Source organism: Anabas testudineus, chromosome 11 (assembly GCF_900324465.2).
Source record: "Anabas testudineus chromosome 11, fAnaTes1.2, whole genome shotgun sequence".
NCBI classification, from domain to species: domain Eukaryota; kingdom Metazoa; phylum Chordata; class Actinopteri; order Anabantiformes; family Anabantidae; genus Anabas; species Anabas testudineus.
In genome coordinates, this window is record NC_046620.1 from 13944677 (window position 1) to 14086648 (window position 141972).

Sequence of the window (141972 nt, forward strand, 5' to 3'; positions counted from 1 at the left end):
TTTAGAACACAACGCTGGGAAAATAGTTCAGAGTCTGTTTAAATAGCAGTGGGTTTTAAAAAGACACTATAGCACGTATTTGTAGTTCTCACCACCAAAAACAAAGAACTATACAAGGATAGAATTGTAAAGTCCATCTGAGTGTGAAGACACATCAGTACCAGCTCTTCTCATTATGCAATGCACCAGTCTCTAAATAAATTCTTCACATCCACACAGAAAATATTTAACTTGCTGTGTAGCACAGATCTAAATGATAAAGTTTATTATGAACTTAGTTGTCTGCACTGTAAGAGTGGATTTATGAAAACGAATGTTATATGTAGTACAGGTTATTGTTACTTCAAGTATAACCCAGTAAATAGATACAATTAGTCTCTTTGTAGTTTTTTAAAGCTGAAATACATTTGTGCTTTTTAATAGAAAAAAATAGTAAGAGATAGAACTACTGTTTTCAGTTTCAGTTTCTTTTTCAGTTTATATCTGGATGCAAACACAGACATTTCTTTGGCACATACAATGGTTTAATAGTTCAGAGTAGTAAACAGCTCTTTGTGGTTCTTAGTCATCCAGCTGGCAGAGGCAGGCCACCCCACGGTTAATCCAGTGCTTCTGTGGTTTGTCCGAAGGTAGCTCAATAGACAGGACGTAGTTGGTGGAGTGGCCTGTGGTGGACAAGGTTCCTCTGCGAGCACTGGTTTTGTAAACGGGACAGACGTAGATCCTTTCATGTTTGAACTTGGCCATTTCTCCTGGTTTGAGCTTGATGATGGGCAAAGAGTCAAAGAGGATCTTGGGTAGGGACTCTCCAATGACCATGTTCTCCATGTCCCAGCGTGCCCCCTCCATGAACAGGCCCCTGACATAGGCTCCATCCTCTGGCTTCTCATCCATGTGGGTCTTCATTTTGGTTACCTGGAATACAACTCAGAGCATGATCATCTACCCAAATTACCCATATATTGTGTAATTATTATAACTAAATATGAAAAAAAAAAAAAAAAACTGAGAAAAACTGGAATTCCATGCCTCAAATTCAAATCCAATGTAGTCTATAGGGATGGTATACTTCCTGGCAAAGTTCTGAGACACGCCAGTAAGGAATGACTGGGTGAAGTAAAAGCCAGAAAGCCAGAAGACTGTAGGTGGGCCATTGTCTATCCAATCCTATAAAAACAGGCACACTTAATTATAAATAACTGTAAACACTCATTACATTCACTGCCTATACATCTAGTGCTGCTCCACAAAGACATTTTCTGAATGTGTTATATGTGTGAAAGTCTGTGTCACCCAAATCAACCATAAATCTTACTTGTAGGAACTGCAGTCTGGCTAACAGATCAGTCACGTAGCTTCCCAACGGTTTGAGAGACGGGTACGACTTGGCTGCCCACATAGCGGGCACCTTGCCCACCAGCATGCTGTTAAAGACGTTCTCAAGTTCAGCAGACATAACAATCAGGCCCTTGAGAGCTTTGCGGATATTTATCAAGCTGACCCGCACCACATGTGTGAGTCTGACAAAATAAGAGACAAGCGTCATTATTCCTTCACAGACATACTACTGCTGCTACTACTACTACTACTACTACTAATAATAAATATCATAAGTACCTGTTAAAGCGGATTACTTCTTGTCTTAAAACAGTATTCATAGACTCCTCATACATGACAGGGTATTTTTCATTCACCATTTGTATGTCAAAGTCTGTTGGCAGCTTTGACAGGATGTCTTCTGCAAGCTCATCCACCACTTCCTACATATATAAACACATGACAACATGAATCTTGTATATAAAAACACAGATTTACTCATACTGTTTTCATGGGGAAGTAAGCATAAGCCATAGATATATAATAAAAGTCGGAGCGCTTCAGACTGTAGACAGTGCAAACCTGAGGAGACTTAGCCCCGCCTCCTGTCTGCCGTGGCAGAGTCAGCAGTACTCCATCCAGGAGCTGATTGGTCTCTTGATTATCTTTTGTGATGTCAGCATTGCTATGAAGTCCAAAAACACTAGGATCGGCACAAATTGGTAGGCTGCGAATGTAGTTAACGTATATCTGGAATAAAGAAAAGCATTCATTTGTCATTGGATTATTAGAGATTTACAGGACGTGTAACCATGATTTTCAACAGTGTGACCTCAAGTCTGAGGATTATCTCATTTTCATTTCAGAAAAATACTACATTTTCTTCTTAGAGTGAAATCAGCTGCTGATTTAAAGGCATTCGTATATTTTAATGATATTATTACATTTAATTAACCAGAGCTCTGATACCTACCTCATAAGGGCCATGAGCTGGAACATAATAAATATCTCCCTCACACAAGTGGTAACGTTCCTGCTCTATCAGCTCCCAACTGTAGAAGATGGACAGGAGTGACAGCAGCAGACGTCTGTCTTTGTCATCTGTCACCCTACCGCCATAGTTGCATTCCCCTGTTGAACAACAGCACTCATCAAAACCCTTCATGGGAAGTTTATTGAGAGAGTCTTTTTTTTTTGTTAACAGATATGACAAAGATCACTGATCACATTATATTATGTGGTGTGTCCCTTAGAGTTTAAGTGAGTTCGGCACCTTCCATAAGAGTATTTGAGAAATCTAATAAAAACTACAGACAGTCGTTATTTTTTAACATTACTCATGACAGCTTATGTGAAGCCACAAGCCAAAGTTGATCTGCTTACTCAGAATATACTGTAACAACTCTGCCCCTTTCACTGGTGAAAATCAATCCCCAGCTATGTTAACTGACCTGTAAGATATGTGAGGGCCTCGAGTGGAACCTCATCATATTCATCCAGGAACATCTGGATCTGCCTGATACTGATCCTCAGGTCAGACTCATTAAACTCATAAGGAATATTCCAACCTGAAGACAGAACAGACAAACAAGATAAATAACAATCTTAAATTTAAATGACGATAATCAGAATGAAAAGTGACAAACAATGCATTTCATAATGAAAAAAGTATAGCAAATGTCAAGTACTGTTTATTATATTGCTCACCCAGGGGCCCAAAGTTCCTCCTTTCCTGTACTAGGGCATGGAAGAAGGTGAGACCAAATATTAGCTTCTGCCAAATCACTTGTTTCTTGGAGCTGCCAAAAAAGGCAGGGTCTGATATGGGGTGACTCAGGTAGGAACGCAGCAGGTTGGCTCTTATTCCTTTAGGAGGCTCATTGGTCATCTTCAGTCCATTCTGCAGGATACTTACTGGAAACTTGTCAGATGGATAACTTGTTAACCACAGCCTGTGAAGAAGAAATGGAAACTTGCCTTTATTGTATTGTTACCACGACATTGTGTTTCAGTCAAGCTCACTGTAGAATCTATTACCTAAACTTGGTGTGTGTGTTCTCCGGGGTTATGATTTCCTCACAGATCCTCTCCAGAGTAGGCATCCAGCTGGTGGCTAGGTGGCAGTTCTGCAGGACCACCCAGGTGCCCTCTTTGATGGCTCTGTCAATCATCTGAGCTGCTATGGGTCCTTGTCCCTGACCAAGAGAAATGGTTTGGGTCTTACTGCCCCCCATTTCTAAGTCATCAGCAAACTTTAGCAGACCTGATGAAACAAAGCGATTAAAGACCTTAAGGACTTTTATTATTCAAAAATAACAACAGGGGTGTGTGGTTAAAATGGAAACTGAAAAGGTATCTGTGACTGTATCACCTGCAGTTGGATCTGATCCTGGTGACAACACAAAGATGAGTGGAGAGCAGCAGTTGGAGTCTTTATAGCTCCCTGCCAGATCAAAGGTGGGTGGTTCAATGTAAGCCTGTCCCATATTATCTACTATAAAATCTTGAACGGCTGGTACCAGTTTATCCGGCCTAATGCATCTAATCACAACCATTCGGTCCATTCCGACCAACTCATTCCACTTGTCAGGCAACTCGTCCTTATGGGGCTTTCCTGAATCATAAAGTTTCTTCCATTCAGAGATTTTTTCTTGAACATGTTCAAAGAAACCATTCAGGTTTGGGAGTTTTGAGGCCCCAACAATCCTAGACCAAGATTTATCAGACAGCCACTCTGGAGCTGGGTTAGGGTGAGGGTTATGCAATGCAATGCCACCAGTTAGGAAGAAGCGCCAGACTTGGTCATCAACTTTGCCCTTACCCTGCATGATTCCTACAGTGAGCAGCAAGGAGAAGAGGAGTTTATCTTTCTCAAAAAGTGAGCGACAGACATTATTGTAAATGCTGAGGGTAAAGTGGCCAACAACGTTGGCGATTCTTTCAGCCAGATCCTCACTCTTCACACTTTCTGCAATGGAATACACATAGAGGTTGATGAACCAGGTCAGGGAGTACTGATACATAGGCTCAATGTTGGCCAGTTCTGAAATGCAGAAAAACAAGATGGAGGAGTGCTCAGCCACAGGACGGTAGCCCATGCGAGTGTCATCAATCTCCTTCTCTGTGACACTGGCAATTTTTTGCTTTTCAGAGATCTCCTCAGAGAGGATTTTAGAAGAAGACAAAATCTCAATGGCAGTCTCGTCCTCCAAGATGTTTCCCTCAGAAGATGAGAGCACTTGTAAAATTTTATTCTCAATCTCCTTTAGCTGCTTGTTATTCGCAGCACTCTCCAGAATTAGTTGATTCTTCTTCTCTTCTAGCTCAGGTTTCTCTTTGGCTGCTACAAGACCTAGAAGTTGATCCTGTAAGCCTTGTGGTGTGATCATAAAGTTGAGCAGACAGACTTTGACAGCCACCTCTGGGAGGTAGTGGGGGTTTCTCAGTCCAGTGGTCATGTAGAACAAAAAATCTTTTGAATATTCCACAATATTCTCCCCTATTTTCATGTACTCAACACCCTGCTGTTTGAACGTCTGTTTCAGTAATACAGGCTCGAGTACGGGATCAAGTTCCTCTCCAACATTCTCTAGAAGAACAGGGGTACCAAACTGGATGCAATTCTCCAAGACTCTCACATAGTTTGCATCTGACAGTTTGATGACAGAGAGCTTATTTGCCTTCTCCATGTTCTTAATCCACTTGTTAGCTTGACCTTGGGGGTCAATCATTAGGGGCCAGCGACGGGAGTTAAACACAATGATACCATTATCTGTGGAGAAGGAGTCCACTGGGAGCCCAGCAATCTGCCATGCTCTGATGGCAACCTGATTACCCAAAGTGTTGCTGAGGGTAAAGTCCTCAGAGCTGGGAATTTTCTTCTCATGGCACAGGATATGCCACTGTTTCTGGCATTCCATACGGTAGTCGACTGTGAAAGCCCCAAGGTAAGATACAGTTCCAGAGGAGAGGAGTATGTCACCTGTCAGGTTAGTGTATCTACAGATAAGAAATATCATAGTACGCAGATTAATATTCCACACACATTATGAAAACACTGCCTGTACCTATGTAAGTATTTTGATTTACCTAATCTCTAGTTGCCTTGCAGCCTCTGTCCACCTGTCCTTCTCACCACCCAGTCCCCCAATCAGCTTCTCTGCCCTGATCAGCTTCTGAGAACACAGTTCGATGTTGTCCTCCAAATCTTTCTTCTTGTGAATCATAGCTGCCAAGTCATCATTCAGGCTCTGCAGTCTGTCCTGTACTTTTTTCAACTCAGCTCTCTTTACAGATAACATTTCCATCTGTACAGCTAGCTCCTCCTCAGCCAGCTTCAGCCTCTCCTTCTTGGGGGCCACTACTTTGGCAACACGCTCATAGACTTCCATTGCTCGAACCCATTTACAGAGACCCTCACAAGCTGAGGAGACGTTTTTAATGACAGACGGCTGGAATTCAGGGTTGTCAATAAACTTCTCTCTGATTTTCTTAATGTTAGGGCCAGGAATGTTGTCTTTGTCATAGGCTTTGAGGTTTTCTAAAAACTTTAGGTCTCCAAGGAGTTTCTTAGAGGGGCCCCAGAAGTCCTCAATCATCTTACCTAAAACAGAAGACACTTGATGATTACTGTCCTTACTAAGAAAGATTCCTTACAGGATCATCTTAAAATCTTATCACATCTTACCTGAGCCACTAGGATCAGGTTTTCTTTCAGCTTTGATGCCCTTCATGACACAGATTGACTCCATCACTAGTTTGACTGGACCAGGGGGATTCTGCATAGATTTGACTACTGTAATGTCTGCAGGCTTTAATGTGTCCAGGGCTGACAGAGCAGCCTCCAATGCAGGCATCGCTTCTGCAAGATCTCCTTCACACTCATCCTGAAACACAACAACCAGTGTCGAAATATGAAAATTGCAAGACAAAAAACTAGCAAAATAAATAATTACATACCTTAATGGCTTGGGCTGCAGCTGCTGCTTCATTAGCCACTTTCTCATCAGCAGACACTAATTCTTTCTTAGCATCCACCTCAACAGTTTCCTGCTCTATCTTGATCATCATTTTGTCTGTCTCTGCTGAGGTCTGGATGAGGTCTGGCTGCAAGTCTGTCAACTCCTGCTGCATCACTGACACCTGAAGACAGTATGATGAGATTTGGATGAGACCAAGATGCAAATATTATTCAATTGGAGTGACAGGGGAACATTATTTAGGAAAAATCACCTGAGATGCAGCAAACTCCAGTTTTTGGAGACCAACAATATAGCGGTTCCTAGCAGTGGCAACTTCATTCCTCTTGACATTAAGCAGAGTCTTGAAGGTGAGGATGAGCTCAAGGTAAGAAGTAGGTGTGACATAGTTGTGTCTCCTTAATCTTGAAAAATACCTCTCAGACATCTCCTTCACACTTGTTTGGAAGGTCTTGCACATCTCCACCACCCTAACACACAGAAAAAATACAAAATTAGATGCACTAAATGTAAATAGTAACTACAATTAAGTCAGTGCCACAGCTAGAACAAGTGCTTTTCTGCTTCCTTTTTTATGTCCTTACTCCAGTCTGATTTCATGTTCCATCTCCACATCCTCTAGAAACTTGTGGGCCACCATCTCCAGAGCATCATTTGGCCATGCGTGAAACCAGTCAATAGTGCAGCAATTAATAAGGGAGGGAAACATCCTAAGACGGTTCCTAAATGCATCACCAATAGGACTCATGGCTGTTGAACAAAATTATTCTCAGTTACTACTAATTAGTAAAACTTCAATTTAAAAACAGAATTGAAATGCCATGGTGCCTACCTAGCACAATATGAAGGTTGGCTTTTACACGATCAATAAAGAAGTTGTACATTGAGAGTGGAGTGGGATCAATTTTTTTGCCTTCCATCCGGGCGATTCCCTGTACTTTCTCAATGATGTCAGCACGTTCATCAGCAGCAAAGATGTTAGGCACATCACCAGTGTTAAGCAGCATATTGATGTCTTCCAACATGCCCTCGTCCTTAATTTGACTGTCTGTAAACAGGAACACTAAGCTCTTGCCCTCGATGCCTGCTTTAACCATCACCCGCTTGAGATCATCTCGCCAGTCTGATTTGCTATAGTTCTTGGTTAGCTCAATCTGAAACAGGACGTAATCATTGATGAAGGTGCCCAGCTTAGTGGTGCTCTGACGCCCTGAGCCACCAATGCCAACAAGAAGGAGGTGACCGTCGTCTTGTTTCAGCACACGGCAGATGCGGGAAATGTGCTCAATGGCAAACTTGAACATTACAAGAGACATGGGGGCCTTGCTGCAATTGTTGTGCTCACTGAGGTAGAACTCCATCACTTCTTGCAAAGCACCCAAGTCTGTGATTTCATCATAGGCCTTCGTGTCAGATTCAGGTTTGGCATAGTCACCGAAGAACAAGCTACGGATAGTCTCATCCACTACCTTGCCATTTAGGCTAAGATGGCTCAGAAGCTAGAAAAATATAAGAAAGATTTAGAATTTAACACAGAAGCTACAGTTTTAATCCATGCTATACTACACGAAACAGCAGCTTCTCTAAGTTGCGGCTGTTGTCTGTTGTCCAGTCTTACCTGCATGACTGACTGTACTGTATTGCTGTTAAATGGCTAAATTGAAAGTAACGTACAGTGCATCTATAAAGTATTCCCAGTGCTAAACGTTTGTTGTTGATTGTAATGTTACAGCCTTATTCCAAAATTGATTGAATTCATTATTTTTCTCAAATTCTACAAAAAAATACAACATTATGTCAAAATGAATTTACTTTTTAAAGCCTGTAACATAAAAGGTGGAAAAAGTTAAGCACTGTGAATACTTTCTGGAAGCACTGTAGATTTGAACTAGATTTGAATCCTAATAGCACATAACTGCAAAAGTAGTTGTTGAAAGGCAATAGAGCCATATATTAGTTCATCTCTTTCATTAAAAGATACATGTTTTGAGCATTGCATAAATGTTATTTTAAAAACTATTAGTTTCAGCTACAATAATCATTTAAATTATTAACAATGTCTACACTGTATTTCTGATTAATCTACTGTTATAAAATAACATAACATAAAACACTGTAATTTCTAAGTGACTCCAAACTTGTAGATATATACCTAAATCAAGTACAATATGTACCTTTTCCACATTCTGCTTAAAGAAGTTTGAGGTTCTCTCTTTAACAATACTAAAGAACATTTCCTTGTCTTCATCGTCAATAAGTCGGTCATAGAAAACACGGTAGACTTCATGGATCCACAGACGGATCAGTTTATCTCCATCCTGATATAAAAAACCAAAACACATCATGAAGAAATGTTCAATCCATTAACAACAATTATTTAAACATTTCACTGTTGCCCAGTCTTACCTGCATGTTTGTGTGTGGAGCAAGTAGCACACCTCGTATCACTCGAGCAAAGTCTCGCAGGTTGAAGATGTAGTGGGATTTAGATGGAGTTGGGAGGAAGCTCTTCATGGTATCCTTATAGACAGCTAAGGTGGCCTGGACCATGATCTTGCCAAGCCTTGTATATAGGACAAAATATGATTTTATAATTCACAGACTTCTTGTACAGCATTTACAATATATTTAACAAGTTACCTGTAGAAAGAAGCATCAAAACCCTTGCTGAAGTGCCAGTCAGTAATGGAGCTGAATATCTTGGTCAACGTTTCATCATCAAAACAGTCAATAGATATGACATTCAAGTGACGGGTGAAGCGGCCTAGAATTTCAAATATTATGTTAATAATAGTATCCTTTATACTGTAAGTGGTGCTTTCTTCAATTCTTCAATCCTTATTTCAACGTACCTGTAATATCATTCTTCCCACCACCAGGCGGCCCCATTGCAGACATAAACAGAACATCAACTATGTTTATTCTGGAGGTGTCCTTCTTATCATACCAGTGGTGGTGGTCAATCCACTGTCTTAACAGCTCAACTGGGGGCTGGGCACCATATATTTCTTTAGCTGGCATGTTTAGGTCATCTATAAATAAGACATAATAATAAAGATCTAGAAATAAGCTTTAAAAACGTCTTAATGTGCAATATTGTCCTCCAAATTATGGCCATCTTTACCAACATAGACGACACACTTCTTTCCCACAGGAGGTCCAAACACGCCTTTCCTTCTTCGATCCAGCTTGGCCATGATAATATCTTGGGTTTGATTTGCTGAGGTGCGAGCAGAAAAGTTGATGCAGTTTGGTGTGTACTTCTCCTTTGGCAGCTTTACCAAGAAGCTTTTGCTGATGATAGATTTGCCAGTGCCGGTGGGCCCCACAAACAACATGGGTATTTCATGTGCCAGGTAGGTACCCAGGAAAAAAAGCTGACGTGCTGTCTCCATAGTGGGGATGATAAGGTCTGACACCTGTTAAGGAAAAACAATGTTTCAGGTAACATGCTAAAGTGAGAAGTGGCAACTTTGCACTTTGTGAACAAAACTTACAAACCTTAGCTCCAGCTGGGATAATGTTCTCTTCATTCTTGATTGAATCAGTCCATACATTCCACTGTCCTTGTCCATCCTTCTGAAAGTAGTAGTCATAGACAGTGCCTGCAAAACAATAAATGAACATTGTGGATTACTAATGTAAAAAGACAGACTGTTAACTGGTATAAGAACCATAGGCATAAAAAGTTTTGTGACCTCTCTCAGGAAAGATGTTATTCTTTTTGAGCTTAATACTTGGAGGCCGAGGATGCTCATTGTCTACACCCATAAGCAGGTTGCGGTAGAACACGTCAAACTTCTGACGACTTTCCCCAGTAATAGTCCCACCCAGAGTCCAAACAACAGCAAATAGGAAGAGACCCTGCAGCCACATGGTTATCTGCTGGCTGGTCATAGTCTGTGTGTCATCAGCTCCTGATGCAGAAATTTCATCTGGGTATAGAGCAGAAAGTCAATACACATGCACTGACAAAAAGGAAAATGTAATAAGTAATTATCTCTTTCTCACTCTTACTAACCCATCAGGCAGGTGTACAGCTTCATTAGACTATAGGCTAAGTGGATGGATGATGTCTGCACCACAAAGCGACACTCCCTGTCTATGAAGTCGAGACAGGGCTGAACCAACCAGTCGAATAGATCCACAATCTGTGAGATGTTAGATCAAACAAGCAGATATGTGACATTGTATAGGACAAAAACATAATAAAAGAACCAATCAAGACATGCTTGTTTGCAATCTCACAAGTTCTCTATGTTCAGCACTTAGGCTTTCAGGCAGTGTGTTCATGTAAGAATCTCTAAGAGGAGTCCAGCCCAGCTGCTGAGGTTCCATGTAGATCATCCCACACCTTTGGACAAAAAGTTGCATACATAAACCAGAATACAGTTGTTTCCTAAAACTTTCAAAATGTATGCACTGGGTTTTACCACAGCTGCTTATGCACCTTCCGTCTGTCTTGCTCACCTACTGACAGTAGCTGGTGAGGCTTGCTCCAAGTCAGCGGGTTCAAAGATCAGGCTCATCTTTGGGCTCATCTGGATGATCTCACCACTCATGAGACAAAGCTAGCAGAGAACAGAGTGAACAGAATGAGGCTTAATTTCTGACTGTGAGAAATTGAAATGTAAATATTTTACATACACTGATTATCCACATTTAATATCATGATAATCTGGATGCCATTAGTTAACATAAAAAAAACTGATGTAGAAACCCATGAATGGTCAATACCTTCTTGTTGTCATCCAGCACAGTATTCATGTTCTCAATCCAGACAGCATCAATGGGCCCATCAAATATGATCCATTGTCGATTTTCTGATGTGGAGATGGCCTGATCCCTAAAGGTGGTGGCCAGCACACCATCAGACCACTCATGACTGACAGGATCAAAACAGCCATAAAGCTGTCCCATAGTGATGGCTTTGGGGTTGATAATGCAGTAGTTCACTGCAAACTCCTCCATTAGTTTGTCTATATCAGGAGAATTACATAAAATAAGAAAAAAATCTAAACTGAAATGAAATGTTAAATAAAAGTTGGTTCAGTTAGTTTGTGTGGGTCAGCAAGTACATGATAAATAAACAGAATAACCTACCTTTGTAAAGGTCTCCAAGGGCAGCAGCAAGGACTTGATAAGCAGAGGTTTTTCCTCCAAGAGGATCTCCTACTATCATAAATCCATGACGCACTAACATCATCTCATATACCTATACATAATCACAAATCAAATTCGGAGTATATTCAATGTATGTGACTAAAGTTTATTAATCACCCAAAGAACATTTATGAGCATTGCAAAGCTGTACTCTTTCTTGGTACCTGGATAATTTTACCAATAAACCAGGGAACAGGCTGGAGGTTGAGTTTAGCAATGTTGTCATGGAGAGCTTTGAGGAGGAGATCATAGTCTGGCTTTGGAAGAACCACTCCAGGGAATAGATCAGAGATGATACCCTGTGGGCAATAGCAAGAGAATTAAGCTACTGATTCATGGATGAATAACACCCTGGATGTAAATATATTTGATATAAAATGTTACACCTGAAACAGTGGCACATCCTGTGCAAGAAATTTGGCCATGTTGACATCCATCAGCGCCCTGAGCAACAGCACACTCTCATTCTCCTTAGGATACTTTAGCTTCAGATTCCCTGCTGCTGTCAGCACAGATTTCACAGCTCGCATACCATAGTCATAGTGGTGCTGGGAGGACAGTTGTTCAGAGCACAAGCGGTAGGTGGCCACAATCTTCTGGGCCAGACTGTCAGTAAAATTAGAAGCAATTTACTGCAATATACCATGACATTTAGTAAAGTATATATTGTTTAGCAAAGTATTCACACAAACCTGCGTGATTCAATGAAACCCATGGAGTATAGTGAGATCTCTCCAATGAGACAATAGTCTGGCACCATCATAGCCACTGTACGGAAGAGAGCCTGAAAGACAAATTTTCAGGTACGTATTAAATTTCAGCAAAAAATGAATTTGCATTATAAAGTTTTGGCGCATTCAGTGATCATTACAATTATACTATAAGACCACTAATGCACCTTCTTGAACTGGGGGTTTGTGTGCCCTAATGACCCTAGGAGCTATGTGGTCAGGGACTGGGTTCTGCTGGGGGATTTCAACAACAGTGACACTTGGAGGGGCGTGATAGGGAGAAACGGTCTCCCCGATCTGAACCCGAGTGGGGTTTTGTTATTGTACTCTTGTTTTCTGTGATAGTCACAGTTTGTCCATAACGAACACCATGTTCGAAGGGAGTCCGGTTTGGGGACCACAGGATTTCATCCCTGCTTTCTGCAGATGATGTTGTCCTATTGGCTTCACCGGGTCAGGATCTTCAGCATGGATTGGGGCAGTTTGTAGCCGAGTGTGAATAAGAATCAGTATCTCCAAGTGGCCATGGTTCTCAACCAGAAAAAGGTGGCCTGCCCCCTCCAGATTGGATAATAGATCGTTCCTCAAGTGGAGGAGTTTAAGTATAATTTGTTCACGAATGAAGCAAGGATGGAGCATGAGACTGACAGACAGATTGGTGTATTGGCAACAGTAATGTTGTCCATGTACGGGTCTGCCGTTACGAAGAAGAAGCTGAGCTGAAATGCTATGAACCGGTGAATCTATGTTCCTACCCTTATCTATGTTCCTGAACTTTGGGTCATGGCCGAAAGGATGAGGTCCCAGATACAAGTGGCCAAAAAAAGCTTCCTCCGCAGGATGGCTGGGCTCACCCTTGACATAGGGCGAGGAGCTCGGTCACCCGGGAGGAGCTCGGAGTAGAGACGCAGAGGTGGCTTGGGTATCTGTTCTGGACATGTCCCTCTGGGAGACACGTTATAGTAACTATGTGTCTCAGCTGGCCTGGCCCCGGAAGAGATGGAGAAGGGCTGTAGGGAGAGGGAAGTCTGGGCATCCCTGCTTAGACTGCTGCCCCCACGACCTGGCCCTGGATAAGTGGAGGAAGATGGATGGATGGGTGGATGACTAACGTACCTTAAGGTTGTCAGGGAGCTCAGCCCTGCCAGCATAACCAGGATTCATGGTGATGAAGACAGAGCAGGTTGGGTTGAGTGATAGCTCGGTCCCCTCAAACAGGAAGGTCTTTGTGTTTTTGGCAATGGCTTGTTGTATGCAGAGAACTTGCTGAGCCACCACAGAAAGCACTTCTACCTGTGCCAAAAATTAAGTGAATACATGTGTAAACATGTATTGCAAAAAACTGTAATAAAGGATAAAACACATATGTTCATCAACAGTATGTCTATTTATAATATATCTATATTTCAGCTTAATTACATAATGTAATTTGGGTAGGTAGCTGAGCTAACATGTGGATGTGCAAACTTAATTCCAAAACAGTTTTGAGATATTTGTTTCAACTGATACACACAGATTTTACCAACAGCAGCTCTTACCTCAATACGATTAAACTCATCAAAACAAGCCCAAGCTCCTGACTGAGCAAGTCCCTTGAAGAACTTACTCATGGCTTTGTAATCCAGACCATCTGAGCAGTTAAAAACCACACACTAGGAAAAAAAGCAATAGCCTTCAAGCAACTATAAGAAAAAAACACCACTTAAATTCACATCAATGTCATAGTGATAATTGATTTGGGGTTGAGCTTCAGTATGTTACCTGCTTTGCCAAAGCTTTTGCCAGATCTTTTGTGGTTTCAGTCTTGCCAGTTCCTGCAGGACCCTCAGGAGCTCCACCCAAGTTTAACTTCAAAGCCCCCATCAGTGTCCTGCAGTGGCACAAAATAATTGGACTAAATGAAGATTACAAACAACTTCAAATTTTGGACATTTGAAAACATTTTAAAGTTGTGTGAGAATTTAGAACTCTGCTTCTATAGTCAAAGTGTAAGTCACCTGTAGCAGCGATCAGTAAGTGGCGTGATGACCAGACGTGGGGAGTTGCCCAGATATTCATAGCCATATTTTAAGCAGGTGGTGATCATGCGCAACATGACTTCTCCGTCCTCCCAGAAGTAACGCAGCTGGGAAATCCATGCAAAGTCATTCAGTGAGGAGATTCTATCTTCTGCCAGTTTTGCCACAACATCTCGAGCTAAGAAAAGGAAAACATTTGGAATTAATCAATTTAATCACTTCATTCCTTAAAATGCCTGATACAGTGTGAAAAAGTATTTCAGATTCAGATATTACCATGAACATCAATCACAGTAAGGGCACCAAGGGTCATTCTTGCACCTCCTGGGAGCTTCCCACGTACTAACTCCACAATGTCAGCAATCTGAGTGTTACACTTCTCCACATAGGCCTGTGGAATTTAAAGTCAGTACACACATTAGACTGCAGTGTAATAATGGCACTATTTGTTCACTTTAGACTCAACAGTGTGTGGGAATGATCAATAGATTTAAGGGTGGATCTAAAGACTGACAGGCAGGGAGTTGGTCTGGATGGCTTCAGACACTTCACTTGTCCAAAAGATGGAGGAGGCACAAATGACAACTTGGCCTGGCCACTGCAACACCCACTTCTTTCGTGGCACCTGAAGTAAATAAATACTTAATTAATTAAATTAATACTAGAGATGAGGTTTCTACATTACCTAGGAATAGTATTTGATTTAAACCAGGAAAATAGTAATGATGTGCAATATACACTACCATTTATTTTATCACCGTCTTAAAAAAAATCCCCATGATATGAAAACATCCCAGACATAACTAGGCTACAGTATTATATGTGAGTTACACAACTACACAACTTGTGCTATCAGGCACCCCAAATCCAACACAGATTTAAAAATTAAATTATATCTCCAAATACCTCTGCATACTCAATTACTCCTTGATGGATGACATGTCGAACACTTCTGAGCATTAGCTTCTCTACCTGCAGCAGCCACTTCTCCACCATACCCTAAATAAATGAAAGGTAACAGTCCAGTATTTACAATATTTTCATTATGTTATGACCATTAAATAAAATCTATGAAGACAGAAATGTAAGAATATAAAATTGTTATGATATGTTTATGGACTTAAATTTCTAAAAACACTATCTGTTCTTTACCTTGGCTTGGGCTGGATAAATCTTTTCTGTGAAAGGCACAGTCTCTTTTTCAGAGCTTATCATGCCAGCGATCTCCATATCCTCAGTGAACTCCAGTTTAGCAATGCCCTCAAAGCATTTCTTAAGGTGGGGCTGCACACAGAGTGGGTCTTTGGTCTGTGACAGAATCTCTAGCAGCTCATCATTTGATAGAAAGAAGAATCTGGAAATATCAAGATGAATGGGACAGAAGAAGCTTTCAATGACATTTTAATTTAATCATTATTCTTTTTCTGTAGGCCACATTAAAGATGTGTTTCAGGCATAAACTGTAAATGTGCTTTGTATTTACAAAAGACAATTCAGTCAGTCAGTGACAACTAAAAATCTTTCCTTGTGCTTTTGTCAGATAAATAGAAAAATAGAACAAATATCAACTCTTCTGGAAAAGGAACTTGTACTCTTAAGAGACTATTTTGTACGTAAACCAAATTGCTTCCCAGGAACCTTAAGAATCCTTTTTGGAAATAGGGTTTATATTATTACTTCATGTGCTAGTAGTAAAACCTTGGGAAATAGAGCCTCTTCTTTTCTAGGTAGGTATTGAGGCCTTTCTGGATGTCATCCAGGAACACATTTGACTCCTGAAGCCGTTCCAGCATGTTGGGCTGGCCTGTAGCCACCAGTACACGTGTATCCTTAACCTGGAGTAATCACACACACAATCCAAAGCCAAATGAATGACATCCATTAAGCAAAATAAAACTGAAAGCTTTGTATTATGATGATCTTACCGCTTCACTAATGATATTCTTCCAGTATCCATCCACAATGGCAAATTTGCGACCCTCCTCAGGCATCTGGGCTATGATGTCCTCAGAACTGAAGATGGGTTCCAGGTAGAGCCAAGTAGACTGACACTTCAACATGGAGTCTAGGATGTCCTGCATACTTAAGCAGTTTGTCTTCCCATTGCTAAGGAGAAAAGTAGAGATGAGATTAACAATATTCAAATTATTGTATCTTGTAGCTATATATTATAAAACCAAGCATCATATTCAGTGAATTAAATACATATATATTGCATATAAAAGCATATAACAAGGTAAAAAAGGGGAGAATATAGTAAGAATTCTACATTAGCCAAAGTAAAATAATCACATAAAAAAGTCATTATATGTCAATTTTGATTGAAAGGATTACTACTGTATGTAATGATTCTGTTAACCTTCAGTCCTATGTAAGCATGGCTTTAGTCATTTTATGGCTGGCACAGCTAAGGTTGTGTTTATGCAGATTGGGTTATTTTTTGACATGTTGTGGCAGGAAATTACACTTTGGCCAAACGTAAGCACAAACATTTAGTTGGCAGATGCACACAGAAACGTTTTTTTAATCACACAAACACTAATCTTTCCTATTTTCACTTTGCATGCTTGATAATGAAGTAAACATTTAATTAATAAAATAAAATATCATCATACATTATACAGCAGCAGAACATGTGCAGTGTCTATTTTAAAAGGTTTGTGTAATTGCACACAGGTAATAAATTTTTGAATGCCAAATGACAGTGCTAGCACAGTCGTCATGCAAGTACAGAAGGAATGCCCTGTCTATTGTTCCATTCTTTAAACAAAGAAAGGGCGAAGACATCAACATTTTCAAAGCCAAGGTCACTATGGCTACATTTATACCTAGTTAGCTACACAGTACCTGCATTATCTTAGGTGGACCAAGCATGTTTTGTGTTGCCAGGTTTTACCTTACACTCAGTCTCTAAAGGTTTAATGAAAGGTGAACCACGTATCGTCTGGGTCTTGATAATGTGGTCATCCAGTAGCACTTGGATTTCATCCACAGCTGATACAATATTGGTACCCTAGGATAGAAAACATGAAGTGTATTTAGTTAATGTTGATGTTGTGTGTGACAATTCAGCTTGAATTATTTGGAAGTAGCATGTACAGTATGTTAATCTGCAGTGTATATAAATATGATATATATCATACTCTATCTCTGTAAGGAGTGAATGAGAACCGGAGGTTGGCCCATTCATTTTTCATCTTCTCCATGGCTTTTTCAAGGGAGTATTCCTTACTGGCAGATGCTGCAATGTCTTCCAACCTATGGCACAGTTAAAAAAGTCCTCACCTCCTGTTCATGGTGAATAATTATATACTGAAGCACATGTATAATTTGCTCTTTATGTGTCTTACTTGTTAGAGAACTTGGAGAGACCGAGGTCCAACATGTTCAGCAGTGAGCTGTTCTCATCCGGTTTGACTTCAAAGCCCACAATACTGCTAATCTGAAGGCAGACAAAAATGTCATGAATTATTTACGTTACCTTCATAGATGACAGGCAGCGCAGGACATCTGGTACTTGCAAACTGAATTTGACATTGACTTTATATCAATATCAAACAATCTAAGATCTGAAGAAAAAATATAATTAATTAAAATTAATTAATCTGACCTTCTCCCAGTGGCGGTCTTGGATGCCAGGGTTACAGATCGTTGTAAGGAGAGACAGATGTTGCTTGAACTGGTCTATCTTGATTTTGAAGCTTTTGGCCACACGGCAAGGTCCAGGCACATTAGCTAAAGTCTTGGTCAGTTTATGCATGGTCCTCCACATAATGTCCACCTCATCAGAGATTTTCTCAGCGTTTAGTTGTCGGAAAGGGCCTTGAAAGTTAAAGCAAACAAATGTGAAAACAACTATGTATCATGCTTGAACTTACAGTAGCTGTGATTAGAAATGGGTGAAGTGTCCCTAAGGGAGGTTACTGACCATTCATCCACACTTCTGACATGGTCTGAAAATTCAGTGCTGTGGTCCACAACTGTTCATAAGGCTGTTTGTCAGCTATCAGAGTTTGAAGTACTGGGAACTGGCTCTGTTCCTTCTCCAACAAACTCTGCTCCTTGTTGATATTCTGTGGAAATGACAGTGGTACACACATTTTCCAGTCACAATCTGAAACACAACTATATCTACGCTCTTGTTCAATTATAAACACTAGCACTGTAGTATCCAAAACATCTGTATAATGTAGTGAATAGTAGTAGTTTTAAAACTACATCGTAGGAGTATCAGTCTCTTGCCTCTAGTTCAAGAACACCAGCTTCCAGATTTGCAGTGATTTGAGAGAGATTTCCGACATTGTTCTTCAACTCCTCAATGTTCATCACTTCCTTTTTCTTAAAAGCCTGTATCTCCTTGTTGATTTCCTGCAGCCTCTGGTCAAAGTCAAATATCCTGTAAAAAGTGCAACGATCAGATTACGCTGACTGTAACTGCAGTTCCCATACACCCTTGTGATTTCCAACCACATAAAAGGAATATGAGGAAATATACAGTAAAAAAACATGAACATACAGTGTTTTAAACGTCACTCATAGAATTGGGGAGGGATGTTTTAAAGCCTAAATTTAGATTTACTGCCATATTGAACTCAAAAACCTCTAATGTGGAAGACTGGGTGGTGTCTGGGTGAATCACATGCACTGGCGGTCGCCACTTGTGTGAGACCACGTGTGAGATAGGTTCAATCAGTAACCTCTTCTGGAGATAATCCACAGTCTGTTTTCTGAAAGTGGCAAGACGGAGCTTGCTGTCATCAAGTTCTATCAGAATCTGATTAGGCCAGTGGAAAACACGGGAATTCAGCCTCAAGTCATCAGCTGGTGAGAACACAACAGAACACATTACCTGAACAAGTTACACTAGTTGAAAAAAAAAAATAAAAAATATATATATATATATATATATATATATATATACTATTTTTGCAAGTTATGAGGTTTCACATACATGGTAGAGAGGCACAGTCCAGCAGAAAGCTGAGGCGGTATAACGCCTCATCAATTTCATCTATCAGCTTGTGAACAGTCACGTCACTGGTCCTCTTAATGTACTGTGTGAGAATCACGAACTCCTCTGTCGTTTCTGGTGTGCCTCTGATGGTCTCAGTAATCTCCTTATACTTTTGACAGATCCTGGGACAAAACAATAACTAGTGGTTGACACTGTATCTCTTCAAAGTTGTATAAACGTAACGCATTATATCCTAAATCAAAACGTTTTCTCTCACTGCTTGTTAAGCTCTCGGTTCTCCTCCATTTCAAACAAGATGATTTTGTCTTTTAGACTCTTAGCGCGCTCACACAAGTCTTCATTCAGCTTGCCGGCATGCAGACAAAACATTGACAGGGGCACAGTTATGTGCATTGAGGCAATCTCCTTCCACAAGTAATTAATCCTCTCAATTTCCTAAAGATTGAGAAGGGAAAAACAGACTTTGGTAAAGCAAACGGATAGTGAATGTCACTTAAAAACTGAAAATGTTAAGTGTAGACTTTAGATAGGAAGCTTTTAATACCTTGGTAAATCCCTCCAGTGAGTGCTTTTCTTTTAGGAATGCTAATAGCTCCTGCTTTGCTGTATTGTCCAATAGATTGCTGTATTTGTGATATACAGTCAAATACCTAAAGAGTGAGATGAAGTTGCTTTATAGATGCTGTTACATATGAATACTTGAAAGACACATAAATATAGCTGATATGTCATTACTTTTTAGGTCCCACAGTGTTTTTATCAAAAACATCCTTTGCTTTGTTAATTAGGTTTGTGACCAATGACTCATCAGGACTGACAGTGCGGAGGTACAAGTTCTTGATATCGGGAAAGAGATTACATTCCACCTATCAAAAAATAAACACATTAGTTTACACATTATAGTCAAGTACTATATAAAATTACAAATCAGCATTATGTAATGTCAAATGGATAAAGATTAGGTTACTAAAGTTTGTGGTGCTGAGTGAATACTGTACCCTAGGGAGCTTCTCAGCGCACTTGATGATTTCCATAAAGGCTCCATAAATGACCTCCCAACATTCCTGGAAGCTTGGACTAAAGTCAATGTCAGATTCATTCACCTGTAACTTAACCAGTAGCACCTGAGACTGAACATACTTCATCTCATCAAACACCTCGCCAAAGTCATTGCCTTCCTGACAAAGAGCACAAACACAAGGGACTGAATCAAATTAAAATAAAAGAAAGATGCCCAATATGTTTGGGTATCCCTTAAGATTACAAAAACAACAATACAATTGTACAAACCTCATGTGCAGTGAAGAAATATAACAGGTCCTGTAATGATTCTATGACAAGGCTTCGAAGCTGCAATGACATTAGAGCAGCCACACAGTTGAAGAACTCCTGGACACCAACTGGAGCAACCTGCTCACTTTTGGGTATAAGGGGCAACCACAGGTCCTCGAATGTGTTAAACAGAGATGCACAGTGAGGTAGCCATCTGAAAGAATTTGGTTGAGATTCAGAGAGAGTTGAGAGTTCAGTTCTAACAATTTTAGCAACACAAAGAGTGTTTGTTAAAGCATGAAAAAGCTGGAAGGACATATTATTACACAAAAAATGTACTCTTCTTGCAAGTCCATGGTGATTTGTGGAATAGGTCAATATTTATTTAGTTATTTTCAATTTTTGCATATAATGGATTGAATAATTGAATTGGATCACAATTCGATCACATTTTAGAAAAAATACAATAGAATGCCTTTCTATATTTCAGGCATTAAATATTTCAGATTCGTTTATGGTTGCATCTGCTGCTCATTTGTGTTTTCTCTTCATTTGACTTTTCACTTAAAATGAAATTTCATTAGTGACATTTGTTCTGGACAGACATAGCATCATGTTGACCTTGACCTCTGACCACCAAAATCTAATCAACTTTGAGTTCAAGTGGATGCATGTTTGTTCAAAATTTGAAGAGATCCCCTCAATTGTTCCAGAGATATTGCATTCGCAGAGGTCACACTAACCTTGATCTTTGGCCTATGTCCACCAAAATATAATTAGTTCACCTTTAAGCCTAAGAGGTGCTTGTATCAGGCTTGTGTTGCTGACAAAATTTAAAATAACACAGATAAAAATCTAGGTTATTTTAAATTAAATTAATACATTTTGAAATCTAACCCAAACACGATGCAATATGCCTAGACTGGGAAAAGTCACATTACAGTAATGGTAATTTTGCTTTACTGTGTTCAATAAGCCCTTTACGGAATATACAGCTTGTGATAATAAAATACCTAAAACACTCCCTGCACATCTTTTTTCTCTCAAGCCTATAAAAAGATTTCTACTGAATAAAAGCACTGCTGACTATACTATCACTGCAGATAGTAGCCCCTTCATTTACTGTCTAGCATTTCTTGACACATACACAATCTATTTAGACACATACATGTTTACTAGATTGAACCTGGCAAGGGAAACTGACACTGCAGAATAATGGTATCCAAGTGGGTACAAATTACAAACATGAAAAAGTCCAAACAACAGCTAGTTTGTACAAATTACAATGGCTCCTATTTCAGTCATGCTGAAGTGTAACATGGTCTAACAGGCTAAACAACAGGTATGAGACAAAAGAACCAATGCAATCCCGAACCAAGTCACTGTGTAAAGCAACTCACTGAAAGGTAGCCTGACAAGGTGGAAATATGAGCCTGCACTAACAATAGGATTAGCTCTCTCGGTTGTGTACATACTATAGACATTATAGTCAATGAGAAGACATGCTTCAAAATGATGTCTGGACAGCTTCTGCTCTCACTAACATGCTGTCTGTTTGCCTGGCATCACTCACTTTTGGATCAGTTCTTTTCTGGTGGTTTGGCACTGTCGCTGAACAAACTCTTTGAACTCAGTTGGTAGAAGGGGGAGGTTAGTTGAGAAAAGATCCTCAAGTTGGACAAATCTCAAGGATGAGAAGCTGAAACAACATGAAAGATGATTATTTTTTTCTGACAAATATCTCTGTTTCTGATTTATACTCAGCACTTTTCTGTATATTTTTTTGTTTGTCAAGTAATACGAATACACAAATTAGACTTTACACCACAACTGCTATAATAATGTGCAGTATAAAGTAAATTCTGTAAACAAATATACCCCACCAACTGTAAAATATAGTTGAATACATAATCTGTTAACTCTCATTGAATAGAAAGTAACCTCACTATTACCTGTTTAGCCAGATATCCTGCAGCAGGACCATAATTTGACTGACAGTAAACATATGTTGGCTTTGCCATATGTGGGCCTCCCTGAAACTTGTAGCCCAGGGCACTGGTGCACGGATCACCCTCCTGGGAAACGGCTTGGGAATGCTAGATATGGACAGTCGCTGGCGCTCAGAAGGATCCATCAGAATGTAGTCCACTGTTAATGAACATCATAAAAGACAAAACTCCTTCAAAACACTTACTGAATGTGTGTAAATGTAATGTTAAAAGTAATACAAGTGCACGTTTAGGAAGTCTAAATGAAACAATACTGCTATTACAGAACTGCTGGCAGCTGTTTTATACCTATGCTCTTCTTGAGACTGAAGTAATAATCTCTTTTAACTTCCTCTTCCATGTTAGCCCTTATATTCTGGATGTTTTTACTGTTATACTCAGTTTCAGGAGGCACTAGCCGCATGATATTCATCATCTGCTGGAGCGGCTGTGGCGCCAACACAGAGCTGGGTACACCGGTGGTGATATAGTACATATATGCCTGTGTGAGCAAAGTTAAGATCAAAACTTGGTTAGAAACAGGTGAGCAATAAGACTCTAATCAGCAACTGAGACTATCTTCACTGAATTCACCGATACTTGCTTCTAGGTCTTTCTCATTAGGTTCTCCCTCTATGACCCTCATCTTCTCCTCTTGGTTGAGCATGATGTCCATCTGCTCGTTAGGACTCATAGGCCGGCTGTTGGGAGTGCAAAGGTTTCTTGATCTAGGCCGAGATGAGAGTGAAACACGAGAGGATATATCCCTGTGAAAGCAAAGAGCCATCACAAGTGCTTCAAGAAAAAGAGTACCATAAAAGATTAACTACTAGTGAAATTAGCTGTTTTAAGATTATAAGTACCTTCTCCTTCGTGTAAATGACTGTTTCCTTCCAGATGGTATAGGTGCTAAAAACCTCATTAAGATCAAAAATTCTATCTGAGAAGTTTCAGAGCAACAGTTAGAGTAAATTATCACAAGAGAAAGTAAACAACTTTGCAGTTTCAAAGTTCAAAGGTAGGCATCCCTTGGTGATATAGATTAGTTTGATATAAGAACTTGAAAGGATACAAGGAACTGCTGGTTTTCCCAAGGACTGACGGAGAGTGTGTCGTCTGTGATGGAGTTTGATGATTTTCAGTTCCTTCGCCCGGGGGCTGTAGTTATTAGCAATAGACTCACTGGGTGTACGGTGGTGGCACTGCTCTTTAAAAGGAACTGCCAAAGTCCGTGAATTGATCTGAAGAATGGGTGGGTGATGGCTGTGCCTCAAGACTATCTGAGGTGAAATAACAGACTGAATATTAACATGTTGGACAGTGGCACTAGAGTGTTCAACTTTTAAGAAAAACTAGGAGTGATACAGTGATCCAATATTTTTACTTGATACAATTCTGATGGTTCTGTATCACAAGCCATGGGTAAAGGTGGAGGAACAGGGTATTCTCTCTTCTGACTCATATTATAGACAGAGTCATCCTCCATCTGTAGATCAGACAAAAACGGTGAGGGTTGCAGCACAAGGTAGTATTTAAAAGTAGCTGTTATCTTTAATGACATTTGATATGATAAACATGAAGGCATTTAGCTGTTCATTGAGAGATGTGCTACACAAAATAAAAATGTAACTTTCAGAATATGAATGTCAGCACTGTTTAGTCAAACGGCAACTTAGCTAACTAAACTGCAAACCTAGCTAGTTGGACAGATTAGCTTCATTTCCTTCCGACCACAATATTACGTTGTGGGAAGCATATTCTTGGTTAATATTTATTACCCAGCTAAATGAGTAGCTAACTAAAGTTACTTGTTACACCATAAAAATATAACGTTAGCCAAACAAACAACACAGGTAAGCTAGGTTAACGTACCTGCTTCAGCCGTTCCATCTTGTTTTGATTCTTTGTCAGTGAAATAAAGGATAAAAAAAACCATACAAATAACTTAAATGTATCACAGAAAAGTTTATATTTTTTAAAACAGTCGAAGAGTAACTTAACAGACACTGAAAAATACGTTACCGTTACAATCAGATAATGACACCAGTTGTTGTAAAGTAACGCTCACAGGATTTCATTCATCGCTGAGTGGTTCCAGCCTAAAAGTGTCATATAAAAGTATCCGACAGCAAAAATTGCTTTCATTATTTATTTTACTTACTGTACAAATAAAGTAATTTATTGTAAACTAGCGAGCCTAGTTGTTTTTTTTGCCCTGTCATTGCTTTGACTAACGCTAATGAAATGAACTGTAAACCGAAACACTGTTGTCATCCGGCGGACGTTTCCATGGTAACATCAACCACCTTGTTGCTATCAGAGAAGCTGAGGTAGTGTGTGTGTGTGTGTGTGTGTGTGTGTGTGTGTGTGTGTGTGAGCGGTGTCCTGTGCACTTCCAGAAAACAGGTCGTATATATACATGTCAGTGTGGAACAGCATTAACCCTGCGATACCATTTACAGACATGTAAGAATTACAATGAATCCATTTCTGTGGGGGGATCAAAGACCTGCTGTTCAAATCTTTTACCTGGAGACGTCTTCATCACTGAGAAGTTGTACTCCGCCATCTGCTGGCAGCGGATCTATCACATGGGTGCCAAAGTCATCCAGCAACAACATTAAACAAACAATTGATTATAATCTTTAAAATACTTTTTGGACGATCATTTGACAATCAAGAATAGTTTATTCAAGGAATTCAGCACAATTTCAACAATTAAGCAAGGGTTACGCAGTATTTAAAATACTGGATTATTCTTAAAAAATTGGGTGTTATTCATTTCTGACTGCTAGCTACCAGTCGCACATTTAATGTCATTTGGGTTTTTGAATTGCATAAGTGAAGTCATATCAGAGGAGGTAGAGTGAAACAGATGCTGAGATCCTCAAGGGCCTGTGATCCAATATATATTTGCGTGCCAACTTCACTTTTAACTACATTGATATATTATTATTATTATTATTTGTTTACGCGCTTATTTAGTAGTCAACTACACTCAGTCATAGTTACGAGGGCACTGCTCTGGTCTGATTAGCGTTTTAGTGATATAAAAAAATCCCTCGGGATAATGTACGACTTATGCAAGTATTGTGAAATATCCGCATAAATCGTTATATATATGAGCGTTTGTTACAAGTTCCAAGTCAACATCGGTCAGAATTAAACTTGTTTGACTGACATATGTTAAGTGTGATAGGATGCTACAGCGGTCATGTGCACTGGGCGTGGTTTTGGCGGATGTGCGGTGACTGTTGTCGGGCAGAGCGAGCGTGGCGGCTTTCTTTAGACTGTGTCTGGCTAATTTATGAGTTTTAAATATTTTAGATATGGTAAGTTTTAGTGGCCCGTTTCCATGCACAATTAAATATTGTTACAAGTCTAGCCATATGAGCGCTTTACGTAGTTGGAGACTTTTGTAACTTTTGTGTGCGCGCTAACTGTGCTAACAGTTTTAGCTAGCTAACGTTAGGTAATTAGCGACCTTTGGCTGCAGAAATGAAAAAGGCGCACTAGCCTCCTGTAGCTACTATTAGATGGAGCTAACACGGTTGTATTAATTGTGACATTAGCATTTGTAACAAACCAGCGAGTTAATGCTAATAACTTACCACCGAAGTTTAGCGCGGACTATTTATGACCTTTGCAGCCGCTCCACGTTGGAGAGAAAAAAAAAGTTAGCTTGAATTAGTTTTAGACCGAGTCCGAATTTTGTTGGCATGTCAGATCATGCATGTCATGCAGATTAATTTTTGCCGAAATGTTGTGCACCATGCTTAACCTTAGTCGCAAAAGTAAATTAAAGTAACGAGACTACTTTAAGTTTAAGCATGTCTTTTAAGGCTTAACTCATGACTTCGTAGAAAAATTGTAACGTTACTGAAACAGGATTAATGTTTATCTTGAGAAGAAGTACACAGTTACAGACTATAGTATTTGTATGTTATGCAACTCAATAATTCAAACGTTGTATTTTAAGGATATCCACAAGCCCAGGACCAGCAACCAGACTTCACCCTCCCTGAAGTTGTCCAATGGATACATTCTGCCTGAGGGCAAACTGACTCCCAACGCCCTCTTTGTCGGTGGGATTGACATGAAGGTAACATCTGAATCATTTCATATCATACATTTACACCTCCAATTAAAAATGAGGAATATAGTTTATAATATGTATTATTTTCTTGCAATGAACACATTCACATTTCCAGGCTATGACTGAGCTCTGTTTAAGTAGGAATGTGCACTGGTAAAGTAAAAGCAGTTTTCATTTTCTTGATAGATTGCTAATTGTTCCTTAAAGCAGCAATTATCTTGGGCATTTGCACTGTTCCCTAAATAATAGATGGGGTGAGGAGAAGTGCCAATAGTACCCACTACTCAGGTTGGAATACAGGGCCACAGCAATGTACAGCCTATAGTTTGGGCTTTTATTCAATTTGACACTGTGTGTCTTAATGCCCAATATTATGTACACAAATGGGTGAAACATTTTTGAAACAACTGTTCTGGTCTACTTTAACAGTACAGTGTGAACATTACAAAAGTACACTACTTTGCTTTTATACTAGAGCACAAAGGAAGGACGATGTCCAAGTATAGCCACTGAAATCCTTTATGTATTGATTTTTTTTTTTTTTAAGTAACATGAGTTTTATTCTTCAGGTGGATGAAAATGAAATGCGGGACTTTTTTGCAAGATATGGTTCTGTTAAAGAAGTAAAGATTATCACATACCGTGGAGGAATCTGCAAAGGGTGAGTTTTACTGTTTAGAGATGCCCAGATGTATGTGCAAAAGTGTGACCACAATAATTAGGACCTTTTTACTAGAACTGATATTTTAAAAACTAGATGTTTTTATTACCATTAACATTTTTTAATGTTTTATTTTATTTAACATTATTAATGTTAAAAACATTTAGTACAGATCAGAAAACCAGTAAGGGAAAAAAGAACAAAACAAAAGAACACTTAAACTCTGCATGAGTCATACAGTCTTGTGGCTTCAGTTTTGAGACATTAATTTAATTAATTTATTTCTCTAAATAGTAGTATATGTTTGATATTTTTTCTACAGTTGTCAGGTAATCTGTTTTATGAATATTTTAAACAGGTATGGATTTGTGTACTTCAATGATGATGTCAACATTCAGTCAATCATTGAGGTGAGACTATGTCAATTTTTTTCTTTTGATTTTAATTTACAATTAATTGTAATATTTACTTTTCTTGTTTGTATATCTTTTGCTATAGCAACAGATCAATTTTAAGGGCCGAAAACTCAAGCTGGGCCCAGCCATCATGAAAGAAAGGAGTTCTCGTATGTATTGTGATACATTTCACAAGAACCTAATTTGAAGTTGATGTTGCCATTAAACATATACTTTGTACTGTCATGTAATAGGTGTGTGTTTATTTGCTCCCCCCCGCCCCCCCATCATTGTCCAGGGTCCATGCCATCCCGTCTGGTTGGCCCAAGTCCTTGGATGAGTCCCACCCAGTACTTTTACTGTACTTGCTGCTCACCTATGGGAGGTGGGATGATTCAGCCTTCACCCATCCTCAATGGAGGCAACCCATACAGTCAGGTAGCACTCACATTGACAAGCTATCAGAAATCTGATCTGATTAGGCATGCAGATGGAAGAAAACAATCTTGAGCCAAGCAAAGTAAATCAATTGTGTGTAATTAGTTGTGCTATCACATCTGACTTCCTGTTCTGTCACTTAAACTTTGTAAAACAAAATGAACTCTAAAGGAAAAGTTGGTCTACTTTTATAGCCCAGACTAGAGGTGCAAGGCAAAGAACAGTCTATCAATTTACTTTCAGTTTATTAAAAAGGATAAAACAATAAAGTAACTCTGGCAAAATTAATGTCATTGCTAATAAGCTGTTAAGTAATTTAGGTAACTCTCAAAAATATTTCGAACAATAATACAATTCTTGTGTGAACTCTAAAGTGAATCACTTTCTTTAGTTATTGTTTTTCAGTTTAGTAGTTTGTATCTTAGCACACACCTCAATGCACCATGGTTTACTGTATTTTTTTACCCGCTCTCTTTGCAGCCATACTCCTATTCCAACTTCGGAGGGGTCATGATCCCGCAGATGCCGATGAACTATGCACAGAACGCCTATGCCTACCAGGTACCTGCACATCCACCCACACACCAATTAGTCATAAGCATTTCATGCAAGGTCTTACAGGCACCACACACGATCCTGCATATCAAATGAAGGGTTCAGGATAGAATCAACTTGGAGGTGAGTCTGGGTTTGTCTGTTGCCCCCTGTTTGACTGCTGACCCCTCTTCCCCCCAATACACAGTATACTCCACCTCACTGGATGGCGGACCAGAGGACACGGCCTGTCAATCAGGTGACTCTGCATTAAATGGGAATAGGAGTAGATGTTTTGGAGAAAGTCAAATCACTTGTCACAAAACAATTTTAAATGGACAGTGGGCTGAAAACATTGTACTGTAATAATTATAAGAATATGCTTAATTTTGGCTAATGTTTTATAAATAATGTTTTATAAAATCCTTAATGTTTCATTTTCCTAATTGTATGTTTCTTATGAAAATGTTCACATTGATTCCCCATGATGTTTTTTTTTTTTTTTCTTTTTTAAATTGTGCAACAAATTGTAGACGAACTGAAATGTCCATGCCACTAGATGGCGTTGTCTGGCCATGGTTGATACTGGAAAAATGAACTGTGATTCAATAGTGAATATGTCTCTTTTCCCACTGTACCAAGTTCCTTTGTGTACTTGGGAATTTGTAACATGTGCAGTGTTTTTCATTTGTCTTTACCTCTTTGTGTCTCAGCAAGCTTATTGTGTAATATTGCATATTGTGTAATCTGTTTCTAGAGCTTTGTGGACTGTGGAGTCCAGACAATGCTGACTGTGCTGTAGTCCACAGCTACTGAGCCTCTTGCCAGGTAAAACACTGCTCCCAACAACAAGTCATAGGGTTTTAGGTTGACATAGAGGACATAGATTCTGCAGCATTGCCCAGCTTTTCACATGGAAAAAGAGGTTAAGCAGTGCAGTCATTCATGATGTATTTTGTTGCAAGAAGAAACTACTACACTTCCATTGCACATGGTTACCTTTTTTAGCCATTGGTCAACATCTCTGTGTGTGTTTTGCATCACAGTATTAAGTTTTTGTTGGTGGTGGTAATTTTTCTCATTTTTCTGTTAACTATAGGGACACACTCACTGTAAATGTTGGGAATTTAATAGATAGTTTTTATACAACTAACTGTTTTCAAAAGCCCATAATTCAGATTGGATCAAAGACTTTAACAGTATTTGAAGGTGAAAACCTTCATCCTTAATTTTCTTATTTTCTGCTCTCTCCAAACCAGGCCACAGTGAGTCAGAAAGCAGACAGGATGACATTCTCATGTTGTGGATGGCTGTAAGCAACCCAACTTCTCAAACTGTTTTCAGCATGCCCTCTCCTCCATTCCCTCAGTTTTGAGACCCATTTTAACACGAGACTGCAGGAGCTCTCCACTTCAAATGTACTAGCTAGATCAGTCACCTTTGACCACAATTGGTAGGGTGGACCTGCGGTCACCTGCTTTTAACTCACATGAATCACAATTGCACAGGAAGTGCAGAGCACCTTCACCATACCAGCTGATATATGGGCTCACTTAATTTTTTGTTTTCCCCTCCCCTTCAAAAAAGTGGAGAATACTTTTAACCTCACCCTTTGTACCTATTTATATTTTATGTTTTATTATTTATTTTTGAAGTTATTTTTCTGATTGTTAGGTTGGGTTTTTTTGTCTATGCAAGGGCTCTCTGTATATAAAACTGTGTGTGTTTGTGTGTTTATATATATATATATATGTGTATAGTAACGATTTCTTGAATGCAATCTGGTTGGTTCTTTCAGGATTTGGAGTAAGCTTCTTTATCTCCTGTTTAGGTCTAATGCTCCTCTGATTACGAATTTTCATTAACTTGGCTACTACAGCGTAAGGGTACTTACATTCTATTAATTCCACACGCTCACATTTATTTTGTGCTCTTTTTATTTAACTGGGTGTCGACTGAGATGGGAAATGAAAGGCAGCTTTGTAACACATAGCAGCTCTTCAGTATCAGGTTTTTTTTTTCTCCAAACACCAGACCGGAGTTCTACAGGGCACTCTGATCGTCTGTGTGTAGCATTTCTAAACCATCCCATCCTGTGACTGATGTTTCTCCATTGGTTCCAGAGTTTCACACTCAAGAATAATCACGGCACCAGTTTTATTTCCCATCTGTTGACTTTTATTTGGGAAAAAAAAATGGAAAATGGTTTTAATTCACTTTAAAAATGAAGGACAATTTAATGCAGTAAGGTGTTCTATTACGTCTGTTTGGGGACAAAGTTCACTGTATGTAGTTCACTTTAGGCTGTTTTTTTCAGCGTTTTCAGTTTTAGTCTATTCACAGGTCATGTTTTTGTTCAAGTTTCCTGACGTGTAGGTGAGCAATACATTTTTACACAATTTTTTCAGAACGTTCACTTAGTATCTTTAGTTTAATTTTAGGAGTGCCTTAGCATTTGGTGTAAGACGTACATCACAGTTTTTTGTTTTTGCTCGATTAAGTTCTGTGTAGTTTTATGTGGGCATTGACCTCTAGGCCTCCTGTGTACAGACATCTGATTGTATTGGTAGAATTGTTTTTGTTCAGAAAGCGTGGGCACCACACTGTTTGGTTTGGGTTTTTTTAGTGTTTAGGTTTTGCAGGGTTTGGATACTTCTGAAAAATAAAAGTTGAAATATGTTATTGAAACGGGTGCGTTTTTTTTGTATGATTTTTGAACATTATTTGTGGATATTTATTTCAGAATTATATTTCATGCTCTCAGCCAGAGTTGATGATGTTGGAGCATGGAGCTTTCAGGCTGCTGTGTGCTGCACCTATTGCTGCAGCTTCCATCCTCCCTAACCCTGTCATCCGGCTGCTGGCTTTCAGTTAGGGTTGGATGGCCTGTCTTCCCTGGCAACAAGCCCATCATCTCTTGGTCACAGAGCGTTTTGTTTTTGTCACAGTCTAGTGGTGTGACTGGGCTCCCCAGGGAGCAGTATGCAGCCTGTGACCACCCACCCACCAGCCGCACCCACCTACCCCCCCCCCCAGTCAGACGATTCTGAATTATGGATATGTCTGGATAGCTTTTTATAAAATATGAATTTTCCTACTGCAATAACCTTAATCGGAGACCCACATCCATTTGAGACCAACACACTGAAACAAAAACTTCACACGGGTTCAAAGACATCTAGAAACAGTCATCTGCATATTACCTGTAGATGGTTACTTTTACTTATTATTCAAGGTTGCGTTCGGGGACCATTTCGTAAATGACAGTTTCATCTATGTGAAGTCTACAGAAAGGTTTATATTGTTTTTCCATAGTGTTGCAGGGGATCCGACGTGGAGAGCAGCCAGTGACGAACAACAGGGAGGAGAGAGCATGAGTGGAAACAACTCTCTCCTTCCCCTCTCATCATCTCTCTCTCACTCACACACACACACACACACACACACACTCTGCTGACAGACGGAGAAGTAAGCGGAGTGTTCATCATGAGTTGCCGGCGAGACTGATCAGCAGTCAGTTGTGTTTTGTAGATGGAGCGTTCACGTCTTCTTCCCATTGGATCAGCTGTGTCACAGCCGCCGTGTGTGTGTGACTGCTGAAGACGTCAGGCGGAGACACTCAGGACGGACGCGCAGTCTCCACACTCAGGTGTGAGGACGCTTCGGGTCCAGCAGACGCTTCGGGTCCAGCAGACGCTTCGTGCAGACTGGGAACCACTTGATTGGTAAGTTTAAGTCTTTTCACTGTTCGTTTCTTTCCTCACGAAAGAGTTTCCACATCTCCAGAGGAACGCGCTGTTGGTGACGCCAGGCGACGTGAGTGACCAAAACTAAAAACTAAATGCAATAGTTTGAAATAATAGTGTTGTCTCTTTTTCATCTATGTGGTATTTGAGATTACACTGTTATAGTAAAAAATAATAATAAAAATGAAGACGATTATTAGATAGTGCAGGGGTCGTGAAGGGGCGTTTGGAACCCTTTCAAAATAAAACACCTGTGACAGTGAGAAATCCTCTTGGTTTAGACATCCAGCCAGTCGTTTGATTTATGTGATGCTTTGTGCCACTCGTATTCGTTGGGGGGAAAGACATGAATAAGCCCCCTGCCACTGTCACAGGTTGAAGTGAAGTCGAGATATGCGCGACGGAGCAAATGTGTGGAGCGCAGATGGAAGGAGGGGTGGAGGGTGTGTGTGTGTGTGTGTGTGTGTGTGTGTGTGTGTGTGTGTGTGTGTGTGTGTGTGTGTGTCAGAACAAGAAAGATGTGGTGCGTAAGCGACCTGTCGTGTATCATTTCCCGTTCACTAAACCGCCGCCGTTAAGGGGCAGCTCCAGCGAGCCACGTGTTTTGCGAGTGTGTGTGTGTGTGTGTGTGTGTGTGTGGAGACAGACTGGTAGTTGAACGCACCAGGAGAAAAAAAAATAAAATGTAACAGAAGTACTCAATTTCAAGCTGCATTGCACCCACTAAATGCATGGGCATCAGTTATTTACATGACCACGTATGGGTGCTCACTGTATAGTTTGGAAACCTATTTTGAAGCACCCATGAGTGCTGAGTGACATCTAGTTTATCACATTGACCATATAAACTGTAGGCTGGAAATTCATCAGTTGTTCCGAAATTAAGTCTATTATGTTTAAAATGATGGATTCAAGTATTTTAAGAGCACATCTCTAGGTTTAGAAATTTGATGCCCCAGCCAAAACAGTCCTCCTTTGTTCGTAAACTGTTCTTTTTAGAGCAAAATGGGCTGTGCAGGGAGCTGCTCAACAGACCAATACATCAATGTCATAATTTGTTTTTATCCTCCCCATGCAGCCTCATTAAAACACCTTTTGAGGTGACTATTTTGTTGCCTGGGGGAAATCACGCCTTCCTCCAGACAACTTGATATGCTCCCAGTTGCTCATGCTGTCTGTCTTTTTCATCTTGGCTGTCTGTCTCTATTGCCTTTTCCCTCTGTCTTTCTCCTCATTGTGTTGCTTGTTTTCCCATCATCGCCAGCTTCCTCCATCCTTGGGTAGATACTGAGTGACACCCTAGGACCGCACCCTAGGAATCAGTCTGTCACCTCTAATTATGAAATTTAGTGGGGAAACATACAATATTATACAAGATCTTAATAATAATCCAGAAGTTTTTATGGACAGAGCTGTATTTGTATTGTCAAATTGCCATACATAAAATATGATTTAATTCAGAGTCACACACTTTTAATAGCCTGAACATTTCTGTGCATATATAGTAGGCTAGTTGTAATGCCATCCGCTCTCAAGTAGCTGGAATTATGGTTTCTAAACAGACCTAGAGTGTGATAATATAGGAGTGTGAAATCCAGCAGTGACACTTTTATTTGCTGCTCCTTGCTATAAATCAGTTCAGTGCATCAGGTGCAAAAACCGAACACAACCGGCAACTGCAGCATATTACATGCAGCAAATGCAAACAGTTTTCCTCAGGTGCCATAAAGTAGTTATAGTCAGGACTCGTGCTAAACAATCTGCCTCATGATATGACTCTACTCAAGATCCTGAAATAGTAAACTTTCATCCCTAGTTAACGTTTATGGCAAAAGTTTTCTATTAAAATTTGCCACTGTCACTTCGCTGTCAGGCAACTAAACTGGCTCAAGTTTTGTTAGAATAGGCTACTACTATCACTTAGTTGCTAAGAGAATCATGTGATAATAGAGGAAAGGTAAGGGCATTAGTTTGAAAACTAGTATCTTGTCTGACATTGCAAACCTGTGCTGAACCCCACTTCTTGCACCGGTTCCTTATTGTTAATGCAGATTATTTAACATTTATAACATAATTAACATGATGGTATCTAGTCTGCCAAGTAGTACATTATGGGTTTAAGTATGTATTATAATATATATCATCATCACTGTCATTAAAAAAAAAAAAAAAAAAAAAAAAAAAAGCAGTGACAAGGCTAATGTAAATTGTTCAGTATGAAGAAACTAGAAATGAAAGCCTCCTGGTGTTTCCGTCTATATTTACTGTGAATTTTCCCAAGCCTGTGCCCGCCTGTAGCTCTCCCACTGCTGTGAATGAATGGTGCTTCTTGGAAAGCAGGCATCCTCCCGTGAGTGGCGCGGGTGGTAGCAGAGCAGTGGCATATCACAGACGGATTATGCTCTCTCGTAAATCCGCTGTCATTTCAAAACTCTCTGTTACATGAGATTCTATAATGAGAAGCCCTCTGCTAGTCCCTGTCTGTCTCCCTTTTCACTTTATTCTCTCTTTTTCACTGCTTTTATCTGTCTCTCGCTCCCATCTCTCCCAGTTTAATGGGTGTTTTTTTTGCTGTCAAGGCCGTTTTCTGCCTGTGTGTATGCGTGAGAGCAAGTGAGAGCTTCTGTTTGAAGTCGACGTGTAGAGAAAAGGGCCTCGCATGTAGCAAAAGGCCTTGAGTCTTGAACTCGTAGGAGTTTTTCCCGATACAACAATGCTGTTTTTTTGCATTCAAAGTTATGTTAAATTATACATATCTGTTCCAAACCTTACATACAAGAGCTCATATGTTAAAGTGATCCCTTTGTTTCAGCTGTCAGCATACAATGAAAAGAATGATTAGATGTTCAAACAGATGAGCCTTTAGGCTACTCGAGACCAAGACTAGAACCAATCAGGTTTTATTGAAAGCTATAAAATCAATTGCCACTAGCAAAATAGTAAGCAAATTATTCCAAATTGTTATGACTTTTTAGCCCCGTTCTAATGCATTATGCATAGAATAGGGACAATGAATGCACGTGGTTTCTTTGAAAATTGAGGCCATTTGCATAGGAATAGGTTAGAAATTGTATTAAAGAGTACTAGAGCCAAGACAGAGGGCACGAAAGTGGATCTACGGAAAGTAGTGTAAATCCTTCTCTATGGGCGTGTGTATCCTAAATGTGCTTCTCTTCATAACCCAGTTGCTGAAAAGTCATAATTATCATATTTTAACCGTATTTTTGTCCCCCATTTTTGTGCTTCACCCTTTGACCCTCTTTTTCCCTAATGAGCCAGACATGAAGCTTGCTGAGCATCGTCACATTAACCTGGCTTTGTTCCCGTAGCAGACAGAGCATGTGCAGCCCTAGAGGGAGAATATTTGGGGAGTGGATCTACATGCTGTAGTCATAACCCAGGTCCCACTCAGCTGCTGTCTGTCTGTCTGTCTGTCTGTCTGTCTGTCTGGAGACATTGTGATCATTTTATAGGACTTAACAGGCTCAGCAGGGAGCACTTCTGCTGCAATAACTCATTGAGTCACCACACAGAGAAACAGAATGGATGGTGGGAAGAATGGAGAGGTTTTTAGAGTTTTCCAGTGGGACATTTTATGTATTGTGGGCAGATAGAAAATACACAAAAATTTCCATTGAAAAACAGAAACAAAATTTTTTAGTCATTTATTAAAGATTTAGTAATTTTTTTAGCTTTTTAGATTCATTCATGTGCAGTACATAATATCATTTTCAGGGACAACCGCAAACACCAATATTGTTTGCCATGAGCTCTGGACCCTCAGGCAGGAGCACATTGACCCATTGCACAACTAAAGCTCTAACATGCAAAAAGATACAGATATGCTGCTGCCTTAGTATGGACTGGTGAGAAAACTGTTCTGTGGTCGGACAAGTCAAATTTTGAAATTCTTTTTGGAAATCATGCCTGTTATCCTCCAGGCTAAAGAGGCGAGGGACCATCTGGCTTATCACCAGCACACAGTTTGAAAGCCAGCATATGGGATGTTATGGGGGTGCATTAGTGTACACACCATAAGTAACTTTTATTTATGCTGAATGACATTTAAAGGTTCTGGAGCATCATATCCTGCCATTCAGATGACATCTTTTTAAGAGAAGGCCTTTCATATTTCAGCAAGACGATGCCAAATCACTCTGCACGTTTCGCAACAGCATGTCTACTTAGTAAAAGATTCCAGGTGCTAAGCTGGCATGACTGTAGACCAGATTGGTTACCCATTGAAAACATGACAAAGAAAGCCCCTGTATAGCAACTGTTAGTCTTTATAAAGAAAGAATGGGGGGAGATGCTTTCAAAACTGAAACAACTCTAATGCTGAGAGCTGTTACAAGACGAAGTGATGCAGGGGCATGTTTACAGTAATAAACATGCCCCTGTCCCAACACTTTTTTAACACATGCTGCTGGCATCGAATTCAAAATGAGAATAAATCTTTCAAAACACAAGAACATTTATCAGAATAAGTCTGTACCATTTCCAGTTAAATATAGGTTTTAAATCATTTGCAATCATTATTTTTTAATTTTCATCTTGCTCAGCATCCTGACTTTTTCTTTAAATGGTGATGTAGTAATGAAGTGCGCAAACACACAATGTGTTGACAGAAAGCATGCATGAGGGTGATAAACTGAGGGACAAAAGGGAGAGAGTAGAGTTTGAGGAAGATAATAAAAGAAGCAAGACAGTAGAAAGTAGAAGTCAGATGAACTTGTAATGAGCAGGTGAAAGTTAGAAATTATTGCAACTTAAAAGAAGAAAATTAATAGTTTAGTGTGCGACTAATCAAGACCATTGTACCAATAGAAATAAGGCAGTTTTCGTAATCAAGGCAGACAGAAGTACAGGGGATGCTGAAGAGAAAAAGGGGTGATTAAAGCATGGGTCAGACCAGGGGAGAGAGTTTTGGAAATTATGAACAAGACAAGCTGAAGAGATAATGGTTTGAGATTTAAGAGGGGCAAAGACAGGAGAAGGGTGGTGTGACGAAGAAGAGAGGAGAGTCAGTCTGATGAGATATACTGTCATCCCTCCATCTCCTCCTCCACCCTCATTGTAACAGAGCATGTTGTAGTGAAAAAACATGACTGACTAACACCTTGTTATTCACAAATTTCTAAATGCAGACGAATTATCAAAGATGCTGCCTATTTGCAACTTTCTGACCTTTGGAAATGTATACACTGTCCAATCAAAGTTGTAAGTCACCCACCACGCACCTCACACACACACACACGCATACACACACATAAGGCTTAATGTCATCTGTTGGGATCGTTAGCTGAGTTAATGTCCATGCACTTGGCCCAATGGGAGTTACTGTGTCATTTTCCACGCTCCCCAAACAGATGCAGAGATACAGATATGGACCTGCCTTTGGGGAAAACATATGTACACACACACACACACACACACACACACATACAGAAGCACACCTCACAGTGCGGCCCTTACACGGTGTGGCGGACGGGGATATTAAGCGTAACTGTGGCAATGGTTTGAGGGTGCCAACATTGTCACATCAGATTAGCTTGATGATATTTGACCATACCCTTCTTCTCATGTCTTTTGCCCCTAATTCATCCTCTGATTTTACACCCTTAACCCATTTATCATTCCTCTGCATTTCAACCCTAATCGTTCGTAATCAAAAAACCTTCTCACTCTTAATTCCTTTTTGTGCAACTAAAATCTCTGGATGTGAATTGCCTTGAAATTTGAATCTCCCTCCAACGTGTGGTTCACATCACCTATCCTTGAAGGCACACTAGTCTTTACACAATCTGAAAAAGACTGTGTTTAGACTTCCTTGCTTCAAGGCTACCCTGGGATCAACATGTAAATTACTAAGGTACAACATGCTCACCATCCTCACTCCTTTCCTCTTCTCTAGTCTATCTAGTTTCATGTCGCTCTGCTTGACAGGGCAGGAAATTGGTCTCATTTCTACTTTAATTCATTCTGATCAAACATGTCGCTCCCAATCAGCCCTATTTGATTAGGAGATGCCCATATCACAGCCCACCAAGCAGGTAATGCCTGACACTCTCATATTTCAGTATCATTGGAGTGTGTGTGTGTGTGTGTGTGTGTGTGTCTGTGTGAGAGAGAGAAAGAGACCCACATCATTGTATTTTATGCATCTTGAGCTTGCAAGTGAGAAATGTCATTTAGGCGTGTGTGTGTGTGTGTGCTCTATTGGAAGTGCTAATGTGTTTTATATATTTAGAAACTCTTATCAATTCCATGTCTCACACTCGAGTCTTTTTAGCACCGTCCTCTAGTGTTTCCTACAGAATTAGATTATGTATAGTTTGCTTAGCTTGATAACGCAGCTGTATTCCAGAGTTAGCTTGGCAGTTCTTACACACACTTCTTACACGTTTGCAAATAACTCAAAAGCACAGATACAAAAGATCCTCTTCTCTTCTCTTGCAGAGACATGGGGTGTAGACTCCCTAAGCTGCGCAAGGCAGAAGAGAGACAAAGCCCGGGCAATATCTACTCCACTCTCAGACGGCCTCAGGTGGAGACTAAAGTGGGTGTGGCATACACCTACCACTTCCTGGATTTCCTTTTAGGGAAAGAAGGTATGGATACTGTAACAGTCTCTACACGTCAGTTCTCCTGTGTGCACCTTTCCTCCTCGTTTGTTTTGTCTTGTCTTTCTCGAGAGCTTGGGCTGGTCCTGTGAAACCCAGTGGACCATGCATTTCATGAGACTTGACCTGACTTCTCCTACACTTGCACTACTTAAAATAGACAGGTGTTTTTTTTTTTACGTATCATTTTTCTGATAAAGAATGTAGACATGAACATTAAGGATAAAGATACAGCTGCTAAAGCATTTTAGTTAGAGACTTTAAGCTTGCAAAACAAACAACAACCAAACAAATGCATGTTTCTGTTATTTAACTTCCTGACCTTCAGCTTGGATGTACTTTTAGCTGTTGCTGTACAACCCTGAAATCAAACTTGAAAGATAAAAACATTTGCATAACCATATGATCCATATAATGTACTCTTTTCTACTGAATCGCTGGCAATATGCTGCTCCTCCTTTGTTCTTCATATGTCTGTGATAATTATTTTAAGTGAAGCGTGTGTTTAAAAGAGCAGAGAATGAATGAGTAACAGGGGAGTGAGGGCGATTTCAGATGCAGCTCAACTGAAAAGAACAAATCTTGGCCATCAGACGCAGCAGGCAAGCTTCATTCAGATCTGATTCACATTTGTCCCAGTTCCAGCCTGGAGAAGGGAACAGGCTCCAAGGAATGTGTCTTCACATTTGGTAATGTGAAGACACAAAGTCAAAGCCAAAGTAATTAAAACGAATTCTTAATACTGTCCACCCTGTTCTTTTTTAAGTATTGTTATTTACATACTAAACTCTGCTCTGCTTTGTCATCCTGAACTCTTGGTTACACAGTTTGTGTGTTCCACCCTTAAAATAGCCACAGTTGCTATTCCAACTTCAACCAGTTAAATGAAATGTTTAGGTCAGCAACTGTGTGACTTGAGGGCAAAAAGTGGCTTATAAGCTGAAGTCGTGTCTGTATGTATTGCGGGGAGTTCAAAGAGTCTAATTCTCCGATTCAGCTATATTGTGCATGCTGTAGCCGTGCCCTGCAACGTCCCCCTGCCTCACCCTCGCACAATGACAAAGGCTGATATGTGCTTGAACACTGTCTTAGGAATGGTGTGTGTGTGTGTCTGCGTTATGTGTGTATCTGTTTGTGAAAATGAAAAATTGCGTGTCTATTAATGTGTGTGTGTGTGTGTGTGTGCTCACAGCATCTTGAGAATGTTTGATGAGAATCCTCTAGAGGCATCTGGCTTCTAAAAATACTTAGTCTGCCATTGTGTTGGTGTGGACTGTGAAGAGATGGAGGAGATGGACGGAGTGATGGAAGAGAGACGAGAAGGAGAAACGGTGTTAAAAGCAGTTATTAAGAAAAAATCCCCCCATTTTTTTTTTTTTTCCTTATGGCTTAATGTTTCTACAAGCCGGCGCTGTGCACTCCATCACCCGACATGCTGAAGCAGGTGCAAGTGAAGAGTTTAGAAGAGTTTCCAATGCAACATTGTAACAGACAGCAGGCACAGACCCACAGCCAAGTGGCAGTGGTCCGGTTGCCAGTCGGCTTCATTTTCCGCCAGCCTTGTTATGTTTGGCAAAGTAGTTTGGCGGAGAGTAATCTGGCAAACCGAAATAGTGGCGGTGACCAAAACAGATAATAGGCATGAGGATTGTTCATCTTTCTCGTTGTTAATCAAATGGGCAGCAACGCACACGCAGAGATACAGAAAGGCCCGGCCACACACACACACACACTCGCACGCTGATGGCGTTCAAATAAGGAAGCATGGAGGCTCATTCACGCACGCACAAAACACTTAATAGTCAACAGAGTTAGTGTTATCTTTCGACAGACAGGCAGGTCATTTATATGGTAAACTCACTGACGCCACCTGAGCTGCTTAAGATGGGTATACCCTATTTTTAGGAAAAAATAACACTACGAATTGATTGTGTGCATGCGGGCAGTTGTGAGTGGGTGCGTGCGTGCCTCTCTGTGTCTCTATCGCCCTCTCCGTTTGCGATAGAGAAACCAAGAGGAATGAAGGATTCCTGAAGGATTATCTGATTGTTTGTGGAGATTGAGAGACGTCATTCCCAGCAAAGGGATTTATTTGTATGTCTGTGTGTGCTCGTTTGTGTGTGTGTGTGTGTTTGTATGTAGGAGGCAGATAGAGGAATCTGTATGTCAGCCCATGACATTGAGGAAACCCACGGTCAAATCCATGCTTTAATTCAATTTGGCTTCCATTAATAACGTTATTTCCTTGCCAGTGTGACTTGACGACTCCCACACAGTAATGAAAAACAAATATCTTCGCTGGTGCCCCTGTGAGATATGTGAGACTAGATGTCTGTTTATTAAACTTAATTGTGTTTTCAGGAAGAAGAGCTTAATGTTCAGACCGGAGAGGCGTGCAATGTGGTTTCTAACTTAACCTTTGACCCGTGAGTGATGGAACAACAATGTGGCTGATAATGTAGTGTCAGCCTTTGTTTTATGAGCTCTAGCGATGCTTGAGCTGAAACATGTTTCCAAGTGACTAAGCACAATTTGCTCACACTGGGTCACAGCGACCCTGTGGAGAAATCCAGGGAGGAGGAGAAATATGTTCAATGTTTGAGGCATTTGGCCTGCGCTTAACACATAGACAACTTATTAGGTTTTTCAGCACCAGCTCATCATTTGTGCTCAAACCAATGTGTTATTCTACTGAACTGTCTTATTACTCTCTGATCACCAATCTGCTGCACCTAGACAAATCATCCACCTTTAAAAAGTGCCACGATCTTCACTGTCTGTGTTGTAATGCTGATTGGTTACTTTGACTTGAATGTAGAATAGGAACTATAACAGCCAGGTGTGGCATTTGAACCCAGTCTGCTTTATGCCAAAGTTGTGCTCTGATAATGAGCAGAAGAAACAGAGAGAGAAGAGAAGATGAACTGAAAAGAGGTAGAATGGAGGAGGAAAAAAAAACCCTTAAAGTAGAAAGTCAAGGAGGTGTAACAAAGAACAGAGGGTGAGAGAATGAATAGCACACGAAAACTGAAAGACACAGCAAGCGTTAGTGGGGTCTGGAGCAGCGAGGGGAGCGGGTGTCTCGAGAGAAAGGAGAGGAGAAGTCGAGAGAAAAGAGAGGTAGAGGTGTGAGAAAGAGCGAGCGTGAGCCAGGAATCCGCGGATGTGCGAGGAAGTAAGTTAGGTGTGATGCTGTGTGACTAATGCCGGTCTCTGGAGCAGACAGTGAGAAGCTGAACTCCGATGATGACTTTTTGCCACCCTGCAGAGACACAGACCCACTCAGCTCATTAAAACTTACAACATGTGTCTGATGCTCGGTGGTTTGTAGTGCTTTTGTATACCTGTGGGCAAGTTTATTCTGCACAGGCACATATACTATTTATTTCCATGTTTGCGTGAGCCACATCTGAATGTTAGGATAGGTGTTTCATCTGTTGACAGAGCTTGATATATTCCTTTTACTGCACATGATATATCTTTGCTATCAGTATGTGTGTGATGAATTCGACTCGGCTCCAATCCATCACTTTGCAACATCTGCACTGCCTGACACACTTTTCCCAGTAAACACATAAACATTTTTTTTTTATGAAAGATTTTTGAAAATGCTGATCTGACATACCAGTGGTTCAAACTATTTTTCTGGATGATTTTTTAATGTCGTTCCAGTATTGGTGGCAAAAAAAAAAAAAAAAAAGCCTATTGAGAATGCCAGCAAAGATGGCAGAAAGCTGCTATGTGTCAAAAGTGAGCAAGACTAGAATTCACAGCATCACAAGAACATGGTACTGTATGTGCCTTAAACGCCACACGGCGTTCTCACCACAGCAAACCTTTTTTTCCTCCTGCGTGTATTTGCCAGCCATTTTCGTTCTTGTAAATCGGGTGCACTGATGAGATCAAACCTCATTTTAATAAGCTCAAATGCTGCTGACCAACAACTGTCATAGCCTATGGCTACATTCCCCAAACAGTGGGGAGCTCCTGGCTCCAGGAAGATGATTATTTTATAGTCACTGTTTTGGCACATATCCTCGCCTAAAAACCTCTGCGAGTCATTAGAAGGCCATTTAAATAAACGTGAACCTCCAGGAAGCAGGGGGATAAGCCTCGAGGTTGGCTGTGAGTAGTAATCCCCATGCATTACCTAGCAGGCTTAGCTCGAGCTCTTTCTCATTCGCACACACTCACTGAGACAACACTGGCAAAGAGATGGCCCGCACACACTCGCTCAGATGCCGTGGCACACATAACCCACAAGATATGATTTTTACAGTCGCACGCTGATTCGGGGATTTGTACAAGGAATTAATAAGCCCTTTCAAGCATCTACAGGGGAAGCGTATGACTCTCACACTCCCTGTGCAGCCCTGTGAAACCCAGGGTCAAAAAAAGTGACGCGTTGCTCACAACACACAGAGGCTGTCATGTGGTCGAAGCTGCGAGTTGAGATGGAAATAGCGTGAGTGGGGATTAACTTTGTGACAGCTGCTTCTTGAGCCCATTAAACAATGCACCCTTGGATGTACAGTATGTGTCTTATCTCGTGCAACGAACGCACAGAAGAGGTCCACTCTTTGTCTGACTCTTTAAAACGCAGTTTCACACTGAAACGCACATGACCACTTCATCGCCTCGAACCCTCTTGATAAACACGCGCACTCCTTTGCTACCCCTCCTTGCCCTCACTAGCTGACTCTATAAAACTCCACCCAACTTTTTCTGCCCTGAGCCGTTCCCATGTTCCCATTCTGGAGCGGAATTGCAACCTCCCTTTAAATCCCACAGTGGCAGACAGTATAAATGAAGTCGCTTCCCAGCCTAAAGCGCTGCATAACATCCTAATAACTTCTGTATGCCTTGCCTGCACCTCGTCGGTGGCTGAGTGCCAGCCGTGCAGAGCTAATGACAGCTAATGACTGTTTACCGTGACAGGATCGTTGTTATCCCCCCCTCCACCGCCACCCAACCTCAGTCTCCAGCTGTTATTACTATTATCACTCTACTGCTTTTGATAAGTCTCTGCAGACACCCGTTTAAGTGTTTGCTTGACGAAAGGCCTTTCGTGGTTCCAAGCAGTCATGCCAAGATGATGTGATGGTTGGATTTCTCTCAGGTAGTTTTCCTCCAGTTGTTTAGCTGAGATGGGAGTCAGGAGAGTGTGTGTGTGTGTGTGTGTGTGTGTTGGCGCGCTTGTATCATAGAATCCTGGCCAGTTTCTCATATGTGTGTTTTTGTGATTGCACGCACACACGCCAGATGATGGAGGACAAATTGAAACTGAGATAGCTTGCACATCTCTGTGTATGCGTGTGTTTTGTGTGTGTCTAGATAATTTATTCAGGTTATTTTCTCTTCTCCAGACCCATGCAAATGAGATTGAATGGGAAAGGGTGACAAGCATTCAGGCACAAACAGACAGCCTCATCTCTCTCTCTCCCCCTCTCCAACACAGCTCTGCTAACTGCCCCTCTCTTTCTGTGTCCCTTCTTTTTTTTTTTTTCCCCCCACCTCTCTCATCTCTCTCTCTCTCACACACCTGGTTTCATTCGGTGATACAGAAACGCACAGCCATGCATGCACGTGTTTCCTTTAAAAGCCTGTAAACAGAGAGAGAGAGAGCCTCACCACAATGTGCTGACCCCCGAGAGGGTGGCTCTCACAAACATCGCGCTCTCCCTGGTGGATTTGCCATGACAGTTTGCTTCCATACGATAAGCTCCGCTAACCGTTTCCACTGAAGTGAAGGGGTTTTCTTTCCATTGTGTTTGGCAATAAGGGAACGGGCTCGGTGTAATACCATACGCCCAAACAGGCAATGCGATAGCTTTGTCTTTTAAACCTTTTGATGTATGAGAGCGTATTTCATCAAACTGTGTCTGTTGTTGTAGGTGTTAAAAGTCTGCGTCTGGCAATGTGGATGATCACTTCCCAGCATTTATATACAGTAGGTGCATGTCTTTGTGTTTTCCGAGAGCCAGGCTGTGCAGCTGACAGTGAGCACAGAGGCTAATAGTTCTGGTGTAATTAGTTTCAGATTTAGCGTGAAGATGCCATGTGTTGGTGTTCAGTGGGAATTATCATAATGAAACATGCTCTGTCTTTGTTCCTTCACACCCTTTGTCCCGTTTTCTCTTTTTTCTTTCCTCTTCGTTCCAGCTTTTATTCACTTTCAGATAACTTACTGGCATTTCTGTCCTATTTGTAATCTGCTACATCCTTTCCTTGACCATTCCTTGTTACCTCTTCTTGTCTAACCCTGTTTTTCTCACTCCCCTCCCCTCTGTTCTCCACCCCCCCCCTCCAGAGGTGCCGGTGTCATCCGTGCTATGTCTGTCCTCGGTCAGAGAGCTGCCTGTTCAGGTGAGGGAGCTCTACGCCCAGGGGTTTGTCCTGGTTGCTGTGCACCCTTTCGTCCACCCCTGTGGGCCTCGGCATGCGCACATCCAACGCCAGCTCCACCGGGCCGTGCTAGTTCGAGAGACGCCGAGGTACACAAACTAAACACAGCCTTGTCTTCAACAGCAGCAGCACCTTCACTGTACATGACAGATTGATTAAGATAAATGTGATTCATTCGCAGCCAGATTTAGTAGGTAGCAGCTTTTGTTTTTACGTGGAAGTCAACTGAGACCCATTATCACAAGCAAATTTCTGATCCTCACCTCCTTTCCTAGATGTAAAATTAATTGCAGATGAGTCAGCCACAAAAAATGACTAACTTTAGCTCACTGTCCTAATTCTTTCACTTTTCACTATACATGATAATATACTATAGTGTGTGACTACGCTGTATAATGTGAATCTATCTATTCTGTAACCCAGATATTTTTCAGTAACACTAAGAACTATAATATTCTCCACCATATTTGAACAGAGTTTTATTTTCACACCTCCCTACTATCAGCTCTGGTACAGCGTGCGAGCTGAGCTTTATTCTCAGCATCTCATTGTGGAAGTTGCTGGCATTTGCAGAGACCTCCTAAGACTTAATGTTTCAATATGCATGCTATCTCAGGCTCATAAATTAGCACATGGGCGCACCTTTTCATTTTAATCCCTATAGGCAAGAATTTTAGAATAATAACAGTAAGGACAGTAAAATGTTCGGGAAGTACATTTATCCATTTTTGTTGTTCATGCAGTCTTGTTGGTGGATTTGTCTTTAGCTAGATTTTAGTGTCAGAGATTTAGGACTTAAGTTTTGTGTCTCAGGATGTGTCAATTCTTCCAGTGAGAACACTGGTACTGTGTTTGGTAAGCTACATTTCCACAACTTCCTGCTGATAGCTTCTATTCATTGACAGTCTATCAGTTCATTCCAGATTGAAATATCTCAAATACTATTGGATGAATAGCCATTGCACATCTGGAAGTTGAGTTATGGCAACTGGGTGGATAAATAAAAGACAAGTTGCGTCTAAGGCTACCTCTGTTGAGTGAGAAAGTGTTGATTGGCACATTCGAGGCTGCCCTCACACCTCTCTCAATCCACACGTCTTCTTTGTCCAATATGTGAACCTCACTGTCCTCAAAAGAGTGTCATTTGGTCTTAAGATGAAGGTACACAGCTGATTTTGAGTTCTGATGTGTTACTCCTCCCATGTAGCGGCTGTTTGGTTTCTCCAACGTACATCTCAGAGCATTCTTCACTGCACTGGACGGCATACACTTTATTGTTCATATTGTGTTTTGGAGTCCATTCTGGAGGTAGACAAGTCTCTGCCTGAGTCTGTTGGTGGGTCTGAAATAGACAGGTATGCTTTGTCCTTAGGCAAGACCTCCTTATACGTACCCTGCCTGCCTCATTTGTGACTCGCTTTGGAGAAAGGCATCTGCCAAATGACAAATGATAAATGTACACCTCTGTCAATCATTGTGTCTTTTCACTCAGAGAACCTTAGTTACATGTATCACCCACCATATGTTGTCTCCTACCTCTTGCAATTAAAGGAATTCCTTTGCTTAGTCTACAGTTTTAGCCAGCCTCCTGAGTTCAGTGTGCTCTTTTGATGTGAATTCAAGGAGCAGCATATTGTATTCATGCATACACACAAACACACACATCCTCAAGTGCACAGGCAGGTGCCAGGCTGCTCTTTTGATGCCCCTCCTGCCATGTGGTCCTGCTGCTTCCTGGCACCTGTCACCGTGGAGACGTCTGATTGCATCATGAGTGCTCGCCAGTGGGGAACAGCACGCTGAAAGAGAGAAGCCATCTCTCCATCCTTTCATCTGCTTTCTTCAACAATGGCCATCCCCTCTTTTCTTTTGTCCTCCTCACCCCCTTGGTCCCCTTTGCTCTGCCTTTTATCTTTTATCTTACTTTTATCACTACCATCCCTTTTCATCAAAAGCCCTAAAAATGAAAGAAAAATATCTGACAGATCTACTGTTTCGAATCTAGCTAGGAATGTCACTCATGCCTTAAGAGCACAAGATATTACGACGGCCATCCCACTGACCTCAATCCAAATCTGAAGAGGCGTATTTGAATACTCCTTTTATGATGGTGTCTTGCAGTCCCTTTTTCTGTCTATAAATCTATTGTCATTGTGTTGAATGTGTGCTTTCCTTAAATGGAAAAATCACCCTGTCCCAGAACTGACATTATGTTTCTGCTGTGATCGTTCTAGGTCAATGAGCGCTCATGAACATAAGTATTTCTACCAGAATGTATAGAGCCGAAGCTCATTTAGACTGTAATATTACTGTGTGATGGAAGTTGCTCCAGTGATAATGAATAGGAAATTAACCCAAAGGGAACAGTCCAGGCTAATGTTATAACAGTGCGAGCACACTTTACATTTCCTGGTTTAAAAGAATAGAATATAACTGTAAATTATATGTGATTGATGGATATTTGGTTCATTCTTTTCATTTCTCATCCTGTAGTTCAGACAAAAGCCAGCTGAGGTGGGCGAGACATCATCTGGAGACAGATGTGTGTGTGGCTGGTCACCAGGCTGCTGACCCAGAAGTGATCCAGAGCTATGTGAAGAAGGTAAGTTCAAAGGGGCGTAGAGTTAAGTCGGCAATCCACATTTTCTTTACAGTTACAATAAAAAATAACCTTATGATGACCTTCGTAGTTTGATGTCTTCAAATACTGTAGTATCCATTAGCTGGATACTGTAAAACTGTAATTTCCAGGTTATTAGCCTTGTTGCCAGTACATGCAGCAATATAGTACATATAACTGAATGTGTCTGATTAAACAAGTCGGAGTGTAAATCTGCACTTTCTTTGTTTGGTCCAGTTTGAGAGAACTAATGATGCAATGATCCAAGTCGTTTTCTCTTAGTACTGACGCTCAAAAAAACAAAAAAAAGAGAGAGTAGGGAGAGTATCTCCCAATCTCACTGTGAATGGCATTGTTTTTATGTACGATGATATAAGGTTCACTGTGGGTAATAGTCCTTTAAAAACAAAACAGAAAGGTGAGTGATACAAGGTGTCCAGTTGTGATTAGTGAATATAGGGGTGGTAGAGAGAGAGAACTTCAGGGTTAGTGGTTTGATTTCCAGTTCCTCCTGGCTACTTGATGAGGTGTCCTTTGACAAGGCACTGAAACCCTGTAGTAATGCCAGTATGTACTGTCTGGTAGCTGTCCAACCACGATTTCCCCAAGAGGATCAATAACATGCAGTATATTAGTATTAAAGTGACTGGTGGTTGGTTAAATCATTAGATCATTGGAGTAGAAAAACAAACCTATGTAGAAGCCACCCCTCCTGCCACCCCTCCTGCCACCCCTCCCGCCACCTCTGCCTCTGTACTTGTTGCACTGTGCGTTTTCGTGTGTATTTTTCATTTTGGCACAGCTGTGACATGAAGGAAACATTACAGAGCACAAACGGCTACAGGCAACTGCCTATAATTGCCTGCCTGTGCCATATGGTAAACTGCTGGTCCTGACATGCAGAGCTTCTCCAAGTCAAATAGAACAAATTTGATTAGAGGTTTTTCCATTTCAAATATTGCAATTTTATGTGATTGGAGAGATTTTAACAATTCACTGTAAAAGGGAGATGAGCAAGAACGAAGACCATTTGCAACATGTTAGACCCAAGCGGGCTGTATAAAAAATGAGAACAGGAAAGAAAACGTACTGGATTCTCACTAGTTGCATTACCTGCCACACTGTTCACTCTTCTCTAACTGAGAAACAAAGAAATTAACTATATAATGTATGAAATGTTACAGTAGTGGGGTAAACTATATAGTGAGAATTCAGCCAGAAATACTGAGCCTAACCACAGCATCGTAACTGGCATTTATCAGCTGTAAAACTCACTTTTAGTCTCTCTGCTCATGAATTTGCCAGCAGTCCAGCAATGGGGAAATGAAAATGTGCTCTATTGAATAGATTTGCATCTGAACACCCAGAGAGCACAAAGGGAAACCTGATTGGATGGAAATGCACATCACTGAGTATAATGTGATAGGCTCCGGCAGCGTGACATGAATAACCAATCAGATCACAAGCTGCCACAGAGTTCAAGATAAGAACCTAGGAGCAGCACTGGGAAGACACTGACATGCTGGTGTGTGTGTGTGTTTGTGTGTGTGTGTGTGTGAATTAAATTCATGAAATCTCTATATTTCTATTTTCCACTACTCACTAGCCCACCCATTCTCAATTGGTCTCTGGGCGCACTCATCAGATAAAACTGTGTGAGCATAGGTGTAATTGTGAGTGTACCGGATGCTAATAGAGAGACTGTATGTATGGATGGATGAGTGAAGTGTCAAACGTAGCGGGTAACAGGGGAGGATGTGTCTCATTATTGTTCAGTGGTAGTTGGCAATATGATTTCTCTCCCATTGAGCCTGTCTAAAACTGTCAGCCCAAATATCAACTGACAATTAACCACCAGCACTCCATGGGAGGGAGTGACACTCACACGCACGCACACGCTGTCGCACACGTACACACACTGATGCGTTGAGATAATGAGGTCCTTTTGTTATTTGAATATTTGATCTTTGCTCATGATTAGGTAGGATGTTATTTTGCACAATATCTACTCTGCCTACGTCTGCCTTTGTTTGTGTGTGAATGAGGCTTTGCCTGACTACAGTAGAAGGCACCGTACAAATGTATTTAAAGGCGGCGAATTAGGTATTTTACATTTATGTTTCACTCAGATTAGATTCTAATGGTTTGTTGATGTGTATATAGTTCACAACAATGTGTGTGTTTGTGTTGCACCTACAGATCCAGGATGTTGCAGAACAAGGGGTGATGTTTGTCGGCTTTCTGCAGCAGCCAGGTGGTGGACCCTGCTTCTTGGGGCATTGGGACCCCGAAGAGCTGTCGTCCTTACATTCAAGCCCATCACCCATACACAGACACCCCGCCAGCGCTAACATCACCCCAACAGAACCACATCAGAACGATGTAGAACCTGACTGTCTCCCCTTTGAACCTCGACAGTTAGATCGTGACAGTGTAGAATGTAACGCGCAGCCTTTGGTGCCCAGAGGCCCCGACTTCAGCCCTCTGAAACCCACCCAGAGTTCAAAGTACAACACAGAAGAGTTAGATGAAACATATCAGACCTCGGAGATCAGTCTCAAAGAGTCACTAGATTCAACAAACCAACCTCAAGAACACTGCAAATCTGGTACAGACACACTTCAATGGTATCCCAGTGAAACCCCAGAGGATGCCCAAAGGAACCCGCTTAGTCCCAGCTCTTCAGAAACTACAGGTACAACCAGGCAGCAAGAGTGTAGACTACCAAACCTCAAAGAATCCACAGAGAAACATTTTAACCTTCCGGACCAGAGAGAAAGACGAGCTTCAAGCTCAGACAGCTGGCTCAGTTCTCCGGAGCTCGGACGCAACCATGACAAAACATCACATGAACGAAGCAGAGTGACGACACACAACAACAACAACCATATCCGGCTCAAGAGTTCGGAGAAAGATAAGAATGCAACTGCACCTCCGGCACCGGCTCGTAAGCAGCCGTATCCCGTTTGTTGCCTAGTTTGACATATTGTGTGGAAGTTTAACTCTCTCCACAACTACTAATTTGTCTTGTGTCTGTAGGGATGCCACTCTTCGCCCTGTACAACCACACAGGGGAGCTGAACACTTCGCTGAGGTTCTACTCACTCAGGGTGCCACTTCGAGTACAAAGAGAAGCAGGGTTAATCACAGACGTTGACGCACACTGGCTTGATCATATGACTCAACATTTCACAAGTGGTGCTCACCTCATTGATGGTTTCTTTCACCTTGGTGATGATAATGGTATGTTAAATGGATATATTTTTTTAATAATAGCCTCTTTTGGCTGTACCATACAACCACAGTTATGTGCTGTAAGTCTGCAGCTGACACTGTAAGTCACTGTTCAGTCACCTGTGGAATAGGTAGGCTCAAGCCAGGGGCAAACGGGGAGGATCAATAATGAGAAATTGCAGAGTGTAGATGAACTCTTAACTCCTGTCTGGATCACCTCTGATGCTCTTTAATTTGCTCTTTTCTCTGTCCAGACAATGGGGTTTCATGTGTGGATAGTGTGTTCATCTTCCAGAACTCTGCTGAGGAGACCACAATCGCCTCGTATGACGCCATCGTGGTTGAGCAGTGGACTGTCGTTGACGTGGGTCTTTTTAATGCTCTGGAGAAGACATGCAAATTGCATATTTTGCACATTTATTCCTGCTTTTTTTTGTATTTATATGATTATATACTGTTTGTGTAAGTGTTTGTATCTCTGTCTCCTGCTCAGGGTGTTGTGGTGAAGACGGACTACATCCCGCTACTCCAGTCTTTAGCACCATATGGATGGAGGCTAATGTGTGTGTTACCAACCCCAATTGTGAAGACCAACAGGTATTCAACTACACCCCAAGATACTACTGCTTCAGCCATATTCAGTAGTCACATTTCTACCTAAACTTAGTCCTAGTTTAGTCTGCTAATTTACATGTCATCACACCAAATAGTGTCACCTAAACCAAAAAGCAGAAGACTGCTGCTTTGGGGATTTTTTTTCTCCCCTACACGTTGCCTGTCTCATTCTTTTTGGGATTAGGACTGACAGTGTAGCGTAGATACGCAGGACAGATGGTTCAAGATCTAACGAATCCTCATCATTTGCTCATCTCAACATGAAACTGCTTTTGAAATCTGTTGGAGCTGTGAACAAAAACACTGTCACTGCAATAAGTTTGTCTTGTAACCTGTCACTTTACAAAACCGCAGCCAACAGAAACTAGATTTTAACAAATGTAGCGATATGCAGGTATGACAGATTATAAGATAACAGGCAACGGCAGTAAAAGTGCAGCTCTCGTCTTTCTGCAGTGACGGGAGTTTGTCGACCAAGCAAATCCTCTTCCTTCAGAGACCCATTCTGCAGCGCAAGAGAAAAGACTTCAAGGTTTGCTCCCCTTTTTCTTACATCTTGAAGCCAAATCTGTCACTTGTTTTTGTTGTGCCTTTAGGATATGCGACTTTATGTCACAGAAGGTGCCATTAAAAAGTCATGTTACTAAATATGGGATGTACAGCAAATATAAACCCACTCGTAAAAAGTCTATTAATAGGCTAATAGTCACCCTCAAACTGTACAGGAAAGAGGCATCAATGAAGGAGGCTTTGTTATGGTTTGTCAGGTGTCTGGAGAGATGGAAAGAAAAAAGACACAAAACTGTCTCAAACATCTGTTTGATTTCAGATGCCGAACCTCAGGGGTCGCACCAAGGCAAAGAAAAACTCGACTGGAGACGAGACAGAGTGCAGGTCCCCCTTGATGGAGACAGAGATGGACAGGTTGAGGAGAAACACTAAAGATGAGGAAGAGGAGAGTGAGCGCAGGCAGAGCTGGGACAGCGGAAGGAGCGAAACAGCCAGCCCCCGGGAAGGCGGCGAGGAGGAAGCTCAACATCAAAGGGGCTTCTCATTGCTATCAGGGAGCAGGATTTCTGTTGAAGACCAGGAAGAGGAAACCGACATAGACGAGATCCCGCTGTCCAAGCAGGAGAAGTCAGTGAGATGGACAGACGTGTGTCACAAAGATGATGGAAGGGCCAAAGAGGAGGTGAAGACGGAGGAACGGATCAAACACCAGCTGTTTTCCGGTGTTTGTTGACATGTTGGACACAAAACAAGTAGAGGGAATCAGCAACCCGGTCGAAAAAAAGCCTTTTTAAAGGAACGTTTTGCTCCTTTGTGGACAAGCCAGACATAGTCAGTCGTATGCTGTATAACTTCCGCTCTGTTTAGAGCGTTGGCTTCTGTAAATGACAAAGTGGTGTGTAGTTTTTTCCCCGCTATGGGTCAGTGTTGCTAATTGATGTGAACTTACATGAAATGAAACATGGCTACACATAAAGCTTTAAGTATTATTTTACTACTTTCCTTCTAATAGGGTTGTTAAAAAGGAACTATTAATTTCACTGAACTCACTGTATTTTTATATGTAATGTATATAAGTTGAGTAGGAACGAGAGTGAAGAGGCTCTGAATCGGTAGCACACAGCATTAGTCATACGTGTGTATTTTAGCTTATTAATGATGTCGCCTGAACAAAATGATTATTTTACAAAGAAGTTTGCTTAAGAACCACCAGTTGTGAACTTTAACGTTTCGCTAAGAACTACAGAAAGCACTTGATTAGAGTGATTGATTCAAAAGGATGTACCACAGACTATAAGGTTAAAGGACACAATATTTTTTTTAGTCCATGGCAATTTTAATTTGTTGTATTTAAAATGTTGCATTGATGATTTGAGGAACAATCTGTTCATATTACAGAGAAGATTGTAGTAAAGTGTACTACATTTTTAGCCTGCATATTATGGGGGTGAAATGAATTTAACACACTCTTTCCATTTGCCTCCATCTTATAGGAGTAGTTTCAAACCTTGGCCGAATTAAACCACACGTTTCTACTTGGCTACATACATGAGAAAAGTTAGAAAATGCTTTTTTGTAACAGGGGATTTCCTCTTCAGACAGTGTGTAAATTTGAAGGAACTGACTTATTTCCTGAACCAAGTATTATGTGTATAGTGTGCCATTTAAGTGTTTATATAAAGGCAGAGGTCAATAAAGTCTTTTAAATCAAACACATTTGATTTCTTTTTTTTTTTTTTTTTTTAAATCCAATGCTACTGGCATAAAGGTCTGCCCCATCCACCAAAGAAACAACTTGAAAATGAGTCTCAGTGGCGCAACCCCCACTGAGAGACGACAACAAGAAGCTTGCAACCATCTCCGAGGGATGTTCAGTGATCCAAGCCAATCGGAGACCACCTGGAGGTTCTATTACAGTGCACCATGGGATACTCACTCCACCCAGGGATGAGAAACAGTTTATGGATATGTGGTTGTGTGCAACTGAGGAACAGACACTACGTGGAAAAATGCACTGCGTGCATCTAACAACGTGAGTGAGTAAAACAGGCAGGAACCCAAGCCAATATACGGGAGACTGTCGAGGAGGTTTGCTCTAAAAATAAACACAAAGTGTGAAAGTTTGCATGTAAGTAAAATGTAACAATCGCACCCATTTAACTCAAACACTTTAAAATCTTCAGTTCTGCAAATGAGTTATATATATATGCACAAGTATGACACTTGTAAGGTTGGTTTTATCAAGTTGGCAGAGGAGGCTTTCTGAAGAAAATGAGTTGACGATTTTTGTAAATACGCTCAATTAGAACATTTTTCCCATTTTACTGCTAAGCTGTAGCTTCCTATAGTCATAAGAGTGGTTTCAGCAATGATCATACTTACCCAAAATGTTAAAATAGTGCTACTGCTTTAGGACATATTCGTGCACTGACATTGGGGTGAACATTTTTTAATAAAACTTAAGATCACTTGTTAAAATATTTAAGCAGAGCCTTAACCAAACAAAGACAGGCTGGAAATGAAAATTAATTTGAAGGTGCGTGACATGATGTTAGGCGTTCAGCAAGGCAGCAAGCTGAACAATGTGTTTAGGTTAATCATTTTACAGTCGGCTCAGTGTTCCTGTTGAGATGATAAGAAATCAAACTCATGTCCGTTGCCTTTGTGAGTCAGCTGCTAGCTGTAGAGTAAGTGGTCCCAGCTGTCTCTCGTGATTCAGGCCCAGGTTGCAGAGGCAGGGATCAGAGGACACATTTCCTCAAGCATTTGTGCCACACCAGTGGAATATGTTAGTTGTTTTCATATTCTCGCCACACCCATCCCTCCTCCTGAGTGTCACGAGGAGAACCCTGTAGGTTTCTTGAGACTGCAAGAGCTTCTACCACCACTTCTCGAAGAGAATCCTATCTTTCGGGAGGTTGAGGTCCATGAGAGTTTTTGAAACTGCCTCGATCATGGGCGGTGGCCCGCACAGGTAACACAAAGTCCTCTCTGGGTCCACATGGGCCCGCAACTCCTCCTCTGTTATTCTCCCGCCTGGGGAGACACAAGTGATGTCAATCAATCCATCAATTTATCAGTGCTGCCCCCTAATCCTTCTAAGTCTTCCATGTGGAGATTTCTGATGGGGCCTGTTCTACATGATGACACAGATAAATCAACAAAGACAGACTGTGGTAGAATGTGACAGTCACTCAATCATTCCAGCTAAATAAAGAAAAGTGTATGCGTATAGGGTTATGCGTGCATGGGCGGTACTTACGGTTGACAAATGGCTGGAGGTGTGGGTCGACATCTGTGTTCTGTTGCGTGACGTGGAAGTCACAGGAGAACTTGTCAGGAAACTCCCGACACGCCTCAATGATGGAGCTCTGGGATCACAGAAGGTAGGTAAAAGATTTTTTTAAATAAATTATTCTTTATATACTGCAACACCCCTTCCTGTATATTGTAGACATACATGTAAATACATCAGCTCTGTCTGCTCTACAATCAAATTTCCTCAAATCAGTTTCATAAAATTCCTGATGACCATCTTTAACCCCACCAAAATACAGTACAGGAACATACCTTAAAGAGTAGCCCCTGTGTGTTCTTGGCACTGTAGCATAGGTGAGCAGACCCAATGTTGTAGGCCTGACTCCCTGAGGAATGGTTGAGATGCAGTAGATCTATCGCGTGAAGCAGAATAGAGTACAGGGGGTTGATCCCAACGCCACCAGCAACCAGCAGCAAATCCACAGAGGGGTCAGAGGGAGATGGGTCAAAGAAGAAGTCGCCACCGACACGCATGGCCACATGGGAGCCTACTGTACACTGACACAAAGCATAGACAAGTAAGAATTCAATATGTAGACGGTACTTCCATTCACATATGAAGAGTAAATGACAAGTGCTGGATTACTTCAAGTACATCTGATACAAGACTCTGCAAACATTGAAAAATATCACACTTACACACCCCAAGCATATGCTAAGGTATCGGTGAAAGCAATTTTCTAAGTTACACGGTGAAGGTCTTTTGAAGTCAAAAGGAGCAGTAAATATACCTTCATCTGCCTTTGTACACATGTAAGCACATGTACGCATAATAATGTGCACTACTCTTAATCTGCTGTCACGGTTCCTACACCGTTCCTGCTTTACAGAGACAAGTCAGAGCGCAATATCAAACAAAAGGATCATCAAACAATTCTGAGAGTCTCAGAATACTCTGACACATCACAGCTCTCACTGTTACTTATTTACACACGCTGCAGCAGCTCAAAGCTTTTCATTAGGGCCAATCATCAAACGCAGAAGCTGCAAACAAACTTGAAGACAAACTTGAAGAGTGCAGGAAAGGAGAGGTGAGCTGGTAAGAAACACTATTCATACATGCATTGTGCCATCATTTTTCTGTTTATTTACCCTGCGTAGACCTGCATGTTTCAGATGGTGCAGCTATACAGTCACGTGAATAAACGCCGGCATCAGACCTAGTACACAAACTGTCAACTTCATGAACGACGCCTCACAGCAATGATGCAGTTGCATCACATCACAAGTCGTTGGGGGGGGGAGCTAATACTGTAAATATTCAGCTGGGATTTTTAATTTAGCTTTTTAGTACAGTTAAGGTCGTCTGCTGAATGAGACCTAAAAGAGGGAAAATTCTGAGCTGCTCTTTTCCATCTGACAACATTTAATTTTTTTTAATAGCTAGAGGTGTGATTATGTGGCAGTGCTCATTGCTGAACTCCATTAAAGCCTTGACACTGCTCAACAACCTGATCCTTTTTCCTGCCCTCTCAGCTCACTGTGTTTACACACACACACACACACAGTTTCAATCTTTGCCTTGTAGATGGTTAAATCTGTTTTTCTAGAATATTCCTACTCCCTAGAAACAACCCTTACTCATTTTTCCTTCAAATGTGGCACTGTATTTCAATTGTGTTCCTATGACGAAAACTACATTAAAATTCACTTCATAAACTCTTTAGACTCCTTCCCTTCTTATTACATGTTACTGAGTACAGACTGGAAAATGGCCGGTTTAACTATTTACAACTAAACCTTCAACACAAAGTGTGCAGAAAGTGAAGAGGCCTGAATACTTTATGAAGGAACTATGTCATATAGACGATGACCACCCACTTACCATGGTGTGGACCCAGTGTGCTGGGGGGTGTTTGGTGTACTTGACAGCCAGCTCAATGACACCTTCGCGCTGCAGCAAACCTGGGCTGGAGCACATGGAGAACCCTCCCACTGTCTCCACACCAGGAATGAAGAGATCCACCCTGCACACACACACATACACAAAATAAACCATACAATCATCAACAAGCAGAGCAGAGTAACCCCCCCCCCCTCCCAAAAGCAGTACTGCTCAACACTTGGGCCAGTGTTCTACCAACAACAACCAACACAATGACCTGCTGTTGCACTCGAGAGAGAAACTGACTCTGTGACCCTCACAAGCATCATAAATATGGATCTGCTGTGAAGATACACATATGTTCCACCCACCTCCTCCTTCTTCTTCTTCTTCTTCTCCTCTTCCTCCTCCTCCTCCTCCTCTCCCACCTGGACACCAACAACTAAACCGTCCTTTTTCTCAGAAACTCACGGATTTCCATCGATTTACATTCATTATCAGTCGCCACAGGGCAACTTGCTGCCAGTTTTATATCTTACCACCGCCTACCTACAGTATGGGCTCATGTACATTTTCTGCATGTGCACGGTTCACTAATTAACACTGGCAGCACTAGCTGACAGACACAGAAAACAAGCTGTGCCTTTATCGAAGATGTGCTCAACTTGCTGTTATGATTATAAGAAAAATTACTGGAAGTTAGCTAGAAAGCTAAAATATTTCCCAGGCACATTTTAGGTCAGTGATACTAGACTATAACCCAGTGCATGTAGTCTTTATTTTGGTCCTTTTTGACTAAATTCTTCCTTAATTTAACACCACCCTTTAAAACACACTGTCTGCATCTTTTCAACAATATTCTTGAGCTGTCTTCATGTCAGCTTTAGACATGAAGACAGAAATACATGCTTACTGCTTATGTTAATAATGGTATAACGAAAATAAATAAAGAAAGAAATATTTAATACCAGGCTGATGGTAGGTCGAGCCAAACACAACACTGCCCCCCTGTGGTTACTATGGGCACTACAGACAGTCACAAAAACCAAATGAGGAAGTAAATAGAAATAAATATTTGCTCTTTGTTGTTTATCATCAAAGCTAAATAATAAGGTCCTTGAAGATGTGAATGTAAGATGCTGTCGCTAAAAGGACACAATGATTACATTACCATAACCAGCTCACCTAGGCTACAGCGTGACAGCAACGTTTGTCTCTGCTTTGTACTTGGTGTTTACCAAGATAAGGTGGGATATTGGTTATGCATTTGTTTTTATTAACTTGCCCCTATTCCACCTTCCTTCCTCTGTGAATACTGGTTCATCCACTGCCCATCCAAAAAAAATAAAGTCACCACCTGAATTTGACTAAGCAAAAAGTTAAGAGCCTCCCATGGATAATTACTATATAGATGATTATTTTTCAACTGGCAACAAGTTATTTAACCCTAACTGATGCAGTGAGTAGCTGCAGCTGAAGCTCATTTCTTAAACAACCATGTCTGAAGACACATCCTGTGGTCGTGGAAAAGATGTTAATCTGTTTATTATATATTAAGTTATTGGCATAAATCAAAAAAGAAAACATCTAAGGATACTGATGAAAGTACTAAAACTGTCAAATGCATTATTAAAAACAAGAAAGATGATGGGGAACCATCATCTTTGAGGAAGACATGTGGTCAAAAAAAATCTAAACGTTAAGTGAAATCAAATCGTAAAAAAACAACAGTAGAACTCACTGCTATATTAAATACTGAGTTGTGTAGCCTTAAGAAAACCACCTGTCAGTGAGGCTAATTGGAAAAAATGACCATAGAAAAATTGGTCATGTGGTCGGATGAGTCCAGATTTACCCTGTTTAGTTTTTAATTAACTCCCTAATGTGAGTAAAAAGCCGATAGCAGATACCCCTCTGCAATAGTTGAGGGGAAACAAAAAGAGTGAAATTTGTCTTAAATAAGCTGTAACTTTGAAAGATGCAGACTTAAATTAATAAATGAGATGTTATATATGATTGTTAGCTTAAGTTTGGTGTGCATTTTTTTACAGAACTAGAGCGGTGTACGTTGCCCCCGATTTCTTAGCAAGTAAATAGGTTAAAGCCTTCCACTGGATAATTACTGCAGTGATTAATATGTTTCTGCTAGCAACACAATAAGGTCAGGTAATTACCTGAATGTTCTTAATGACCAGGTTTCTCCATTTGTCTTTTATGATGGCACGGGCATACTCCAAGATGACAACGCCAAGATTCATACTCAAGCTCAAATTATAAAAAAAATGGTTCAGGGACCATGAGGCACAATTTTCACACCTGCATTGGTCACCACAGAGTCCCAAACCCCACTGAGATTTCATCATCAATACAAGATAGTGGAAAGAAATTATTACAACTCTGGACAGAAATAAATGTAACGGCATAAGCTTATCAAAAGGGTGTCTTTTAATGCTTTGGAACATGCAAGACATCTGATGGAAACACAAGGTCTGCTTTTATTAATAGCAGAGTAGTTTAATAAAACACCTGGAATCAAAGTATCTTTCTCGTCTCTTGATCTCATTAGAGCATTTACTCAAGTGTCACAACACAGTTTCACATTGCTCTTGATAAAATGTAAAAAAATAAGTTGGTGAAAACTGGCCCAGCGTCTACTCACCACTGTCCCGCTTTGAAGCTGAAGTCTGGATGGACGGCTACTCTCAAACGTTTTACTGTCTCGGACTCATTTATGATTCCACATACTTGAGCTGGATACAGAGCCTGTTTGGAGTTTAAAAATCTGTTATTTGCCTAAGGCCTGTTTTTTTTTAACATTTGATACAGTCAAACTTTGCCATTGTTAACACACACAGCCAAAATGAACATATTCACGACAAGATATCACCTTACATTTTGTCTGTAGTTGCTCGCAGTTCTCTCTAGGTGGTCCATTTGTCTCTTGGAGGACGTATTTCTTCTAGAAACGAGAGTCTGTGTCACTTGAATGTTAAATATCCTCTTACAGACATTGCAGCTTGTGTATGAGAAAAGAAAATCTAAAAAGGCAGGTGGACTTTGCCACCATTGTCACAAGCTGAAACCATTTTAAAGGGCCAGCTACTGGTCACTGACACATCTGCTGCTGCCTGATACAAATGGAGTAACATTTAAAACACAATCAGTGCAACTTTTCGGTTTCAGTCAAATCAAATAGTTGATTTATAAAGTTTATAAAGTTCTCTTGTTGTGAGCCACTACTTTGCTGGGCTCGGGGGTGGTTAGCCGGGACAGAAGACCACAGTAAAGACACAGACGGTGTTTTTCCAGATGACACTCACCTTGTGATGGAGCTGGGGCCCAGCAGTCGACAGCAGAGCAGACCGGCGGCAGGAGACGACAGACTGAAGCTTCGGGCAGCGGAGGACAAGAAACACAGGACGCTCATGTTGACCTAGATCAAGCATAATTCACGTTACGCACATTGTAACATCTAATATGTGATTTTTATTTTTTATGTACATACATTATTTTAGGTTACTGGTCGCTTGATAATCGCATGTACTACAGCTATGAATTCAGGAACTCTGTGCTCTGGGTGGGAAATCAACACAAGCTCCGCTAGAATAATCTGCATAGTTTAACATTTCATGTCAGGTCTGTGATACACATACCTACATTAGAAAACGGACTCTTTTGATGGCTTAAGACGGCAGAAATAAAATTCTGACCCATCTCTGAAGATACACACTGCGACTGAGTGCATCATTACGATTATTTTAAACGGAGTTCAACCTGACCTCCTCCGTCGTGCTGCCGATGGTTAGCTCATTAGCTAAACCTGCTAGCAAGTCAAAGCCGGTGTTTGTTATTTTACAGACAAATTACATTATAGCAAACAACTAGCGGCTGAGCGTCTTACCGAGATAAGATTGTAGTCTGTTTTAGTCAAACGACATTCACATTTTTCTCCTGTAGCTTCGGGATAACCTTGATCATCATGTCATGATTAGCGCTACATGACGTTACAGATGTCTCTTCTTCGTTGACATTTCTGTAGCTGCTCTCTTCTTCTACTGTCAACTTTTGACTTTAGATAAGTTGCAGTAGCGCCCCCTACTTGAAGATTAGCTTCCAGCACTAAAACCTGGACGACTTTGCAATATTCTTGAAATTATTGGTGTATTCCTGAGACCACTTTAATGAAACAATATGTTACATATCTGTTGCATTTAATTTAATCAAACTGATTGTCACATTTTAATCAAAACAAAGATTTATTAGAGGCTTGTGATGTAGTAATATGCACTAAAAATATTTTGGTCAGACATGCTTAACTACTGCTCTTTATTGATTTACTAATAACAATGAAAACTCTCATATAAAACTGTGCAACCATATACTTGGCTGTTTATTATGTACACCAGACTAAAACTTTTAAAAACGTTTAATCTAACATCTTGCACTAAATCCTCTCTACACAAAGATGTTTTGCGTTACAAAGATTATCATGGAAGATGATAATTGCTTAATTGTATTGTGTTATATGTCAAAAGAAACACAAATTAGCTGTCAAGTATTATGATTGGTCATATTCTACTTCAACATCATCTGGATAGAGCTGAGGCTCAGACTGCACCAACATTTCTTTACAAGTGCTGGTTCACATCTCCTCTCCAAAGATGGCAGTTTCCAACTCTCTCCTCCTGATACAGTTACAGTGAGCAGTAATTTGGTGGAAGATATACTCATCCACCTGAGGCTCAGTCCACTAAAGAGCTCCACTGGAGCATAACTGGACCAGCAACAACTGCTGCCACTGTGCCTGCACGTGAGTGCTGAGTTTCAGTCCAGATGTCTCTGTGGATGGAAACCTCCTCCTCCTCCTGTTAGCAACACACAGAAAGTTGTTTTGCTGGCCCAGAGCAGCCACATGAAAAGTTACAGTAGGCTACACCAATCCATGAAGGGAAGCATCTAGAGAGAAAAGTCAGCCTTGGTGATGCTGACAACATACAAGGCCAAATCTGCATAAGATCCTCTCAGACACTCAGTGACAAGGACAGCCAACTATTCTCTCAGTTTCTCTTTGATTTGGTTAAGGAGGAAATGCACTAATCATTTAAATACTTTTAAGTCTTCTGGGAGGCTTTTGACATAATCACAGACAAGGAGGACCTGGAGTACCAGCAAAATACCCCCAAGTCTTGCCTGACCATCTAGAATGTGGTGACCGTGGACAAAAAGTACTTTCTTGCTGATGAATATGAGATAGTGGAGCACATCCACTTGTCAAAGGAGGTTAAAGAATGTAGGAAAAGCAAAGCCGCTGTTCTCCAAAATCTCAAATGTCCCCAAGTACCAAGTCTAGAGATGAGACTCCATACAACCTCAATATCCTCTCAAAAGAGAGAGGAGAGGATTACAAAAGCAGGAGTTTATTAAGATGGAGTGACATGTGCGAGAGGAGTGAGCACAAACTACGGAGAAAGAGTTGTTCCCTGCTCAAGAAGTAACCGAACCATCTGCAGACGCAGAGTCTGAAAACAAGAAGAATGAAGAAAAACTGTTCACTGGCAGTGTGAGCTGTCCAGATAAAAGTACGCATAGACGCACAAACCCAAAGGCTATAATACAGAACCAAGAACTGGCAACAAATATACAGTAAGACATTGATTCCACTCATTATAACTGAGCCAGTGATAATGAAATATTACACCCCGGAATAGAAAAATACAAAAATAAATTTCCCTTCACCTGTTGGTCAATTTGTCAGAGTTGTCAGAGCTTGTAGTCAGGTGTTTTTAATCAAAGTGAAATACACTAGCATTGCTTTCTATAATATACATTTCAATTTATAGCTTCAACTATGTCTTGAACCAAAATAGAAAGTATAGCATGTCTGGTTGTCAGTCACATGTGGAAGATGTTTAATCTGACTCAGCATACATCACGATGCAGAGCTTTGTGATTGCTTAGCTGTAGCTTTGTCTTTGCAAGGAACTGTTCTCACCGCAAAATAGTGAAATGATAGTGCCATCATTACAACAGGTTAGTTTAGGTTTAAGGACATTTGGATTCAAGTTATGTTTGGAATCCATCGCATTTAAGATTTTGGGCATATGGTGTAGTATGGTATGCAAATGATTGTATGTGCGTGGCTGCATGTGTTTGTCTACTTGTCTGTCTGGTTACAGTGCCCAAAAGAAACACTCAATAAATACAAAGACAGCGACCAGGAACTGTTGGATTCCTTTCTGCATTCCTGAGTGTTTCATCCGTAGTGTCTGCAGAGCTAATAACAGGCGAAGCTCGGGTGAGTTTTAAGTACTCATAATTTAATAAAAAGCGTGGAAGCAAACCTGCCAGACAATGCAATACATCGCTACTCATTTAATTTACAACATTGGTGTCCCGTTAGTGCCATTATTTTACTATTTCTGACCTGTATAACCCTCAGTCATGAGTTGTACTATTCAAAGAGTTCATAAAGTTTGTGTTGTCTGAGATGTTCAGCAAGCCGGGCTTACAGTATTTGCACTGTTTCTATCATTAGATACTATAGCTGCTCATTTCCTTGCAATTTGTACGAGCTGACTCTACCAGTCCAACTGGCTGCCTTCCTGCTCTCTTTCCCATGGTTATCACACCTCGGCTGAACCTGTTGTTCAGTACCGCACAATGACAAAAAGAGATTCTCGAGATCTATCTTTACACAATAACTTTCTGGACTCGTACGTATGCGGCACATGCATGATGCAAGCCAATCACCGTCATCCACACACACACACACACACAAACACATAGGCAGTAGCACATATTTTGAACTGTGTGCATCTGTGAGTCAAGATAAATATTTATACATGGGTGAATGAATAATTTGGTGTGACCAGTGTGGATGTAAATGCAAATGTGTCTCAACTGAATTTGTGTAAAGTAGCTTTAGATAAACAGCATTTTATTATCAGACCTTTTTGACATTTGAAAATGATTATTTTACAGCGTGCAAATGATTAATGTCACTCACATGCTGTTATTCTTACATTGCATGTAGACTGTTTTCATTAACTTTCATTGTTGATTTCAGTGTTAGGTAAAAATATTTAATGTTCAACAGGAGAGCTGCAGATCCCCGTTCACCACTACATTAAAACTACCATGACTGATCATGCTGCTGCTCCCTTATAGCTGTGTCTGGTTGTCATGGAGAACAAAAGTGTTGATTGTTGTAGTATCCAATGGCAGAAAGTCAACTATTACTAACACTGAAACAGATACAGGTGGAGGTAATACCTTGTGCAATCCCAATGTGTGTTTAAAAATCCAAATTGGCAACGTCACTTAGTTTTAGACGCACATTCTCCACATTCTCCTTCGTCTCAGTGGGCAAATGCCCAGCTTTCACCCTGAGGAAATCCTTTGATGCAGTGAAAGATAAGCTCTCAGGGTAGGAAGTTTAATGTTTATAGGTCTTTATCAAAAAAAAAAAATCTCGCAGTGGTTGCTTTCTTTATCTGGTGCGGTTGAAATGAATGATCAATTCTCAGTGAGACTACCTGTGGTGCTATGGAGAGAAAAAAAAAACACAGATTGGGAGATATGGAACAGAGAGCTGGTGAAGCAAAGCAAAACTGAAAGGTGATATAATACGATACCATCTTGTGATTATAATGTTGTTTAGACCAGACGAGGCTGTATCCATGTGGGTTATGGGAACACTGAAGTAGATACATTTAGTTGTTTATGTCGACTGTATTGATGGTTCAGTTCAGTTCTGAGGTTAAAAACCGACAAAAATGGAAAATATAACCTGGTTTCAGCTGCTCAAATGTGACGATTCGCTTTTTAAAATTATTTAACATTTGGGTTTTATACTAGGAATCATTTCAAACTGAAACTGAATCCGTAGGATGATTCACATTAGTCTATCTACAATGCATATTTGTGTCTTGATATATATGTACAGTGATATCGTATTGTGTGTGCATTTCATTGTTCATTGTGTGTTCAGCTAGCAAAAAGTGTTCTGTGTAGTGGAGCAAGAAAATAGTTCCGCGGAGTTTCACCTGCAGTGGGAGGAGAAGGAGTCCCCCAGGTATGCGGGCCATTTTCTGCTGGAGCAGAGATGAAGAAAAGATACAGAAATTGCATGAGGAACATTCCTGTTGTCACAAAAACTTTCACTGTAACTATGGAGGAGAGAAACAAAAGGCATTCCCAGCTCTCTCTCTCTCTGTTTCTCTCTATGACTGGGTCTTCCCTGTTGGCACTGATCCATACAGAAACCATCTGATCAGCATAGCATCACATGTATGAGAAAAGATGAGTTTCCTTTAAATACAAGGACACAACAGAACTGCGAAACTTGGCTTTTGCACAGTAGATACTGTGAATGAAACATGTCCCATTTGTGACCTTACATAGGATGAATATGTCCCAACCCCACATGAAAATGTGATTTTAAAGTTCCTTGTTTGCTCTAATGCATTGTAGTTTGAGAATCTTTCTGTTTGAAGGATGTTTGTATCCATGAGATCTTGCAGTTTTGACACGTTGTGTGTGTCATTTTTATTTAATTTTTGTAATGAAGCTGTGGATCAATATCAATGTATTTTTTTGGATCGTATCATTTTGTGTTGTATTTCATTCCGTTGTATATGATAAAACTTAATTGTAACTTTAAACTCACGCTGAAATTACTCAACTGGCTACCTCCTTTGAAAAAAAACTACAATTTATTTATGGTAATTAACGTCTTAGCTAATACCCAAGAAAGGAATTAACTGATTGCTGTGCTTAAAAAATAAACCTCCAGCTTAACACATGCTTGAAGTTTTTTGGGTTTATTAGTATGACACTTGAACTGTGAATCGTTCTAGGAAAGAGTTCCAGTACATATAGATCATAATGTGCTGTATAATGACCATAATGTACTGAGTTTATACAGTACTATTACAATTTTATTAACAAAATGTATCAGAAAATATATGTATGGAAGTTTCATTACATTGTATTTAGTATTACTGATGTATTGGAATGGATGGATTATAAGAGATTGAGCCTCTGGGTACAGACTTGTAAATGCACCCTACCCCTCCTACAAAGAAGAAAGTCTCTCTGTAGTACGTCTGCATACCTTAATGCTCTTTTTGTGTCTCTTTTGTCTTCAGGTCATTTTTTGTCTTCAGGAACCCTTTGACCCTCTGTGCCCCTGGGTCTCTGCCCAGTAGACCCGTTAAGTAATCCATTCATGTGCATTGACGTGTCATGTACAAGTACTCTTATAGCTGGTCCAGGCTGTGCTAATTAGGTACATAATGTACTGCTTAGCTGTCAACCTATAACAACCTATCTTTCAAAGAGCATCACTATTCACTGCTGACATAACATAGTACCTCAAAATGTATGTAAGGATACTGGCTCAGTTGGTAGGGCAGTCATCTACAAAGCCCAGAGCTCCTGGTTCCCTCAATTCATGGACACATGTCAAAGTGTCCCTGGACAGGACACAGAACCCTGAACCCTATAACCTATAATGCAGCTGCCTGTCTACTAAGAATTTCCCCAGGGGGATCAATCAGTATCCAGTATTAATGTTACTTGAGTGAAAATACTTTACTACTACTTCCGCAGACTTAACGGATTATTGTAATGGTAATAAATTAAGTACTTACATATGACAAAAACATACAATTTGGTAAACAAATACATTTAAGGTATTTTAAACATCAAAGGCACAACTGAGCACCATCTTTTTAAACTACACACACTACGTCCACATGTTTGGTGCTTGTGACAAAGTCTGCATGAAATCAAATCTGTTTACGTAGCCTAATATTACAAATTTGCCTCAAGGGACTTAACAGTCTTTGCAGCACAGGGCACCCTCTGCCTTAGACCCCTTGTATTGAGTAGGAAGAGCTCCTAACTTTAAAACTTTAACGAGAAGAAGAGAACATCCATTTACAGTTTGCAATGGGTTGCAGATGATGTAGCGTGTGTGCTCAACAGGGTCATGGATAACTGAATGTATCCTTGTTTATTTCTGAAACCCCATGGAGTCGGCTAGACATAAGGCAGACACCAAAACACACACATATATACACTACATGAATCTTTAAAGAAAGTGAAACCAGAGTTGCACTAGAACGGACAGCATGAGAACAAGCAGCAGGTGAAACTGGCTCGGGACCAAAGTGCTTCCCCCTGTGCTTGATGTTAACTTACAACAATTACACGTCTAGTGTAGTAATGTAATTTTACACCAGTCCTGACGTCGTCCTACCGTAATGGCAGCGTTGGATCCTATTTAAAACCATGTTTAGGCTATTAATACCATTAACATTGCTCAATAAACTTCTCACTAACCCGCTCCACTTTTACGCATGAGGAGTCACTGCAGCCTAAACTGCTGGGCGTCCATCCTTTGGCTCCCTGTCTTGGGTTGGGTTCATCTGACACAAAGAGCTTTTTTTATCCATTCACAGAAGAGGTGCGGGTTCCCATGGGGTATGTTGCCACGCAACCGCACGCCCCACCCTGCTACTGGAGTGGATACACCTGAGAAGCGATCACATGACAGAATCCGAGCGTCCGTCCAATCAGCTGCGAGGACAGGTGCTTGGCGACGAGAGTTTCGGAGGCGGAAACCTGCTGGTTGAGTAGACGAAAGCCTCTCCTTATAAATATGTCAATTCATTTGTCGTTGACTCTAGAGAAGTGGAGAGATATTTGAGTAGAGTAAGAAAAGAAGAAAAGCTGCTTTATGAACAGGACAGCAGGTCGTGCGTAAAATGGAGACTGCTGCGTCCCTTTGAGGGGTTGTCACAGTTGCTCTGAGTGATCCACCGCTGAAGAAGCGCTGATCTGCCCTGTACATCTGTAAATCAACACAATCAAAAGTTTACACTTCGACTGGGGGTCGTTTGAAGCGTCGACACCACCTGCTGAAAGCTCAGGTAAGGGTTCACAGAGCGTATTTGGGCATTGTTCCCTTGTGAATCACGGCTTGGGTTTGCTCTTCTCCTCTGTTCTCAGGACTCATTAAACCAGTTTTACAGACAAGGTAAAGATGGTTCCACTGGTTATTCACAGGATTAGTTTGTGAGAAGCTGTCTCACCAGAACTGACTAAAGATTTGTGAAGATGTGGAGCCAGGCGAATGATTTTACAGCGATGACCTGCATGTTTCACAGCCATATTTTATACACATTGTTTATATCAGTCATATAACCATGTTACAGCATGTTGCAGACTGTTTTATGATGTGGGGGTGACACAAGAAAAAAATCAGGGTTCACATCAGTACAGATCATGTAAACAGGGGGGATTCATTCCTCCAGGCAAACAAACACCTTAGAGATGAAATGGCAACAGGTTGACTGTTATTGGTGTACAGAAGTGCATCTGAACTACAGCTGAATGCTCATCTTTTCTGTTTTCTGCATCAGTTTCCTCCCTCAAGTCTAAGATGACAGAAAGGGCTCCATGGTGGAAGGCATTTCTGCCAAAGTGGAAGACTGGTGGTTCCAAGGATGCAGGCACACCTCCCACATTTGGTCCAGACTTCGACCCTTTTGCACCACGTCCCGAGAAGCAAAAAGATCCTGCTGCCGCAGGCTCCAAGACCACGGGTGACCAGTCTCTGTCTCATCAAGGCTCCAACAAGAGCTCCAGCCTCATCAGCGACGACACTTACGACGACTCGCGCCTGGAGTCAGTCTTCAATGAGCAGACGTGTCGCAGGAACATGAAGGTGTCACGCTCAGGGCGATTTAAAGAGAAGAGGAAGGTGCGCTCGGGCCTTCCTATACAGGAGAAAGAGACAGAGAATGTGGCATCAGGAAAAGAGGACATACGGTGATGAGGAAGAGGATGAGGTAATCAAAGACTGCTTTATAAAGATGCTTGAAGAGAAGGCGAAGTTTGAGTACATGAAGGTGCTTCAAACTCCTGAGGCTTGTTAAGAGGTCTGCTGTGGGTTGATGACGATAACAACATTTTACTTTTAGCTCAGAACTCCAGGAATACAGTTATATAGTATAAAAAGTGGACATTTTGGATATTTATTGATAGACTTGTGACGGACGGACACAGAATCATTATAGAGTAACTTGAGAAAAGAGTCAATTTGGTCTTTTTAATGGTTGTTGAACCATTTAGGAACCTTATCCCATAATTATCACCCAACTAAGGGTTAATATGTAGTAGCAATGTAGTGAGCATGTAAGATTATAGCTAATGTCCCATTGTGTCCCTGTTCCAGTTGTGGACGCTGTTATCGTCACTGATCAACTCACAAAAATTACCCACAACCTGCAAGAACTCCTTATCACTCGGTGCCTTATTCTGTCATTACTCAAGATTAAGTGTGGTGTGCTTTGGGAATGATAATGTTTATAAGAAGTTGACACTATTTCTGTAACAAGAATAATATATGTTTAATAATGAAGTATAAATATAATGCTCCTTTTGCAAAGAAAATGTTAATTCTAAAGGGTCAGAAGGATGTTTATGTAAACGATTTTGTTATTATGTGTGGTAAAAAACGAATCTGTTAGTGGAAGATATTAAGAAATGCTTGTGGGCAGCGTTGATGCGGATGCACACTTGCCAGCTAAATGAAAAAAGAAAAAAAAACTAACTTGAAATGAAGGATGAAATCCAGCATTAACCAAAATTAGTGACACTGAAGCCAAGTGGTAACAAAGGAAGTTAATGTTACTGAGCTAATGAATGTATCCAACAGAAGGAGATACGGTGATGTAGCTAAAAAAACAAAGGAAGATACAACCACTGATGTAGTTTGCTGTGCAGGATCACTACCTGTCACTTCCCAAATGAAGGCAAATTATGTGAAATAAATCTAACTGCTACAAACAATTACAAGTGTGTGTGTGTGTTTGTTACATGAGTAGTGCTAAAGATAACTATGTTGCCTCCCATGAGAAATATGTCTTGAACCAGAAAATATATTTTCAAATACTAAATGTACAAGTAGGAATCCCTTCTCTTGGTAGTTCTGCTGGTGCTTGATCATTACTGGAAGAGGTGAGCAGAGTGTGGGGGGGTTATTGTATGATTATCACACAGTCTCAATAGGCAATTACAAGTAATTACTGCCTTATAGTATCTGTAGTGTATGTCAAACCCACTCCTTAATTAGCCGGCACTGTTCTGTCACTTAAAGTTGAAGCATGCCTGTGCCACTGCATTCCTCTGCTGCTGTTTTAAGATTTGAGGCGTGTGTTTATGTGTGTGTGTGCGTGCCACAAGCGCTCATGTTTATGTAAGAGGATTAAGACCGACATGCACATGATCATTTTCAATCTCAATCCAATGTAGCTGCACGGCAGCTCTTTGATTATGGCGCAGTAGATGAAAGCCATGCGGGAGAAAACCAATACACAGAAATTGAAGGGTGACGTGTAATGTCATGGTTTGAACACAAGGGGGTGAAGTCCTGCTGCCGCGACACAACACAAAAATAGAATAAGCTGCACCAAATGGGGGAAAAAAATGCATCCACTTAGAGGTTATTGCAGAAACTTCACCGCGTCTCTCTGTCCGAGCCAGTTCCCACGCGTGCGTAATGTTTGCTTTATTCCACAGGTGTGAGTCATGGGGAGAGAAAGTTTGTTTTTGTAACTTCAGCATGAGTTGAGGCGATGACACCGAGTCAAGGATTGTGCCTCTCTCTCTCTCTCTCTCTCTCTCTCTCTCTCTCTCTCCATTGGTGCCGCGATGAGTATGGGGCGGTGAGGTGTGGCCTTGCGCTCTGTGCGCCTCCTGCGGTGCGCTCACAGGGGAGTAAGCCATAAACAGACTGAGTCATAAAGAGACCATTGTGCAGGACCGCCGTTGCGTGTTTTCAGCGTCTGCTGTGTGGACACAGAAACTTTTCTACTGTCTGTATACAGGAGCTCCTCTAGGTTTGGGTCTTGACAGCTCAAAGCTGGACAAGCGGTGCCCTCATTTGACTAAAAATAACTGAACCGCTGTGAAGTGCGCGCTCTGAGGCCAGTTAGTCGCGTCCCATCCGACATGCACTGAAGCTTTGCTTGCCAACAGGTGGATTACACGGATATTTTCTTAAGGTAAGACAAACCGTTACAATCTAATTTTGCTGCTAAATGCAAAAAACAGTGTAAGCACTCTTTTAAAATATGTGATACACTGACTTAGTTGTTTCTTTACGTTGTCTTATCCACGGGCTCATCAGGTTTACCTGGCCCTTATTTCAGTGTGTAATGATGATGATGATAATAATAATAATAATAATAATAATAATAATGTTAAAATCAACTGGGGTTCTAATTAGATTTGTTTCCCATTGCCACAAACTGTGTATATATGCTCTGCAAGTTATGCATGAATACATCATTTTAGGGTTCAATTAGACAATAGAGAGGTCTACACACCTATAGTATTAGACCTCCTTTAAAATATTCACAGACTAGTGAATATATATAGAGTATATATACAGACGTGGACGAAACTATTAGCACCTTGTCCCTAAAGAAAGATAAACCCACAAAGGTTACTGAAATAAGTAATAATAAACAAAAGTTTACAAAAAATTAACTTAACTTGTGGTTCAACAGAAGGTTTTTAAAAAAGAAACTAATGAAACTGGCCTGGACAAAAAGGATGGCACTTTTAACTTAATATTTTTTTGCACAACCTTTTGAGCCAATCACTGCAAGCAAGCAATTTTTTTTTAACTCTCAATGAGTCTTCTGCACCTGTCGACAGGTATTTTCACTCCTCAAGAACAAACTGCGCCAGCTGCCTCTGGTTTGAAGGGTGTCTTCTCCCCACTGCACGTTTCAGCTCTTTTCACAGATGTTCAATATGATTTAGATCAGGACTCAAAGAAGGCCACAAACCTTTGTGGGTTCATCTTTCTATAAGGGAAGGGCGCCAGTAATTTTCTTCACATCTGTATGTATATATTAAAATTAGAGAGAGTAATAAATTCATACCCATTGTGTTTTGCATAAGAACTGTGTCACTTCTGTAGTGGACGTCTGTAACATGTGGTCCTGTTTATGAGAAAGTCATAAAGTTTTAAAGACAATGTAAAGTGTGTTGTGTAGGGAGTAAAAGAAGACTCAGGGTCTTCTGGACTCCAGACAGCACATTAAAGTTACACCCTCTCATGCAATATTGATTTAGACAAGATATTCAGGGCTTTATAATATCCCCAAGGCAGTGACTCACCCACGAAAACACTATTAGAAAGTGTGAGAATCCCTTGTTAAGTCTGCACCAGTGGGTAGATTCAGCTGCCGACCCGGGTCACTTTAGATCTTCTTTGCTTCAGGAGAAAGAAGACGATTTACAGGTTCAAGAAAAACAACAACTGGTGTGAGAGTGGTGCATTTCCACCCAGTATTCCACCTGCTCTACACAGGCTTAGCTAACCAGTGTCCAGCTTTTCGCCCCCCCTAAAGACCTGGTGCTGGCAGCGTCACAGAGGCTGCTTGACACAGATATGAAGATAGAAATAGCAATGGCAGACAGTGTGCCATTTGGATAGAAGAGAATCTAACACATGGACTTTACGCACGAAGACAAGAGGGAGCGATACACCGAGATTCAACAAAAACAGATTCTGTTGTGTGTTTTATTAAATTGCTGAGGGGGAGTGTGCGCAGATTCCACAGAAAACTGAATTTGCACAAACCCCAGGATGTTTTCAGTCATTCACAGCCATGGGAGACAGCCTGTCAACAATTTACTGAGTCAAGGCGTGGGTTGGTGCCTTAGACTGACACTGTGGATCATTTATGAGCTGAGTTGCCAACAGCGCTGAAACGTGCGGACACAATTCCTGGATGTGAGCTGCTCCTGGAAAGTTTCAGTTGTGGACACTGTTGCTTATCACTTTTATTACTGACCCAGTTGCTCTTAGAGACATCTTGTAAAACAATTACATGTTCAGTTTATTGTGAAAAATAGAGCACTTTGTTATAGTATTTTCCTGTGGAGTTTCCTGCGGTCACGGAGCAACTAAAAAGGGTAGGGGTCCATTACTTTTCATACAACAATTACCATTGTTTGCCCCTCCACAGGGCACTGGAGGAAGGAGGACAGGGGTGGGGAGATGGCTCAGATTTCTGAGAGGATGGAGCTGTAGCTGTTTCCTGTTTTGCTCTGTATGCTGGTGATAGCACTTCCTATTCAGGGAGGAGAGCAGGTCATCGAATGTGCCCCTTAGCACAGTAGTAGCTTCTGACATGGAGCTAGAAGCTAGAGTGCAGCTGCAGCGGGTGAATAGGATGACCCCTCAGTTTGTTTCCAAGTACAGGGTGTACATTGTCTCCTGCAGGTAGCCGACGGCCGAGGCATGCCAGTCCTGCCTCCCCCCCCCTCCGCCTCCCCCAGCGCCCCCTCCGCCCCCACCACCGCCCAGTGCTGCCCTGCCACAGGTAATACTGTAATATCCTTCTCTGACTATCTCTCATGCAATTGTAAACAGTCCCTGGAGGTTATTTGCACCTGGAGGATATTTGCATTATTAATTGAGGTTGTGCACAAAAACACACACACACACACACACACACACACACACACACACACACACACACACACACAGATACGAAGTGGAGCAGACAGCAGACTCTCAGTAGCGGAGAAGTGTTATGTTTCCACAGCTCTCAGTGTCCTCATGGTTATTTAGTTGCCGCTACCAGCAAACACTGGATACACCAGTGATCTCAAGTCATAGAAAGGTGAGAGCCAGAAAGCATCCAAAACTATCTTAAACAATACCAATAGGTAATATTTGTGAATAAAATGTTAATAGGTCATTTAAATGCACACTTTTACAATGACCGTAAACTAACAATATGCTATCTTATAGGATGGAAACGCTGGTCAACAATATCTAAAAACTCTTTTTTTTGTCTGCTGCGTGTGTGACAGTGTCCATTAGAGCCTTCTAAGCACCAGTCTGCTGGAGGAGGAGGTGGAAGGAATGCCCTGTTGGCCGACATCCAGAAAGGAACCAGGCTCAGGAAAGTCACACAGGTCAACGACCGCAGTGCCCCTAATGTCGATAGTAAGAGCAGCCTCACTGTCCAGCCAGCACACATACAGACACTCACTGTTCACAAGCTAAATGGTCCTCACATGCTGCTACGTAGTGTCGCAGGCTCTTCAACGGAAGGAGTGAAATGGTGTGTGTGGTGTTTTTTCATGTCGGGAAGCAATAATGTAAAAAAAAAAAAAAGCATCCACTGCAAAAAAAGAGGATAGAGTAAATATGAAAGAATGTGAAGGACGTGACAACAGGAGTGAGGATGAAAGTGTAACTCACTGGGAGCATATTGTGTCCCACAGGGCTCCAACTGATCACACACACACTCTACTCTAGTGCACACTTGAGGAAGAAATGCCATATAGCAGATAAAGATGCAGACAGAGTAGGAAACTACTGTCTACTACAGTACACTGTATCTCCACTTCAACATAGGATTTAAAAACAATGAGTACAACTAAAATTGAGTTCAAACTGTGAGGTTTGAGGAAAATTTAGTTTGAAAAACTTTGGTAAATAGTTTGCAAGTTGCTCACTGAGGAACGCACAACATAGCTGCCGTATATAGTAGTCACTGTATAATAGAAGTTGGATAGTGGCTTAATGACCTGTTGACCACTAATCACTATTTAACAGTAGCAACGTGAGTTGCATTTATGGATCCAGGCCAGTTAAAACAGTTGTGTTCCTGCCTCGAACAATGCTTTCAGGGTTTTTTTTATATAAGAGCATCACTGGAAAGAATATTAAACTAAGCACACAAAAGAATATATGAATTAATGAATACACTGCTCGGCCAAAAAAAAAGTCACACACTAATATTTGCTGAAACATTATCATATATGCAGTATTTATCCAGTGTGAGGCTCTTAGCTATTTGCTTAGTTAAATTAAGGTGGTGACTTTTTGTTTTTTGGAAGGGCAGCGTAAGTGAATAAATGCATCATGATTATTGAATTAGTGAAGGTGAAAAAAAGCAGCATTCATGAATCTAGACATGTTTAAATGCTCACCAATGTGCAATGTGTGTTCCCCAGAGCCCAAGGCTAACACTGGAGATGTATCCAGCAGTATTGGTGCTTCTCAGGGTTCATCAGGAGGCATGGCCCCCTCTTTGGGTGGGCTCTTTGCTGCCGGGTTCCCCACTCTCAGGCCTATAGGACAAAGGGATTTAGTTGGAAAGACAACAGGTTGGTTAAGAAAATTATATTTCTATCTAGACTTTTGTATTTTTACTATCCTCTGGTTATTTTGACAACTCCTTCCATTTGTGTTCTCACGTCCAAGTGTCACGATCAAGCTCGTCAGTCTCCCTGAAGCCGACATGGAACCCACCCACACCGGCTGAATCGAACAGCGTTCCCGAGCCTCACAGGACAACGGAGCCCCGAATCTCCATCCACCGTCCGTTTGCTTCTTCATCCTCCGCTCCTCCCTCCCCTTCTCACGGCAGCAAACACCCACCTCCTTTTCCTGCTTCTTCTCCCCCACCACCTCCTCCTGCGCCTCCATCTGCTCCTCCACCGCCGCCGCCACCTCTAGCCTTCCAGGACCGACCGGCCAACAAGCCTCCACCGGTGCCCTCCTGCCCTCCTCCGCCACCTCCGTCCCAGGTCACCAAGCCCACCTGGCTCCCCATCCAGCACTCCCACCACACCACCATCACCCATCCTTCTACCCCACCTCCTCCTCCTCCACCTTTCCAGGCTCCCTCAGCTGTCCCAGGGGACCGCTCCTCAGGATGTTTCTACCCTCCACCCCCCTCTCCTGTCCACTCTGACCCTCCTAGGTTCCCCAACCAGCGTGACAGCCCTCTGGGACCTCCTCCCCCACCTCCTCCCCCTCTCCCGGCCTCTTTTACCCCCACCTGCCCGTCCACTCTCCCTCCGCCACCACCCAAGACAGCACCCGTGCCCTCTCCAGCAATGCGCTCTCTGCCACCATCATACCCCTGCAATGCTCCCACCCGAAGGCCACCTGCTGTGCCCAGGAGTGCAGGTAAATGGAGACATTTTTTTGCCAGTAGCTTTTCTACTATATGGCAGACACAGCATTTCTAGATAAACTTAAACCAGGAACAAAGCTGGAGAAATTACTCTTACCATAAATAGGATATTTGACCTATAATAGGATGAGGAAAGTTAACAAAAAGCAGGATTCTAAATAAAAATCTGTGTTAAATTTTGAGGATATAGGATTTGGATCGACTTTTTGTGTTGTGGTAATTCTCACTTCTCTTGTCACCCCATTAACAGGTGCGGGGCGGTTGGCTCCTCCTCCAGCACCTCCGACACGCTCTGCCACAACAGAGTTGTCCAGCCGTATTCCCCTTCCTCCACCACCACCTCCCTTGCCCCCATCCAGTCTCAGGAACGGACACCTGCACAGCCTGGGTGAGACTCAGTATTTTAAAAACAGCCAGAGAGTTTATGCTCTTATCCAGAGTGGTTTGGGATGTGAGTAGCAGTACAATACGTCACATTTCCCAGGTCAGGAGTGAAACTTCAAAACTATCCTACTAACATATCTGTTAAAGGAGGAAACGGAGAAACATTGAGAAAGGTTGTGATTGGTTGGGAACAAAGCTGCGTATGCGCATTTTTGAATTAACCATTTTGACTCAATGGGTGGCAGCTGAACTTGAATAACCTTGTAGTTGGAAATGAAGACAAATGGCGAGTCTCTAACCGTATCTTCACTCTACTCCAGCAGATGATTTTGAATCCAAGTTCCAGTTCCACCCTGTAGAAGATTTACCCCCTCCTGATGATTTCAAGCCTTTCCCTCGGATATACCCCAGTAAAGAAAACAGAGGTAGCAGCACAGTACACTCCTTATTCCTCTTTTTTCCCATGGCCTAGTATCATCTATTGAGGTTTCTTTTTCTTTTCCTCTTCTTTCCCAGTGAACCCCAAACCACCTGGGATCCGGACACACCTCAGATGAGTTAAACTCTCACACACAGAGACAGCTAAAAGGCTCCTCCTTCCCTTGACAACGACAAAACTGTCATGGCTTTATTTGGATGCAGGCTTTGTGTGTGTTATTCGTGTCTTGTGTGTGTACTGTGCTGTATGTGTGTGTGAGAGTGCCGCCTTACACTGACTATATGACCTCTGACCTTTTCCAGTGTGGAATGTTTTGAATGTGTGTGAGGAGGAGGAGGGTCCTCCCTACTCAAACTCATAAGCTACATACAGACACACACACACGCACATGTGCTCCAATAACTATATTTAACATTACTATCTACACGGTTTGTAAGCATTTCAACATCTACACACGCTGTAGAATAATTTAATTTAACCTTTTAATCTCTAATTTAAACTGTTTTATGATGTATTCAACAGCCGCGCTGTACATGGAGCACTTACAGAAACTTCTTCTTCTGGGTCTTAAGCACACAGTTTAAATGTGGATAGGCTCTTTTAAAGAAATGTGAAACCTGTGGTTCAGCACCAGAGGACGCTCCTTGAGGATCCAGGACCGTATCAATATGTTACAACATGATCAAATGTTCCTTCTGTTTTTTAAATGATGCTTAGATGCTGCAGCGAGACAATCCTCTCAAGAATGTGTTTTCTTTTGTTTTGGAAAGTTCATATTGTCTTTGGCTGTTTTGAAACAAATAAGCCAGTGTAAAACTCAACGTTAAAAAATCAGACTGCAGGTGAATTCTTGGAAACCTTTTGGTTGCACTCTAATGCATCCAAACCCAGGGTGTTCACAAATTGTTTTAAAACACAAAATAGTGGTGCTCTCCTGTGTTCATGTGATTTTTTTATAAGTACTAAAATAACCTAAGAGAATGTGATGTAAACATTAGTGACACTGTGAGGATTATTAGAATACAACTATTTAAAGTTATACAACAGTGTCTTTTATTAATGAGCAAGTGAGTGAGTGTACTGTTTTTTTTCTTCCTATGGATTAACCAATACTAACATCTGGGAAGACAGTGCCACCTGCTGGTTCAATTTGTGAAGTATGAACAAGGTGGGAGTACCAAATAAAGTATTTTATTTACAAAAAGTTTACTTGGTTACTTTATCACGCATAACGTTTGAAAACAGAAAACATTCTAGTCCCATCTGTGTAAATGGTGTCCGTCCTAAGACAGCACACTGCTAAGAATGGCTGCTAAGTCTCCTGTGACCTTTCTTTTTAAAAAAAACATATTTAATGGACAGAAATGTAATGACTGCAGATGCTTCCACACAGTTTTATTGCATAGGACAACTGAGTAATTAACATCCAGTCATACACTGTAATATGTGTAAAGATGCTGAGCAGGCTCAGTTCATGCTGACTTTGAATCAAGATAGCAAGAGGCAAAGATCTAAATGACTTTAAAACAGGGTTTACTGTTGGGGCACCATTGGCAGGAGCTTCAGTCACAGAGGCTGTTCAACTGGCCAGTGTTTTAAAAGATTACTGACAGTGCATATTTATTATATGACTGTGATGTGCATGCACTAATGGGAGCAGAAAGGCAACTCTTCTCAGATGACTATCACAGCAGGATGTGTTCGAAGTGTGTGACCAGTGTGAGAATCACAGTGCTGAACGTTTTTCCACATTTCACATGTACATAAGTATTCACAGCCTTTTCCATAACTTTCAAAATTGAGCTCTGGTGCATGCTGCTTCCACTAATCATCCTTGTGATGATTCTACAACTTCATTGGAGTCTGCCTGTGGGAAACTCTTTTGATTGGACATGATTTGGAAAGACATCCACCTGTCTACATTAGGTCCCACAGTTAACAGCGCATGTCAGAGCACAAACCAAGCCAAGGAACTGTCCGTAGACCTCTGAGACAACCCTGTGCCAGGGCGCTCTGGACCTTAGACTGGAGCGATGGTTCATCCTTTAACAGGACAACGACCCTAAGCACACATCCACGATAACAAAGCAGTGGCTATGAGACAACTCTGGGAATGTCCTTGTTCCCGTCCTTGTTCCAGCCAGAGTCCAGACGTGAACCTGATTGAACATCTGTGGTGATATATCTGAAAATGTCTGTGCATCAACAGACACTGAGGATAAAAATGAATTTAATCCATTTTGGAATAAGGCTGTAACGTAAAATGTGGAAAAGTTGAGCACTGTGACTAGTTTCTGGATTCACTGTAAAGATGAACAGCTATGGGAAATTTTGGACAGATGTATTAGACAGTGCTTATATAATCAAATCGCCAAACGAGGGGAAGTCTTTTAGAAACATGAAGTTAATCTTGCCTGTAGAGTCCAGAGACTTGTAGAATCAATGCCCCATTGTGTCCCAACAAGACTAAGACATTTGTCAGAGTTTAGCACTGCAGCATTTAAACTGCAGATACAGACAAATAAGCCCCACTTTGGAGTAAGCTGTCTTTATTTACAGCACTTAAATACACTTAACTTACGTCTCCTTGTCCATTAAAAACTACACTGCTGGTCCAAAAATAAAGTCACCACCTGGATTTAACTAAGCAAATAGGTAAGAGCCTCCCTTTGGATAATTACTGATTTTTCAGCTGAAATGGCATAATTGTAGTCTGATGTACTACAGAAGGTTTTCAAACATGTACTTTTGTTAAGTTAGAGTAAAAGTGAAATACAATGAAAAGCTGGCTCAAAACCTACCACACGTGGCTTCACACAGGAGGGGTGTGAAGTGTCACACACAACACAAACACAATGCTTGTATTAAATCAAAATGTTTTCATGGAACCTGAGACAACTCTTGCAGTCTGCGCGGATGTTATCTTCAATGTGACGCCATGAAAACTGGACAACGGTCGAGCAGTGACTGGGAGAGACTTCAAAGTTCATCATGCTTGTAAGTGAACTCTCTGGAGGATATAAAGCCATCTTTGTTCGTATCCTCTTTGGCAAAAATATCCTCCATCATGTTCTCATGTAGAGTGTCGTTGGGTGGGTAGCCGTGACGCTCAAATTCTTTCCTCAAGTATTCTTTGACCTGGCAGATATAGTGAGAGTAAGACAATGAAGTCTGAGATTAAAAAGATGGACTGAAATGATACATTGAATGAAGCACTGGTTGCTTCTGTTATGCACATTTTATGTTGTAAATTTATTTTAAAAGGTAAAATGTACATTTTCTGTACATCTATCTACACCCAGTGGGTCTCCACAAGAATAACTATCTGTGCCTTCTTCACACGTAGCCTGTTTAAACTTCCTTCAGGTTTTTTTTTGTTTGCCTTATACTGCAAGGGCAGATATATTTCCAAATAAAGAACAGATACTTTTAAAGGTGCAGTTTGTAATATTCAGAAGAGCTATGAACAGAAATGGAATATAACATTCATAATCATATTTTATTAGAGTGTATTTTAAAATGTGAAAAAAAAAAAAAAAACAATTGTTGCTTTTTCCTTATCTTTGAATTATCTCTACAGGGAGATATTTTCTTTTCACCTCATTCTTGGAGAGCCTCCAGTCATCGTTAAGGTCCATTTCTTGGAAGGACTCATGTGACCTCGGCCCATTTCGGATCTCAAGCACCTCGATGATGAAGGTCAATGTGCTTTCAGGTGGGATTATACCTGATCACAAACACCACAGGGCAAGAGTTGCTTTGGTTAGTGCTGCAGAACTGGTACCACTTGCTTAGTTAATGTGACAAGACATTCTGCATTTTATTGTGAGTAAAAAAGTTTGAAAATACGCTAAGGTTAGTTAGGCACAGAAGATGTACAGTATTTGTTATTAGTTAGGGGTGTGTGTGCTTACCAGGACAAACCATAATATTGTCCACATTTTTCTCCATGTTGAGAAAAAGAAGGATTAATATGACTGAATGAAATCCTCAGTGTGGGACTCCTAGAAAGCCATTTAAAATAGATAGTTTTAAATACAAACATGCCCGATATAAATAACGTCACATATTGTGTAAAAACCACATGCGTTTCTAAGAAGAGGGTGCAGTGTAGTTGTATGTTGTAACAGCATGCAAGAACACCAGCATAAAGTACATATGTGCAAAGCTTCAGTACCTTTCCCTTCCTTCCCATAGGCCAGAGCTGGAGGTATGATGAGTTTCCTCTTCTCTCCAGAGCACATGTCCTGCAGACCTTTGTCCCATCCTTTGATCACTTCTTTGATGCCCAGTGTGAACCACACTGGCTGTTTGTCACCCTGGGTTCGACTGAAGGATGAACAGAGTGTTGCAGGTTTAAAGAAATATTCTGATTAACACTTCCACTTGAGGATTTTTGTCCTTTCCACAGTGCAGAAATATTTAATTACAAGTCAATACAATAGGTACAATGTGGAAAATGTGTAATGCAATAGCAATTTAGCGACATCTAGTGGTGAGATGGAAGAATGCATCCCTCTGAGTGTGTCACATCGTGTTTCCAGGATATACACACGAGATACATCAAAGGCTCCTTCTAAGCTTAAGAAAATTAAATCTGCTAATTACACACCAATGACAGTAATCTGAATTTCTAAAGTAACTACAAACTAACACTGTCACATAAACAGAGCAGTAAAAACTATAATATTTAATATTTATAGGTGAAGTGACACAATATAAGTACAAGTAACTCTGGATATTTGTTAAGTTTCTCTTTCCTTCCGCGGCTGGAGCCTCTGGTCGCCATCACACCTACCTGGAGTGAAACACGGTGCCGTTTTCAAAGTATCCCTCGTTATGCACCAGCATGATGTCTCCGTACTTGGATTTTCGGTGACACAGAAACGGTCTGTGCAAAACCTCAATCTTCACCTCGGCTTCAGGCACCGTCCCCCCGCTGACACACAGCAGCAGCAGCAGCAGGCAGAGCCAGCTCAGCACAGTCAGCAGCATGTCGACACAAACAGCCACAAGCGGGAGTCGACAAGTCTGCAGAAGCTGCACAGAGGCGTCCAGATGGTTCCCCTCGACGTGGCAGGGCAGTCGACGTCTCGTTGCGCAAGTTGTTGCAGGAAGTTTTCTTCTGATTGGTCGCTATTCCTCCTAAGCCCCGCCCACAGGCGCTCCCCCTCTCGCATCCACTGATGAATGAGCACTCTGTGAGTGAGGGCCTTCTCTTTATTAGTGTGCAGAGATTGATGAAATGTACAGTCATGCAGACAGACTATTAACTGATCGTGTAACTGAGCAGTGTCATCATGCTGCTACAACACTCACTAGTACTCTTTTTTAACATTCATTTCTGCCTGTCGGGTTAACTTCCAGAGGGCCACGCTTTGGCTAGTATGTCTACGTTAGTGGTTAAAGCAGTCTGTTGTGCAGTGGTACACATTTGCATGCAATATCACAGCATTGCACTTCATAAAGCACAAAAAACACAATTACAACTGGTTTGCATAATACAGTACATATAGATAACTCCATCAGTGCCCCTATAGAATAGGGACATTTTCTCTCTCATTACAAAATAATTTCAGTTCATAGCTTATTTTTGCATTAACAGTCGACATCCCATAGACGCTGTAACTTATAATACAACCATTATATTGTTCAAATGTTTCCCACCGTCACCAATGTCCATAACAGTGCTGCAGCCAGTGGTGTGTGATAGTGACAGGGAGCTGTTCGCCTGTGACCAATAACAGAATTAAAACTCCAGGGCTGGACAGCCCATTCAGAGCTGACACTCTTAACTTTTCATTCCTCAGTGCAGGCACAAGAGATGCACATTTGTACTCCCCCTCTCTCAGTTCATCAGTTATATATATTTTTTAAGGGCGAGGCTTCAGTAGAACATCTGAAGTGTGAAGCCCCACGATCAACGAGCAGCTATTTATTTTACTTTCCAGTTCAGGTGAAGTACTTGCAGCCAGTGGAATCAATGAGGCAAGAGTCAGTGCATCTGAGCTGCCCAAACGATCTGCGAAAGACATGGAAAATAATTTTAATAAGTGCAACTGATTGACGTTTGTTGTTATCATAATGCATAATCACCTCTGGATAGTTTTAGAAACATCACAGTAAAAGTACAGTAGTTCATTAGAGTGACCTCACAGTCCCAAAATCTGTGCTGTACAAATGTGCTGCTGATGAGAATTGTGCTTTCTTAAAGATCTCTGTCAGATCCTGTTCTAGCTGTGTATAAGTGTATGTTTGTGAATCCACTCTTACAGCGGTGAGTGAACATACCCAGGAAGGTAGGACTTGCAGGTCTGATAACCAAAGTCCTTTCCATCGCACTCCTCCATGCCTTCATGTCGGTAGCCGTCTCCACAGTATGCCCACTTACAGTCTGATGTCACAAAGGGAAAGAGATTAGCAGCGGCAGAGGTAAGAGTGAGCAAGAGTGGGATGGGAGAGAGAGAAGACATTACTAATTGCTTTGGCACTCCCGTGTGCTTCAGAGGTGCCAATACAGCATTTTCTTGCTCATTTAATTGAGCAGCCGAGTAGAAAGTAGTGAGGATGGCAGGAGAAGAAAGGGTGAGATTAATGAAAGATCAAGGAACGGTTTCACAGTGCGCGCTGCTTTTATCCTCTGCTATCTGGGCTAAGGCTCTGTGGTGCACTGTGGTCAGGCTCTGCAGGGCATTTCATGAGCAGCTGGGTTATATGACAGCAGAGTGGTTGTGCAGCAAAATGCCTATCCCTGTAGTTTGAGCAGTTCAGTTTTTTAAGACTGAAATCATGTCTAAAGACTCTCATTGTAAATTACAGAGAGGGTGTTAAGTTGACTGAGCATTATGTCGGTATATACATAATTCTTTTTGAATTTTTTTTCTTTATCTTTACATTACTGAGAAGCAAGTGACTCACTGAGACAAGCATCAGTGACAATCTGGTTTCCGTCGTCACACTCCTCTCCGTACTGGGCCTGCACCTTTCCGTCCCCACACACACCAACTCTGTCTGGGACCTTCTCTGTGGACTGGAACGGCTGAAATGGCTGGAAGTATTGGGAAGGAGAAAAGAAGGAGGAGGAAGTCGCTAAGTGGTCATGACGCAAATGACAAATATGACCAGCTGTTTTAACAAATAAGACATATCCAGGGCAACTTACCAACTTATACCAATAACCAAGCTAGACACTGAACATATTTAAACTTCCACTCTCAAACGTAGCCACAGTAAATCCAGTTTTTAAGTTTGTAAATAATCAATAATGTGCTAATTTGCAATTGTTTTATGGCAAAAGTATTATGGCTCAGTGTTGCAATTCCATAAAACTCTAATTGTCTTCACCTGTATGGACTTCCATCCATCTTTGTCTTTGAAGTACAGCATCCTCTGATCCTTCCTGAATGCTATTGTGTTGTCTAGATGTAATCGGTCCATCTCTTCCTCACTGCTGACAACAAATATCTATACACATACACAGAAGAGCCGATGAAAGCTGATGAGTAATGATGAATTCAGTAAAGACAAGTGGTCTATTCAGATTGTGTATTGTGAAGTAACATTCTCGTACTGCTGGGACTTTACTGGGACCACCCCGTTGTGTGTAGCTTCCGAATGGAGCATTACTGGCTCTGTCACAATCACAGCGACCTGGTGGACCTGGCAGACCCTTCTCTCCCTTTTCTCCTACCAAATAGAGACCTGCAACAGATACACTGCCAGTCAAAAGTTTGGACACATGGACACATAACCATGTTTTTCTTTAAACAAAGCAGATTTTAAAACATCCTATTGATCAGAAATAGAGTGTACACGTTTGTGATATTTGTAAGTGTGTGTACCTGAGGCAGGTGGACCAGGTGGGCCAGGTTGACCGTTTGGACCTTGGGGACCTTGGGGGCCCATGACTCCTGGGGCTCCAGTCTGGCCCTTCATGCCCTGTACAAACCAGACAACAACTCAACATTAAAATACACACACACTTGCGCTGAAGGTGACCTACATGACACTGCTACTTGTGCACAGGTCAGATAATGTAGTGCATGGAAATAAAATCTGTATGCATAAACACTACCCATCCAAAAAAAAAAGTCACCACCTTGATTTAACTGAGCAAATAGGTAGGAGCCTCCCATTGGATAATTACTGCATGGATGATTATGTTTCAGTTAGCAACACTGTTATTTACCCCTAACTGGTGCAGTGAGTAGCTTCTCATTTCTGTGACAAGATGACAATATCAGGATTCACCTGGCTCAAATCGTGAAAGAGTGGCTCAGGGAGCATGACACATCATTTTCACACATGGATTGATCATTGATTGATTGAACCCATTGAGAATCTTTTGGATGAGCTGGAAAATACTTTGTGTAGCGGTCCGACTTTTCCATCATCAATAAATGATCTTGGTAAAAAATTAATGCAACTCTGGATGAGAATAAATGTTGTAACATTGCAGAAGCTTATCGAAAAGATGCCACGGGCGGTGTGAGTGTGTCTTATTTATTTTTTTGGTGGGCGGTGTATGTGCAGACTGAGAGGACCTAAGATGCCAAAGGCATCGCAGTGTTACATGGAAGTCTAAACATAGAACTAGACGTAAAGCTTAGATACTTGAGTGACTGAATTAGCCCGTGAGACGGCATCAGTTCACAGAGTGAGAAGCGGCACGTGTCAGTGCTCCACAGCAGGTTGAAATGGTGCTGTCACAGGATGTTTTTGAAATGTGCTGAAAATCTGATGCAAACATGCATATTCACATACACACACACATTGGTGAACACACAATTTAATTTCACCTTGTGTTTTATTCTTGCTTGTCTTTTCCTCACCTGTTTGCCTCTCTTCCCAGGTCGCCCAGTGGGTCCTCTCCTCCCTGCGACTCCTGGCTCTCCTTTTGGTCCCTGTTCACCCTGATAGAGGAGCAAAGATGAGGAATAATCTGTGGAAATACACTTGTAGATGTTGTGATTGTTAAATTATTCTTACCTTTTGGCCAAGTATCCCAGGCAAACCAATGGAGCCCTGAAAACAGACAAAATGAGAACCTAATGTGAGAGAAGTCACATCAGGATGGTAGCGACTCATAAAATATACAATGTTAATTTCATCTGGCTCTAAGACAGACATCTCATTAAATCATCTTTAAATCCATTTTGGATCCCGATCAATACTTTTCCCCCTTTCTCAGCCGAACTGAAGCTGTTGTAGCAAATCTAACTGTCTGATTTTATAACACAACATGAGTTAAAGTGCTCGTCATCAAAGTCGGGTATAAATGGACTGAATGTGGTTACATAACTGAATTGTGTCCAAAACTATATCTGGACCTGCAATAAAAGAAACGTTTTTCAAACCTTATCGCCCTTTGGTCCTACTGATCCCGGGTCACCAGGAGTCCCCTTTTATAAAAGAAATAAGAAGAAGTATGAAATACAGGCTATAATAACAATAGCAGTAGTTTAATAGTAGCAACAGTTAAATGCTGTTGATATATATATAATGCTGAACTTACTTTATCTCCTTTGTAACCAGGTAGACCCTGAAAAAGAAATGCAACAGCGGATTAGACCGAAGGAAATCCATGACATGGGTGCAACGTTCTGACCAACCTTTGTCCCTGGTGGTCCCCTCAGTCCTGGTAACCCCATGAGCCCTGGATCCCCCTTCTCACCCTAATTGTAAAAACACATTTATTACTGCCTGAGTCCAATATTTGACAGTGTCTGAAGAATATGAAGATGATTAATATATAACACTGTACCAGCAAGGAGCTGCCTTACCTTGGGTCCCTCTGGGCCAGGCCATCCTGGTAGGCCTTGTTTCCCTGGGAGGCCTGGAGCACCTGTACGACCCTGCAGAAACAATGTTCCAGCAGTTAGTTTAACTAACATATATATGTCTACATTGTGCAAGTTTTTTTGTGAATTTGTAGGAGAAGGTGACTGGTTAGCATCTTGTTCAATTTAATTTAGTATATTTCTTTAAAGATTGCTGAATTACCTTGGTTTAACATGCAGAAAAGCTAAATATGTTACACAAAAGCCTCACATCTCTGTGCCACCTGGATTATCCCAGGGCTCCTGCCATTCTAGCAGCATGCTCTCTTTTAGCTTCTTGTCATTAAAACAGCAGCCTGTAGAGACACTGTGGACCTTCTGCTGCGTGGGGTGATTTATCATGGAGAGCAAAAGCACTTAGAGAGATTAAAGCTCAGAAGTGGAGTGTGTTGGAGAGGCTGGATCAGCAGGAGTGGAGTCCAGTATGAGGACTAATGGAACCAGGCCAAGGAAGAGAGAAGAGAGATAAAGAAGGAGCAAAGAAGAAGGTGACAGGAAGTTGACAAGCAGGAGGGTTACAAGAGACATCCAGAGACGTGATCAAGCATTGCTACATGGTTACAGCAGGTACTGAGACTAATGTAGCATGACCCGTTTAGCAGCTTCAGAGGAGACTCTGAGAACATCGACAGACAAATCACATCACAGAGATTGAGGACGCATGAGCAGCACAACAGAGGCAGAAAGAGAGGAGAAACCCTGAACCCATTCATTCCAAGGACATGCAAGATGCGCCAAAGAGAGATGAGTGAGCGAACGAGACATGGTAGAGGGGAGGAGCGGCTCACCTTTGACCCAGGACGTCCAATTTCTCCCTGGAGGAGGACAAATCAGGGGAGATGAGATGGAGGGCTCATTAGAGCAGAGAGGAGCACAAGGACACAGACGCACATACTTCTATAGCAAAAATACATTAGAGCAATATATTTCACAAAATACCTTCTCTCCCTTTGGCCCTCTTATGCCAGGTAATCCACCGTGACCCTGAGAAATGACACCACATATATATATAGCTCACATATCGCACATGGAGCATGACACATTTCTAGAATGATCGATTTTAATTGGTTTTGCTGGAATATCACAGTTATTCCCATTTGCTGTGCAATCATGTAATTTGTTTGAAAATCAATGCAGCTACTAGTGTGAGGTATACAATGAGATTTTACTTTGAAGCAAGCTTTACCTCTGGGCCACGGGGACCTGGTGGTCCTGGGGGTCCAGGTGAACACCCTGGTACCACAGGTTGTGGCTTCTCCTGTTCCTCTCCTCCAGAAACACTTGGTTCTAACATACTCCAACCCTCCTTTAAACACAGATGCACAACACGCGAGAGAATGGGTTTTTGAAACGCGGCTTACAGTGGGCATAAACATGTTTAAGCGAGGTGTGTGTGGTCATTCGGGGACCTACAGGGTGGCCTCGCTTCCAAAGCTGAGGTGGTGGAGGGAAGAGTGGTGGTGGAGGTGGTGACATGAGACAGCAGGGGTAGAACCTCATCGGCTCATCCAGCAACCTGAGCGCTGAGAGGCAAAAAACAGAGAGCAGTGCGCGTCAGTGCCAGGCTGCCTCGATGATCGCCTGCAGTGAAAGGTGCATGCAGCACACGCGCACCTGTATATCTTACCTGAATGGGCAGAGAGGATGCTGTCAATGTAAGGGTGATGGGATAAGGCCCACGCAGGACACAGAAGAATCTGGAGGGACACTGTAATGCTGATCAGATCCATGTTGATGGTTTTACTCTCCCTAAAACACACAAGGCAACCTGTCACACCAACCTACACTGGGCTTAATGCACTCACTGGCAGCTGCCACGTTTCTGTAGTCCCCTCTCGAAGGTGTCACTATTTCATCACTCTCTCAAGTCAAGTCCTCTAGCCCCCCCCCCACCCCTCTGTCCTCACAGCATAATAAACCTGTTGCAGCTCCACACTGCAGCAGATGCAGCCACCGCTGTAATTCCAGCCGTGCGCCACCCCTCCATCTCCAGCCCTGTGCCAGAATTAGACCACTCACTGGCAGAAGTCATATCAACAATAGTGAGGCCGTCACATGTTCATTCACACATTTATAGTGTGCTCATATTTCATCTGATTAATGCAGGTGTGGTGGAGGCCAGAGGATGCTAGAAATCCTACCCCCCAAAAATTGATGATCCCGTGTTTGAACCACGTGTGTTGTGCAGAAAAGCTGCAGCAACCGGCTCAGTTACAGAAAATATTCATAGCTGTGGCTCCAAAACCCACCATTTTACCTCATTAAACGTCTTAACATCATTGCAGGTTTAAATTGAATCCACATCCATGGCTTTACAGTAAACGCAGATAAAGATCCCTCTTACCTTCCACTCAGACGCGCTGTCTGGAGCTCCTCTCACCCGCGGTCGGTCCTGCTGAGTGCGGCTCCTCTGACATTTACTGTAACCAATCTGAGCCGCTAATAAATCTAATCTACTAATCGACCAGCTTCTTTTTTTTTTTTCTACGCCGGTCAATAACACCACAGTCGAAGCCCAGCAAGAGGCCACCGAGCGGAGCCGGCGCAGCGGTGACAGCGCGGTCCCAGCGGATCTGGATCAGAGACGCATCAGCGGCTGTGTCATCTGATCTGATCTGATCTGTTTAACGAGGCCTTTCACACTTTAAATCTGCATGCTTAGGGTCGTTTGCAACGTTTGCTGTCCACAGCAGTGCCGATGGTCTTTTCAGAAGGGGAATGGCGCCATCTGCTGGACACTTTAGTCAATGGCACCATTTAAAGAACCTCTGCACCCAGTGTCTTGTGTTGGTTATTTTACTTTGTTACCCTGTGTTGAATGATATATGAGGAGAGCAGCAGTGGCCTACAGAACTGTTTGTGTCTCTGTGGCTATTCAGTAGTAGAATATGTTTAGGGCTATGATAAGCATGCTTATAGGTTTAAGCACATAGTTGGGCACTGTCAAAAAAAGCTAACAATCCCCAGGGGGAACTGAAGAGGAGGGAAAGTTAAGGGAATTCATGAAAGATGAAAAAATCACCTGTAATCACTTGTATGGATGTCATATGCCAACAAACCTTTATGTACAGTACAAAATGTTTTTAATATAAAGTGTCGTTGCTCTTTACATAAGTTCTTTCTAGTATGAGAACTTGATCATTTTCATCCAATGTTATGTTATGTTTTGTGATTATTTTATTCGACACAAGTATAATAATCACCTGGGTAACTTGCACCACGTTTTGGTATCCGCTTCTCATAATAGATGTACATGTCTCTTGTGCGTCTTTGTGAGTTGCACAGACCTGAAACAGAACGCCCTAAAGAGCAGAGTCATTCACAAATTCACAAGTGTTGCCATTGCAGTTTCAGTCCGAGCCTTTCAGCTTATTATTCTCCATCCAAACCTTTGCCATGTCCTGTTAGCTGTAAGTGGCGTCTGACAATGCCCCTAACATTTTGCTATTTTGTACTGGCTTGTGTCGTGGTGTTCAAGTTTTCGCCAGTTATATCTCTGTGGGCGTCTAGAAAAACAGCAACAGTGTAATATAAAGTCTGTGGCCTCGTTTGGGCTGCACAGGCTGGGCCACTGAGGGAAAACACGAATGTGAACGTGAATGTGCAGTAGGCCGAACAATGCACAAGCAAATCTGGCAATTTGAAGATGTTTCATCAGGATTGGGACTGCGCTGTGAACCAATTTAGGCATAGTGGCCAAACCATTGTATTTCAATGCTACAGGGACTGTTTTTATTCACCAGAGCATCTTTAGTTTGTAAAATTCAAACTTCAAATTCAATTTATTTCATGTTTGTACTTGATTTATTGAAGAAAATCTCTAAACATAAAATCCCACTCAAATACATTCAAATGATATATTTGCTATAGTGACAGAGTTGATCTTAAGCAGGTAAAAAAAAACTGTCTCATCTATCAAACATACCTGCAGCACTTGAATTAAATGCAGGCAATCCAGTAACTGATTCTAGTCAGTATAGAAGCCAGCTCACGTAAAAGAAATGAGGATTTATGACTGAGGAGCAGAGTGACTCCTTATACAGGCTGCAGACTGACACAGATACATCTTCCCATGATGACAATCAGCAGGCAGCAGTGTGTTTTCCCTCTGAGAGCTTTTAAATAAGTAGGTAATATGTGGAAGAAAATGAAGGCATTTCGCAGGAATAAAATTAAATCACGTGTAAAAACAGCAAATAAATTATAGTATTATTTGTCACATATCTATGGGACTACAGGGCCACATTAGAGTCACTGTGACATCGTGTCTTTACTTGTATTATGTTCAACCAAAAGTCCAAAACCAAAGAAACTATTTATATTAAACTACTATTCTTTAGTTTGTTGATTTCATTTGTTGATGACAGATTTTCTGCGAAAAAAGGTCATGAAATGTGATCTGAGCTTCACCAAAGGCTCAAATATCAACGAACACAATGTTTCTAAGCTGATAAAACACAAACATGTCATGGCAGAGTGAAACGTCTGTTTCTGCTTTGAATAGAGAGTTGGAAAAGTAAGTGTAGTCATTTAGGTTTGTCTCCATCTAGTGATCAATCAGTGTACAGATTAAACTCTGCCTTAGACTCTGTACAGTTTCTTCCACAATCGTTGTGTTATGTGCATTACTTAAATTTACATTCAGTCATTTGTCAGACGCTTTAATCCAAAGCGACTTGCAAGTGAGGTACAAGGTCAGCAAAATATCTACGCCAAGTAGAAAAACACTGGAGTAAAGTGTTCTTGAAGGAACTGTTTCTAATCCATGAGGTATAAGTGCAAGATTTCAGTAACAACTGTGGTACAATTATGTTTCCTTGAGAGCTCACACAGAAATCATTGTAGAACAACATGTCTGTACTCTCTGAGGACAGATTTTCACTGGTTTTCAAACTATTTTTTTTTATATTTTTGGTGGAGTTCGCATCTTAGCATGTGATGATATGTTGCTTCTGATCACAACACAAAGGAGAGTTGTAGATTCGTAGGGTTTTACTGCATATCAACAGTCTTACCCATATCATGTTCAGTTTTCATAATAATAGTGAGTATTATCTGTTTGTGGCTTAAGCCCATTTTTACATTTTTAGGACACAATAAATGGAAAATAAGCACAAACCACTCTTCTATTATTTTTATTATCATCTTCAATGTGTTTTCCATCCAAATGACATTTGTTAAAGGGTATAAAAAACAGTAGTTTGACCCTCATGTGCTTTTTTTTTTTGTGATTTCACTTTAGACATTTGTCTTTACAGTAAAACGCTTTATGGCGATATTTACAGTGCATGCTTTAGTAGACGTCACTGTCAGCCTGTACAGCAGCCTTCATCCTTGAAAAGTTTTTTCCTCCATCTCCACTTCTTCTGAGCTGGTTGGAAAATCAAACCCTTCTGGCCTGTGGGAGGAGAATACACAGTTTGTTTTATTCATGAACACAACTCCCAAACAAGTAAAGTACAGTGCAGATATTCACTGATTTGAAAAAAAGGGGAACCCATCCCGACATGACCCACATCATAGATTCACTAAGGGGCCTTTGACATAACAGTGATGACATACACATGAGCAAACGAGCAGTACAGGTGTTTGTATGGTGTTCTTTGTAAATCCACAACGTCATGAAGGATATGCCTACCAGTGCAAGTCACTGTTCAATAACTGTTCACTGGCCAGAGTCCTAAGAAGGCTCCAGTATGGTAAATTTCTCCCGAATCTCTGGGGCAGCACTGGGTTTGGCGCCTCTCGGATGTCATGACACTTGACACACGTTCGAGTCACTTCCCAAGCCCTCCCAAACCTCTGCGGCATGTTGGGGTTTGAGTTTGGCGCCCTGTCGTCACCGGTGTCGCTCCACCTCCCGAAGCGCATGGGCATGTTGGCGTGCAGGTGGAGTGGTTTGGCAGTGGGGGGGTAGAGCTTGATGACGGTCGGGAGACTCATTTTGCTGGTTGCAGGGGTCACGTGTATGTTGAAGCTCTCGAGATCCAAACTCCTGCGAATTTCACTTTTTGTCTGGAAACAGGAAAATGTTCTGTTTTGGGTGCTTTTACATAATTGGAACAAATTCTAATGATTGTTTTGTTTTTACATTTTATAAAAATCTATAATAACTTGCTTTATGCATGTGTTCCTTTTTTACTGACTTAAATTTGATTAGTCTATTTATTGTCTCGGCTGTTTAAAAAAATCTAAGATGATGAACTAAGCAGTACAATAGAAGATTTACCTGAGCATACGTGATAAAGTGATTCTTACCTGTTGGTGCGGCTGTTTCCTCACTGTGTGTCTTCCGTCATCGCTGCTCAACAAAGTTTTATCACCGTGGATTGACTTCCTGTAGACCTGGAGGTCTGCTGCTGCTCCAAGCACCAGGAGTGCTGACAGAAACACTGTTGTCAACATGTTAACAGCAAGAGGCATCCTCTGTCAGAGCAGCACCGGCACACATGCCTCATTGCCTACATACTCGCTGCCCCATGTTTAAAAGAGCCCTGAAAGCACACGTCACCTGTGCTGTGGAGAAGTCACCCACACATGTTTGACATAGACACATACATCCTCAGCCTAATTTAAAGGGAACACATTCCTGACTCAGTAATTACCAGCTCTGAAGAGCATGTTTGAAAAGGTATGTATGTCCTAATTGGGCTGACGTTACTTAATTAATTTATTTATTTTTGTTAGAGCAGAACAGTGAAAAGGGATCATAATAAAGTTTATCTATAAACAGGTGTTCATGACTCGTACCATTTATACTCAAGTTCATTATGAATTGTTGAGCTGAACAGAGGTATGTTCTACTTATATACTACTTATTATTGTGTACTTATCAATGTAGTTTTAGAAATCTGCTCTGGGACAGTATCCCCAGTTAATTTTGATAAAATGCAGGGAGGTGGAAGGTGGAGGATGAAGAGGTTCGTCCAAATGGACAAGTCAGCTTTGTCCAAACTAGTCCTGTGGTACTATCACCTGTTGTAAATACTAAAATTATTGTGTTATGCTTTAATTCTAGCAAATATTGTGTTTTGGTTTATGTTGGAGCAAACCTCCTTTGACCGGTGAGCATTTAGAGGTATTTTTTTTATTCCTAACTGTTTTAACTGTTATTCCATACACCGTTATACAGTCTAGCAACCGTCCGACAGGTCGGCCTTGACAAGTATTTGCAACGCACGAGCAGAAATGACGTCACCGCCATTCCTGTTTTGAAGATGTCAGGAGCATATTAAGATGCACAAATGACTCACTGGGGCAATATTTACATCCTGAGCAGACAGAATGTGAGGAATGCCTGGTGTGAGACACAGGGTGATAATGACAACCCTCAGGGAACATTAATTTGATCCATGCGTCATGACCCTGACATTGTTGCCATTTCCCATGTTGCCACATCCAGTCCCCACCTTTGAGCGAAAAAAAAAAAAAACACACCTTCGAAACACAGCTTCGAGTATCTCAGCAGAGAAGTATCCAAATCACATCTGGTTTTAGTGATTCAGTTTCAACCTTAAGATGTTTTTATGACTATGGTTTCAGTCTATCTTTCTCTATTATCATTTACCTCCCACCTCTCCACAGCCCTTCTCTTTGCGCTCTCCCTCTCTGACCCTGGCCCCAGATTGCAGACTATGGGGTTTGGGATTTACGATCCTGTCTCAGACACTTATCCAGAGCCTTATCCGCAGAGGGCTTCCCTATACCTCTAGCTCTCCCTTTGTTCTTTCCCCCGAGCACTCCCTCTAAGACCTTGTTCTCTGCCACTGTAATTCTCTCTTCTTAATGTTTTTAATGTGCATCTCTCGCCACCCTGGCGGCCTTTTCATCTTTCCATTTTCCCACTTTTGGCCTCCTCTCACTCCCCTTACTTCTCCCTCTTCAAACTGTCCGTCCTGACTGAAATACAGCCCTGCAGGTTGATTTAATACAACTTAAGCCTTCCATAAATAACTTGCTTTTAATTAATGTTGCATCCGTGTTTCTTATACTTTAATGTGTATGTGAAATGCGGAATTTCCTGCAATATTTGAGTTTTTGCAGACTCCAGGAAAATGAATGAAGAATTAAAAAACAACACTCAGGATCAGGAAGCAGAGAGAAGCAGTCCACAATGAGACTTGATCCTTGTCCGTCTCTATGTCTGGGATCTGGCAGTGTTCCCAGAATTCCTCTCCAGGAACGGGACACCAGTGCTGTTATCCCCCTGTTGAGCTGATTTATGTCAAGTTTTATCTTTCCCCTCACTTAGACATCAGCCAGGTCATCATCACAACACTTTACATGGCCGGACACTCAGCGAGGGAGACACATTCATCAAACCTCTGTGATGGGTTATAGTTTTATCAATGATCAAAACCCTTTCGGCGAGATCACTGCATTATGATGTATGGGAGGACGAGGCGACGCCAAGAAGGTATGTGGCTGGGTAAATTCTGAGTTGTGTTGTTATGATTGTGGCAGATGATGATGGATCCACGTCCCACACATAACCACATAATAAAGTGGTCAATTAAAAAACTTCAGACTTATAGAAGGTTCAGTGGACAGATGTGGACACAGATTGTAAATGGAAGCTACTTTTGTTTACCTACGTACCTTATGCATTTTCAGTATTTATGTTGTTGCACATGCTGAGGCCTGAGCATTTTCTGGGACTGAATAGAATTTGACAGCCTCCCTGAAGCCATCTAAGAAAAGACAATAAATTACCCAGATTAGTTTCCTTTTTACAGCAGGTAGTAAATCTGTACAAATACACAATGAGAGACTCGAAGGACCAGGCTGGCAAGATTCTATATTTTTTTATAGTGTTTTAAAATCTTAAGGTTCTGTCCTTTGGTTACTAGAAGTAGTAGATCTTTGAAACATACTATAATACACACTAATTCCCTAAGTAATAAAGGTCTAGTCAATGTTACTGAAATGGTGAAAAGCACTTGTAGGGTACTGATTGAATGTATAAAATAGATTATTTAAAACAGCACACAGAATATGTAAGATATAATATTTTCACTGCTTTGTTTTTATAGTTTTTGGACAACACTGGAGACTTCAGAATTAAACAGCCAGATGGCACCATGTTTAAGTGATCACATCCACAGTGCACATTTGTGCTTGTATGAGCTGCTTGTCTGTTGCTGCATCTCAAACGTTCTTTTTTCATTTAGCACCCATTCTTTTATCACTTAATTTGGGTTTTTTGTTTTAGTAAAATCTTTTTATTTTACATTTTAGTTCAGGAGAACAAGTGTTTTAAGCAGCGTGGAGCACAGGTGTTGGCCACCAGATGGCTCTCTAACATACTAATTCCCTTTCTGTAGAGGAGGAGGAGCGCCAGGGAAGAGGTGGAGAGTAGATGGAAGAGGCTGTCCTAGAAGTAAGAAGGCATGTCCATGTGAAAGGGGGACGTGTTCTCCTGACTGCCAGAAAGGGGGGTGGGGAGTGGGTGGATGCTGAAAACATGGACCAATGAGATTCCTGGAGAAACTGACCAATCAGGGTTGCAGAGGAAAAGCCAAGAGAGGCAGGCAGGAAACTAAGCAAATGACCCTTGATGAGAGAGAGAGAGAGAGAGAGAGAGAGAGGGGGTGGAGGATGGGAAAGATGAGGGGAGGAAAAGGGGCCCTAGGAGAGGTGGTGTGTGAGTGTGTGTGAGAAGTGCAGGTTTGGTTTTTAAAAATTGAACACAGCGTATGCTTTGTCTTATGTGTTTATTACAAGATATGTTCCTTCTCCCATACATTAATGCTGAAAGGTGCGGTCATGCGTGAACAGACAAATAGCACATGGATGATGGAGAAGATGAGCAACTGAGCACCATAAAAAATAAAAAAAAAATAAAAAATTAAAAAAGAAGCACTGTGATGAAAGAAACACAAGGACCAGACGGAGGACTGTGTTACTGGTAAAGAAAAACAGAAAGTTGTAAAAACGTGTCTGATAACTGATGAATGTAGAACAAGATTTAGACATTCCTGCTGTTTGGGGAGGAAAAGAATAACAGGGCCCTGTCAGTTTGTTGTTTTCTTTTCTCCTACTTGATTTGAGTGTTTACATGGCCATTTATCTGTTGAGTGAGTTTCATGATCTTTGGGCCCTGGAAACCTCTTAAAGTCCGGGTGCATAAATTCCAACAACACTGGTGTCAATAAGTAAATAAACATGATTTACTTCACAGATTTTACTAAATTAAGGGTTCTGAGTTTGTATGTAACATTTGTCCAATCATCATCATAGTCATTGGATGAAGTGAGAAAGCGAACAAAAGAGAGAAAACATAAAATGAAGTTCTGAGTTAGACTGAGAGGCCCTCAGCGTTTCTTCTGACCTCTGGCGCTTTGCTCTGCTCCCAGTTGGACGACCAGTTGGTCTGCTGTTCAGTGGGTCGGAGGAGGTCAAAAGTCAACTTAGACACCCACACTGAAAGCTACACCGTGACTTCTAACCCTTCCCCAGCACACAGCTGAACCCTGCGCTGCCCCTAAAACAAAGTGAGAAGAGGCAGCATTGAACGTTGCATTTTTGAGCACACAATTTGCCTCACTGTGAAATGTACTTTTAATTATTCAGTGTTTTTATTCAAGCCATGTGGAAAAAAAGACGTCAGACTCAATGAAAACTTTTTTTGTTTTAATTTTTCTTTTATTTCCAAGAATTCATAAATAGTTGTCCCCTCTCTAACCATAATTATGGTAGTGTGACTGTTCAACGTTATCACTAATTGAATACATGAGACTTTCATACAGAGATAGGAAGCATGTGTTCTCCTGATTTGTTGCTGCTAAATTTGTGTGTTAAGGGTTTGGGGGGTGGGGTGCAGGAAACAGCAAAGGCATGAGAGAAAGAAATACTAGAATTTGATTTCAAAGGAATAATCAATATCAAAGTAATAGCTGTTTTCCTCATGTGTTGTGTTGTGTTTACCTGCACAAACATTTAGTTATGGGGTTCAGATGGGACAAGTCAGAGAAAGGGGCTTGGTTGAAACTTGAAGAGCATCAATCAGTGCAAGGTAACATGTTTAAAATGTCTTTTATACTATAGTCTTTTAATAATACTAAGAAAACTTAAAATCACTGAAATACTACCTAATCTAAACATAATGAGCAGAGTTTGCACTTTTGTTTCTTCACAAATTACAGCTATATAAAGCTATTGAGCTGTGAGTGTGTGTGGCCATATGTATTGTATCACAGTACTCTTAATTAAATCAGAGCAAATATAACAGGCTTCTAAAAGTAATCCATTAAAAAAAAAAAAGCTTTAAAAAAAGTATCGAAGTGCATGCACTCAGCTGCATTGAGTTACATTATGAATGCTCATGTTTCACTTCCAGGAAGCTTTCAACCTCTTATGTGTTAACCTCCATGAATTAAGACCATACAGTAGTTATGCTATAGTAAGTGTACTGTTATGTGCTTGCTTGAAATTTAAACAATTGTTCTAAAATTATCGTACACTTTCTTTGTAAGAAGAAAGCAGTGAGTGGTATTTTAAAAAAACTCATTAGACAAACTATGAACCTGTTTAACATATATACATGAGAAGTGGGCGTTTTCGATACATGAACACATGACATGTGCTAAGTTTTTGGAAATAGTGTTGAGCAGACGAGCAGCAAACAAGGCTGGACAGTGATGATGATTGTTCAATGCCATTCATCACTCTGACAGAAGTAAAGAAAAGACAGACACTCTCTCTAATATTTTAGATGTAACCTTTATGACTGGGCACACCATTTGAATTGTATGGTAGCAAACACCATTTTTAGGAATAAAATTGTTTATTTGAAAATATACGAATCGCTATCTTCAATTTTGAAACATTGTACATTGAGTAAAAACTGTAAAGTAAAAGAGCCAATAAAATATTCTACATACTAAAAGTGAACTATTTCTTTTTTATTTGTAATTACACTGTTCTCAGAAATTGAGCTGATTGACTGAAATAATATATTGATTCTGTTTCTGTTTCCAAGCTGAGATGCAAGTGCATGTGGAGCTTTATATGTCTTTATTTCCTGGAAGTTTAGTTTAGAGAGAGATTGTGTTGAAACAGAAGAGAAAGAGGTGTAAAATTTGACAAAACAGTATGAGACAAGCGTATGCACTTGCACAAAATGGCAAAAAACAGTGTTCACATTGAGTTTCTCTCTATTTGCACCTATGCACATACTCTGTGTAGTCATGGGTGCAGCCAGTTATGCGGGACTGTTACCCTCTGATGGTTTGTGATGGTTCTGCTATAAAAGCATCCCCACTTCTCTCCCGTCTCCCCTCCCTTTCCCACTCTCTCCTCATGCCATTCCTGGCAGCTAGAATTGACGTATACAGCGTGTGTGTCTGTGTCTGTGTGTTTCTGTCTCACATATGCGCGGAGGGAACTCGATCCGGACCATAGCTTTCAGCACGGCCTGTGGGATCCCCAGAGTTTTGAAAGAAGACAGAATTAAAGGGAGGGAGACAGTGAGAGTCCAATTTGACCTTAGTGGAGCTTCACGCACACACACACACACACACATAGAGTGTAGCACTGAGGGGTAGGGACAGCTGTGGGCTAGTGACATCATCTTTAGTTGCCGGCTGGTGTATTTGATCTGAGTTGAGGGGAAGATTAAAACTGAAACATCAGACTGCTCTCTGGACCCACATCCCCTGCCAGAAAAACCCTGTGAGTCTGTTTCCTTGTGTGTGTTTGTATGCACATCTGCCTGTGTGTGTGTGTGTGAAGGTTTAAGAGCACCAATAAAACACTGAACCATACTCCCCTTTCTCGCTCGGTGTCTGACTCTCTTAGTCTCTCCCCCTCCCTGCTGATTGATGCATTGTATATACTCCTAGTGGTAATCAGATCCTTTTCTTCCAGAGGTTGCTGTAAATACAGACTGCTCAAGTGCCAGCCTGCCAGGCAGACAGGCTGACTGTCTCTGGTGGGGATTTAGCCAGTGCTCTGAAGCCTGGCATCGTGCTGTGGAGGCCCCTGAAGGCATGAAGAAACACATGATGCCTCCCTATGACGAGACCAGGGCACGCTAACAGTGTGTGTGTGTACATGTGAGAGTCATCCAAAGTCCGTGTGTTAGCATAGATGTGCAGATTCATTAGACATCTGATTTGATTTGAGCAGTAAATTAGCTGTTACATGGAAATGAGCAGAGCAGAGAGATGTTGCCCTGATGTGACTTTTTGCGGTTCGATCCCAACGACCACACACACACACACACATGCACGCACGTCATAGAATTTGAACGGCACCGCTATCTTTCTCAGCTGACGGATACCTACACAGTAAGATCACCACTAGAATCTCTCACAGGCTTCACCCGAAAATATCCACCGCTGCTTTGTGCGTAAAACTTAATATGTGTGTGCATTGGAAAAAGTGAAAAAGTCTTAAACGACTAAATAAGCAACCGTAACAAGAAAAACATTTATTAATGCTTAATAAATCATGTGAGCTGATGTATTAACTATGTAGGTGTGCACACATATAACACTGGGATGATAATAAATAAAACTGAACTAATACACACCCGATTCAAGATGCAAATCATAGGCTTTTCTTCGGTCTTCATCAGTTGGGCCCCTTATGTCTGCATTCAAAAAAATCATACGGATGATATCAAAACAGTGGCTGAATTTTATATTTTAGCATCAACTAAGTTGAGATAAGAAGTTATAAGCCTTTAGTTCACATTGACAAAAATGCAGTACACAATTATATTTTACAAAGTAGGATTTGTCCCAGTGGTTTGTATGAGGGCCTTTCTTGTGTTTTGGTGTGGAAGGACTTGATTGGCCTGCAAAGAGCTCTGAAAGAACCACGGCCAACAAAAACTGTGGGATAAAGTCAAATTGAAGACAGGTCTTAGTGCCTAGATTCAGCACCCCACCTCATGAATGCTCTCGGGTATGACTGGAAGAAAACTCTGCTGGAGAATTGTGGCTGTTGTAGCAGTATAAGAATGCTTATTGTTTTATAATAGGCGTCATTTGTTGGATATGGGCGTAATGTTTGGTTATCCACATATTTATAGCCATGGAGGATATGAGCAAAAAGTTGGACTCTACTTGTAGCATACATCTGTATGTTTATTTGGTTGTGTTTCTTCACTGTCATGCCAATAAAGCACATTAGAAGTGAACTGAGTTGACGCACTGAGAACCAAGAGCGTACGAGACAAAGAGACACAGAGAGGGGATAGTGAAAGCTGGCAAAAGACTACCACCCACAGGAGCAGACAGCACACACTGTCTCACTCTGCAGAAAGTCAGCATAGACACAAAAGGTACAAAAGCCATCTGGGCCAGGCGGCTACGCTACATCCAGAGACAAAAGGGGCTCATTCAAGCAGTCTAGCCCAGCCAGGGCCATCTGCTTTTAGTGAGAGTGAGTGGGAGAGGGAACCCCCTGTACCTCCAGGACCCCCATGGTACCAAAATACAGCAGGCCGGTAGTCAGAAATCAGCATAATATTAGAATTAGGTTATGAAAATATGAATGAAGATGAGCCACTTCACAACATGAGGCAACACAATACAGCTGACTGAATCAGGCTACACTGGGAATGGGCACACATGCGGCGTTTTTCTGAGCGACGGAGATGAAAAGAGAGCAACTGTTCCAACAGCGGGGGGGAGACAGCGGAGAGGGTGCGTGGACGCACGCTAACATCTATACATTCGGCGTGCAAGTGCAGATGCACACACGCAGCATAACATAACAGCAACCATTCATCATGGAGTGGAAAATAAAACAAAGAGAGGCGTGAGAGGAAAATAAAGACGCTGAGAACAGAAGCCTTTGACTGCTGAGCAAACTTTGTTGTTCAGCTCAGATCTCTCCCTTGACTGGAGCAGTAGGTACTTAGGCATGGTGAATATTCATGCAGTGAAGTTGTGGCATGCCATAGCATGGCAGAGAGAGGAGCCTACCTCAAGAATCCAAGTTTAGGATGTGCAGCTGGAGCACTGAACCCACAAGGAAGCAAACCCACAACGACACATAAATGCAGTCTGCATGTATGCAGACGTATATATCCAGGGCATGCCACACATGCACATTACAGACATGCAGTCATGTGAGTGAATCTCTTTGAAGGAGAACTACTGTTACAGTTTTATGCTTATGCCGCAGCATGCAGTCGAACATCACAGCGGGGCGATGTAGACATCGAAGACGTGCCAGCGACACCAAAGTCACTGTATATGACAAACTGCAATATGTAATCATATCACTCTGACATGACAAAGCTTATAAACAAATGTATTCCTGTAACAGCCCAGTTTCTTTGCTTCAACTAACAGTCATACACTAACAATTACCAAGTATCATATGGAAGATGTTGTACATAGTGACAACCCCACGGAGAGAAATGTATTAACTCCACAGTGTTCCTGGGACTGGTAGCCAAATAGTTACAGTGTATGCAGCGTAACTGCAGTTCGAGTCTGGTTTGGGATCTTTGCTGCCTGTCATCCTCCTTCTCTTCTCCCACGTTTCCTATTTTGCTCTTTGTTAATGCTTTAAAGAAAGATAAAAATACCAAGTGAATACAATAACAAACAATATAACAAATATAGATGAACAAAAAGATGACTTTTAAAGACGCACGTCTGTTTTTATACGCACAACCATTGACACAACAATCAAGTCGTAGCTAAACTTGTACACCAACATTTTCATCAACAGCCATTGTTTAACTGTATCAGACGCTATGACAACACACAGTGTTTGCTCTTTAACACATGTCAATGTCAACTCAAAGCTTTTGTGTATCTTCTCTGTTTACAGTGGGTGACTGTGGAAACAGGTTAGCAAATGTTTTAGGTCTGACTTTAAACGGATTAGTGAGGACTCTACATAGGTGTGAGCAATTTATGCAGCTCAAACGCAGGCAGGAAAACACCGGAGTTACCTCTGAGACGTTCAGCATCAAGCCAGCCAGCGATGACAGATCCCCTGTCAAAAGCATTGCCTTGTGCTAATGACTGGTTTTGCTCTCTAACACAACCTGCACCGAAAGTGTGGAAATCCCCCTCAGCCGCTGACAGACGGTTGTCAGAGGCCTCAGAATAATGGAGTCTCTCAGTCAGCTGATTCGTCAAGGCCGAACATCTCACCCTTTGGGTTTAGGTGGCCTTTATGTGGTTAGAGGCTATCAGAAGAACTGGGAACTAACAATGCACAACAAATGCATTGGCAAATATTCTTTGTTATTTCTTCCCTGAAATTAGAACCGGATCAAATTGCATTCCATCAATTATAGCTGATGTTAGTTGATCTTCATACCTGTAGTGCTTATTATGTCAAACATTATTCTGCAAGCAAGAGATTTGTTGCTGCACGGTGTATTGTTTCCTGGGAGGGCTGTGTTAGTGCTATTATGTATCTGTATCATAACATTATCTGTAAAGGATGCTGTGATAATGAAAAGAAAGACAAACTGACTGGCTCATTTAATTTCACTTTATAGTCCAAGACATTTTGCTGGAACACATCATCAGAGCAAGACGTTCTGGAAGCAGCAGTAAATAAAAAATTACCGACACTGGAAGAAACCAAGCCTGAGCAGCAGAAAGAGCTATAATAAGGTAATAGCTGTAACTGGCTTTCATAGAGATTTCGGTGATGTTCTGCAAGCTCCTAGTACTCTGCCCACTTTCTCCAATGAAGGCAGAGCTATGAAATCATTACTGCGTTGAGTTTCCATTTACATGCACCACGTTAACGGCGTCTGTAATCCAGTCTTGCAGGGAAGTCGCATGGATTTATGTTATTAGTTTTGCCAAATATTGTTGCTTGTTGTTGCATATTATTTTATAATCCTAGCGAGGTCCCTTTTTCTTGTTCCCTTCCAACAGATTTTTGATTGATTGATGATTTGAACAACTTTTTAGCCAAACAAAACAAAAAGTATGCTGTAGTAACCGTTAGTAACCACCATTGCTGGCACAGGTAATCAGAGCATGGACCTCAGACATACTGTATCTGTGCCCCAACTGTGTCATAGGGCATCGTTGATGGGCAGAAGTCATGTCCCATGCATGGTGTACTGTCTGGTAACAATTTCATTTCCAGCCTATAAAAGTGAAGATGAGTCAAGGAGAGTATTTGCTGGGAACTTTTCCAACTCAACCACGAGAACTCCAACAACAATTCTACAATACGTTCCTTATTGAGCCAAGTGGAAGCAGGCCAGGAGAGCTGGAGCCAGCAAACCGTTGTGTTTGGCCACCGTGATGACAGTTGTGGGTACATATTTCACACTGAATAACAGAACTGAATTTGCAGAATTGATTTCATTTTACTGAGAGTGAAATCCGAAAATCAACAAGTGCTTAGTACTCATGAGTTTTCAATTCTTGTGCATGTTCATTCTCTCAGGGAAAGTCTCCTCGTCTCCCTCTGTCTATGTTCCCTGTGTGTGTGTGTGTGTGTGTGTGTGTACCCGCAGGGCAGCAAGAGGTTTGTGACAGGCTTTGACAGGTACAGCATGGTGGCAGACCTCCCAGCTGTCAAACAAACAGACAAACCAAAGGAAACCAGAGATAAAGAGCAGCGATGCGAGGAGAGTGACTGACTGGTAGCTGAGCAGACTGGGCACATAAAATGACGGAAAGACAAAACATTGGAATAATAAATTATCCTCATCCACTCCCCATATTCGTCTTCTACCTCTCATTTCTTTACTCCCAGTCGCTGTATGATTCCTCACTTAGCTGTCTCATCTCTCAGCACCTGGCCCTCACCTGGACAAATGGTAAATTTACACCAGCTGGTTGCTTCCCAACGTTTTGTAAACTTGCCTGAGCATGAGGGCAGTTGATTGGTGTGTTGCACAGAGCTGCTGCCAAGTATGAACATGCAGTCAGAGGATATACCGACACAGAGGCAAGAGAAGAATTTGGAAAAGGAAATGTGGAGAAAAACAAGTAATGGCCATTCAGCAAAGAGTAATATAGCACAGATGGATTGTGATGGGAAGAGAGAAATCAGTATAATATGCATGTCTTTATGTGTATTTCTTAAGCTTGAGTATGCTGTTAGAGCCTGTCACCTTGACAACCAGGCCTGTATTTCACTCATTTGCTGAAAAGAGAGTCTGAAAGAGGCCCCTGGCTTCTAACCCCTCTGCCAAACTCAAATGCATATCATTTAGCTCAAGCAGCTAGCCATCCATTCATTCATTTCACATTCACTCAAGTCACACACCCCGTCTATGTGTACTGTATGTGAGACTGCAGCGGCTCACCTGGCACGTAAGGTGAAAACAACAGGCACATAAGGTCATGGGAAACAGCTTGTCTCTGTGCGTGCTTGTGTGTTGTGAGGCTCACAGGTGTGTTTGGCCTCATCTGTGTGAAAGCACGTGAGCGTTTTGCTCGCTGGACCATTTTCTACTTCAGATCTGTCACCATAAGCCATCAGAGAGACGTCGAGATCACAGCGGCCGCCAATACAACGTCACCGTGCACAAAAGACAGGGTGGACAGATGAATGAAGAGGGGGATGCACTGAAAAGTAGACAAGTGTGCAGCTTGAAAGACGGATGGTCTAATGGACTGATGATTTAAGTGACAAGAGAAATGACAGATGCTGTCGGATAAATGGATGGATTGACAGATGGAAGGACAGACAAATGAAAAGAGATGCAATGTGAAAAAAAAAAATGAAAGCAACAGACAGATGATCTCTCAGGCAACATCAGAAAGAAGACATCACATTTAGCCGGAGAGTGATGAAAACACACCAAATTTGACTGATGACGATGAAAGTGGTGTATTTTCACACGTTTCGTGACACAGCCTGAAGCCTGACATGTTGACAGCTTCCAAAGTAAATAAGAACCAGCATCTAAAGTAGTCCTGGCTCTCAGTCTGAAAGTGGACTTCCGATGTCTTCTGCTTGACTGGAAGGGCAGAAAGGCAGGATGGGTCTTGGTGAGGGGGGGTCTGGCATTCCTTTGCTTCCTCTCAATAGAGCCATCTGACACTGAAAGGGGTAGATTCCCTCTCTCCCTGCCTCGCCCTGTCACATTTATCAATGCTGCGGTTGAAAGGCAGGACGAGAAAGCAAACGCAAAGCTCTCAGAGGCACACACACGCACACACACTCCCTCATCAGACACACACAAAGTGATTGAGGAGGGAGTGTGGAAGTTTAACGAACACATCTGTACTTCAAAATTACGTCGCGCGGCTCCGACCCTCATAAAGCTTTTGTCAGTGTCATGCTTTGAGTGTTGACATCTTGCTATTTATGCGTGCGCCGTTGCCCATTTGTTTTTGCTGTTGTCTTGGTTTGCTGTCTTTTATCATTTGAGACAAACTGTCTTGTAAAGGCTGTAATATTTATCACTTGTTTTACATATTTATTGTGGATCGAACACACAGCAGTCACGTCACACAAACGCAACAAGGGGTAATTTATTTCTATCTTGTAACCGTCAACATTTATAATTCTTTTAAATTATAGCCACGAAAAAAACATGTAGTCATAAATAGTATTCTGAGACAGGTTACTTCGTCTGAATGACTAGAAATTGTTTTTTTTTCTTAGTTGGGATTGACATGAGCTTTTTCCTAAAACTTGATTTACAGTTCCCTTTCGAGAAGTTACTACAGACTTGCATGCACCACCTTAAAAGGGAATTCCCCCAATCTTATATATCAAAGTCTACTTCTGTACTACTGCGTACGAAAAAGTTGCATAAAGCCTTTTGTGGTCCCAGAGAGAGCTACATTAAATCAAACAATGTCACATAACAGTGTTTCATAGACACATATATGAAGTAGCTGGCAGTAGCTGGATTTGGTTAAATGTGTAGTTCAGGGGCTCTGCTGTATTAAACATGTCCTTAACATCCTCTGTTCAGAGAGCCGTCTGCTGATGTATGTGCAGCTACCACACACCCCAACAATAGTGGCAAAATCTCTGTAAGATTTGAACAGGCTGCCAAACAGCAGCAAAATCTGTAGTTCAAAGGGCAGAGGTCGGGTAGTGTTACATTTACAAACACTATACTTTTATCGGTTTATCATTATTAAATGATGCAAATCAACAAATCGTTTGCGAGAGATGTAAAGTTTTACTGCATAGTTACAGTTTATGCTGTTTGGCTTGTAGAGAGATTATTCAGCGTTTTTCTGATTCACTGTTTGTTTGGAGAGACATCTGCCAAAAGACGTTGAATCAAACTAGCTTGGATGTCATTTTGTGGAAAGGCAGGGGCTCATTCATTTCTTACATGGTGTAGATGACAGTTATAGCTGCGGTTATCACTTTAATCTGAAGAACGTATTTTATCTGTTTGCTTGTCGAAAGACGTGTCAGAGACTTTTCACTTAGTGAGTTTGATGTTGAGATGGTTGTGCAAATGTGCACATGCAAATGATCATCTCCTCCTGTTTCTGCTCTTCTGTTCACACGTGCACCCGAAACAAACACACGCGCGCACGTGCACACGCCACGCCCAGCAGATATTTCGAACGCGCTGAATCGATAGTGCAGCTTCAGTGAAGCTTTGTGAGTTGCTCTCATGTCACTCTGCACCTCACAGCTGTGAGACGCAAGAGGTGATGAAAATTTCTAAGACACAATACAACCTGGCTCACGTACACACACACACTTACAAAACTGCACGTACACACAGCATAGGTAAACACAAGCTCAAGTTTATGCTCTCTTTGACACACGTCCACTGACCCCCGAGTTTCGTCCACACACAGCATTCAGGTCTTTTATTCATTAATCTTCATTTCAACACACACTCCGGCCGCCGTCAGCACATATGCTCCCAACAATCACTTGGCACTGTGCACTTTCTCTCTCTCCCTCCTACACACACACACACACACACACACACACACACACGGAAACACACACATAAACAATCTCTCAGAGGGTGAGATCTGATTGCTGACACTGATATCAGGTCCCCTCCTGCTGCTGAGCTGTCCATCTGGCCGCCCGATCAGAAGACAGACTGGGGTGCTCACAGTGGGGCTCCTGTCACTGTGCATTAGGAGAGGGCTGACGGCAGATCCGAGCTGACATTGAGGATAATATTGGCATCAACAGAATCCTTTGGTGCTGGTATCACAACGGGATTACGGTGGAATGTGATGACATCCGAGGTGGCCAGGGTCGCGTCGTTTCGAGGGCATAGCATTCCCCGATGGTCTCACAGATCTTTTCCTGGATTTTGCAGGACGTTGGGCCACGTCCAGGGGACAAATCCATGGTGGTGTGTGTGAGCTATTAGTGGATAAACTCTGAGAAGCTGGGACGCCCTACTTTAAACCAATGTCCAAAACTACATTTGACAAGGAGTGCTATTTTATGTTTATTTTATTTATTTATTTTTTTCTTATTTCTGTGGTCTGATCAGTGACTTTTACTGAAATCATATCCAGACCTCATCAAACATGTCATGTTGTTAAAAAAATCATGTAGCCCTCACAGATCAAGTGCCAATCCACTCAATTTTTACAATGTTGTTTACAAAGATCTCAAAATAGTTGGAGCCCTGCGTTTGTTTGAATTCAGTTTCTGAGAGCGGTGACTAAATCCAGTCTTCTCCCAAGGCTGTGATTCACTGCAACAGAGACAAATAAACTCCAAGTCTACGTTTGGCCAAGCAAATCAGCGCTGCTGAGTGATTCAATCCCACCGTTTATTATGGTTTTTACGCCATGCATTCCAAATGAAGCACTGAGCACGAACAGCCATGTAGGAAAAAACAGCCACTTGTGCTTTGTATATTTCTCTGCCTGTGTATGACTCCCTCAATAAGCCTCTTGTTCACAGTGATAGATTTAACGTCTTCATCGAAGCACTCTAATAAACAATGCTCAAATCTCAAAAACTGTACCCATTACTTTTATATCACTGACTGTTCATTCACAAGTTGCACTGAACAGAGAGAGCTGTGTAGGCTGCAGTATTTTACACCGGTGTCCCCAGCTGTGCCTTGGCTGTCAGTGAGACATTTGGGGTGCTGGCTGGGGGTGACAGGAAGGTTTAGGTGTTGTAATCAAACTCCCTTTATTCCCCCAAGGCTCGTTACTACGCTCAAATTCTGCACTAATTGGCCAGCGAGTCACAGGGCAGCCAGGGACCTTGTCTGCAGGGTAACCTCAAGAGAGAGAACAGAGGAGAGTAGTTTTATTACTTTCAATTTGTAACAGTACCTTTAAGTTGATTTTCTGGGCTTCCACAAAAGCACGCGTCGTGTGAAATGTAGCTGTGGAAGCAGCAAATGCAAGAGATCCTGTTACTGTGGTCCAAGTGGAAATACACAAACCGATTTGAAAATGTAGCCATCAAAACGCCATCATTATACTGAAAAACACACTGACTGACTGTGGGCATAAACATTTGCCTAGCTGTCATGTTCACGATAATGAATGATGCGTGTTTTCATAAGATTTCCCCAGGATGTTACTGATGGATTTTGACACAAAACGCATTCCGATGTGGCCAGGTACTAAAGATAATGAAGTGTAACACATAAAACTGCGTGATGCAACTGTGGTTTTTCAATAATTGGAAATGGAAGATGAACAATCTTCCTTTATCTGCCTTTCTATCTCTGTAACCACTTCCTCCCTTCATCTGTCCCCCTCCTTCTTCTTCAATCTCCCTCGCTCCCCGGGTGCCTCTCATTCAGAGGTTTATGGCTTGCAGTTCTTTGACTGTTGAACCATTACCCCAAAGAGCAACAAACTGATCCATGGTCACACTTTATAAGCTGTCAGCTGAACCGTGCTCCTCTGCCGACAGGTGAGGAATGTTTTCATTCACCTTTCTGCCTCCCTGTGAGTGTCACACACACACACACACTCACAGTTAAATGCATCTTTTTCTCTGCACCTGGCCTCAGGACCTTAAAGATGAAAGGAAAGGGACAGCAGAAGATACAAGATGAGAGGTGGAGGAGTGCGTGAAATATGATCCATCATCTTCCCTTTCAGCTCCTGCCCCCTCCGTCCTGTTGTGTGTTCCTGAATCGAAGCAGACTTTTACGCAACAAGTCTTCTTTACTACACTTTAAACACTTTTACGTTTGTGTGAATAATACTCAGTGTTTTCTAGCTTCACACCAATATCTACTGGACTTTAAATAACTATATAGTGTGACAACACTATGATTAAACTTTGGTTATTATTAGGTATAAACACTTTATTCAAATTAAAATGAATACTTTGGTAAGGTCAAGGAAGCTTTATCATCTTGGATACAATAATAACAACTTGGTTAGGGCTAACGTTAGGGCCATATAAGAAGCAGCTTGGACGAGCATGCCACATAACCGCAGCGTCCAGTCTAGCTTGGGATTTTTACTCTCTTCTCCCATGTTTCCTTTCCACCTCTATACTAACTCTACCAAATAAAAGCAAAAATAAATAGATAAATTAAAAATAAACAATAATACGGGATTCGTGGAATAAAACGGGATCCATCCACTCCAGCTTCCTCGGCTCACCTTTGTGGGCTGCACAGACACATGAATACTTAAATGTAAACACATGTTGATTTTGTGCATTTGCTGAAATGACTGAAGCCGTTATTTTCCTTCATTTTCCCCCGTTCACCATACAGGAGCTGTGGAAGCGCTTTCACTGTTAATTATGGAAGAAAGGTTTGAAGCACAAACCTACTCTAACACCTTACGTAATTTTGGCTTTTGGTGCTAACTCTCTGCGCTGATTGATATTAACAGTGAATTTGTTTGTATCTGTGTGGCTTAGGTTTCTCTCTCTGACTGATGAAGGCTTAGGTTTCTCTCTTTGACTCGTTGCCCACCCAGCACTCATCACGGGTAGCTGCTAACAGAAGAGAGGGATTGTGGGAAAATGCGGGTTCCTGAGTTTGTTACCATCGCTCAGCTTCCTTTGACATTGCTGCCAGTCTACACACACACACACATGGAAATGTCCCAGCCATCAGCTTGCATGGGGCATCAGAGTTCTGACAAAGACAAGCTGGCCCAGCAGTCTCAATTTTAACAAGCTCCAGCTGAGGGTGGACATAGGCCACTTTGAGTGTGTGTTTAAGTGTGTGCGTGTAGGCTGGTGACACAAGGCAGCCTGTATATGTGTCTACTCCTTCATTTCCTGTTTCTGTGAGGCAGAATTTCCTCTCACAGAACATGGCAGCGCACCGTTGGGGGGCAAATGGGCCTGTTGTGAGTGTGTCAGTGTGCTTCAGTGTGTGCGTTCCCCTTACAAATGGGAATGAGAAGTCATGCACACAAAAAGGAATCAATCGCACTTGTTGGTGATTGAGCCAAGAATCCACCCCCTTGCTCTCCTACCTCAGCCTCTTCTCCCTCCTCCTCCTCCTCGAGCCCTCCTCAGCTGTAAGTGATTAAGTTGAGCTAGAGGGGCGGGTGGTGGTGGGGGCTAGAAGGTTGAGAGGAGGGGACAGGGTACTCACTCACAGGCTGAATAATGACTTCCAGAGACCCCCGACTCCCTGGCTCTGTGCAGCACAAGGGCTAATCAGGAGTGACGGCTCGGCCCGTTTGGACAGTGTAAAGGCAGCCCCACTCCTGACAGGCATAGACATGGACAGCCACCCCCTCCCATCTCCCCGCCTCTCTCCCTTCACCACAGGACTCCCACCGCTAGGCTGCTAGTCCCAACCATCTGACGGGAAAATGTTGGGTAAGAAGGAGGAGGGGAGGGACAGAGAAGAGGAGAGAATAATTCGAGCAGATTTAAGCATTGAGAAAGAGAAAAGGCAGCCAAAAAATAGTGCACAGGGGGATACATGCTAGGCTTGTGTATAGTGGAGTGGTTGGTGTGGTGTGTTGGTTTCATGTTTGTGCATGCTTGTGTGTCAGATTGACTGTGTGTGTTTAATGGAACCTCTGAGCAGCTGGGGAAACCCATCATGTTCATTTAAGAGTACAGATCTCAGGCAAAAGCAATACTGAGGCTACCATGCCTGGGTGTGTGTCTCCGTGTGCGCACTTACAGTCTGTGTGTGTGCGTGTGTGTGTTTGATGCGGTCTGCTGATTTGTGCTGTTTCCACGGTGATTGGTTTCCATCACGCGTCCGAGGGCTAAACCATCGACAGCGCTCTCTCTTTCCCCACGACCAGACTTCTTTTCATTTTTCAATTTCACTTTCATCAACCACTGCCGCCTGTTTTTTCATTTTTCTATTTCCAGCCGATGACAGAAAGTGTGTGAAGTGTGAAATTAGAAAGAGCGTGTGTAAATAATGGCGTGTAACAGGGAGAACACACACGTGAACAAGCGCATATGAAGACACACGCACACTATTGCATAAGCCCTGAGACAAAACTCATTACATTCAAACTGAGCGATGGGAAAAGTGAAGTGAATACCTCCAAATGACATAATTACAAATTGAAGATGATAGTGGGAATTGTTCTTATTTGATTTTATCAAGTAGGGATTCTGCATATAGTGCACAACATGCAAAAAGCAGCCTTTGTTATTTTATAGCACTGATAGAGTCATTCTGAGCAGGGTGTGTGTTATTTCATAATTTTTAAGTCTTTCTGTAAAGGAGCCCCTGTTCTATGTTGCTCTTAGACAAACACACACACAAACACACACCTTGTACCCCCACCTGGGTTTAACTGTCTGACAGAGTGAGATGTTGGCGCCGTGGTGGGCCATAGAAGGAGGTCAGGGGCACAAGGGCAGTCAGGTCCCTCAGATGTCCATCAAAATGACAGGTACCCCTGCCTTAAAACTCCCTGACCCACCCCGAAAGCTCCTTTCCCTCCCTTTTGCAGACAAACACACATGTGGAGGCACACACACACTCAAATACCAGGCCTAAAAAGTAGCCCTGCAGCGAATGAGACCAGCTCTCCGTAATTAGGACATTCTGCGGCCATGAAATCATTCTGAAAATTAGCTCCAGGAAGCGAGAGGAGGGAGACAGAGTCCTAAAGAGAGACAAAAAGAAAGAAAAAAAAAAGAGTGAAGGAAAAAGGGTGAAGTTAGAGGAGGAAGAAAGTGTTCTGGATCTCCTCAGCAGTCAAACAGACAGGCCACATGTGTTGGCAAGGCGAGAATGAAAGAATTTAAAATTATCCCAGATAATGATGGCTGTTAAGATTAACAATTAATCCTGTGGCCTCGTGACATGTTAGATTTGGATCTGGGGAAACGGCTCTAAGAGGTGTGAAAGGGCTCCGACAAGGACTCTGTCAGCTAAAATACTCTGTGCGTGTGTGTGCCTCTGGTGGCTGACAGTGTCCAGGCCCCATGTCCTGACAGGAGAAGGAACCAGGGTTCCGATCTCAGCTCACGAGTGAAGAGACCTGCTCTATGTTCTCCATTCGTCCTCCACAACGTCTGTTCTATGTTCTATTTTCTGCAGATCTGCAGTGCTCCTGTCACCCTCGATTTACCCTGCTGTGACCTTCTGCCATTACACAAACAGCATCTGCCAGTGATCAGCCCCCAACAAGCCATACGTAACATTGGGTCAACATTACCCAGTGCCACCCCAACCCTCAGGCCACGCTGTCTCCTAAACTAAGTATTTGAGAGACAGACTTGGAGATCCCTTGCTGCTGGCTATTTCTACTAACTTAAGAATAAATTGATGTGTACCTAAGTGTGCGTGTGTCTTTGTGTGTGTGTGAACCCAGCTGTGGGTTGTTAGTATTGAAGTCACCTCAGTAGGGAAGGGGCACCAGATGGTTGGTGGGATGGAACATTTGAGAGTCAAAGGGACAAGGTGCAAATCGAAATTCTAGAAGATGAATAAAAAGCCTTTGGAATAGTGAAATAGCAGAGCAAAGCACGGATGATCGAAAGCTGACGTTTTCCATTGTATTAATCCAGCAGGATCTCACTAGACACACAAACATGCACATCGAAATTCATTTAAATGTACTGTATCTACATTATGATCGAGGTGCCTGTGCCTACTGTGCAAATGCAAACGCATATTGCATTTATTTCTCTCTCGAGTCCATGAAATTCTTGTTTTGTTGCCATGTGAGAGTTTGGGAATTTGTTGGGAGGCAGACAATGGAGGCAGTGGAACATTTTTGTGTTATCTGCAGCAGCAGGCGTTAAGAAAATCAAGTTCAGATGAACAGCCGCTCACACACACATACACACACACCATTTTTTGAAAATTTGGCAAGAAAAGTACCAATTTTGATCAAAGGCTGTAGTGTGTGATGTATGTTTCTGCTGATGACATCCTTCTTTCCCAGTGCTGGGAAAAACTGCATGTACGGACATGTTAACTTTTGCTCTGCATGGGCTTGCTTGTGTTTTGGTGTGTGTGTGTGTGTGTCTCATGTCTGATTAGCTGCTGTTTCTTTCAGGTGTCCCTCGTCCTCCTGCTCTTTAATCAGAGCAGAGGCCCCGGTCATAGCCGGAAGGAAACCCCGTTCCAGGAAGTGCCTGTCTGATACTGTGCAGCTGGCCTAACTGCCTCAGTGCCAGTCGGACATCCATTCATGTGAGGAAAAGGAAAAGCCGCCGTTCCCATTCCCAGTCATTCCCAAACCCACTTACTGTAGAATCCTGCCCTGAATGGGAGGTTTGGTCTTCTGTGTGTTTGTTTTGCGCTCAGTGATTGACATCTTGTTGATGGATGTGACAGAAATACACACCGGTTACAATCCATGACTCAACACCCCTGCATAAAATTTTCTAAGGAATGTTCTATTTTTTTAAAACAAGTCAAACTCGGGTTGCATTAAGTGCATCATGGGTCATCAAGCCCTCGCTCAGGCACTGAGTGATGATGTCATGCTTAGGAAACCACTGGGACAGCAGGAGGGAAAATAAGAGCTGTAGCATGAAAAGAAGTGAAGCGACAGAGATTGGAGGTGACGGTTGTGATGGGAAAGACTGTTTTTCGGGGTGCTGTGGCTGTGAGCGCACAGTGTGGTTGCTGGCTGGCTGAGAGTTTTTAATAAACAGCCTGTTGAAACATGACAGGAATATTGGGTGAAATCATGGTTATTTTACTGTGATGACTGCAGTGATTCCCTGGACCTTGAAGGCGATGTAGATCAGGACAGAGTAGGAGCATGAATGTTGGCTTTTATGATTGTCAGTGGTGACACCTTTGGTTCCACCACCCTTCAACAAACCACTGTTTGTTTCTGATTAACAAAATCACCTCAACTTATTTTACCACCAAAGTGTAAAGTATCATTGTGTTCATTAAGATGTGACCTGAATATATTCAAGAGGCTTGTGCAAGAAGCACAGAGAGATCTTGCTCAGTTGACTCTTGCTTACTTTGGACTCTGTAAAAACCTATGACTGAAACTCTTGGCGCAACCTTTAAAACATATCTGTGTTTTTAATCATTTTTTTATTAACAAAAGAGGTCTTTATATCAGATGAATAAGCTTATCCAGGTTATATACTGACAAACATTAACCGTGTGTTGAAGCATGTCAAAGCTATAGAAAATAACCAGCCTTATCCCTCTACAGTGAAGCGCTGCAGTTCAGTTTGTTTCAAGCACACTCTGGCCATTAGTCATTCTTAAAGACTAGTCATTGATAAATTGTTGAGTTGGGTTAAATGTGTTTGAGGCGAAATCTGGCCACTTAATTGTTTTTGTATGTCCTCATTGAAAATACCGGTCTGTAACTAGTGGACAACATGCTGTAAATGATGAATGTAAACACGGAGTGCTGACGTTGAAATGTTGTCAACTTGTGCAGATCTGTCATTGCTTCAGATGGTTGTCTGTTCAGCATAACCACACCTTCAGGCTGTCAGTGTGTTCACACAACTGATTCCACAATTCATGTAGTCGGTGTAGGTGTCCTGGCCAATGATATGCCGCTACCATGGAAAATAGAACAAAACAGCCCACTCATGACACTGAGTCTTTTCAAAGGCACTTTAGCAGACAGAGAGGATGCTGATGTGAGCAGAAAGCAACCTTGCATACCCAGACCCCTCAACAGACGCATTATGCTGCTGTTAGGGTGAAGGGTGAGAGGTTAGAGGCGAGGGGGTGGGTGCAGTGCTGGAGGGGAGGGGGCATGCCTCTGGATGCCTTGCCTCTCCCTCATCCGTAGACCAGCTGCCTCTGATGCATACACACCCATCACACATTAACCCACTCAACCTCTGTCTCTCTAAGCTACATTCACTTCTCCCTATTTTCAACAAAGACTTTTTCACTGTTTGATACCAACATGATTCAAATGCAGGTGCTTCGTGTCTATTCAAAATCTGTCCCGCGGTCATGGTTTGACATTTAGCCAGTTTGCCTCCCTTTCTGTGATGGCTGACATGTTATATTAAACAAGTGCTGTTCTATGTCTAATGGCGATGCCATGCCGCACCAGAGTGTGACTTAAGCTGCAGCAGATAAGGGCTGTTTTCAGTGTGACTGCAGGGTACCATGGAGCTGCAATGTCAAGCAAGCAGCAATGGGTGCTGAAAGGCTGTGAGAGGTACAGACCCACGGGGCAGATGTTAAACACACTGTGACTGAGGGGAGACAGGGCGAGAGACAAGGCTACTGTCAGAGCCTGACTGCAACACAAAAGTGAAAAAACAACATACAGCACCTGCCATGGAGAAGGAGAGGATGGAGGAAGGAGAAAGCATTTTGTTGTTTGACGAGAACGAGTTCATCTTTCAAGATCACGGCTCAAAGTGTGAAGCATCTGCACGCTGAGTCATGTCTAATCAAGCATGATCAAAGATTTCACATCCCTGGGAAAGGAACTGCATATTTTTTAGTAGAGAGGCCATATTGCTGATAACTTTCCCAGTTGTGCGATGTAGGTCTGAGCCGTCAAGGTGATGGAAATGAGCGCAGGCGGGCCCGATCGACACGTGTGCTGGCCCGTGAGCATTTCAAAGATCTCTCCTTCTTCTCCTCCTTCTCCTGCTTTGTCATCTCTCCGTCTCTCTCATGGTTTCCTCCCATGGTTTATTATTACAACATAATCGCTTCCATCTGCCTGTCAAGCCACCGGGTAGATTGAGATCAGTAACAAAAGACAGCGAGAGAGAGAAAGTAGAGGAGGGCAGGGGAGAATTTTTCTCTCCAACACAAACACATCTCCCCCCTCCCCTCTCGTCTCAAAGTCCCTCGTCAGACCAAATCAAAATGCTGCAGAGTCACTTTTCTCTTTCTGTCCAGGATATTATAATTCAGCATGACTTCTGGACAGCTTCACGCACAATTAGGGGTTCAGCGACTCTGGGCAAGAAAATGTGATTCAAATTAGTGCTGTATTACATTACTGTTTACTTATGATCTCTCCTGCCATCTCACACCCTCTCGGTTTCTTTTTGAGGCTGTTCCTCAGTGTGTGTCTGTGTGTGTGTATGTGTGTATGCATGAATGCACTTGCAGGTATTATGTATACACAACCAGCAGGAATTTATTTATACATAGGAAATAGTTTCCAGTTTGAAATTTCTATAAACTCACTGCATTGACAGGAAAGTCGAAACACCATAAACATACAAAGCCTGCTATGTAGCTCTGCTCCCAAATCACACACCAAACACCGGTAGCAATCAGCTGTGTTACAAACGAATATGTTTGATGTGTACATCTCGGGTCAGCAGAGGGGCAAGGGAATACTCACTCACAAACCACACAGGACCCCCGGCCCTCTGATCTCACATCAGATTAGCCCATCGCCTCAATTATAGCCAATCAGAGCCAATTAAATCCAATTATGACCAATTATGGATAATTAGAATGCCCCGGAGATTGATAGCTCAGAGAGATGGGGCAGCAAACTGTCACTTTCAAGAAACTGTGATACTCATCGTTTTTTTTCCCCTTTGGTCACTCACTTCATCTCTGTCCAAATCACAGGATGCCTGTTGACTTCAGAAAGACTCTGCAATAACAAGGCAACGTAAAAATATAAATAACACGGCTACATCTCTTTTTTGCTCGCTTGCCCATCTGTGTTCTCTCCTCCATTACTTCCAAATGATGGAGATTCCCACTGAAAATTGAAACGCTGGAGCACTGAAATGAATGACCACCAGCCTGCAGTGTGCCGTTACCGCTGCCAGTTCATGATGGTTTTCCTCGCTGCTTTTCTAAGGCGTATAACCACTTTGATTGTCAGCCATTTACCACAGAACAATCCGCTCTTTCGACAGCTGGGTATTTTGGTAATGCGGTTTTAAAGTTTTAAAGTAAGAGAGGGCAAAAACCTGTTTTCATTCTCAACTCCAGATAATTTCAAAAGAAATGTTCTTAAAAAATATCAAATGCCATGCACTTGTGTTTTCTGGGGTTTCCCTAAATGGTGACTGTTTTCACAATAGTTCAAGCCCTCTCACTGGGTGCTATGGAATGTCTATGCACTGTGTTATTTTATGGCTTTGAGTTTCGGACTGCCAGGGTGTTGATGTTTGACTTGGGTTGATGTAAGGTACATGGAGACATATTTCCATCTTTTTAGACATTGCACAGACACGGAGAAACGTGGAAAACGAAGCAGGCCCTCGGTTTAATCTCATGCCGGCATTCTTGAACTCCTCACGTCCTGCACATTTGTCCATCAAACTGCGGGGCCTCTGTCAGTCAAAAGGTCAACCTCTGACCACGTCCTGTCCCACCTCTTGTTATCATGCAGTCCACTTAAGGTAGTTTTAGCACAGCCTTTCATTTAAACAATTCTGTTTTCCATTCCACAGAGCAATTGATGTTATCATTTTGATTAAAATCACTGCCCAGATATTTGACTCTAATGGCTGACAGAGAATAATGAGGCCTGTTCCACTGAAAAGTCCAGCCAAGATAAAGTGCAGAGCATAATGTTTTGCTGTTTTGAGCATTTTGAAGATTGAAATAATTACTAGAAAATACTCACATAAAAGCTTCCTTCTGTTTCACTCCGTCTGAGTTCCAAGATAGTGCCTATAGGGTTTTCTGTGTGGACTGAAGCTAAGTAGGACCAAAATAACCTCAACCACGAAAACTACTTGGTGAACTAAATTTGGATGAACACCATCACTGGTTACTAGATTAAATTTGGGGTTTTGTAGTCGTCTTTGTAGGTTTAATCAATCTTTCTGTGCATATTTGTCTTTCTCTGCCACAATTACTCTTCACTTTCTTCTTATTTTTCTGTTTTGTAAGTTCATATATGTGTGTTTGGGGTGGGAGGTTCAAAGGAAACATGGAGGATAAACAAACAGACTTGCAGAATCATTCTAGAAAGTTCAGCACTGATTGCCCAGCTCAGATCGACTCTGCCCTGGTTTATTTGTCTGTGTCACTGAGATAAACATCACAGGAACCCACACACAAATTAACCACTCACACATGTATGTGAACGAGCTCAGATGTAAAAACGCATCCACAAACACATAGGCACTCTTTATATTACATACACACAAACACACAAATTCCTTCATGCTTTTCCCAGTCCCCGCTCTTAAGAGACTTCTTTAAGAGTTGTCAGTCAACAGCAGTCACCATGGAAGTGACTTGAGCTGGCAACAAAGACCCTTAAGAGTTTCTCACAAGGCAAATGGAAGGCACGCAGAGGAAAACAACAAAGAAGAAGACAGCAACAGACAGAAAAAGGCACATCAACACTCATGATGGAAATTGAGTGACTGAGCGAGTTAGACACCATGCAGATGAAAATGCACTGAAAAGGATGTGATGGACAAATGAGATAGAAACACTCAGATAAAGAGGATTTCTGAGTGTGCCCCTCTCTCTTTCGAAGGAAAAATAGTGAGGGGCAGCAGGTTTTCATCCACGACCAGATATCTCAGCCTAATCAAACACTGCTGAAAACCAACATACTGTCAATACGCGTGTATATACACTGCACATGTACAAAATAAACCCTTTGAAGTGTTTTACGTACATTTTAGCATTTGACGTGTTGTCCAGTGTGGTTGGCGTGGTCAGTTGAGGTGGCAAAGAAGCCAGAGGGAGCGTGGGACAGCAGGTCAGGAGGTGAGGGGTCAACCGGTGCAAAGGGTGTCAGAGCAATGGGCCTGTGGCTATGGGGTCAGATGGGAGTTTGGGCTTCGGGCAGAGTGCCAGTCTGAAAGGCACTTGGGTGGGCTCACTGTGGGTCAGAGAGAGAGAGGACATCCAGAGGGTAAGTAAAGAGATACATGCTGGAGGATTTCTTAAAGTTATCCATGTAGCATTTCCAAAATAAAATCTCTCCCAACAACCTTCACTACAGCACCCCTGAAATTTAGTTAGAACAGCGCAACGTTGAACCAAGAGAGTGCAGAGATGAGGCTACAGGATTTATGCCCAGCTTAAACAGCTTGACATGAACTAAACTGTCTCAGTACTCCTCTCAAACACACACACACGGATGCACACAAACTAAAATCCTCCTCGCACAACCCTGTGCCTCTTTTGACTCAGTTCAAAACACTCTTCGTCCTAGTTTTAACTGAGAGGCAGTCAAGCTGCTCCTTAAGACTCTGTGACACAGTGATAGAAAACAGCACAGAGCAGTGACAGACAGTGTAAAAGGTAGAAAGAGAGGGAAGGAGGACAGACAGTGAAAAAAGACAGAGGCCTTCAGTGGAAGTGAAAAATACCCATGGAGAGAGAAAGAAAAAAAGCGACTTGTCTGAAAAGAGGGTGAGAAGACGAGAGCGAGCCAAGGAGAAGCAAGGGAAAGGGGGAAGCCAAGAGCAGGGAGAAAAGAGCGAAGAACTGTGCGGAAAAAGAAAAAGAGTGAGTTGAAGAGATTACTTTCAGGTTCAGGGACGCTCTTTCTGGATGCTCACTGGCTGTCACTCAATGCCCGGCTCCGTGGGGGAGGGACGGCTGGCTCTCATTGGTGTCATTCACTTGTCAATCGCCCTGACAGGCGGACCATAGGGCCCCATGTTGTGGTGCGGAAACTGTCTGTCAGCCAGGCAGCAGCTGCACATGACATCATCCGAGATCAGGTTTGAAACACGTTTGCACAAACAGTGTATGTGACAAAGAACATACATGCATACATGTTGAACTATGGAAGTCAACCATCAACACTTTTACACTGCCCAACAACACACACGTACACTGCGGCACACAACTTAACTCCCTGTGGATTGCACCCCATGACCATGCCAATCCCCTGGCTGTCCTCCCCTCCACTTTGCACCCTAGAAGCCCTTGTTACTGGCAGGACAACAACCCTAGGACATCTGCACACCACAACACACATACACACACGCACACATACATCTGCATATATGACAGCTGGACAGTAAGCCTGCCAAATAGGAAAAGCAGATTTTGCATACGTCTTAGCTATAATTAGCCACACACATGAATTTAGGAGATCAGTAGATGAATAAACCCTGTCTCACTTACCTACACATACACACACACACACACATATGCACAGGACACACACATAGCTCTCGTAGAGAGGCTTGGCAACGAGACAGCACCCATCTGTTTTGAGCTAATTTAACATGGTCACTAAAACAAAGGAAACAAAGACCCGTCTTGTGAATAATGATGAAGTGACTGTCAACTGAAAAACACTTCTGGCTCTTCTGTGTACGAATTACTCTGTCCATCTCTATTGGTTCACTGCAGCACAATACCATGTTTTTGATTGGAACGTCTGCACTTATAAAGCAGTGAGACGTGAGCTCCTGTTGTGTGCTTGTACTGCATGAGAGAAATCAGAGTATGATTTTGAACACGCGCTGAATATATGTATGTAATTGTTTTCTAATGGTTTATATAATACTGTCATGGAAAAACACAGGTGTGAATAGTAAAGTTAATGATGTTTCAGCATCCCGGTTCTAATAAACAACTCAAAATATCTGCTAAAAAATGCTAAAAAATGAGATATTTTCATGACATGATTGCACCTGTGGAATCTCACTAGGCAAAGTACTGCATGAAAGTAGCTTACAATAAACTTATACTTTTTGTTCATATATATATATGTTTTGTTGTTGTTGTTGTTTTGTATTTTTAGTAGAAATGTGTTAACTTAAGGTGCTTTCACAAGCTTCTATTATCCACTACATTTAATTTATAAAAACTAACATAAAAAGCATCCAAACTTTTTCTTATATACATTCAACATTTATATAATCAGCTGAATATTTACTTGTAATAGAATGTATTTATTATTAAAATCTGATTTGTTGTAAATGATAAACTATCTAATATAAAAAAATATTATAAAAAATCCACCATAACTAGCTCCTTGAGTAAATTTCAGTTAATTTTTTCTGAGAATGTCTTTATACTTAAAGGTATAAAGTAAAAGTATAAAGTAAAAATGTGATTGTTATTGTACATATTTTATGTACTGATAATTGCAGTGTTATATTCTTCTTCCAGCACTGGAATTAAAGCACCAACACCTTTATAACTGTATGTGCCATGAGATCAGGGTTGTGTACATACATACTCAGACAAGCCCATATGTGTTCATGCAGCCACACTTTACACACAAACAGACGTAGCAGATGGAGAAATGGGGAACTGTTGAACCATATCATTGTGACAGCTATTATGACGGATGATCATCTTAGAGAGGAAATCCCTTTCTCTCTTCACTTGTATCATTTGAGGTTTGATTACTCTGTGTGTGTCTGTGTGTGTGTGTGTGTGTGTGTGTGTGTGTGTGTGTGTGCGTCTCACTGGTTTGTGTCTGATTTCTTGTATAAGGGTCAAATGCCGACATTTTTCAGAGGTTGGGGAAAACATAAAAGAGGAGGAACAACACAGTATCAGAGTGTTAGATTGTTAAACTGTGCAATATTGCAGAAACTATGTCGACTAATGTTGTAATATTATTAATTTATCAGCATTGTTGTGCTGTTATAAACCTTAAACTCAACTATATATTATTCATTTTATTTAGAAAGGTTAGGTTGCTTAGCTTGTTTATTATTGATAGTTCTGTAGTCATATTTTGACAAACATTTACATTGGTAATAATCAAGGAAAATAAGTTATTGTCCCTGTAAAACTCCACTGATCTTCAGTTCGCACCAATGAAACACAGGCATGCATGGTCTTCGTACACCGCTCCACTGAATGTCCTTGCCTTTGTCTGTCATGTGTTGCCTGCTGACAGTTTTGTCCATTGGCGAAAGCAGCTTGGAGGCTTTTCATACACTGTGACAATCCACAGATTCTTTGAATGCCTTGCGTGGATGCTCATAGGGTTCAGAGTGGCTGCTTGGACACTGTTGCTCACAGTTACATCTCACTCTGATCACATGGGGTTTCTGTTCACAAAAGGACATCCTGCTCTTCGCATGCTGCTGTTACTGCTGTATTCTTTGAATTTTATGCTTTGGTATATCAGCTCAATAAGCTCAAGCTGATGACTGTAAATCTGTATTTTTACAGCAGTGACCTTTGGGGTAACAAAAATGATATACGTCCTGCACAAAACCAGCGATTTCTTGTAAGAACTGCTGAGTTGGGAATGTTCCCTAACAGACACAAGGAGTGAGCCTTTTGTAAGGCTCTCTGTTCTCTTCTTCATCTCTATTCTTTCCCTCATCTGTTTTTTCTCTCTGGTCCTACAGCTTAAAGCGATGCTGTTATTCCAGATGGCTTGGTGCTATGTGGGGAACAGACAAGAGGAATACTTCATTGAAAATATAAAAATATGTCAGCATGCGGACATGATTATGGCAGCCTAGATCATTTAAGCACCCCTAAAATTACCTCCAGGCCTCACAGAGAAAAATAATAAATGTGTGTTCATGCACAGACGCATGTAGGCCTCTGGATTAGTACAGAATTGAGATGTGCAGATTTCAAACACATGCCTGCCTGTTTCTCAGAAATCTTTATGGCAAATCATTTCTAGCACTAACCCAATTAGCTTTAGGCAGAAATTAACTGCAAGAACAAGATATATGTTTTCCATTCCTCCTCTGCTCACTGTTTTATTTCACTCAGATTGGTGCGAGAGAGCTAGTTCTTCATGTGGGGCTTGATTCCTCCCTCAATCTGCCTCTGGTGGGTCCTCAAAGTGCCCCTGTGCCAAATGAGCAGCGTAAAGCATGCCCAAAGGCATGGCCCAAAACGACACCAAAACAGCAAAGCTGTCAGCCCATGAGCCAATGCACTAAAACATGAGTACAGCCAAACCGTTGGGTTTTATAGCCTACAACTCCCAGTCACAAGCTCTCTAATGCCCTGTTTAACAAGCTGAAAATCCTCTATTTATTCCCCCTCCATCTCCCTTTAGGAGCTCCTCCATTACCATTCACAAACAAAGACTGGATTGAAATACACTCCATATATTCTAGTGCAAACGGTGTTAAAGCTAGGGGGGAGATGCTGGCAGACGTGCAGCTCTGTGTACGCATGTAAGTTTGTGTGCCTACAGATACAGTAACTGTCCGTGTCAATGCACGGCTTGTTTTAAAGCAGAGGGAGAGGGACTCTGAGGGAGGCGAGTGAAGAACAGAGACGGCGCTGTGGGGTCGAGAGGTCTGGGGAGGATAGGGGTCACTCCCTCTGCTCTCCCGACATGAACGCGGCAGATTGGATGAACTCTTCATCAGCGTTACACGCCACCAGTCACAGTCCTGTGAAACCAGCACCATGCCTCTAGCACACACACACACACACACACACACACACACACACACACACACACACACACACACACACACACACACACACACACACACACACAGCACTCCTCTCACTCCTCTCACTCCAACAATAGTGTCACTCATGAACGCTGAAGAGACCCGGGGAGCTCTCTATCACGGGTATTAGGTATGGGGATCAACTGCTTTAAACAAGAGAGGAGGGCTGTGCTTTTGTAGTCATACCATTAAATAACTGCAGATGAATACTTTTGAAGTTTTGTCTCTATTCATTAGATGTGTTTCGCTTTCAAATTGGTTTGTAAGGACAGTACATAGCAGCACAAGTACTCTGGATTGCCTCGGCCTGTGAAACATCCTTCCCTATTTGTATGCATTTAAATCATCTCCAAGTGTATATTATAATTTTGTTTCATTTTCATCATAGGTTTCACCACTTTCAATGGAAGTGGAAGGCATTCTTTCCGCTTCATTTCATTTTACAACACATACTGTGGGGTCCTGTTTTACCATCTCTGGGAGGAGAAATTAGATACATTTCGAATGCACATTACCGAATAGCACTGAAAGCCCTGCGTAGAGCAAATCTGGCTGGTTGAGTGATTACATTTTCCAGTGAGGTTTAGTTTGCTTGTTTGTTTTGTTATTTTTCCACCCTAAAATACAGGAGGTGGAAATTGTGCAAGCTACACTGTCTCAGTGGCCTAACGAACCAGAGGTCTGGTGAGCCAAATGTTTTTTCCCTCATAAGACCATTTTTTCCTAGTCGAACATGGCAAATCAGGGGTCATGATCATTAAAATGTGAGCTTCCTAAATCCCTCTCCACAATCTCCACCTAAATCGTGGTCAGGTTAAGGCTATTTGAATTTATCAACACTCAAAGTTGACTCACTGTACTCCAATCAGGAAATGAAAAACACTATAATCTCAATCCCCAGAGGTGTGCGGGAATTACGAATTCTTTCTCAAGTTCTACGGATGACCGCCAACCCAACGCACAGACTGGATTAACCGCAAAGATCTTCATCGCTGCACCTCCAAACTGCTTTATAGCTTTGAGAGGGTTTTGAGAGATGTTTATGTTCGACACCATGACAGGACTAGAATCCTCAGGAGTGCTATGATGTGGACAGGAAACTCTGAATCTCACTCCCTCGAAAACATCATGCACATTTTCCCTCTTCTCACCCCAGCTCTCTAAAATAACAGCTTTGACACGTTCTGCACCAGGTTGCCAGTAACTTGAGAGCAGCCCACTTGAACAAGGAGTGCTGAGGAATCCTGTGACTGTGAAAGACATGCAGTCAGGGAATCAGTTCACACTGAAGCAGGTTGAAATCACTGGGATGGATGGTACCGGGATCTCACACCCACCTACCGACTGGGGTAGGGGGGCAAGGAGACTGACAGGGAATGCCAGTGTTTGTGCCAAAGCAAAGAGGAGCATTCACGTGTGTGTTACAGTAGTGATGGAATACACTGGGATTTTGGTGGTAGTTGTGGCAATAAGGTATAAAACAAGGTCACACGTCCACACACAAACCTTTGCTCCCTTCTTATGGTCATAGAAGTGCAGTCAGGCCTCTGTAAACATCTGTCAGCCATTGCCTCCCTCAGCCCCCCACCTTCTCGCCAGACCCCAGCAATTCAAGCTTGCCCTTTGACCTTCAGCTGAAGAAAGAGCAACTGTGACTTTCTGCCAAAAACTAAGGTTTGGTTCTTTAACAACTAACACAAATGGGGAGAGCGATTTAGCTGCATGTCTGTATATGGATAAATCAGCCTTATCATAACAGCAAATACTTATTTGGCTCATGCTTCACAGTCCAGGAAAAAGGACTTTAAAGAGTATGTTAGTGATTACTGCAGAATGCAAGCGGAAGCCCCCTCAGGTTATTTCAAAGGTTTGCAAGGGTTTAAAGGATTGAAATACATGAAAAAAAAAATGACCAAAAGAATTTGAAATGAGACATAGACATTTATCTAATAAACCACCAGTCTGCCAAATAGCTTTTACAAGACTTTTAATGTGATTTGCCATAAAGGAAATTTAAGCTGTTGCACGTAATAGACTATGTAATATAATTTTTAAATCATACAATATTTTGTGCTTCATTCCTGTTTAGCTAACCAGTCAGTCCAATTAATAAGTCTTTCGTTTAGACAGTCATGCCTCTGATCTACTGTCATCTCAGCCACTCTACCTCCCACGGGATCCAGACCATGCACCATGGACCCGTGGACACAGACCAGAGCCCTCATCAGCTCTCCCACTCCTGTCTCTTTCTGGGGCCTCAGGTTTCCCTTACATCCCTCCCACTCTCTCTGCTTCAAGCAGCCCCTGCAGGCCTTTCTCTCTGCCCACATCAATTACAGCCTACACCCCATAGCGCCAGTCCCTCCCTCGGTGACCCTGGGGGTTACCAAGTCAGGGAGGTCAGAGGTCGTTCTCCCCACTGCAACCCCAGGCATCTCTCAGAAGTTTGCAGCTCTGTTTCTGGAGCCCTGCGGCCCTGCAGAGCGACAACCACACGACCCTTAGGCAGCCATGGGGAGACAGGGATCCCCCCCAGCTCTAGTCAACAATGGTTCATTCCAGTCAGTCTAGTCTTGCAGGATAATTGAATGAATCATTTTTATGTGCAATTATGTATTTGATAATTATGTTTTTTTTTTGTCTACCATTCTATGCACATCAATATACTTGACAGAAAAGTAAACAGGTTTCCAGCAGACACACTCACAACACTCTCTATAATGAGATCTCTTTCTACTGTTCAACTACAAATACACTTTCTCAGAAATCCCCCAAAACAGCTCTGCCTTTAGTAAACCACTAGTACAAAACTACAGGAAGTCTTGAGAGCATAAATATGAAAAATAAATATGAGCAATCCTCACTGATAGCAGTGGGGTTATACATGATGTAGCAGTTAGAATTCCATACACTTGAAATGACAGACACAGAAGAAACAGAAGTTGACATGTTTTTTAAATCACTTGCACTGATTCAGTGCTGACTCTCACAGCAAACGGAGAACAATTAGAGGATTTAGAGCACAGTCAACCTGTTTAAACAGCAAGTAAATGACTCAGGTCGCTTTGTTGACCACAGAGTTTTGACATAGAAGAAGACATGGAAGCAGAAGTGTATTTCTGTCATAGTACCCAGACCCCACAGTGTCAATACCAGACACATTATCTCTAATGGGAGAGTCTGAGGGTGGAGGGAATAAGAGACACGGAAAGAGAGAGAGGGAGACACATACACAGAGTAGAAGCATGGTTTCTCTATTGATTAACTGGAAGAAGACCTCCACTCCACCCTCTTCTGTCCAGACATATGGGGTAATAAGGACCACTCTTCTCCACTGCCACAACCACCCCCTCTCATTTTGTCTCCCCTCTCTCTTCCCCTCACCCCAGCCAGAAAGCCTTTTAATCAGCCCTCAAGGGAATATATGGATATGATACAGGAGAAAAAGGAGGGGAAGAATGAGGGAGGAAAAGGGGATACGGCGAGTCCATTAGTGAAGCAGACACAATAGCTACAGGAACAAAGTGGACACTGGAAGGTTTTGCTTAAGCACAGAAAAAGGCAGAGAGGCATTATAGACCTGTAATGATACATCCTTTATGAGGGCACACAAATAATATGTGCAAAATTAAAACTCTCATTTTCACCATCTCTGTAGCACTGCAGACGATGGGTTGCACATACAGTATGAGAGAGCCATACACGTTTGAGTTAATATTATTCCAAAGTTACCAGGTCATATCATACATTCCTACATTTCTGCTCGGTCAGGGCCATTTTCATTCTGTTTATGTAGGGTCTTTCTGTTTTCCTTTCCAAGGAGAAGGCTGCCAATCTCAACGAGCCAGACCAACTTTATCAAGGCAGCCATCTCAGACTCTGACATCAAATCCCAAACTGCTTCTCATGTTGAAAAAAAAAAAAAAGTTCTCAGCACTTCTCCCCACTTCTGGCCCCTCAGCCTCTGGACTCAGGTCATATATACATAAAATTCTGTAATGTATATAATTCTGAGTGAGTTACTGATCATAATTGTGCCTCTATTTTGTTAAACAGCAAAGAAACTTATAGGGCTGCAACATTTCAATTAGTGAACCAGAGAGGTTGATGACCTTCAGGTCAGGGTCTAGGATCATCAAAACTTAAACTGTCACGCCACCTTGTGGCTCATGATGCCATGACTCCATCTACAACTGCATAATTCTATCATGGTACAGACTGAAAATGGGAATAAAAATCAAAAACTCATGTAGCAAAAATGCCTTAGTGTAGTAATAAAAAGAGCAATCCTATAATACTGTCAGTAAGAGATTACTGATGATGATGGGGAAAAAAGAGAAAAGGTGAAATAAGCAGTCTCGCTGTTAACTGGACAAACACAAAGCAGTCCTGTTTCCAGCAGACAGAGTGGGACGCATGTAGAAATGTCTGCTCGGCCCATCAGCATTAAACATGAGCTGCAGTGAAAATGAATAGAAATAAAGCGTAATGCATTTTTCAGTTTTATAACTCAATTTGCAGAGAGTGAGCTCGACGCAAAATTGTTTCCATATGCCTCCGCTGCGGGGCGCCACAGAGTCGGCCAGGACAGCGATCACAATTCACGCTCTGTGATTGGCTGTTAGAGACGGCTCGGTGGACCAGTGGGAAAGCCAGATTGCTGTTCGTTCGTTTCATTGGCTGAACGTAGGTGTCAATCAAACATCGATAGGGTCTGGAGGCAGCGAGCGGCCAGTCGATTGTTTTGCTCTCTGGGGGACGGAGCTCCGCAGCAGAGCCCGATGACACACACACACACACACACACACTCTCTCTCTGTAAATAGCCTACATTTACATTACCTAGTGTCAAATAACTTAAATAAATTGATTGTAAATTTCACATTCAAATATTTGTATATTTTTAATTATTACTGTAGATTAATTATGCTTTATTTAATAAGATATAATTTTGTTGTAGCTTGACTAGGAATTGAATACAAATATATTATAAATACATTATAAATCTTTCACAAAGGGTATTGTTTTTTTATATTTCTACGGATAAAGTTAATCTTAATTGTGATACTTGGCTTTTCATGAGAATTTACGTTTTTAAAATGTAGGCAACTGAAACTGCTAGATTTATTTTTAGGCAGTTATAAATACAGTTTTAATTGTTGAATATTTTTTTACTGACCAGACGTTCAAAAAATTCAGACTATTCATAAATAATTTACCTTTCGTAAGAAAAAAATATTTTCAATAAAATGTCGACTTATTAAATTAATGTAGCAAAAATGTTATTATTATTATTATTAATCCATCAAGCACGAGTCCTCTAAGAGCATTAATTATTGTTCTATACAATTTATAATATGTAATAATTTCTAGTTCAGTCATCTTACTTAATCTATCTAATATGTATTCACTCTACACAATTTGTTCAGGTGAGTTACCAGTCAATAGACGCACGCTGGAACTACATATAGGCTTTCTCATGACATCAGGAGTAGCCTAATGTCTGACTTACAAACTAATTCCCTAATAAAAACAACTAAAGACTAACAATAACGTGCACTACGTCAGTACTCTGGATGTCTTAATGCAAATGTGTTTAAAGGTGAGGTTACACTGCGATCCCTGAAAAAAAAAAAAAGAACTGAAAACAACAACAAAATAGTGCCATTGAAGTTGCTCCGAGTCCCCTCAGACTTCCCGTGAATCTTTGCGGTTCCCAAGTTTGTGCGCAAGCGCACTACCCCGCTCCACACGTCACGTACAATTCCACCAATCAGCTTCGTCCTCCGGGGAGTATCGCGGTGGCTGATTTAAGGGCTCTCCCTCAATAAATCTGTCAGAACTTCACAAAGTTGATTTAAATGTGTTTCACATCGTTATGAAAATACTTGTGGATTAATCAAGTGACTTCACGCTGGCGTCAGATCAATCGGAGCAGATTAATCTTCACAGCTTTTTAAGGCGACGCGATTTGGAGCGTTTAGACTGGATTGGATTTTGCCGGGCCACCAAGTCGATGTGTAAAGCTTGAGACGGACCGCAAATGTCACTTGTGATTTTGGAGAGGTGTTTGATGTAGCTTTGCAAGAGTCTGACGCAGAGCATACACAGATTAGGACGCTATAACGCAAAAACATACCCTGGTGGTAGTCAAGTCTTATCCGATGTTACTGTATTGCACTGGGTCTGGAACAATATTGCAGCTGCGTCTTAAATGAAGTGTAATTATGAGATAAGCGTTTCACTTGTCTGCACTATTTGGGACCATTCTCCAGAAATGTTCACATATCTGCTGGTCAGGCAGTCAAGCTGGCCTAAATAATGTGTATTGACCTTGGGGTGAACTAGACCTGTTATACACACTCGTTATTGTTCCTATAGTTTAGTCGATGATCGATATATAGCAATGTCACGTACAATCTGTGTATTGCACAGAATATATCCATTACAGCATCCATATTCCATAGTTGGGCAGTACAGTATAAAGACTTATTCTCACTTTACATTTATACGATGAAGCAATTTCACCCTATGTGATTAGAATTATTTTCTTTTATAGCATATATACGGTACTCATACGTTACGTCAACTGACTGATTGATTGATTATCACGTTTTTGTAATAAATGTCTTAATTTCATGTCAGCAGTGGAAAACATTTTTTGGTGGTTAATCATTATAGGTACCACTAATGACCAGCAAGTGTCGCAGTTGAGCCAGTTTACTGACACCCTTGTATCAGCCTCCAGCAGACTCTAGACTAGCTCTAGATTAACTTGAAGCCTGTAGCCAATCCTGTTCTCTCTGTAAATGTGTGCACATATAGACACATGTATATTTAAAGTATGAATTTATCAACGACAGCGAGCACTATATAAACACAGCAAAAGAACAATCAGCTTATTAAAATGAACCTCACATCAAACTGTTCACACCATTGATGGTGGAGGAGTCATGCAAAACTACTCAGGATTCAGTGTATGTTTGACATGTGGCTTAGTTTTTTCCAGAATTACAACATGGAAATATGCAATTAAGACAGTGACGTAACCCAGTTTACCCTGTAGTTCTAAACTATGTGGATAGGGATGCATTTTTTAGTTGACTCTATGCACAAAGGATGGATTGTAAAAATGACGTTTAAGTGCTGACCTTCAGCAATTTCTGATCATTGTAGCACTTCATCTCTTTTTGTCCTTTAGGGTTAAAATGCTAAAATGTCTACATGGTACATTGGAAGTGAGTGCTTACAACTTCAGTAAAGTTAGCACTTTCCTTCCACAGTCGTAGTTCAACATACAATGTTTAGTTTTTCAAGTTAATAGTTTGTAAAAGTGCAAGGAAGGGTGGCACAGGAGGGAAATTCTCTGGTCAGCGCTGTTGACTGCAGCGGAGGAGGCAGCCTGAAGTCCAATGTTATCGCCACAGTTTTGAATGTGTTCTGCTACAGATTGTTGTGACTCCGCCAGAGGGCCAGCTGTTCCAGCTCCTGACTGTGTGCAGACTTATTACCGTCTGGAATAAGGCTGATAACTGATGTTTTGTCTGCAAAGTTCAGAAGCTTAATAAACTGGTCTCCTAGGGTGTAGTCAGTGGTGCAGAACAAGAAAGACAGTGGGGGGATCACACATCACTGTGGGAAGCCAGTGCTGACTATCCAGGTAGTGGATACGAGTTTCCCCTGCCTCATCAGCTGCTTCCATGTATCAGGAAGTTTGCAATTCACTGACAAATAAAGACTGGCAAAGTCAGCTGGCTAAGTTTGGACTAGAGGACATCTGGGATGATGATGTTGAATGCCAAGCTGAGGTGTGCAAACAGAATCATATGTCCCTGGAGAGTTGATGTTTTGGTGGATTTGATGCCTTATTTACTGCATCAAATCCACTGATGTTGGATGATGCAAGCAAATTCCAGGCAGTTCAGCAGGACTTTTTTAAGGTGGGTTAACATTGGTTGGTCAAAGACATCAGAGTGACATGCCTAGTCCTGTGATAGAGGGGACACACAGCTTCAGAGATGTGTTGAAGATATGAGTAAGAATGGGGAATAGTGGAAGAGATGCATCAATAAGTTACAATTACAATTAGTTTTAATGTTGTGCACTGAAAATTCTAAGTAGTTAACCTTGTTTAAAATTAACCTGTGAGTGAATGAGTTGTATTTTGTGTTAACAAAGGTATAATATAGTGCAGTACACTTACATTTCAGTTTGACTTGATAACTTACTTTAAATGTACCATTTATTTAATATTGATTACTCAGAATTACCATTTCAAACAATAAAGTAATATCTAAACAACACATTTATTTAAGTTAGGCCAACTGATGTGACATTTCCAGAAGCTCAGAATTTCTGTTGTATGTTTACTTGATCAACAATGAAGTTCATTTGTAAAATCATGCAAGTGCTTGCCTTGAAGAGACCAACGACTGCAGCTGGAAGGATTATAGCCCATGCCTCCTCACAGGGCAGTTTCAGTTAAGGGATGTTGATAGGCTTTCTTGCACAAACTGCCTGCCTCCTTCCAGAGCATATGTATAAGTTAGGACTTGGACAAAACATTAAATTTCTTCTACTTTCATTATTCTTTGGTAGAACAACTGGGTGTTATTGTCTTGCTGGATGATCCACTTTCTGTTGTTCCTCACTTTATGGCTTATACCTTCACATTTTCCTGTAGAATTTGCTTCATACCTCTCGCAATGATGGCAAGCTGTCCTGATTCAAGGACAGCAAAGCAGGCCCAAATCATGGTAAAGCCACCACCATGTTTAACAAATTAGATGTGTTATCCCTGAATGCAATATTTAGTCATAGCCAAACACAATGCTTTTCATTTTAGCTAAAATGTGCTACATTAGAAACACATTTTTCCAGTAGCCTTTTGGCTCAACAACAACATTTCTTTTTGGAAAGTTTTGGTTTTCTCTTTGCAATTTTTTCTGATGGTTGAATTAAGAAAAACTGATATCACCACCACAAAAGAGACATTTCTTAAAAGTTACTCTGTAGTTCCTTTTTGTGTCCCAGACTTCCAAATAACTACTTTTACAATGTAACATTTTTACACTGTAGTATTTTTATTTTTACTTTACTTGTAGAGCAATTAACTGTAACTGTACTACTGAGAATATTTAGATCCAAACCAGAAAACTTCAGTCAGTCAGTCATAACACAAAAGCACAAAAGCACAAATCTTTGCAGAATACATGTTTTATATAGAGTGCACATTTCTATGCATTCATTATATATAAGCTGTGTCTTTTAATTTGATAGCAAAGTGTATCTAATTCATTGTTTCCTTTTACAATAAATGGTTTCTAAAGGTGCAAACAGTGACTGTTTTTCATTTTATTTTAATCTCTATCTTCAAGGCTAGTTAGCTATAAACAAGTGTTAGTGTGACCAAAGACATATGTCTTTGTGCATCAGGGTGTGTGTATTATAAAATTGCCCCATCTGATACTTCCTTGATACAAACATGCAAGTTTATGATTGCGATATTGGAGACTGTCATTTGTTTCGGACACAGGCTTTTCATAATGATTGTAAAGTTTAAAAGATTAACAGGGCACAGACAAACATGCCACACAATGCTTTCTCCTCAGTGCTAGCTCCTATTTGTTCAATGTATGTCGTCTGATAACATCAGACAACATCTGATAACATTATGAGAAGATTCATTGTGTCAAAAGCTCTGAAAAAACATGGCCAAAAGGAGCTTAATGGCCAAATAATAAGTTGACCTCATTATATTACCATGTCAGGTCACCATTACCATCAGATGGTACAGAGATGAACTCATTTAATTTAACACTTAACTTTGATGGATAAAAATACATTCTTTCTCATTCTTATTCAAATATCACAAACATAAATAGCAAATAATTCCCACAATTATTTGGATTCTTTTCTTGAACACAAGCAACCCAATAATAATTACATAATTAGTTGCATAAAACTAGGGTTTATAAAAAGAAATACTACAATAATAAGAATTCCACCGTTGGCATATCTCTCTGTTGGGGAGTTGTTCATAGTTTAAGTTCAAACTGTAATTCAGTCACTTACCAGTAGGACAAACATGGCAAATACAGGTCAGTAGCACAAACGTCCGGGAACTGCAGCTGAACCATGCGCTTGGCAAATCCCTGTGGGATCAATCGAGGGCCGAATGTAAAAAAATAATATTACAAATAACAATATTTTTTATTCTATTACATATGTTTGTGATACTATAATTTATTATATCGGGTTTATTTGTGCTGTTATTCATGTAAATAATGTGAGCAGTTAGACTCGGGGGACGATCCCTTACTCCTATTGGTCGCGATGATAACTGACATGCCTATCATCCAATCACAGCCTTTTCCGGTGAACGCCTGCTTCCAATCTGCATGAGTTATGTAAATCTGCGCCGAAGTTTCCTCAGCAGCACCACTCTAAGGTAGTAGCATTAGGCTCTACAGATGTTTCATTTTCACTTTGATTAGCAACCTCAGGAAGGTTTTGATAGATCAGCCACGCCGACGAATTCCTTCTCCACCATAAGGGACAGAAGTGAAACGTGCTCGCCATGTTTGCGCCAAGAGGTTTGCTTTAACCGGTAATTAAAGCTGATAGCTAACTGCTAACAGCTAGCATAGCCATCTAACGATTTCGCCGGTACAGGCGGACCTCTTTGTCTGACAGGGGAAGGCGTGCTCTTTTGTTAAGCCTTTTCCTTTGTCCATTTGGGAAAGGGGAACTGTTGGGTCAGGGTTTCGCAATTATCTGCACTTCTGAAAGTACTTAAAAAAAAATGCAAATCGCGAAAAAATACTTCACAGAAGGCCTGATTCAGTTAACGATCTTACTCAGTCTGGTTGGAGTTCGTGTGGATATCGACAGCTACTTAAGCGGCTATTATACGCCTCTGATAGATATCAACTTGGGTCCCAGCTCAGCCTACATCCAGACACCTTTTCATATATTGAGAGACGGATACGGTGTGCACCCAAAATGTCCCGAGTTGGACTATTTCTTTGCAAGTCGCCGGCTACTAGACGAGGTGAGGAACCTGGGCTCCCCGCGGTTCCCCACACAGTTGAGCGCATGGCTGGTGCACCAAGTGTCTGCCGTTGACAAGGCTGAGTGTGGGCCTTCAACCAGCAACAGCACTGACACCACCACAGAGCTAGAAAGCTCCGGGGACGAAGCCAGGGATGACTGTGAACACCTGCCAGACAGTGACCAAGAGGTTCGTCAAACGACCCCTGAACAGGAACAGGAACAGGGGCCTTGTACCACTGGAGCGTTTCTTAAACAGGCAAGTGTGCATCATAAAGCTGAGCAGACTTTGCTGCTAATTGACATGAATTTAAAAAAAAAAAAAGCTTGGCTGCCAGAATGAAAACATCCTCCGTGGTTAACAAAACAGCTAATGCTATCACTAGCTATCTAGCAGCACCAACCCATGTTATAAAATAATGTTGATCCAGCAACTTATTACGTTGTAACATTTCCTTGTGCACCAGGGAACAAGAGAAGATGTTGTGATAACCTGTTGGTGACACTGGACATGTGCATTCTTTTTGACTTTGTATGACTCTACTATGGCAGTGTTTGCATTGATGCAGGTGACATGCATACATAATCATTATTGGAATTTGCTAACTCAGTTTTAATCGTGCTTAACTGGTGCACTGTAATTGTTTTCTATGAACAGTTTGGTTTGATGTAAGGCGTCACAAGTATTTCGCTACCTGTCTACTGCACCTGTCCCCCATCACTAAGGAAGTTGTAGCACAAAGCCCTCTCTCTTTAGTTGGGACAATAGAAATAACTTCATTAATAAGACCCAGGACATTTGATCACTAGTTTGTAAAGAGGTTCATCAACTTGCTGTTTTTAAAAAAACATGCTTTTTTTATACTCTGTGCCCTCTTTGATCTATGACTGTGATTATAATTTAAAGACTATAATCGCGCACACAAACGTCTACATTCAGTTCTTTTAGTGATCTGGTTTTTCTAGATAAGGGTAGAAACAGCTGCTTGGTGAATGTTACGTCCTGAGGGCAGTTGATGTTGCCAATGGTGTAACTGTATCCCTTGCTTCGGATTCAACCGCCAACTGTGGGGTTTCAGAGGTGGAGAAGTGAGGCTTAGACCCACACCATATTTGCTTACACAAAATTGGTGGTCCATTCATGAATACTACCACCATACTATGGTTTTTATTCATATGGATAGTGTGATGTTGACACATCTTATTATTTACTACTGCCTATTTTGCAGTACAAGGTAGGGCTTAACTACTTGTAGGACAAGATGTGGTTTGCGGAAATACAATATTTCAAAAGAGAGGACTACAGCTGTAGTCATAGACTAGAACTATCTGCATTCACTAAGCAGGTCAAGCTGGAACAGCTTCTTCTCTAGAAGTCAACAAGCTCAGACACGGCAGAACTGGTGTAGCATATACTCTTATTTTTGCCTCTGGCATTAATGTACAAGTACATGATTCACCAATCATTATCTTTTTGAAACCCAATACACATAATTTTAGAGAGCAGGCATGGCAAATAATAATCTGATCCTGTGTAGTAATAAAAAAGTAAAATATTGTGTCTATGGCAGACAACTGGTGACCCACATTAAATTATGTACTTGATGTACCAAGAGTGTCTTACAACAGGGTTAGGCCATCTCTGGGTAATCAGTCTGTTATTATATAGAAAGACCCTTTTAATGGTTTAGGCCCAATTCAATTCATAAATATACTAGCCCACATACATACAGGTCACAGTTGGCAGGACAATAAATGCTGCTGAAGTTATTTCTGGAGTTACAACAACTGCTTTACAAAACAAACCTTTAAGTTCTTTGGATGCAAGCTAACAAATCCATCATCTGGAAGTTAAGTCATGGCAACTGGAGTCATGGCTACTTGGGTAAGTAGTGAAACATTTCGACCTAACAAGAAAGAAGTCCAGTTGCCATGATTCAACTTGCAGATAACTTCACCTGAATGACTAAGAAACATCACAGAAACAGGTTTCTCAATTTTGTCTCCCCTTTCTCTTTACCTGCCTTACTTTGTCATACCAGGAGAGTGATGTTCAAGTTAAAGAGGAGGAACCTGCTGCAGTTACCCAGCTGGCTCACAGTTCCACACTGGAACAAGAAGTATGATCCTGTTTGTTGCTTTATACTCTTGAAAATTTAGCACAAATCAGTTTTTCTTTTCTGAAAAGTAAATCTAATCTACAAACTACAGCGGTTGTCAATATATATAATGTACATTTAGAATTTACAGTTATGTGAGATAAAGGACATTGTCACTTGACTTCATCACTCACGTTATGCTAGTCTTTGACAACACAATGTTAGTAACACATGTAAGATTAGAACTGTTAAAGCACAATAATTACTGTGTCATAAAGGGAATATCTTTATATGTTAGTTAATTATCTTAATAATCTATACAGATGGGTTTTAAAGCATCTAAGAATACAATTATTGCCTTGTTAACTTTCCCCCTCACACTTCCATACTGATACAAATACTGTACTAAAATTTAATTCACATTTGAGGCATAACCTTTGTAACATTTTTATTAATGCTTTATTAATCCTTTGTATTTTTTTAAATTCTTTTTCAGAATTTACTAGAAAGCATCCCAGCACTTTCTGACCCACCACGCCACCATTTTCCCACAGTCGATATTGACCAGCATTGGAGCAGTTTACTTTCCCTGTCTGTCACTGACCTTGATGTAAGTTGTCTTGTCATGTTCATTACAGATGCCTGATAATTACATAAAGCTTAATGACGTTTCTTTAAACGTTCTAATGCATAGACTAGGGAAAGTCATTATGTTACTATGAATGGTTTGATTGTACCAATATGATCTGGAATATGGTAAAATATATGTCTTATGTGTAGGACTTGGACTCACTTGTTACGGACACAAACATCAGCGCCATCAGCCAGGATGTCAGTTTGCATGATGCTATGGTAGCAAACATGGGAGCCTTTGGTGTCACATCAGAGAGAGCTGAGTCCGGACGAGTCACTCAACAACAAAGAAACTACTTCCGGCTAGAATCCACAGGCTCCTCACATTCAGACGCTTCACCGGGGATGGCTCTAGGACTGGCTGCTCTCCCGTTTGCTTCAGTATGTAACTTAACCGGAAATGTGTGTGCATCGCAGAGTGCACTGGGCGGCTGTCTTGATGAGGCAGTGTTTGACCAGATCAATCAGCTAGGTTTGGAATGCCTGGACACCCAGCTGATGGGTTGTTTGCAGAATGGAGACCCACAGGTCCTCGAGGACTTGGACTCTGACTCTGGCCTCTCCCTGGAGAGCAGCTGTGGAGGTCCAGTTTCCCCAGGTTGGTTCACATCTCTACATATACATATTTATACTGCATGTAGTAAATAAATAGTTTTCTGTTCATATTAACACAATCAATAATACGCTTAACTCTTCATGCAATCAGGGTCGTCTGACATGTCATCATCATCATCATCCAGCTCATACTGTGATGATGAGTGTGGAGCTACAGGCTACAGCAGTGAGGTGGATTCAGTCCCTTCAAAAGGAATCATGGACTACACCACATCATGGTCACCTGTTGATCTGAGTGAGAGTGTGTGGCATGACCACAGCTACTCATCTACTGCTTTCTTCAGTCCCCCATCAGTAACATTTTCCCACAAAGGCATCCATGAGGAGCCTTTCAGTGATGACAGTGGGGCAAGATCGGAAGAGAGGGAGCTGAGTCGAGATGAGCTGCGTGCCCGTGCCATGTTCATCCCATTCTCTGTCCTGCAGATTGTCAACATGCCTGTGGAGGAGTTTCTGGAAGTTCTTGACAGTCACGGTTTCACCCCAGAGCAGGTGGCACTCCTGAGGGACATCCGCAGGCGGGGGAAGAACAAATTGGCGGCACAAAACTGTCGCAAGCGCAAACTAGATGCCATCACAGGGCTGCAGGAGGAGGTGGAACAGCTGCAAGCTCAGAGGGACAGGTTACTGAGGGAGAAACAGCTAACAGCCAAAACAATGGGTGCTGTGGGCCAGCAGATCGAGCAGCTGACCAGAGATGTCCTTGCCCGGCTGAGGGATGAGTCAGGACAGCCCTTGAACCCAGAAAGATTCACCCTGCAGTGCGGGGCTAATGGAAGGGTTGTAGTTCAGCCTGTAAGGCGGCCTGCTGTCTCAACGTCAACTGCGAACAAAACAGACAAAAGAAAAAAAGAGAAAAAGCAATAATGCATTGTTGCTAGCTGAGACTTTAACTTTCAGGTGTTTGGAGATTGCTGAAATTTCTTGCCTGACTCTGGTTATGGGATCTCCTTTTGTAACGGTGCGTGTGGATTCACCACAATGGGAAGCCTAAATCAGCAAAAACTGCAAAAGGAAAAGACAGACTTGACATAAATAAACATTTTCTGTAAATAAAATGTGGAAAATGTAGCGTACGCACTGGACATTATTTGCTTATGAAAGATTGATGGGGCACCAAAAGTGGTTTAAGTTAACAGCTAAACTGCAGGTTATTCGTCTTTCTTTGTGCCTGTTAAGATTCATTGAGTTTTATTGTTTTTGTTTGTTTTTTTTTTTTTTTACAAACAAGCATAGAGACTAGACATGTCCAAAAATCAACATGTCCAGAAGTGTTAATGGATACAAATCTAGGAGGAGGACTCTATTTTCTTTTAATCTTCCCTCTCACTATTTGCCTATCCAATATAAGGAAATGGTTTAAACATTGTATTTATTAAAGTCTCTGAGGTTCCTTAACATCATGAGACTGTCAAGAGCAGTATCTTTCTTTCATACTGATAAAGTTAAAGTGGTAAAAATAGTGGGAGATTAACCATCTAAAATTTACAGGTTTCTTTAAGATATTTGAGGTTGTGTGTGATGAGCAGAAATTTGAACTGAATTGTTAAAAAAGAGAGATCTTTCTTGTTTTTCCCCTGTGTGTTGATGACCTACAATATACCAATGATTAAACTGACAAGGCCTTAATTTGCTTTTGATAAGTGTTTGGGTTGTGTGTGTGTGTATACATGAGCCACATATGCACATAATAAAATGTGTTTATAAGGCTGTCATTTATTGGAAAGCACAATTATGTATCCCCTTGAATTTTGAGTAGTTTATTTGACAAGAGTGTGTTCTACCTCAGGCCTTAGTTTGTTATTATTTTAGATTTTGGTTTAAAAAAAAAAGTTTTTTTTTAGTAACTTGCACTAGCTAAAAATCCTCTATTAGTAAAAATGCCCTTAATATACTAATGCCATCCCATATTTAAAAAAAAAAAAATCACTAACTAGTTAATAGAGGAATTCTGTTTGGATGTTTTGCTTTACATATTGGGAATTATCTGAGAATGAAATGCTTGATACAGATTGCCATGTTACTCATTCCCACTGCTTTTTACTGTCAGCTAAGTTAAATTAAGAAAGGTGAATAAATTACTTTCTGAACCAACTCAAGAAGAATTTCCCATCAGTTCAACACAAATTTGTATTTATTATTAGCTTGAATAAGGGTTGAAGTTTGTATTCATTTGCATCTGTTGGTTGCTGGGGGTAAATGTTTCTTTTTGGTTGGGGGTGATGGGGTTTTACATTGCAGACATTGTTCTATCTGATTAAAAACAACGTCTCCATGTCATTCTTCTTTCTTTCTCGATTAGCTGCTCCCTGTCTGAACACACGATCAAGTTATACCTTGGCTTACTAATATTAGGGGGCTTTTTGAAAAGTTATGCATACCATCACATTTTGAGAAATAACGTGCTCGAGCATCCCAAACTCCAAATAAAAGAGCAGGTCATGTTTGGAGGTATTTTATGTTTCCGCATTTGAAAGGTGAGAGCAGAGCGAAAGGGACGCGTTTCCCTTCCAGGCCTCCGTAGAAGCCCCGCGATTAGCTTGGCGCCCGTCCTACACAAAAGATAGAGAGGAGGCAGACCGCGTGGCGAAGAGGCATCTTTCAATCATACCTGTTCTTTAAAGGGTACGTATGCAGAAATAACGCAACGGTAGCATCATACAACACTTAGCAAGCAAGTTCTCAATTGTTCTGTTTTACGAGCTGCACCTAGTGGCCAACGGAGTTTGAGCTACGCAGAGTGAGTCATGAAGTTACCCCAACAGCTAGCGGTAACGTTAGTCATACTGTTGAAACCTGCTTAAAAGAGGGTTGTGCCAGTG

General features: G+C 41.5%; 11 protein-coding genes across 12 annotated transcripts in view; 6 read left to right on the forward strand and 5 right to left on the reverse strand.

Moving 5' to 3' along the window:
* Positions 1–514: 514 nt before the first annotated feature.
* dnah3 (dynein axonemal heavy chain 3) lies at positions 515–24630 on the reverse strand. Its single transcript, XM_026347644.1, is given in 64 exon segments — positions 515–915; positions 1030–1167; positions 1316–1520; positions 1618–1760; positions 1900–2067; positions 2291–2448; positions 2769–2885; positions 3025–3269; positions 3355–3580; positions 3689–5316; positions 5407–5920; positions 6005–6203; positions 6277–6459; positions 6550–6766; positions 6881–7046; positions 7129–7795; positions 8471–8614; positions 8703–8859; positions 8937–9060; positions 9149–9328; positions 9421–9715; positions 9798–9901; positions 9995–10231; positions 10318–10447; positions 10545–10650; positions 10767–10867; positions 11034–11275; positions 11400–11511; positions 11624–11758; positions 11846–12065; positions 12152–12243; positions 13307–13483; positions 13729–13842; positions 13952–14060; positions 14188–14386; positions 14485–14599; positions 14723–14833; positions 15115–15207; positions 15361–15562; positions 15907–16043; positions 16134–16289; positions 16291–16314; positions 17105–17221; positions 17352–17466; positions 17559–17650; positions 17819–18030; positions 18137–18281; positions 18451–18604; positions 18906–19029; positions 19160–19344; positions 19440–19618; positions 19728–19833; positions 19919–20049; positions 20182–20361; positions 20474–20669; positions 22029–22154; positions 22408–22603; positions 22753–22945; positions 23048–23210; positions 23307–23352; positions 23516–23723; positions 23828–23929; positions 24316–24345; positions 24466–24630. Coding segments are annotated over 63 exon segments (12132 nt in total). The 5' UTR covers positions 24334–24345; positions 24466–24630; the 3' UTR covers positions 515–561.
* Positions 24631–25664: 1034 nt separating this feature from the next.
* On the forward strand, positions 25665–31233 carry dazl (deleted in azoospermia-like). Of its 2 annotated transcripts, XM_026347734.1 has the most exons (10): positions 25665–25775; positions 26423–26545; positions 27109–27200; positions 27559–27610; positions 27699–27765; positions 27894–28033; positions 28514–28594; positions 28776–28826; positions 29325–29395; positions 29827–31233. In XM_026347734.1, the coding sequence occupies exons 1-9, from the start codon at positions 25773–25775 to the stop codon at positions 29367–29369; spliced, it is 654 nt and encodes a 217-aa protein (XP_026203519.1). In that variant the 5' UTR covers positions 25665–25772; the 3' UTR covers positions 29370–29395; positions 29827–31233. The 2 variants fall into 2 exon arrangements, with proteins under 2 accessions (XP_026203519.1, XP_026203520.1); XM_026347735.1 differs by lacking the exon at positions 28776–28826.
* A 786-nt stretch (positions 31234–32019) lies between these two features.
* rftn1a (raftlin, lipid raft linker 1a) lies at positions 32020–54664 on the forward strand. Its single transcript, XM_026347670.1, has 10 exons — positions 32020–32292; positions 38773–38924; positions 45247–45430; positions 47835–47943; positions 50161–50908; positions 51001–51204; positions 51450–51559; positions 51689–51792; positions 52267–52342; positions 52640–54664. Exons 2-10 carry the CDS (start codon positions 38777–38779, stop codon positions 53051–53053), a joined length of 2097 nt encoding a protein of 698 aa, XP_026203455.1. The 5' UTR covers positions 32020–32292; positions 38773–38776; the 3' UTR covers positions 53054–54664.
* Positions 54665–54753: 89 nt separating this feature from the next.
* Positions 54754–61493, reverse strand: oxnad1 (oxidoreductase NAD-binding domain containing 1). Its single transcript, XM_026347721.1, has 8 exons — positions 61365–61493; positions 60784–60896; positions 60356–60422; positions 60123–60226; positions 57464–57605; positions 55891–56136; positions 55583–55691; positions 54754–55356 (listed from the first exon to the last, which is right to left on the reverse strand). Exons 2-8 carry the CDS (start codon positions 60888–60890, stop codon positions 55199–55201), a joined length of 933 nt encoding a protein of 310 aa, XP_026203506.1. The 5' UTR covers positions 60891–60896; positions 61365–61493; the 3' UTR covers positions 54754–55198.
* Positions 61494–68103: 6610 nt separating this feature from the next.
* Positions 68104–70324, forward strand: LOC113153871 (proline-rich protein 15). The gene is made up of 2 exons (XM_026347746.1): positions 68104–68400; positions 68893–70324. The coding sequence occupies exon 2, from the start codon at positions 68913–68915 to the stop codon at positions 69303–69305; it is 393 nt and encodes a 130-aa protein (XP_026203531.1). The 5' UTR covers positions 68104–68400; positions 68893–68912; the 3' UTR covers positions 69306–70324.
* A 3359-nt stretch (positions 70325–73683) lies between these two features.
* On the forward strand, positions 73684–78509 carry wipf3 (WAS/WASL interacting protein family member 3). The gene is made up of 8 exons (XM_026348097.1): positions 73684–73716; positions 73780–73875; positions 74372–74507; positions 75524–75676; positions 75774–76484; positions 76742–76879; positions 77199–77300; positions 77392–78509. Exons 1-8 carry the CDS (start codon positions 73684–73686, stop codon positions 77430–77432), a joined length of 1410 nt encoding a protein of 469 aa, XP_026203882.1. The 3' UTR covers positions 77433–78509.
* A 183-nt stretch (positions 78510–78692) lies between these two features.
* Positions 78693–82381, reverse strand: LOC113153864 (peptidyl-prolyl cis-trans isomerase FKBP14-like). The gene is made up of 4 exons (XM_026347736.1): positions 82113–82381; positions 81492–81643; positions 80914–81041; positions 78693–80452 (listed from the first exon to the last, which is right to left on the reverse strand). Exons 1-4 carry the CDS (start codon positions 82307–82309, stop codon positions 80294–80296), a joined length of 636 nt encoding a protein of 211 aa, XP_026203521.1. The 5' UTR covers positions 82310–82381; the 3' UTR covers positions 78693–80293.
* A 150-nt stretch (positions 82382–82531) lies between these two features.
* On the reverse strand, positions 82532–89762 carry wu:fc38h03 (acetylcholinesterase collagenic tail peptide). The gene is made up of 18 exons (XM_026347752.1): positions 89498–89762; positions 88781–88902; positions 88567–88676; positions 88340–88459; positions 88093–88137; positions 87942–87968; positions 87097–87168; positions 86926–86988; positions 86829–86855; positions 86671–86715; positions 86303–86338; positions 86146–86226; positions 85156–85252; positions 84885–85015; positions 84659–84778; positions 84233–84362; positions 83606–83708; positions 82532–83336 (listed from the first exon to the last, which is right to left on the reverse strand). Exons 2-18 carry the CDS (start codon positions 88881–88883, stop codon positions 83267–83269), a joined length of 1380 nt encoding a protein of 459 aa, XP_026203537.1. The 5' UTR covers positions 88884–88902; positions 89498–89762; the 3' UTR covers positions 82532–83266.
* Positions 89763–92481: 2719 nt separating this feature from the next.
* npvf (neuropeptide VF precursor) lies at positions 92482–93558 on the reverse strand. The gene is made up of 3 exons (XM_033326218.1): positions 93412–93558; positions 92792–93168; positions 92482–92551 (listed from the first exon to the last, which is right to left on the reverse strand). The coding sequence occupies exons 1-3, from the start codon at positions 93556–93558 to the stop codon at positions 92482–92484; spliced, it is 594 nt and encodes a 197-aa protein (XP_033182109.1).
* A 41620-nt stretch (positions 93559–135178) lies between these two features.
* nfe2l3 (nuclear factor, erythroid 2-like 3) lies at positions 135179–141244 on the forward strand. The gene is made up of 5 exons (XM_026347680.1): positions 135179–136062; positions 137846–137923; positions 138399–138512; positions 138683–139133; positions 139242–141244. The coding sequence occupies exons 1-5, from the start codon at positions 135556–135558 to the stop codon at positions 140015–140017; spliced, it is 1926 nt and encodes a 641-aa protein (XP_026203465.1). The 5' UTR covers positions 135179–135555; the 3' UTR covers positions 140018–141244.
* Positions 141245–141625: 381 nt separating this feature from the next.
* The window catches only part of cbx3a (chromobox homolog 3a (HP1 gamma homolog, Drosophila)), a 3417-nt gene continuing 3070 nt past the window's right edge, over positions 141626–141972 (forward strand). Inside the window, exon 1 of the mRNA XM_026347741.1 lies at positions 141626–141775. The gene's annotated coding sequence lies outside the window, so the exon portion shown is untranslated. The remainder of the gene's footprint in view (positions 141776–141972) is intronic.

Coding starts and splice junctions, on each gene's coding strand:
- dazl (XM_026347734.1), top strand. Junction 26,546..27,108: donor TCGGTGGGATTGACATGAAG/GTAACATCTGAA, acceptor TTTATTCTTCAG/GTGGATGAAAATGAAATGCG. Junction 28,595..28,775: donor AGAACGCCTATGCCTACCAG/GTACCTGCACAT, acceptor CCCAATACACAG/TATACTCCACCTCACTGGAT.
- rftn1a (XM_026347670.1), top strand. CDS start 38,777: ATGGGGTGTAGACTCCCTAAGCTGCGCAAGGCAGAAGAGAGACAAAGC. Junction 51,560..51,688: donor AGCAGTGGACTGTCGTTGAC/GTGGGTCTTTTT, acceptor TCTCCTGCTCAG/GGTGTTGTGGTGAAGACGGA. Junction 51,793..52,266: donor CCAATTGTGAAGACCAACAG/GTATTCAACTAC, acceptor GTCTTTCTGCAG/TGACGGGAGTTTGTCGACCA.
- oxnad1 (XM_026347721.1), bottom strand. CDS start 60,890: ATGAGCGTCCTGTGTTTCTTGTCCTCCGCTGCCCGAAGCTTCAGTCTG. Junction 60,227..60,355: donor CGAGCAACTACAGACAAAAT/GTAAGGTGATAT, acceptor AACTCCAAACAG/GCTCTGTATCCAGCTCAAGT. Junction 57,606..60,122: donor AGCTTCAAAGCGGGACAGTG/GTGAGTAGACGC, acceptor GTGTGTGTGCAG/GGTGGATCTCTTCATTCCTG.
- LOC113153871 (XM_026347746.1), top strand. CDS start 68,913: ATGACAGAAAGGGCTCCATGGTGGAAGGCATTTCTGCCAAAGTGGAAG.
- wipf3 (XM_026348097.1), top strand. CDS start 73,684: ATGGAGCTAGAAGCTAGAGTGCAGCTGCAGCGG. Junction 73,717..73,779: donor CTAGAGTGCAGCTGCAGCGG/GTGAATAGGATG, acceptor TCCTGCAGGTAG/CCGACGGCCGAGGCATGCCA. Junction 75,677..75,773: donor TTTAGTTGGAAAGACAACAG/GTTGGTTAAGAA, acceptor CTCACGTCCAAG/TGTCACGATCAAGCTCGTCA.
- LOC113153864 (XM_026347736.1), bottom strand. CDS start 82,309: ATGCTGCTGACTGTGCTGAGCTGGCTCTGCCTGCTGCTGCTGCTGCTG. Junction 81,644..82,112: donor GGCACCGTGTTTCACTCCAG/GTAGGTGTGATG, acceptor TTCATCCTTCAG/TCGAACCCAGGGTGACAAAC. Junction 81,042..81,491: donor CTATGGGAAGGAAGGGAAAG/GTACTGAAGCTT, acceptor GTTTGTGATCAG/GTATAATCCCACCTGAAAGC.
- wu:fc38h03 (XM_026347752.1), bottom strand. CDS start 88,883: ATGGATCTGATCAGCATTACAGTGTCCCTCCAGATTCTTCTGTGTCCT. Junction 88,460..88,566: donor TTTGGAAGCGAGGCCACCCT/GTAGGTCCCCGA, acceptor CTGTGTTTAAAG/GAGGGTTGGAGTATGTTAGA. Junction 85,016..85,155: donor ACCTGGTCCACCTGCCTCAG/GTACACACACTT, acceptor TATCTGTTGCAG/GTCTCTATTTGGTAGGAGAA.
- npvf (XM_033326218.1), bottom strand. CDS start 93,558: ATGTTGACAACAGTGTTTCTGTCAGCACTCCTGGTGCTTGGAGCAGCA. Junction 93,169..93,411: donor GGAAACAGCCGCACCAACAG/GTAAGAATCACT, acceptor TCCTGTTTCCAG/ACAAAAAGTGAAATTCGCAG. Junction 92,552..92,791: donor TTGAACAGTGACTTGCACTG/GTAGGCATATCC, acceptor CTCCTCCCACAG/GCCAGAAGGGTTTGATTTTC.
- nfe2l3 (XM_026347680.1), top strand. CDS start 135,556: ATGCAAATCGCGAAAAAATACTTCACAGAAGGCCTGATTCAGTTAACG. Junction 137,924..138,398: donor GTTCCACACTGGAACAAGAA/GTATGATCCTGT, acceptor ATTCTTTTTCAG/AATTTACTAGAAAGCATCCC. Junction 139,134..139,241: donor TGGAGGTCCAGTTTCCCCAG/GTTGGTTCACAT, acceptor TCATGCAATCAG/GGTCGTCTGACATGTCATCA.